We start from the raw sequence: 134,046 nt of genomic DNA on the forward strand, positions 1-134,046 counted from the left end.
CACCGAGCCCTGGGGAGCCCAGAACCGAGCCCTGGGGAGCCCAGCAGTGCCTGGCCCCAGGTGTGGCCCCATTCCCCCCCTCCCTGGGCCCGGCCCTCAGCCAGGCACTCCCAACAAGGAGCACCTGTCCCAGCCAGGCTGCAGGTGCTCCGTGGGATGCCAGGGAGATGGAGATGGTGCCAAGGGCTTTGCTGAGCTCCAGGCAGGCACACCCACACCTGTCCCACAGGTCACCCTGTCCCAGCAGGACCTGCCTTTCCCAGCCCCAGCTGGATCTGATCCCCTGGCTGCCCTGCCCATGCTGTGGGACCCGCAGGTGATCTCTTCTAGGACCTTCCCAGCATCGGGACCAGGCACAGGCCTGGACTTCCCTGGATCCTCCCTCCAGCCCTGCTCGGGAACAGGGTCACGGACACCTCTGGGGCCTGGGACCCCCAGGGCTGGTGGGGGACGATGAGCAGGGTCTGGTGAGCTCTGCTGCCATCCAGGATCCCCCAGGGATGGCCAGAGCTGGTGAGGACCAGGTGGAGCAGCCCTGTGACCCCTCCACAGCCCCTGTGGTATCACTGGGGTTCCACTGGCCCCAGGGACCTGCAGGGTCTGAGCGGCTCAGCAGGTACCTGACCACTTTCTCCTGGGTACACGGACCAGTACGGACCAGCTCCTACTCCTAGCACAGACCAGTCTGACCCAGTACGAGTACAGACCAGTCCAACCCAAGCCCTGCTGCCTGCACAGACCAGTCTGACCCTGTCCCCACTCCAGCCCAGTCCCCGCTCCCAGTGTGTCCCTGTCCCTGCAGATGGGTCAGTGCTGGCAGAACGCCCAGGCCGGGCACTGAGCCTGGTGCCACTGAGCTCCAGGCACGGCTCCTGTCCCTGCTGGCCAGTGCAGCTGGGGTCCCACAGAGGCTGCAGGGCAGGGTGTGTGAAGGACAGCCGGGGCTAGGGGCAGCACGGGCCGGGGTACTTCCAGAATACTTTATTTTGTACATACAGTTTTGTCAGCGTGCGGCAGCTGCCCCACAGCCCCTGGAGCCCCCCAGAGCTGTGGAGCAGCAGTGCAGTGGGGCAGCAGGCACACACAGTCACCCCACAGCTGGGGAGGGGAGCTGGGGGGCAGCCCTCAAGGGGCGTGGGGCTCTTCTCTGGCCACCCCCAGCCCCCCACAAGCCCTTCCAGCGGCTCCCCCTGCCCCTCACTCCCCCCACGCCTCGGGACGCTGTCAGCAGGGGCAGTGGGATGCTGGCCCTGCCGTGGGTGAGGGGCCAGACCGCGACCCCCAGGCAGCCCCCACCCCACGGGACCCATCCTCACCCCCCCAGGCCCGGCTGCCCCCTGGGATAAAGTGCACATGAAGCCAGGATGGCGCTTGGGGGGCAGGCGAGGCCGCGGGGCAGCCGTGCCCCCGGTGCAGCTGCAGGCTCCTGCTGCCGTGCCCGGTGCCCGGCGCCGTGCCCGTCACTGCAGGTAGCGATAGGCCTTGAAGCAGTGGTTGCCCGAGTCAGCCACGACCACGTGGCCGTCGGAGGTGAGGGCCAGCCCCTGCGGGCCGTACAGCGGGTCGGCCGCCGTGTTGATGTAGGACAGGAACGAGCCCGCGCTGTCAAACACCTGCGGGAGTGCACAGCGCTGTGCCCCAGGGCCCGGGGACAGCCAGCCCAGGGACCCCCAATGGCCCCACGGCCCGGGGACAGCCAGCCCTGAGAGCCCCCAGCCCTGCAGGACGCACTCCCTGTGGGGGCACGGGGTCAAGATCCCCCTGGGTCTATTCCAGTTAACCCAAGACCCTCCCAGTTGCTCCCAGGTGAGCCCAGACCCCTTCTCAGTCCATCCCAGTTGCTCTTGGTGCAAAACTCTTCCCAGTTCCTCCCAGTTGCCCCGAGGCCCCCGTGGAGCATTCCCAGCTGACCAGAGACCCTCCTCTGTTGCTCCCAGTTGCCTGACCCCTCCCAGCTGACCGCAGCCCCTGCACAGACTCTGCCCACTGACCCAAGATCCTCTCCAGCCACTCTCAAACCCAGCTGTGCCTGGCTCCCTGCAGGTGCCCCTGGCACACACGTGGGATGGGGAGGGGGCAGGGCTGAGCCCCTTGGGCTGCGCTGGGGGATGTGTGCAGGTACAGGTGTGCAGGTGTGCAGGTACAGGTGTCAGATGCAAGTGTCAGTGCAGGTGCAGGTATGCAGGTGCAGGCACAGGTGTCTGTGCAGGCACAGGTGTCTGTCTGTGTGGGCATGGGTGTCTGTGCAGGTACAGGTGTGCAAGCACAGGTGTCTGTGCAGGCACAGGTGTCGGTGTGTCTGTACAGGCACAGGTGTGTGCGTGTCTGTGCCAGCACAGGTGTCCGTGTGTCTGTGAAGGCACAGGTGTCCGTGTAGGCACAGGTGTCAATGTGTCTGTGCTGGCACAGGTGTCCGTGTGTCCGTGCGGGCACAGGTGTCGGTGTGTCTGTGTCCGTGCGGGCACAGGTGTCCGTGTGTCTGTGCCAGCACAGGTGTCGGTGTGTCCGTGCAGGCACAGCTGTCCGTGTGTCCGTGTAGGCACAGGTGTCCGTGTGTCCGTGCTGGCACAGGTGTCCGTGTGTCCGTGCCGGCACAGGTGTCGGTGTGTCCGTGTAGGCACAGGTGTCCGTGTGTCTGTGTCCGTGCGGGCACAGGTGTCCGTGTGTCTGTGTCCGTGTAGGCACAGGTGTCCGTGTGTCCGTGCCGGCACAGGTGTCCGTGTGTTCGTGCAGTCACAGGTGTCCGTGTGTCCGTGCGGGCACAGGTGTCCGTGTAGGCACAGGTGTCCGTGTGTCTGTGCAGGCACAGGTGTCCGTGTGTCTGTGCCGGCACAGGTGTCGGTGTGTCCGTGCGGGCACAGGTGTCCGTGTAGGCACAGGTGTCCGTGTGTCCGTGTAGGCACAGGTGTCCGTGTGTCCGTGCAGGCACAGGTGTCCATGTGTCTGTGCCGGCACAGGTGTCGGTGTGTCCATGTGTCCGTGCAGTCACAGGTGTCGGTGTGTCCGTGCGGGCACAGGTGTCCGTGTAGGCACAGGTGTCCGTGTGTCCGTGTAGGCACAGGTGTCCGTGTGTCCGTGCAGGCACAGGTGTCCGTGTGTCTGTGCCGGCACAGGTGTCGGTGTGTCCATGTGTCCGTGCAGTCACAGGTGTCGGTGTGTCCGTGCGGGCACAGGTGTCCGTGTGTCCGTGCGGGCACAGGGCGGTACCTGGATGCGGCTGTTGCCCCAGTCAGCCACGATGATGTTGCCGTTGCTGTCCACGGCCACCCCCGTGGGCGCGTTGAACTGCCCGTTGCCCTCGCCGTGCGAGCCGAACTTGAACAGGAACTCACCCTCGGCGTTGTACACCTGGGGGGCACGGGGGGTCACTGCAGCCCCCAGGCTGCCCTCGGAGCACAGGGGGGTCACTGCAGCCCCCAGCCCACCCTCAGAGCACCAGGGGCTCTCAGCACCTGCCTGTGCCTGTGCTCACCTTCACAGAGTGGTTGTGGAAGTCGGTCACCACGATCTCATTCTTGTTGTTGACAGCCACAAAATGGGGTCCTGAGGAGATAAAGGGGACTCAGCCTGAGAGGGGCACGGGAATCATCCCCAGGACTGGGGGACTCAGCCCTGAGGGGAATGGCGGGGTTCAGCCCTGGCCCCATGGCAGGACCAGGATGGAGCCAGAGCCCTGAGGTACGGACAGAGCCCAGAACTCAGAGCCCCCAGGATGGAGCCACTGCCAGAACCTGAGGCCAGGGCCCTGGCCCAGAATTGAACCCAGAACCCAGATCCACAATCTGTATCCAGAACCAAACCCAGTCCCCCAGTCTAGGACACACAGCTCAGAACCCAGACCCAAACCCAGAACCTGGAACCTCATCCCAGCCTGGGAACCAGAACCAAACCCTGAACTCAGAGCCTGGGATCTCAGTCCTGAACCAGAACCCAGAGATAGAACCTAGAACTGGATCAGAGCCCTGAACATGGTGCTGGACCTAGACCCAGATTCTGGCTCCCTGTCCAGCCCCAGAACTCAAACCAGAGCTCAGAACAAGTCCTGAGCCCAGAACCTGAACCCACAGCCCAGAGCTGGATCCAGAAAGCCCAGAGCTGGATCCAGAACTGCAGCCTGGACCTGTGCCCCAGCCTCAGGCCGTTCTTGGGCTCCCAGTGCCACCAGCTGTCCCAGCAAGGCGGGGCACACACGGTGCTGCCTGCCCTGGGCTCCCAGCTGGGGTGCCAGGGCAGGTACCTGCGAACTGGCGCTCGGCGGTGCCGCGGGAGCCGAACCGTGCCACCAGCTTGCCATTGGGCTGGAAGATGAAGACGCAGCAAGCCTTGTTGTCCACCACGATGATGTGCCCGTTTTTGTCCACGGCGACACCCTTGGGGCCCATCAGCCGGCCCGCGCCCAGCTTCGTCTGGGGGGGACAGGCAGTGAGGCTGGGACTGCCACGGACCCCCCGCCCACGGCTCCCCCCAGAGCCCTGCAGGCCTCACCTTGAACTTGCCCTCAGGTGAGAACACACTGACCCAGCGGTTGTCGTAGTCGGCCACGATGATGTCACCGTTGGTGTCCACTGAGACCCCCGTGGGGCGCTGGAGCTGCCCCGGGGAACGGCCCCGCACCCCGAAACGCAGCCGGAACTGCCCCTCGTTACTGAACACCTGCGAGGGCAGCACGGTCAGGGAGCCAGGGGAGCACCCCACACCCCAAAACGCAGCTGGAACTGCCCCTCACTGAACACACTGAACATCTGCAACGGCAGCAGGCTCAGGGAGCCAGGGGAACGGCCCCGCACCCCAAAACACAGCTGGAACTGCCCCCCATTGGAGAACCACTGTGGGGGCCAGGGGAGAGCAGGGGGAGTCAGTGGGGGTCCTGGGACACTTCGGGGATCCTGGAGGGGACTGTACCTGCACGCATTGGTTACTGCTGATGGGGTCAGTGGGGATCCAGGGTTACCCGGGGGGGTCAGTGGGGGTCCCAAGGGTCCATACCTGCACGCACTGGTTGCTGCTGTCAGGGTCAGTGGGGGTCAACAAGAGTCAGTGGGGGTCCTGGGGGGGTTTGGAGGTCCCAAGGGTGTCCGTACCTGCACGCACTGGTTGTTGCTGTCGGCCACGACGATGCGGCCAGCGCTGGACGTGGAGATCCCCTGCAGGTTGGTGAACTCGCCCTTCTCCCGGCCACGGCTGCCTGCAGGCACCAGTCAGGGGGCACACGGGGCCCCAGGACACCACTCACCACCCCAGGGAGCCACGAGGAGCCCAGGGAGACCCCACCATCCTGGGGAGCCCCCCATCATCCCCAGACACCCCCTGCCCCCGCTCACCGACGCGAAAGATGAGCTCGTCCTCGATGGGGTTCTCCTTGCGCTTGGCGCTGCCGTACATGCTGGCGGGGCGGCGCAGGGCCTTCTGCCGCACGTGCCCCCCGCCCGGGGACTTGACGCGGCGCTTGGCCTCCTCGGGGGACGGGGGCACGTCGCTGGGGCGCAGGGCGCGCGCGCGGAACGGGGAGCCGCGCACGGGCTGCCCGTACAGCAGGATGGACAGCACGAAGTCGCCCTCGCTGCGCGGCGTGTACACCAGCTCGTAGGTGCCGTTGCGGTTGTCCTGCACCTCGGCCTCGGCCGCGGCGCCGTCGGGGCCCGTCACGGCGAAGCGCAGGCGGGCGCCGCCGCTGCGCACCAGCGCCCCGTCCTTGTCCTTGGTGGTGACGCTGAGCGAGCAGGGCTGCCCCACCACGGCCTGGCGCAGCCCCTCGCCCGTGGCCACCGTGGTGTGCGCCGTGGCGCTGGTGGTCAGCAGCGCGCCCAGGTTCTGGATGGAGCGGCGCAGCCCCTCGGGCTCGGCGTGGAACTCGAGCTGCGCGTTCTCGTGCGGGTGCTCGGGGAAGGGCCGCGCCGCCAGCTCCCGCAGCCGCTCGCCCATCTGCTTCTGCACCAGCAGCACCTCCGTGGCCGAGCCGTGGTGCAGCGCCTGCTCCGTGAACGCGCAGCTGCTCAGGATGCTCTCCTGGCCCTGCCGCAGCACCTCCAGCTGCGCCTCCAGCACCTGCGCGATCAGGACACCACCTGTGGCACCAGTGGGACCCCAGGGCCAGCACCCACACCCAAACCACAGTACATCACCTGTGGCACCAGTGGGACCCCAGGGCCAGCACCCACACCTGAACCACAGGACATCATCACCTGTGGCACCGGCTGGGACCCCAGTGCCAGCACCCACATCCAAACCACAGTACATCACCTGTGGCACCAGTGGGACCCCAGTGCCAGCACCCACATCCAAACCACAGGACATCATCACCTGTGGCACCGGCTGGGACCCCAGTGCTAACACCCACACTTGAGCCACATCCTGGCCCTGCTGCAGCACCTCCAGTTGCTCCTCCGTGCATCCTGTGAGGATGGCACGTCTCTGTGGTGTCCGTGTGGGACCCCCACACCCAGCAGCCCTAACCAATGCTCTGCCTGCTCCCCCACCTGCACCCCAGCCATGGCCACAAGCCCAGTGCTGGCGCTGCACTGGGACCCCAGCTGTTGCACCGGCTGGGCCACAGGCAGAGGGGCACAGCTGGGGTACCCACACACCCCCAGGAAGGGCTGGTGAAGGGCACAGAGCCCCAGGTGTGTTACCTGCTGCTTGGCAGCACAGGTGGCCTCCAGGTCGCGCAGCAGCACCTCCCGCCGCTGCCGCAGCGCTGCCTCCAGCTCCTCGAAGCTGCTCCCGATCTCGGCCTCGGCCTCAGCCCGGCGCTGCCCCAGCTGCCGGCTGATCTCGGCCACCAGCCCCACAGCTGCCGCCAGCTGCGGGAGCCTGGGGAGACACGGGCACCCCCTCAAGTCCCAAACCCCCACCCGCCCCACCTGAACCCTGCAGCCCCCCACAGCACCCTCACCCAGCTGTGGCATTCTGCAGAGGGTGGACACGGGCACTCCCTGAACCCTCAAACCCCAGAGCACCCACGACGCCCTCAGGCACAGTGTGTGGGTGGCACGAAGCTGGCACTGATGGCAGTGGGAGCGGGGCCCTGGGGACCCCCAGCCCCCCTTGCCCCGTACCTGGCGCGCACAGCGTCGAGCTGGTGCTGCAGGGCTGCCTTGTGCTGCTCCAGCACGTCGCGCAGCGGCACGGTGCGGTGGTCCCGGTGCTCCCGCCGCTCGCCCTCCGTGCACTCCCGGCACATGGCCGTCTCGCAGGGCTCGCAGTAGAACTCCATCACCTGCCACACCTGCGCTCACCTGCTGCCCCGCGCTCAGCCCGAGGAGCCTGCAGCCCGCCCCAAACCCCCCTCTGAGCCCACACAGCCTCTCCCAGACTCGCGGGACCACCGCAGCCTCCCCAGACCCTCTGTGGACCCTTTCTCCAAGGCCTGCAGCGCCCCCAGCCCCCCTGACCCTCACGGCCCTCCTTAGCCTTCCCCAGATCCCAGCCCTCCTAAAGCCTCTCCAGCTCCTGCAGGTCCCCAGTGCCCCTGAGTCACATCAGCCCTCGGGACCCCCCAGCCCCCCAGGTCCCCGCAGCCCCCCCATGAACACCCTGAGCCCCCAGCACAGCCCCCGGGCAGCCCCCGGCCCCACCTTTCCCTCGTGGTTGGGGCAGCAGAGCGGCTGCCCGGTGGCGGCGCCCAGGGGCGGCAGGGGCGCGGGGGGGGCCCCGCGGGGGTCGGGGTCCCGCTGCAGCACCTCCATCAGGTTGGTGATGAAGAAGTTGTTGGGCAGCGCCGGGACCCCCCGCTCGGGCAGGATGGAGGTCTGGCGGCACACGGGGCACGACAGGGACAGGCTCTGGGCCGGAATGTAGTTCTGCAGACACCTGGGGTCACAGGGGTCAGGGGTCACGGGGGCACTGGGGTCAGGGGTCACACGGGGCATGGCAGGGACAGGCTGGGCAGGGACAGCAGTGGGGGCACAGGGGGCTCGTGGGTCCAGATACAGGAACAACAGGGGGACCGGTGAGGGGATGGATGGGGGGACAGGGCCCGCTGGGCTGGGGATGGGGGATGGCTCTGGGGGCAGAACAGGGGGATGAAGGGACAGACGGATGCACAGGGACACAGGGGAACAGACGGGCAGGTTGATGGGGGGACAGAAGGGTGAACGTGCCACCTAGGGCTGGGGGCAGGTACAGAGCGGGATGGACAGATGAACACAGGGGTCAGGGTGCAGGACAAGGGCACGTGGATAGGCCTGGGGACAGAGGGATGGACAGGGGGGCTGCACACACTGACAGTGGGACAGGAGCAGCAGGATGGACAGACAGGGCAATGAGGAACACAGGGAGAGGGGGCAGCAGACAGACCGAAGGGCTGGGGTGCAGGCAGAGAGCAGGGGGAGAGATGGACACACGGACATGGGGGCTGCGTGGTGGAACACCAGGGGGTGAGAACAGGGTGGGAGGGACAGACAAACCAGGGGACAGATGGACAAGATGGCAGGGCTGCAGTGTCACACTGGGGTGCAGGAGGAGGGCAGACGGACAGTCACATGGGGGGGCTGCACAGTGTCACACGAGGATGGGAGACACAGATGGACAGACAGACAGGAGGGCTGTGCGGTGTCACACCAGGTGGGGGAGAGGCAGGGGAGCGGGCAGTCGGACAGATGGACAAGGGTTGCAGTGCCAGTGCCCCTGGGGACATGGATGGATGGATGGATGGATGGATGGATGGATGGATGGATGGATGGATGGATGGAGCAGGACCAGAGGGCTCTGGGAGCACAGAGAGAGGGGGCCATCAGCAACAAGGCCCCCCCACTGGGGGAGCCAGCCATTGTTCCCCCAGCTCCCGCAATCGGGGGGCTCAGGGGCTCTGCAGCCCTCCCAGAGAAGTGGGGTGTGGAGGGCACAGAGCCCTGGGCAGGGGGTCCCAGCCCCACCGTGAGCCATGGGACGCAGGGGGGGCCCAGCCCAGCCCCCAGCTCTGGGGACACAGGAGGCCTGACCCCATCTGTCACTGGGAGGGCAGGGAGTGCAGCGGGGCCTGGCGCACTCCAGTGGGGCTGAGGGGCGCTCTGCTCACACTGAGGGTTTAGGGGCTGCAGTGGGGCACACCGGGGCTGCAGGGACACAGGGGGTGCAGCAAGGCAGAGGGGGCTGGGTGCACTGGGGGCAAAGGGATGGTTGCTGGAGGGGCAGAGCAGCTGGGGGCTGCAGGGGGGCAGTAAGGACATGGGGTGCATTTGGAGGGTGGCAGTGCCGGGCTGCAGTCAGGGCTCTGGGGGGTGCAGGGGGCCCAGGGCACAGTGGGGATGTGCTGGGGATGGATGCTGGCAGGGTGCAGAGAGCACGGGAGGGGTGCAGGGGGGCTCAGAGACACGGTGGGGATGGAGAGTGGGGGTGCAGTGGGGTGCAGGGAGGAAGTGTAATGAGGGGTCCCCCCTCTCACAGAAGGTTTGCAGGCAGGGATTGGGTTCAGGGGCTGCAGGGGGGGCTCAGGAGGGGTTCAGGGGGTGCAGGGGGGGCTCGGGTGGGTTCGGGAGGTCGCACCTCTCGCAGAAGGTGTGCAGGCAGGGCAGCACCTTGGGGTTGCAGTAGCGGTCGAGGCAGATGCTGCAGATCAGGAACTGCTGGTCAATCTGCCGCACCACCGGGCTGGCGGGCTCGTGGCGGGCCATGGTGGCTCCTCAGCCTGGCAGGCACAGCACAGTGAGGGGCACGCACCCTGCAGCGCCCACGGCCGCCGCCAGCCCCGGGCATCACGCAGCCCCCACCCGCCCCACAGGCTCGCGGTGGGTCACGGCAGACCCTCCGCCTGAGGACGGGGCAATTTAAATGCTGGGGAGGCCCTGCATGGCGCCCTGCAGCCCAGCACTGAACCACAGTGCCCCACAGCCCCCTGCGCACCCCACAGCCCCACAGAGGGCCATAAGGAGGGACACTCACCCCACGGCATGAGGGCTCGGCTCCCCGGGGCACCCACAGCCCCCGCCCCAAGGCATCCCGCAGTCCCCGGCCCCACGGACACCTTGTGGGGCACACACGGGACCCCTCTGGCTCCACCGTGCCCACGGCACCCACAGCCTCACACAGCACCGCGTCCCCGGCACTGCCCTGCCCCTCCCGCCCCTCGGAACGCACTGACCCACAGCCCCTCTCCTTGGCCCCGCGGCACCATCCATGGTGAGGAATGGCCGCAGGGCACCCACAGCACCCACAGCAGCCGTCCTCCCGCCCCACGGGCACACCCCGCCGCCGCCGCCGCCGCCTCCTCCTGCGCCCCCGGCACCGAGCCCAGCCCCGGTCCCGTGGGACACCCCTCAGCCCCCGTGTCCCGGTGCCGCACTGACCCCACAGCCCCGTGCCCCCCGCCCCGGCCCCGGCCCCGCTCACGGCGCTGCGGCGGCTCCGCGCTCCAGGCCGCGGCCCCGCCCCGGCCGCCATTGTGCGGCACCGCCCCCCCCGCGGCACCGGGGCACGGCGGGCCCGGGGGTCGCACGGCCCGGGGGGCCCGGGGGGCGCTGCCCGCGGCCATCAGCCCCCCCGCCCCTCGCAGCCCTGCCCGCGGTGTGCCCCCTCACCCCCCGCCCGGTGCCCGGTGCCCGGTGCCGGTGCCGCCCCGCTCACCCCGCACTCACCCCCCCCGCAGCCCCCTCCTCGCTCCCGCGCGCGCCGCGGGACCCCACGGCGCATCCTCGGCCCCGGCCCGGGATGCGACAGGGAGGCGGCCGGGCCGGGCCGCACCAACCGCGCTCCGCAGGGGGAGGCGGAACGCGCCACCGCCTCCCCGTGCCACGGAGCCCGCCCCCGAGGACGCCCCGCTCGCGGTGCCGGGGCGCCGCCGCAGGACGCGCTGCCGCCCTCGACTGGGGGGTTCGTGGGGAGGGGGCGGTGGAAAAGTGTGCGCAGTGACTCCTCGGCCCCCCCTCCGGCGGCAGTGGTCTCGCCTGGGCTGTGGCTCTGCAGCTGGGGGGGGGCTCCGCGCATCCAGGGGTACCCGGCTGTTGCCACGGCAACCACATCCCGACCCCGAATCTGGGGGGGCTGACCCCAAACTGGAGCGGGAGCGGGGCCGGGGAACAATGTGGGCACACACTGGTGGGGGGGGGGCACGGCGCGGCGGGGGTACCGAGCGTGGGGTGGCGGGCGGGATAAATTGGGCAGTAGGAAGAATATAAAAGGGGGAATAAAGGGAAGGTCAAGGCGAACAGGTGGGTACAAAGGGCGGCGAGGGAGATGCACAGGTAAAAACGGGGGTAACACAGGGATTATAGAGGGGTGGTATAAAGGAGGTACAGGCCGGGTACAAAGGGGTTTTTAAAGGGGGGGATAGGACTAAAATCAGAGCCCAGTAGGCCCGCCCCAGCCCCTCAGTTTTTATGGAGCCCACGCTTCTTCCCACCTGCCAGCTGCCACAGCTCCTCCTCCACGTGGGACCCCCTCATCACCGTCCCCCCCTCAGCTGGTGCCCCCCCCACCCGTTCAGAACGTGGCATCGAGCCCACGTGCTGCAGCTTCCCGGGAATTCCAGCAGAGCCCCACTGCCTCCTTTGGGTGAGGCAGATGGGGCCTCCTGGACAGGGCATCCTGGCAGAGCTGGAGCCCCAGGGGTGCAGAGGAGGTGCCCCCATCCCCAGGCAGGTCACTGCTGGAGTGGGCCATGGGGGGATGATGGCCACAGGGACAGGAAGGTGCTGACCCGGCCCAGCACATTTGAGGACCCATCAGGGAGACCCACCAGCTCCAGGATGGAGCCAGAGCTCTGCCATGAACCAGCCCCCCAATAAATCTGTCCCAATCCACATGGGGACCCCAACATGATCTCCTGACCCTCCACCTTGTCCTCAGTGTCTGGAAGGTTCCGCAGCCAGGCCAGACGTGGTTGTGCAGCCATCACAGTGCCCCAGGAGCAGGGACGATGATGATGGTGATGGGGGTGACCTGCCTTGGAACACGGGACCCACCCCCAGGACCCCCCATCCCCAGCAGGCACCCCCAGAAGCAGCAGGGTGGGCTAAGGCTCTGCGTGTCCCCTGAGCACCAGCAGGACAGTGGGCATCAGCTGCTGGGACACCTGCAGCACCCTGGGATCAGTGCTGGGACACCTGCAGCACCCTGGAGATCAGTGCTGGGACACCTGCAGCACAGTGGGGATCAGTGCTGGGACACCTGCAGCACCCTGGGGTCAGTGCTGGGACACCTGCAGCACAGTGGGGATCAGTGCTGGGACACCTGCAGCACCCTGGGGTCAGTGCTGGGACACCTGCAGCACAGTGGATCAGTGCTGGGACACCTGCAGCACCCTGGGGTCAGTGCTGGGACACCTGCAGCACCCTGGGGTCAGTGCTGGGACACCTGCAGCACCCTGGAGATCAGTGCTGGGACACCTGCAGCACAGTGGGGATCAGTGCTGGGACACCTGCAGCACAGTGGGGATCAGTGCTGGGACACCTGCAGCACCCTGGGGTCAGTGCTGGGACACCTGCAGCACCCTGGAGATCAGTGCTGGGACACCTGCAGCACAGTGGGGATCAGTGCTGGGACACCTGCAGCACCCTGGAGATCAGTGCTGGGACACCTGCAGCACCCTGGGGTCAGTGCTGGGACACCTGCAGCACCCTGGGGTCAGTGCTGGGACACCTGCAGCACCCTGGGATCAGTGCTGGGACACCTGCAGCACCGTGGGATCAGTGCTGGGACACCTGCAGCACCCTGGGGTCAGTGCTGGGACACCTGCAGCACCCTGGGATCAGTGCTGGGACACCTGCAGCACAGTGGGGATCAGCACGGGCTCCCCTCCACCAAGGACCTCCACCTGCACCTCCAGCGGCTCCTGCTCCCCACAGAGCCCCTCGCTCCTTCCCCTAGTGGATGGGCCTGGGGGCACAGAGCCCTCATCCCTTGGGGACAGACACCCACCCGAGCCCGGTGTGGCCAGGGATGCCCACATCCATGTCTGGGGAGCGGCAGCACCCCATGGGAGGGTTTCAGTGTTCCAGGGGGCTGAGGCAGAGGGTGTCCTGGAGGAAGGTTCAGGGGGGCTGGGAATCTTCTGAAGGCAGTGTCCCAGGGGCCAGTGAGTGTCCTGGGGGTGTCCAGGAGCCCCAGGGGAGCAGCAATTGGACAAATACAATGCCGCAGAGAGTAGGAATAGATTGAAGGGTGATGGAGGAGGGCACCGATGGCACAGGCCCCAGTGCCTGGCCTGGGGGAGTCCATCCTGTGGGACTCCCGAGCTCTCAGTGACACCAGTGGGACAGTGGCAATGGTGCCAGGAACCCCAGGCCGATCCCACCCAGCCTGCCCCTGTGGTGCCCCCCATCCATTGACTCCCACCTGGGCTGGTTCATGCTGGTGCCATGGGGCTGGAGCAAGGGGTGGCTCCCCTCACCAGACACAAGGGAGCAGGGTCCCCCCACGCCCCTTGCTCGCCCCCAGAGCCCTCTCTCCCGGGCTCCAGCTCAGTCCCCCTCCGAGCCTGGGCCCCCACAAGCAGCAGCCAGCCCCCTTGCCCTAGGGCTCCATCAGGGTCCTCACCCTCGGGGGGCTCGTGTCCCATCTCCCACCCTCCCTGGCAGCCCCAGCCCCTCCCTGCCCCGCTGTGGCTTGGCACACACTGATCTGTACCATTTATTGGGGTTTTACACAAGTCAGGGCCTTGGGGGTCAGACCGTCACCAGGGCGGGGCAGGGGGAAGTCGGATCCCGACATTAAATTATGAGTTAAATTAATGAGCAAGAAAAACCAACAGTTTTGTCTCAGGAGAAAGTGCCCAAGTGCGGGGGTAGGCGGGGGGCCCCTCGTGGGGTGGGGGCGGGCCCTGGCCGGGACCCCAGCCCCCCGTGTGCAGCACAGGCGCCCCAGTCCGGGACATGCGTGTGCCCGCACACGGACACGCAGGGACACGCGTGTGCCCGCACACGGACACGCGTGCACCCCGTGCCTCCACTGACCTTTGGTCCCTGCTTGGAGACCCCGTGCTCTCCCAGGGTGCCAGGGGACCCGTGCCTGGCCAGCGACTCCCCCTGCCATGAGCAGCAGGGCACAGGGACCCCTCACCGGCCCAGCCCAGGCACCACAGCCCCGGGTAGGGAAGCAGGGGGCTCTTTGGGGGTGCAGCCCCCTGTGAATCAGGAGTGCATGAGCAGCCAGGCTGGAAACGGCCTGGAGGGGGCCGGGGTGTCCCTGGCACTGGCGGGCAGAGCAGGAGCCCCCTGGGTGCCAGGGGCAGCCCCACAGCCCCTCCCCAACACAGGGGGGCCTGGCTGTGCCAGTGCTGCCCCCACCCAGCTCCACTGTGCACAGGGCAGGGGGCTGCCTGGGGGGAGCTGGGGGGCCTGGGAGGGGCGCACCCCCATCCTGCCCCGGGGAGGCAGCACAGGGGGACAGTGGAAGGTCCTGGCTCACCCCAGGGTGAGTGGGGCGCCTGGGGGCAGCAGCCCAGCCAGCCCCCTTGGGAGTGTCAGGGGCAGGGGGGCTCCAGCTGTCTGCTGTGTGGGGTCTGTGCCGAGGAGCTGCTGCACCCTGCCCTGAGGAGGGGCTGTGGGATGAGGGGGGACCCAGCCCTCTGGCAGCTCCCCACACCCGGGGTCCCCCCCATCCAAGAGCAGGCCTGGGCGGTGGCCCCCACGAGCCCCCTGCCACAACTGAGGTCCATGTGTGCTCCTCCATCCCATCCGGGGGGCACGGGGGCTCACTGCTCCTCCAGCCAGGAGGGCTTCTCGGCGCCGGGGGTCTTGAGCTTGATGTTGAACTGCTTGAGGGTCTGCTCAAGCTGCTGCTGGTTCCCAGCAAAGTACGCGGAGATGGCATTGTGGAACAGCAGCAGTTGCTTGTGCATCACCTTGATCTGGGGGGGGAGGGATCATGACTGGGGGGCCTGAGCCCACCCCAGCAGCACAGAGAAGGGGTTGGAAAGTCCTCTGAGACCCCCAGAGTGCCATCGCTCCCCCCCTGCAATGCCCGTTCCACCCAATTCGTGTCCTTGAGTGACAAATCCAGTGTGGCTGTCAAATCCCTGCAGGGACCCCATCCCCGCGCCTCCTATCCCTGCACTTCCCTCCCATCCTCCTGTGTCCCAAACCCCCCCTCCTCATGCGCCCCATTCCTGCCCCATCCCACCTCTGTCTTGCATCTCCCACTCCTGCGCCCCCATCCCCACCCTGCACCCACCTTGTTCTCCTCCAAGAACTTGAGCTTGATGGCCACGTCCGCCCGCAGCTTCTCGTACTTGTCCTTGTGGCTCTGGAACTGGCTCTGGGCGGCGTCCAGGCGGCTGACGGCGCCGGCGTCGCGCGGGCCCATGCTCAGCTCCTCCAGGTCCGTGCGGTACGCGTCATACTCCAGCCTGCACGGCAGCCCAGCATCACTGACCCGCCCCCAGGCCTGCCAGGAGCCCCCAGCCCCCCGAGCCCCGGCCCACCTGGCCGTCTCGTACTGCTTCACTGTCATGAGCGTGTCCTCCATGGTCTTGTTGACCAGCGTGTTGATGCTGGACACAAAGAAGTTGACGGCGCCCAGCAGCGTCTCCCCGTTCTTGCACAGCAGCTTCTGCGTCTCTGCGTTGTACCCAAACTCCTCCTGGGGACACAGGGATGGGGGCATGGTGAGGGGCCACGGATCCCATCCACACTCCCCTCCATCAAGGGTGCTGGGGGAAAAGCCCCCTGAGACCACCAGGGCCAACCACGATGCAGCGCCACCCTGCCCAGCACCAGCACAACGTCCACTCTTGTGCAGGTTGTGTTCCTGCCTTGGTGTCCAAGTGTGAGCCCCCAAGTCCTGACCCCCACAAGCCCAGGGTGAAGCCCCAGCCCAGGTACAGCCAGTCCCTGCCCTCACTGCAGTGTTCCCCCAGCCCTGGCACACCTGGAGCTCGGGGGATTTCTGGCTGAGGTCGGCAAAGGCGTCGCCCAGGGCGTGCTGGGTCTGCACGAGGCTGTAGAGGTGGGCCGTGAGCGCCCGTGCCAGGTGCAGCACGCTCTCGTACTTGCGCTTGGTCTCCCGCAGCAGCTCGATCTGGGTCTCCAGCTCCAGGTCCACCGTGCGGGACCCTCGGCCAAAGCGCTCCGACAGCAGCTGCTTGGTGCACTGCAGCAGGGGGAGACAGGGCCCCCAAAGCATGTGTGAGTCCCTAAACCCCTCTGAGAGCAGCTGCTGGTGCACTGCAGCAGGGGGAGATGGGCACCAAGGTATGTGTGAGTCCCCAGACCCCTCTGACCCCTCTGAGAGCAGCTGCTTGGTGCACTGCAAGCAGGGATGGGCACCAAGGCAAGTGTGAGACCCCCAAACCCCTCTGAGAGCAGCTGCTGGTGCACTGCAGCAGGGGGAGATGGAGCCCCAAGGTATGTGTGAGACCCCCAAACCCCTCTGAGAGCAGCTGCTTGTGGGAGAGGGCAGGAAGGCCCGTCAGTGTCCCCTCACCCCTCACCTTGTAGGTGTTGATGCCCCACTTCTTGACAATGTCAAACTTCTCCACGGCAATGCCACGCACGACCTCCTCTCCACCGGCTGGGGGTCCGGGGGGCGGTGGGTGCAGCCCGGGGCCTGGCACAGGGACAGGGATGGGAACCTGGCACCAGCTCCAGGAGGGCAGCAGCCATGGGCACTGGGCAGCCCCAGCCTCCAGAGCCCTTGTCCTGGAGCTGCTGTTTCCACAGCAGCATGCCCAGCTCTGGGCACACGCCCAGCACCGGCTCACAGACATCGTGGTGAGAAACCTGCTCCTGCCAGCCCCCCTGAGGGTCCCACATGGGGGCACAGAGCCCAGCCCAGCCATTTCGGCTTGCACCAGGCCCTGCCCCATCCTCACCAGGCTGGACACAGGGGGAACACTGCCCAGCAGCAGTGGCAGTGCCTCAGGTGGGCTCAGGGGCAGAGGAGCCACCTCTGAGCCCCGGGCCCGTCCCAGCACAGGGATCAGCACCGGGCTCTGGCCACAGCACAGCCGCCACGGGCTCTCACCAGCGTCCCAGGGGAGGCCCGGGGCAGGGCGGGGGCCGTACCTGCGGGAGCCGCGGCCGGGCGGGCCATCCTGCGGGCAGCGGGCGCGCTGGGGGGCACCGGCGCTCCTCGGGGGGGGTGAGGGTGGACAAGAGAGCCTGGAAACGGGGGGGCTGCGGGGCCGAGCGGGGGGGCACAGGGCACGGGACGGGGGGCAGCCAGGGCAGAGCGGACGGGGGCAGGGACAGGGACGAGAGCGCGGGCGGGCGGCAGCGGGAGAGCGACGGCAGCACGTGAGCCTTGGAACCCAGAGACGCGGGCACAGCCACGCAGACGGAGCCCCCAGCCCAGGAACCCCCCTCTGGCCCGGGGCAGGAATCCCTGACCCCAAGGGCTGGGCAGGCCTGGCGTCACAGGGACAGCAGTGGCGGTGCTCCAGGGAAGCACACGCACGTGCACTCGCTCTCTCTGCCCACACAGACCCTCCTCAAGCCCTGGGGGACCCTCAGGCAGAGGTCTGCGTGGAACAAGGACAGTGGTGCCAGGTCTCCTGGGGTGCAGAGCCCAGCTGGCCCCACTGACACAGCAAGAAGGGGTCAGTGAGGTGTGGGCTCGGGGCCCCCTGCCTGCCCCCTCATCCCCAGCACATGGATGGACATGGCTGGGCATGGCTGCACAGGGACCAGGACAGACCTGGGATCCTCCAGCACAGCAGGGACTCAGAATCCCACGGGGATGTCCTGGCCAAGGGGATGGAAATTCCCAGCAGTGACCCCACCCTGTGATAGGGGAGCACCCAGCCCAGGGAGAGCAGAGCTGGGGCAGCAGCCCCTGCTTTGCCTCAGTACAGAGCCCCCCACGCTGCCCCTGCACAGAACCCGAGCCCCCCAGGAGACACCCCAGCTAGGCCTTGTGTCATGAGTCAGGGGCACTGAGGGGAGCTGAGCCCCTCTGTCCCACGACGGCCCCGCTCCCTGCCAGGGCAGCCCCAGTACCTTTGATGGTGCCCGTGGGGATGATGCCCTCGGCTGTGCCCCCGTAGCCGCCGGACACGATGCTGGTCTCGTTCAGGTTGGGTCCCGACACCATCACCTGCTGCAAGTCCTGGGGGCAAAGGAGCACAGGGGGTGAGCCCTGGTACAGCCCCACACACCCCCGGGCTTCCCGAGCCCCGGACCTGCTCCAGGCCATCGTCCTCGGGCAGGCTGCTGGTGTCCCCGTTGCTGCTGATGGGGATCTCCATGGTGGCTGCCTTGCTCAGGATCCTGTCCGACATCCTCAGGGCCTGCAAGGACACGGACGAGGTGCTGGGGCCAGGACCCCCGCCCGGCCGGGGCGCCGGCAGCACCCGCGGGGCCGCGCAGGGCCAGCAGGAAGCCGCAGCGCAGGGAAGGGCCCGCACCGGCAGCCGAGCAGCCGCTGCCCCCGGGCAGGGCCTCCTGCAGCCGCTGCCCGGCCCGGCCGGCCCCCTCGGGACAGCCCTGCTCCCGGAACGGACCCGCAGGGCGGCACATCCCACAGGCACCGACCCCACCGCGGCTGCCGCCCCATCGCGCCCAGGACTGCCGGGCTCCCGCCCCTCGGGCTCCCGCTCACAAACCCCGCCGGGGATCCCCGCAGACCCTGCCCCGGACGGCGGCGCTGGCGGCGCCAGCACGGCCCCGGCCAGGAGGGCGCCCGGAGCCACGTCCGCAGGAGCGCGGGGGGGCCGCAGCGCCCGGACCGGTCCGGGCACATTCCAGAGCAGGCGGGGCCCGGGGCGGGCTCCGAGAGCCCGTTACCCGCGCCCCGTCCCCTCCCCGGCGGGCACGGCGCCCGGCCCGGCTCCAGAGTCCGGCCCCGCGGGCAGAGCCCGCCGCCGCCCAGGGCCATCCTCGCCGGTGAACGGCCCCGCAGTCCCGCAGCCTCCGGGGGCAGCCTCGGAACGGAGCCGCCCGCAGCCATGCACGGCAAGGCCCGGCACGGGACCGACCTCAGAGGGAACCCCCGGGGGCTGCTCCAGCCGGAACCGGCCCGAGCGGGCGGCGGCGGCCCGGCCTCGCCTCCGGGGCTGTCCCGCCCGGCCCCACCGGCCCCGCGGCCGCCGACCCCGCCCAGCCCCGGCCCGGCCCCACCTGCGCCCCGGCCCCGCCGGGCCCCCCCGCGCCGCTCCCGCTCCGCTTCGGCCCGGACGCGCCGAAAGTGGCGTCAAGGGCCCGGAAGTGGCGTCATCGCTGAGCCGGGCGGAAGTGACGCGCCGGAGTTCGGCGTGTGGTGCCGCGGGCGCGGAGGGACCGGGCCTGGCCGGGCCCGGGATGGACCCGGCGGCCGAGCACCGGCAGCAGCTCCGCAGCGTGAGCCTCGGGCCGGGGGCGGGGGCGGCGTGGCCCGCGAGGCCTTCATGGGAGGTCCCGGGTGCGGTGGCGTGTCCCGGCGTGTCCGGCCGTGGGATCTCGAGGTGTCGGGCTCGCCGGAGAACCGGCGGGGTCCTGGAAGGGACCCGGGCGTCTCGGGCTGGCCGGGGGCCACTGCGGGACTCGCGGTGGGTGTCGGGGGTCCCGGCCCGGTCCGCCCGGTGTGACCCGCGCCTGCTCCCCAGCTGCGGGACTTCCTGCTGGTCTACAACCGCATGACCGAGCTCTGCTTCCGCCACTGCGTCTGCAGCCTCAACTACCGGCTGCTCACGGGCCGCGAGGTGAGCGGGGCACGGCGCCCGGGTCCGCAGGCCGGGTGTCCGCCGCCCCTGACGCCCTGTCCCCCGCAGGAGTCGTGCCTGGACAGCTGCGCCGCCAGGCTGGTCCGCGCCAACCACCGCCTGATGGGCGCCTACGTGGGGCTGGTGCCCGCGCTGCTGCAGCGCCGCGCCGCCGAGCACGCGGCCGCCGCTGAGCCGGCGCCGGGCCCCGCGGAGCCCGCGGAAGGCGCTCCCGCTGCCGGCACGTAGCAGCAGCTGGCCGCAGCTCCCCGCGGCCGTCGGACGCCACTGGCGGCAGCCCGGCCCGCACGGCCTGAGCGGCCGCATCCCTGCTGCACGGAGCCCCAGGCCGGAGCAGCACCTGCGCTGGGCCCCGGGAGCCCCGAGCAGCGGCTGGGCTGTGCCGGGCACCAGGGAGGGGGGCACAGGAACAGGGGGAAGGCCCCCTAGCCCTCCTGGTTGTGGATTTCTGGGCAGTGGACTGTGAGTACCAATAAAACACCTTCACAGTAATGGCTTAGTGTGACACCTGGGGAGGGCACCAGAACCTGACCTCTGTTCCTTGTTCGGGGGAGCCCGTGGCACAACTGGGAATCCCAGGAATTGCACCTAAACGTGAGACAAACGTCTCTCTGCAGGAGCCCCAGGACACTGTGGGGCCCTGAACATTCTCACTGCAGAGCGGGCACTCAGGGCAGTGCGGGGTAGGTGGCAGGAGCTGCCAGGCCCGTGCCCACCAGCTCAGGGCACGTGTGTGCCTGGCCCCCGGGGGAGCCTGGCCTCTCCCCGCCGCAGCCCCTGGCAGAGGGTGGCAGCTGCAGGCCCAGGACAGGGCTTGGGGCAGGTAAGCAGTAGCCCCAGTACAGAAATAAAGTGATATATTCGTGTACAAAACATGCTCCTGCAGCCCGGCCGGGCACTCCCGCACATATAAATAAGGCCCGGGCCGGGCTCCCTCTGTCCTGCCCGCGGGGGCCAGCGCCTGCGCCGGGGCCACCCCTCCCGCGGGATCCCCGGGCTGGCCGGGGTCACTTGAGGTCCACGTCAAAGTCCAGCACCAGCAGCTTGGTCTCCTCGGTGCCGTTGCGGCTGCCCACGGCGCACACCAGCTTGGTGTTGGAGGCGCGGATGCGCCACACCACGCCCCCGGAGCCGCCGCTCTCCAGCGCCACCAGGTTCCGCACGAACTCCCCCGTCTTCAGGTCCCACAGCTTCACCGTGCCGTCGTCCGAGCTGGTCACCACGAACTTGGAGCTGAACTGCAGGCAGGTGACGGCACTCTGGTGCTTGCTGGGACCTAGGGGGAGGCACCCGTGAGCGCCACAGCTGCTGCTGGGTGACATGGCACCTCAGAGCCAGCCAGCCCTGGCTCCCCAGGGACACACAGCACTCTGCCCAGACGCAGCTGGCAGCTTAGAGCCAGCCCAGCCCAGCCCCGCGGCCCCCCGAGGGTGAGGAGTGCCCTCTCACCCTGCAGCGTCTGCAGGCACTGCCCCGTCTTGATGTCCCAGATCTTGACGGTGGAGTCGGCGTTGCCGGACACGAGGATGTTGTCGCGCAGCTCCATGCCGCTGGTGAGGGACTGGTGCCCCATGAGCGTGTGCAGGCAGTTCCCACTCTCCACATCCCACACGCGGATTGAAGTGTCCAGGGACCCGCTCACGATGTGCGTCCCATCAAACTGCCAGAAGGAAGGGGTCCAGCTCAGGACCAAGGACAGGAGTGTCCCTGCTTTGGGGTGCAGCCCACAGCTCTGGATCCCCTGGTTTGGGATAGAGCACCCCCCCAGTATCAGCAGAGACCCTAGTTCAGCAGATGAGACAGGCTCATACACCTCTCGGCTTTTTGGACTGTAGAAATGCTCCAGGGAAGGGGCACGGAGGAGTGTTTGTGTCCACAGCCTGTGTGTGTGGGGAGTGGGGTCAGGGGGGCAGAGACTGTCCCCACAGGACACAAACACGGTCCATGTGTCCTTGCAGTGCAGATACATCCCCTTCAGGGCACACATATCCCTGCAAATCTCACGGGGCCTTGCATGACACAGGCACAGCCTGTTGGTCTCTACAGCACACGTGGGACCTCTGGCACAGCTTGTGCCCATGACTGGAAGGCAGGGGAGTGATAGGGCAAGCCAGCAGGAAGGCAGGTTGTACCTGAGGGAGCAGGGAGGGCAGGATGTATCTGCAGGGTTGTACCTGAGGAAGCAGGGAGGGCAGGATGTACCTGTACGGCTGGAGGGATGTACCTGAGGGAGCAGGGAGGGCAGGGCAGCTGGAGGGGGAGCAGCAGGAGGGGATGCACACGGGGCTGTACCTGCAGCGAGTAGACACGGTTGGTGTGCCCCTGCAGCGTGTGGGTGCAGCTCTCGCTCTCGGGGTCCCACACCTTGACCGTGTAGTCGTAGGCACCGCTGACCACCTTGTTGCCGTCGTACTGGACGCAGCGCACGGCCGCCACGTGGCCCATCAGCACGTGCAGGCACTGCCCCGTCTCGATGTCCCAGAGCCGCAGCGTGGCGTCCCGGGAGCCGCTCACCACCCTGCAGGCGAGGGCACGCGTGGGGCCCAGCTGCCGGGGCAGCGTGGGTGAGCACCCCAGCCCCGTGGCTGTGCCCCTCGCAGCGCACCCACAGCCCCTGCCGCACCTGTTGCCGTGCAGGTGCATGCAGCGCACGGTGGAGGTGTGCCCGTACAGGGTGTGCACGCACTCGCCGCTGTCCGCGTTCCACACCTTCAGCGTGCGGTCCGTGGAGCCACTGATGACAATGCTGTCCCTCATCTGGGAGGACCAAACCCCCCCAGTGTGGCCCACCAGCGTCTGCACGCACTGTGGGGAACAGGACACGAGGGACAGGTGAGCCTCTCACAGCTCCCCGCCCCTGAAACAGCACAGAGGAGCAGCACAACCCCGTGTCCTTGTCACAAAGGGCCCAAACTGACCCCAGGAGCCAGGGTGTAATCCCACCTGTGCCCAGCACAGGGAGAGGGTCCCTGCCCCAAAGCCCCGTGGCACTGTGACAATGCCACACTCACTGCCCTGGTGACAGTGACACTCACCTCCCCTGTGACAGCTGACCATACTTTGAGCGTGTTGTCATCAGAGCCGCTCACTATGCGATTCCCACAGAACTGCAGGCAGGTGATCACATGGTCATCGTGGCCCTTCAGCACCTGTGGGAGTACACGAGTGTGTGGGGGGCAGCGTGGCCCCTCCAGCCAGCAGGACCCCCCAGCACAGTGAGCAGTGGCAAGGCAGCAGAGCTGGGGTGTGTGGTGTGTCTGGCAGCTGCTCAGGGACAGGGGTTACAGGAGAACAAGGAGTGGGGGCTCAAGAACCCAGCAGCAAGAGAAGGGGTGGCAGGGACTCTGCCCAGAGGCGGGAGGGACCTACTAGCATCCTGGGAGCCTGCACAGAACACAGTTAAACCCTGTGACACCGCACCTTCCCTGGGTGCTGGGGCTGGCTGCAGCCCTGCATGGGGCCTTGGAGAGGGGCAAAGGAAGGGACCCACTTCTCCAGGCCCAGGGGACCTCATTTCTGCTGCCCTCACTGCTCTGAGCAAGCCAGATCTGATCCCCATGGAAGATCCTGTACCAGCTTCCCCATACCAGTGACCTATGCTCTGTCCCCAAAGGGAACCCACCAGCCCCTCAATTCTCCATGGCTCACCTTGGGGACCACAGCTCCCCACAGCCTGTCCCCAGGGACACCCGGACCCAGCTGGGACACGCAGCTCTCCGGAGCTGTCCCCAGGGACAGCCAGACCCACCTTGGGGGGCCGCAGCTCCCCGCTGCGCCAGTTCATGTCGATGCGGTGCTGGCGCAGGAAGGCGAATTTCCAGGGGCTGTACATGAAGCCGGGGCTGAGCAGGCGCCGCTTCCGCAGGTGCAGGGGCTCCTCGATCCCTGCAGGGACAACACGGCGCTGCCTCACCTGGGTCAAGCCCGGGGTGGCCCCCAGCCCCCAGCCGGGAGGACCCTCACCCTCCTCACGGCACTTCTCCCTCCAGAGCAGGTTGTCCTCGGCCAGCACCCTCCAGTAGCGGCACGTCTGGGCGGCACGGAGCAGGTCCCGCGGCTCCAGGAAAGACAGGACGTACAGGGCCAGCTGTGGGGGGATAAGGGTCACAGAGGGGGCACCAGGGGGCATGTCAGGCCAGGCCCTGGTCCCCAGGCTTCGCTCACCTCCTTGGGCAGCAGGGAGATGAAGTCCCGCTGGAACTGGGGCTCGATGACCTGCATCATGTACTTGATCTGCGCTGGCTCGCAGCGGTCGATGAGCTCATCCAGGGCCAGCAGCTTCTCAGGGCCGCTCCAGCGCTGCAGGGGGACCCCCAGTGACCCCGGCTCTGTGTCCCCAGCTAGCCCAGCCACAGCCCTGGCAGCCAGGCCTCCTGTCCCAGGCCAGGAGCCTGAGGCAGCTGGGACTTTGGTGGGTCACAGGTGCTGTGTGACAGGTGACACCACGCCTGGCCAGGGCTGAAACCTTCTCTATGCTTCCTCACACCAACAAAACCACCCAAAATCCACTGTAGGCCCAACCCCTGCCCATCGTACCCAGGCTGCTGGAGCCAGCAGGTGACCATACCTGGAAGGTGCGGAGCCAGTCCTGTAGCTCAGGGGGAGGGGCCACCGGGGGGATGTGCCGGCGCCGGGCGTGCCCCACCTTAGCATTGCGCAGGTCCCCAAAGGTGGTCGTGGGGCTGGGTGTGCAGGGACCCAGCGTCCTGGGAGAAACACAGGCACAGCTGAGGCCAGAGCACCGCTCTGGGCCACAGTGCTCCAGAGGCTCTTGAACTGGCTCCTGCCAGTGGGAGCTCCACCCCACTGACCCCTTCTCCTTGCTCCCACCCTGCTGACCCCTTGCCCAGACATTCAGCCCAGCCTGTTCAGCAGACAGGCAACTGCTCAGGGTTGCATCTCCCTGGGCCAATCCCTGCTCAACCCAAGTGGCTCCACCATCCTCCTGGGGAAGGCAGCAGGAGCCATGTGCTGCCCCAGCACACAGGACCCCCTTCAGCAGCTGCACTCAAGAGCCCCCCTACCCCTCACCTGCCATAGTCAGAGCCCTTGCACAGCTTCTTCCCGGGGGACAGGGTCCGGCCATCTGGCCCATTCTCTGACTTCCGCTTCATCTGTGGAACACAGCAGGTTGGAGTGGCTGGAGAAACCCAGGCAGACCCCCACAGACCCCCTGCCCACAGCTGATCCTTGCAGACCCCTACAGGCCACCCACCAGAACCGACCCCTGCAGGCCCCTTGCCCAGAGCTATGGGGCAGACCCCCACCTGCTCCTGCTTTCTCCCTCCAGGGTCTCTACAGCAACTAAGGACCCCTGTGCAGGGCAGGGTCTGCATGGCGACAGGGGCAGCGTCTCCCTCCCCAGCCCCAGCAGCCAGGCCCCACGGAGCCCCCGCACCTTGGGGCGCAGGTGCCGCAGCAGCCCCCCGTCCCCCGTGCGCTGCAGGTAGTCGATCCAGCGCTCTCCCAGCGTGTAGTACAGGTAGACGTTGCTGCTGTCTTCCCCCTCCTCGCTGCAGCAGCTCCCTTCCTCCTCCTCCTCCTCCTCTTCTTCCTCCTCCTCCTCCCGGGTGGACCTGGGGGGCTCCTGTGGTCCCCGCCCCCCAGACCCATCAGGGTCTGCTCCAGACCTGGGGGTACCCTTCCAGGGGTGCTCCTGCTCCCAAGGCCCTGGCGCCTCCTCCTCCTCCTCCTCAGCCACCACCTGAGCAGGGAAAAGGCAGGGAGCAGGGCTGACTCTCCTGCTGGAGACCAGGAGCAGGACAAGGGCTGAGAGTGCTGCAGGATAGCTGCCAGAGGGAGCCACAGCCCTGCAGCACAGGGGCTCCACCCAACAGCACTGTGGGGGCTGCAGGGCAACCACACCCATGAGCTCCTCCACAATCCTACAGGTGCAGCTCTCTCTGTCTGCTCGCCACGAGCTTCTTCCCCTGAGCCCCCCCGGAGCCAGACCTCCTCCCTCATCCCCACACCTGGCAGCAGGAACCCCTCTGCACCCACCTGTGCCGCAGCTGCCCTGCGCTCCTCGCTGTCCCCCAGGGGAGCGGCGCTGGCCCGCGGGGGCCCCTCGGGGCCGGGGCAGCGCCGGCACGTCATGCGCTGGCTGTTGAGCTCTAGGATGCGTGTGGTGATGCCCTTGACGTGCAGCAGGTCATCCAAGCAAGTGAAGCCCTTCAGCTCCTGCGCAGAGGGAAGTCAGCCCTACCCAGAACAGAATCCCTCCTGCTCCCAGAGCCCCCTGCCCCAGCGGCCCCGCGGGGAAGAGTCACAGTGCTGCGGAAGGGGGGCAGCAGCCCAAAGCTGCCGGCTGGGGCAGGAGCACTGTGCCCCCAGATGAGCAGCACGGACAGCGAGGCTGCAGCTCCAGGCCAGGGGAACAGCTGCACACGTGAAGATGCACACACGTGAGGCACCCACGGTGCCGCGGGACCCCGGGCACTGCCCGGCCCCGACCGGCGATCAGCAGCCTCCGTCACCCGGCACAGCTCTCGGAGCGCCCGCCAGGGGCGGAACCGGCGGGCCGGGCCGTCCTGGGGCAGGGCTCGACAGACAACCAGTGCCACCCGGGAAGGGCCCGCCTGGCCCCTCTGACCAGGCACGGCTCGTGCGACGGTGCTGCTGCTGCTCCCCACAAAGGGCTGCGAGTAACAGCACCGCCCGGACAGGCCCTGCCGAGAGCACCCTCCCGTTGTGTCACGGTTCCTGCCCTCCCGCCTCCCGGTGTTTCCGAGCGTACGTGCCCACAGCGCTCGGACATCCACCCCTCCACCTCCTCTCCGAGCCCCAGACACGCCAAGCGGTGCCAGCTCTGCCTCGCCCGGCCGCGGCGCTGCCCATCCCAGTGGCACCGGGGCACGGCTGCCCTGCCGCCGCCGCGCCCGCCGGGCCGGGCCCGCGGTGCCGCTCCCTCTGCCCCGGCCGGGGCACCGCTGCCCGCAGGGTCGCGCCCCGCCATCGCGGCTGACGGCGCTCGGAAGCCGTCGGGGCGCGGAGCCGGTCCCGTTCCCCCGGTTCCCCGCTCGGCTCGGGGCGCCGTCGGGACCCGGCAGCACCGGGGGCGGCTGCGCTCGCCCAAACCCGCGGGCTCGGGGCGGGACTCGGCGATCCCGGCCCCCCACCCGGCCCGGCTACCAGCACGGAAACAGCCCTGTCGCCCCCGCACTCCTCCTGCGGCCCCCGCCCCGGGACCGACACCGCCACGGCCACCCCCGCCTCGGCGTCCCGGCCCGAGTAGCTCAGCGCGGGGCGCCGTCCCCGCCGCTCCCCCCGCGCACCTCTCTCTTGCGGACGATACCGCGGGCACGGCGGCGGCCGATGCCGCTGAGGGCACCCTCCAGCTCGGCCACGCCGGCGCGGTTGATGTCGAGCTTGGCCCCGGCGGGACCCGGCCCCGACATCCCGGTACCGGTCCCGGGCGCTGCCGCCGCGCAGGCCTGACCGCACCGCGCAGGCGCGGCCCCGCCCCCCACACGCGCAGGCGTAGCTGTGAGGAAGCAGCCGCTTTATTGGCGATTGCGCGCGTGGGCGGGGCCAGCCGCCGTGGCCCCGCCCCCTGGCGGCGCTCCGGTCACCGGCGCTTGTACAGACACGGCCGCAGGCGCAGCCCGGGAGCGGGGCCGGGCCGGGCCGGGCCCGTCTTGGTGAACTCCAACACGTAGAAATAGGAACTGGAGAGGTCCTGGGGGCGCGGGGACACCCGGCTGTTACCGGCAGCCCGGAGCCCCCATCATCACCACAGCCCCGGAATCCCCAGCCCTCCGGCACCACTCAACGACGCCTCACAGAACCCCGGGTCGCCCCTGCCTCCTTCCAGACCCCCACGGTGCCCAGAGCCTGGCTCCAAAGCCCTTGTCCGGCCTGAGTGCCCCAGCCCCTGGCATACTCCTCTAGACGCCCAACACACCCATCACCAACCCCACACCACAATTCCTCCAGGCCCCGGGACCCCCAAGCCCCTCCTGGGCTACACGCCCACCTCCAGGCCCTGCACTGCAGTCCCAGTGTGCTCCAGGCCCCCCTCATCCCCTCCCCAGCCCTGGGACCCCAGCCAATCTGCATCCCAAACTGCCACAGTGTGTCCCCACAGTTCCCAGGACCTCCAAGCCTTCCCCCAGGACTCCACCCCTGTGCGTACACATCCCCCCGTTCTCCCACCTGCAGTCCCCCATGCACCAATCCCTCCCACCTCCATCTCCTTTCACAACCCCTGGTATCCTCCACACCAGGCCGGCCTCAGTACGCCCCCCCCCCCCCCTCCAGGGACCCCTTCCCTGGGCCCCCTGGTTCCTGCTGCTCCCAGTGCCCAGCCCTAGGCACACACCTTGGAGACGGTCTTGAAGCCCAGCTGTGTCATGGCCCTCAGGAAGGCACGGGTGTCCTCGAAGCGGCTGGCCACCTCGGCCACCAGCAGGGTCCCCCTGCGGTCACCGGAGCTCTGAGCAGGTGTCCAGGCATCGCCAGGACGCTGCTCAGCAGCCCTGCCCCAATCCCCCACTGCCCCAGCAGCTCTGCCTACCCGAGCTTGAGCACACGGTTGGCCTCTGCCAGGATCTCCTGCAGGTTGGTGCCCATCAGCGCCAGGCAGAACACGGCCACGTCCACCGCCTCAGCCGCCAGCGGCACCTGCCCACGCCGGGACAGCCCCGGAGGAGGAGGAGGATGACTGGGCCTGGAAGCCGCCCTGCACACCCCCGGGAGCAGGAGGAGGAGGATGGCGGTGTTGATGGGGCAGGGACACGGCCCGGACTGCCCAGGCTCGCGGATTCAGCCGTGCCCCAGGCACAGGCCCAGCTTTCGAGCAGGCACACCGGTGCTTCCCCCGCCCCACGGGACCCTCGGGATCGCGGTCCCCGTGCCCGCCCTCCCCGCCGCGGGGCTGCCCCGTACCTTGGCCATGTCACAGACGGTGACCCGCGGGCTCAGTGGCACCAGGTCGAAGCAGTGCACCTGGTTCTTGACGCTGGCAGCCAGCGTGCAGTCCCCGCAGCCGAAATCCGCCACCACCAGCGATGCGGGGCTGGGACGGGGACGGCGGGCTCAGAGTGGCCGGGACGGCGCCTTGGCCCCACCGCTCCCGGTCCCCCGATCACTCCCGGTCCCCCGGATCGCTCCCGGGCCCCACCGCCCCCCCGGCTCTCCGTTCAGCCCCCGGCCCCGCTCCCGGTCCCCGGTCCACGTTGCCGCCAGGCCCCGCTCACCGGCGGCGCAGGTAGCGCACGATGCGCTGCACCGGGCGCTCGGGCCAGCGCCGCACCTGCCGCTCGAAGCCGCGGTGGTAGAGGCGGAAAGCGGCGGGGTCGTCGCGGAAGAGCCGCGCCGCGTCCCGGCTGCTGCCGGTGTAGAGCTGCTGGTTCAGGTAGCGGAACCGGGCGCCGAGCAGCCGCTCCTCCATCCGCGCACGGAGCGCGGCCGCGCGGCCCGAGCGCGGCTCCGGCGGAGCCTCGGCGGGACCCGGCGGCTCCGGGGGGCCCGGCCCGGAGCCCCGCTCCCCGTCCGGTGCCGCCGACGGCTCCTGCTGCCGCAGCCGCTTCTGCCGGTTCCGCCGCTGCCGGCGGCTCAGTCCCGCCGGCTCCCCGCGCTCCTCCGCCGGCTCAGCCGCGCCGTCTGCGGGCATCGAGAGGGGCCCAGGGCGCGGAGGCGGCTCCCCCCTGCCGCCGGGCCCCGGGGCCGTCCCGGTACCTGTGTCCGGCCGCTGCCCAACCTGCCGGGGCTCGTCGGGACCGGCCGGGAGCTCCCCCGCCGCGGCCCGCGGCTCGCCGGCCTTCTTCCGCTTCCGGGGCCGCTTCCGCGCCGCCTCGCCGTCCCGAGCGGCCCCGGGCAGCCGCCTCTTCCCGGGGGTCCTGCGCACAGCGGGGCCCGGTAACGTCCCCGCGCCCGGGACCGGCCCGGCCCGCCGCCCCAGCTCCGCCCCCTTACCGGCCGGCCCGGGCGCTCCGGGGCAGCGGCTCCGCTGCATCGTCCCAGCCCTGCTCCGCGAACATGGAGCGAGGACCCTCGCTCGGTACCGGGACGCACGTGCTCCCGCGGCGGACACAGCCCCTCCTCGCGGCCCGGAGGACCGGGCGGGGCCGGGGGCTGCACGGGCGGTGCCACGGGCGGCCCGCCCCGCCCGGCCGGGAGCCGCGCCCCCGGTCACTCGGCACGCCCCGCACCCGTACCGCAGCCCGCCCGCCCGCCCGCGCTCCCCGTCCCGCCCCGCCCCGGACCGTGCCGTGTGGCGGAGCAGCCGCCGGGGCGGGTTCCGGCCGGCAGAGGGCGCGCTCTCGGGCGGAGCCCCCGCCTTCCCCGCGCCCGCCGCAGCCGCCGCCCTGCGGAGCCGCCGGGACACGCACCCGGTAACGGCGGGACGGCACCCGCGCCCGGCGGGACAGGTTCGGGAGGCCGCGAGGGCGGCTGCGGGCCACCCAAGCGGGGGCAGGGCCGGACGGAGCCCGGACGGAGCCGGAGCCAGGGCCGGGCCGGGGCGGGAGCTGCTGGGGAGCGGTGGGGGGCGCAGGGAAGGGATCCGGGTACCGGGGAGGGGTGAGTGGCGCAGGGAAGCGTTGGGGTGCACGGGAGAGTTGAGGGTACAGGGAAGGGATCGGGGTACAGGACTGGGGGCACAGGGGAGGGTTGGGGGTACACCGGAGGGTTGGGGGTACACGGGAGAGTTGGGGGTGCCGGGAAGGATTGGGGTACAGGGGAGAGTTGGGGGTACAGGGGAGAGGTGGGGGTACACGGGAGAGTTGGGGGCTGAAGGGGAGGCATTGGGGTACAGGGGAGAGTAGGGGTGCAGGGGAGAGGTGGGGGTACACGGGAGGGTTGGGGTACACGGGAGGGTTGGGGGTGCACGGGAGAGTTGGGGTACACAGGAGGGACCGATGTGGCCGCAGGGCAGAGCGGGGCCCCAGCAGCTGGTTCGGGGTGACACCGGGCACTGTGTGTCCCCATGCCGTGCCCTGCCCCGGGCGCTGGGCAGGCCGAGGCAGGCACTGCCCATCCGGGCAGGGCTGCGGGACTGGGCAGGGGCCGGTGGGTGACAGTGGGCACAGTCCCGGCCGAGCTGGGGACAGGGTGGGGCCAGCACGGGGTGTCATCGCTGCGGGGTGAGGTCCCACAGGGCCGGGACTAGTGTGGCATGTCCTGGGGACCCCTTTTCATGGGGTGCCCCCAAATGGGCGGGGGATAAATCTCATCCGGGAGTGTGGGTGTTCTGGTGCCGGGACAGGGCCAGTTCTGCTGTGGCTGTGCTGGGGCCATGCTGGGGTGTACGAGACCCTGGCAAAAATCCGGGGTTCTGCGTCCCCCTCTCGGAGCTGCCTGGGGCAAGGGGTGCAGGCAGGGCCCTGGGGGACAGCTGGCGGTGCTGGCAGCTGGTGGGGGTCCTGTGTGTCTGGGTGGGCAGCAGGTCCAGGGGATCCTCCAGCAGCAGGTTTGAGCCCCAGTGGGTGCATGTCGGGATGCCATATTCAATCTGACTGTCCCCACGCTGTGAGACACTGTGCGTCCCTGCTCAGATCACAGATCACTGGACAGCGGGTGCCACGCTCGCAGCCGGGGGCTCGGGGACACGGGCAGCAGGAGGGAGCTCAGTGCCTGGCTCTGAGCTGGGGTGTCCATGGATGTTCCATGTCCATGGGCTCCTCCATGCACGAGGCTTTGGGGTCTCTTTTTCTGAGCATGGCCTGTGCCAGGCCCAGCCAAGTGGGTCAGGAGGGTCATGGGGCTGCAGGATCCCATGCCAGGGACGTTGAGTTACCCCAGTCCCGTTCCCCCACCAGATCTGCGGGGTCCCATCTTGAGGGTGCTGAGCTCCCCAGCCTCACTGCCCCAGAGCTGTGGGCACCGGGGCCAGCTGTGCCTGCTGATAAGCCCGGGGGTGCCAGCCTGGCTTCCTGTGGGCGGCCACGGCCCCGCTGGAGGCACCCGGGATGTTCCCCTTGGGCTGCGGGTCCGGCTCCAGCCCTGACCTCAGCCTGCTGCGGCTTCCTGGAGAGCTGCAGGGACAGGGACAGGGACAGGCGGGAGGCTCCTGTACCTGCTGTTCCAGGGCCCTTCCTGCTGAGGGCCATCGGGGTCTGTCCCCGTGTCCTCACCCACGTCCCCCCGCAGCTGCCATGGACGACATCTTCACGCAGTGCCGGGAGGGCAACGCGGTGGCCGTGCGGCTGTGGCTGGACAACACCGAGAACGACCTCAACCAGGGGTGAGTGGGGCTGGGGGCTCTGCGGGGCGCTGGTTTCCGCTGTCCCCGTGGAAAGGCAGGGGCAGATGGCAGGACGCAGCTCCTCCCCGCTGCAGGAAGTTACCGCATCGCTGAGGCACGAGGCCAAACATCCTCTGGCCGCTTCCTCAGGGCCCGGCCAGGATCAGCTGGGCTGGGGCTGCCTCCCCCGTCCCTGTGGTGGCGGCTGTGTCCCCTGACCTTGTCCTCATGTCCCCGTCCCCTTTCTGGGGAGCACTGTGGCACACGTGTGGGCACACAGCTGGGCCGGGAGTTGTGGGGGCCACTCTGCGTGCCCAGGGCTCTGCTCCCCACAGCGCGTTTGAGGGGTCTCACAGCACTGTGGGGTCCAGTGTGTGCTCACAGCCATTCAGGAGCACGTTTGGGCCGGGCTTGGGGCTCGGAGCATCTGCCTGCAGTGTGTGAGCTGGTGCAGGGTGACCCTGCACCCTGACCCCAGCCAGGCCACGGCCCTGGCATTCCAGACACACTCCAGACAAATGGCCTCCCTTGGTCAGGCCTCCCTGCCCCTCCTGGGGGTCCCAGGCACGTGGAGCTCTCCCAGACCCACAGAAGTGCCCAAGGAACTGTTCTGTGCTGGGCAGCCCCTGCCTGCAGGGCCATGGTGGGGACAAATGGGATCTGCTGTGCCAGGGGGCTGGAGCGGGGCTGGGACCGGGGGGGAGCTGGGCTGGAGGGGAGCCGGGGCTGCAGCAGCCCCTCTGCCAGTTCCTGATCTCCATTTAAGGCCTGGCTGCCACCTCCTCCCTTACTTGGTCATGGAGTGGGGGGATGGGGACAGGATCCAGCTGTGATTCAGCCTTGGAGGAGACAGGATTTGGCCTGGGCTGGTGGGGCCCTGGTGGGGGTGGGAGTGGGATGGATGTTCAGCTCGGTCCCTTGGCCCTGCCGCCGGTGTTGTGAGAATGATGCCAGGGATGCCCGGGGCTACAGGGGGCCTCAGCTGAGCAGAGCCCCCGCCGCCCTGCAGGGACGACCATGGGTTCAGCCCCCTGCACTGGGCGTGCCGCGAGGGCCGCTCCAACGTGGTGGACATGCTCATCATGCGCGGGGCCCGCATCAACGTCATGAACCGCGGCGACGACACGCCGCTGCACCTGGCCGCCAGCCACGGCCACCGCGACATCGTGCAGAAGGTACCTGGCCCCCGCGCCAGCACCTGCCCCGACCCAGCCCCTCACACCAGCCTCGTGGGCCTCGCTCCCCTGGTCACTGCCAGGAGCACCCCTGAGCTCCCCACTCCTCACAAATCCTGCAAATCCCTCTGAGCCCCGCATCAGTTCAGCCCCCTCCCTACAGTGCCCAGTGTGCTGCCCCTGCATCCCCCAGGGCAAGGCACAGGGACAGGGCTGTCCTGGGCTCACAGGGACAGTCCTGGGCTCACAGGGGCTGTCCCGTGTCCCCAGCTGATGCAGTTCAAGGCAGACATCAATGCAGTGAATGAGCACGGGAACACGCCGCTGCACTATGCCTGCTTCTGGGGACACGAGCAGGTGGCTGAGGTGAGTGGGAGCCCGGGCAGGAGGAAGGGGCACTGAGGGGCCATCACAAACCACAGTCCTTGCTGCCTGCTCCCACAGGACCTGGTGGGCAGCGGGGCCCTGGTCAGCATTGCTAACAAATATGGCGAGACCCCCACAGACAAGGCCAAGACACCACTGCGTGAGATCCTGAAAGGTACGAGGGTCTCAGGACCCCACAGCTGACACAGCCTCCAGCCAGCCACAGCAGGCTCGGGGTGCCACCCTCCTCCTCCCTCTGCCTCTGCAGAGCGTGCTGAGAAGCTGGGCCAGAGCCTCACCAAGATCCCCTACAAGGACACGTTCTGGAAGGGCACAACCCGCACCCGGCCCAGTAAGGACTGGGGGTCCCTTTGGGGGTGCCATGGGTCCCCTGTGTCCTGTTGGCACTGCCTCCTGGATCCAGCAGCCAGAGGCATCATCCCCCTTCCACCGCAGGGAACGGGACCCTGAACAAACTCGCTGGGATTGACTTCAAACAGCTGAGCCTGAGCCACAAACTGAACGAGAACCAGTCGGGAGAGGTGGGTCCCTCTCAGCCCCGGCGGGCGCTGTGCCCGTGCAGACGCCGTGTCCTGGCCCTGCTGGGCACAGCCGTTCTGCAGTGCCATGGCCAGCTGCAGGGAGGGAGCTCCCCCCCAGCTCAAGGGGCTCCTTTCTCATTGTGCACCCTTGGTCCCGTGGGCTCCACACAGGGGCCTGGGCATGCTGGGGCCTCTGCACCCCTTTCAGTGCCTGTGTCTGCTCCTCCCCCAGCTGTGGAAGGGGCGCTGGCAGGGCAATGACATCGTAATCAAGATGCTGAGGATCCGGGACTGGACGACGCGGAAGAGCCGGGACTTCAACGAGGAGTACCCAAAACTGCGGTGAGCGCTGCTCGTGCCTGGAGCCACCCCGGAATGTGCTGGGATCCCCACCAGCCCCTGGCCAGGGCACCTTCTCGGGGCCAGCAGCAGCTGCCAGAGTATGGGGCAGGCATACCCAGCTCTGTGGGGCCAGGAACGCTCCAGGGTGGTGGCCAAGGGCTGGGAGGCTCTGGGGGATGGCAGAGGGCAATGAGGGGATGCAGGGAGCCCCTTCCTGTTCTTAGGGCTGTCACTTCTCTTGCAGGATCTTTTCCCACCCCAACGTGCTGCCGGTGCTGGGTGCCTGCCAGGCCCCTCCAGCTCCCCACCCCATTGTCATCAGCCACTGGATGCCCTACGGCTCCCTGTACAACGTCCTGCACGAGGGAACCAGTGAGTTCTGGGGGGTCGCGTGTTTGGGGGCAGCCTCTCCAGCCACAGCCCTGGCTGGACTTGGGGTGGGTTGACCCCGTCCCCCCCCGTTCCCAGATTTTGTGGTGGACCAGATGCAGGCGGTGAAGTTCGCCTTCGACATCGCGCGGGGCATGGCCTTCCTGCACACGCTGGAGCCCCTCATCCCGCGGCACCACCTCAACAGCCGCAGCGTCATGGTGAGCGAGCGCAGCCCCTCGCCCAGCCGGGGGCTCTCGGGGCGGGGGGGCTCCTGCTGACCCCCTGCTGCTGTCCCCAGATCGACGAGGACATGACGGCACGCATTAGCATGGCCGACGTCAAGTTCTCCTTCCAGTGCCCGGGGCGGATGTACGCCCCGGCCTGGGTGGCTCCCGAAGGTGAGTGCCCCGTTCCCAGCCCCCCAGAGCCCCCCGAGCCCCCAGCCCCACTCAGCCCCCAGCCATCCCCAGCCCTGCAGAAGAAGCCAGAGGAGATCAACCGGCGCTCGGCTGACATGTGGAGCTTTGCTGTGCTGCTGTGGGAGCTGGTGACACGTGAGGTGCCCTTCGCTGACCTGTCCAACATGGAGATCGGCATGAAGGTGAGGGCGTGCGAGGATAGCAGCAGAGGAACTCATTTGGGTCAGTTAGGGGAGCAATTTTGGCCATTGAGGCTGGTGAGGCCCTGGCACAGAGAACTTGGGCTGCTCCATCCCCGTGAGTGTTTAGGCCAGGTTGGAGGGGGTGTGCAAGCACCTGGGCAGGTGGAAGGTGTCCCTGCCTGTGGGGGCAGGGTCCCAGCCCTGACTCTGGCTCCTCCTCTGGCCTGCAGGTAGCGCTGGAGGGGCTGCGTCCCACCATCCCCCCCGGCATCTCCCCCCACATCTGCAAACTGATGAAGATCTGCATGAACGAGGACCCGGCCAAGCGCCCCAAGTTCGACATGATCGTGCCCATCCTGGAGAAGATGCAGGAGAAGTAGGGAGGAGGCGCCTGCTCCCTCCAGTGCTGCCTTGCGCCCCCCGCCACCCCCAAGTGCCTTTAGCCCCAGATTCAGGGGGAGCAGAGGACACCCCTCACCCTGAGCCAGCCACGGACACACGGTACAGATGGCACTGCCTGCGCTGGAGCTCTGCAGGCCCCGGCCCCCCAGCCCGGGGCAGCCCCCCCAGCCCGGGGCACGGCGCGTGGCCTGGCCCTGCTGCGGGGGCACAGGGCTGTGGGGCCCCCTGTCCCCCTCGCTGGGCAAAGCCTGACTCAGGACTCAGCCCCCCAAGGCTGGGGGGCAAGGGGCAGCCCAGGAGAGGCCACCTGTGGTGCCCAGCACTGCCCCCGCTTCGCGCTTCACTGGCCACTTCCCTCTGGCCCCAGAATGGCCTCTGGCAACCCAATAAACCTTTGGTATGGAACAAGCTGCTGGGGTACAGGGCGGGGAATGGGGAGAGCTGGAGGTGAGGGGCTGGAGTGACTGGGGGGCTGGGACTCACAGGGGGTGTCCAGGACTCAGGGTGGGGTTGGATTGATGTGGCGCTGCCTTGCACCAATCACCACCCACAGCAACCTGTGGTGCCCAGCACAGGAAGGGTAGATGGGCACAGGGCCCTCGGGAGCTGCCTGCTGCAGGAAGGGTGGGCTCAGGTCCTGTCCCTGGCTCCATTTGCAGTGCAGCCCCCAGGGCATTCCCTTGGGAGGCAAGGGGCAGTTCAGGGAAGGAGGAGGAGTGCTGGCCAGTTCCTGTCCCCTCAGCCCACTCTGCTCCAGCACTGTCGGGAGCACGGAGCCCCCTGAGACGGGCAGAGGGGGGTGAGCATGTAGAGGAGCAGGGCCAGCGCTGGTGGGCGCAGGCACAGGAGCAAGGCTGCCTTCCCTCCAAACCCTGCGAGGTGTTTAATGGCACCGACACGACCCCTGCACCCTGCCCAAGCTCCCCAAGCTCTACGTGAAGTAGTGTGGCTTCTTCACGTTGATGCCGTACTCGGCCAGCGCCGGCGTCAGGTCCTCCATGGTCAGTGTGTACTTCTTGTCCTGGGGACACGGGGCAGGGGTCACAGCAGGGACAGCTGGGGCTGTGGGACCCCCAGGGCACATGGACAGGCGTGTCCCCCTCCCAGAGGAGCTGCTGGGCAGCACTGAGGCATTCCCAGCTCCCCGTGTCCTGTTATCCTGTGCCCTCAGGCGTCCCCAGACACCCAGCACCCAATCCCACTGGCCTTGCAGAGCCCCTGCACCCCAGACATGGCACTGGGAGGGTCCCGGGACCCCTCACTCCAGCTCCTCCCCAAACCCAGAGCTGCAGCCACTGCTGGGGTGGGGGGCACCAACGTGTGCCCACAAGCTCCGTGTGCCCCCCTCGTGTCCCCGCCAGCCCCTGCCCGCCTGCAGGGACGCACCGTGAGCCCGGCAGGGTCTGGGATTCCTGCAGCCCGTGTTCCTGCCCTGGGGGGCTGCAGGCTCAGCCCCGTGCCAGGAGGGCTCCCCGCCTGCCTCGGTGCCCTCACCTTGCTCTTGCTGCGGGAGCTGCCCGAGGCCGTGCCCTTCATCTTGCAGTGCTGCAGCGCGTCGTTGGCGATGTCCGAGATGAACTTCTGTGCGGCCAGTGAGATCAGGCGGATTCTGCGGGACAGGGCCGGTGTCGGTGGGGCGGCAGGGACCCGCGGGCCCCTCTGCCGGAGGGTGAACCCCCGCGGGGCTCCCGGACCCCCCCGCCCCGCGGCCACTCACATGCGGGGGTCCGAGGCCTCAAACCCCGCCCGGTTCAGGTAATATCCCGTGACGGCGTCCGGGATCTGCGGAGGGAAGAGTTGGAACAGCTCCAGGGCGCCGCGGGAGCGCTTCCACATCCTGTATCCCGCGGCACGGGAGCCGCCCCGTGTCCCGGCACCGCGGGACTGCCCCACGTCCCGGCACCGGCCCCGTGTCCCGGCACCGCGGGACCCGCCCCGTCCCGTCCCCCAGGAGCCGCCCTGTGTCGGTACCGTGGGCGTGTAGTCCTCCAGCTGCATGAGGAAGTCCACGAGCGGCGTGGTAGACACCACGGGCTTCACGTCGCCGTTGGCCGCGGGCGGCACGTACACGCCGTTGGACATGGCCCCGTCCGGGGGGGCGGCCACGGCCGCGGACACCGGCACTGCGGGACAGCACGGTCAGCGCCGGGAGCCCCGCTGGTACCGGCACCGGCACTGCGGGACAGCACTGTCAGCACCGGGAGCCCCGCTGGTACCGGCACCGGCACTGCGGGACAGCACTGTCAGCGCCGGGAGCACCACCGGCACAGCACGCTCAGCGCCACCCGGACACCCGCGCCACCGGACGCCGCTCCCCGGCCAGAGCGGCTCGGGGCGGCCCGCGGGGCTCCCGCACCCGGGGCCCATCCCCCGCCGGCCCCACCGCGACTCACCGGGCCCCCTCGCGCCGGCCGCACAGCCCTCGGAGGCCCGCGCCGCGCCGCCCCCCGCAGCCGGCGCCGCCCCGGACCCGGCGCTGCCCACGGCGGCCGGGCTGGGCTTGCTGCCCTCGGCGGGGCCTGGCGGGGCCGCCGGGGCGGCGGGCGCGGGATCGGGATCGGCGCTGCCGCTCATGGTCCCGGCACCAGCCTCCGCTCCGCGCCTGCGCGCGCGCACCCGCTCGATTGGCCCCGCGGCCCCTCCGCCCCTCCCGCCAGCCCATTGGCTCTGCCGGGCCCCGCCCCGCCCCCATTGGTCCCGCCCCCCGACGCTCACGCCCCCACACGCCCCCTGGCGGCACCGCGGACACAAACAGAGACGGTGGGCGGGGCTTGGCGTGTTTATTGCCCCGCCCCGTCCCCGGTTCCGCGGCCTTCGCCGTCCGGTGGGGTTCGGTTCCGCTGTCCGGTGCCGCTGTCCGGCCACGGCGCCCTGCTCAGCGCGGCCCCAGCGCCCGCAGTAGGCGCGGGAAGTTGGGGGTGCCCCAGCCGGTGACCGGGTCCCAGGCGGGGGTGGCGCAGAAGCCCTGGCCCTGCACGGTGCCGTCCAGGCAGGACAGGTGGCAGCCCTGGATCACCTGCGGGGACAGCCTCAGTGCAGGGGCTCCGAGTCTCGGGACAGAGACCTCCGGAGCACAGGAGCCCCACACAGCCCTGGGACAGCTGTACCATGGGCACAGGGACCCTGCCTGCAGTACTCGGGAACCAGGGACAGTCGTCCCTGCCATCCCTGAGACGGGAATCCCAGGGACAGGGGCCCCAGACATCTGACACGGGGACCCGCACAACGCCCCCCATGGCACAGGGTCCCCTCGGGACACGGGCAATGTGGAACAGCACGCTCAGCTGCACCCTGGCACCTCTGCAGCCCCTGGACGCTGCTGCCCCGGCCACACGAGGGGACCTGACCCACAAAGCTCACAGGAGCCCATGGACACCCCTCCCATGGGAAGGATAAGGGGAACACCAGGACACCCCTCCCATGGGAAGGCCATGGGGACTCTGTCCTGCCCCAGGCACAGCTCTGGGAGCAGGAGCCCCACGACAGCCCCTGGAGCAAACATGGCCTTCCCCAGGCCTCAGCCCCACACGTCAGGACACCCAAGTCAGCCCCCAGCAGAGCCCCTCACTGCCCCACTCACATCGTAGAAGGCATCACCGAGCCCTTGTTTCTGCAGCTGGTAGAGCGCCGGGTTGAGGAAGCCGAGGGGCGGCAGCCCCCGCTGCAGGCGCCGGTCGTTGATCAGTGCCACCATGCCTGCCACCACCGGCGTGGACGCCTGCGTGGGCACAACCCCCCTCAGCCCAGGCCTGCCACGCCGAGGGCAGCGGGGACGGGCTCCTTACCGAGGTGCCCCAGACCCAGGGCAGCGGGCATGAGCTTCTTACCGAGGTGCCCCAGACCCAGGGCAGCGGGCATGAGCTCCTTACCGAGGTGCCCCAGACCCAGGGCAGCGGGCATGAGCTTCTTACCGAGGTGCCCCAGACCCAGGGCAGCGGGCATGAGCTTCTTACCGAGGTGCCCCAGACCCAGGGCAGCGGGCATGAGCTCCTTACCGAGGTGCCAGAGACCCAGGGCAGCGGGATGCGGTTTGTCACCACCCAGTAGTTGTCGGAGAGCGCGGCCAGGTCGGGGTAGGCACGGCCGCTGCTGTTGTAGTAGGAGCTGGGGGGCAGCTTGGAGGCTGAGCGCAGGAAACGCCCGACAGCAGCGGCCTGGGGATGGCACGGCCTGTGGGCATCTCCACTGCCCCGTCCCCCCAGCCCTACCCCTGCAGCCCCGGGCTGGCAGCACAGGGGTCCCTACCTGGTACTCAGGCATGGGGAAGACGTTGCTGAAGCCGCCCCCGCTGATGTAATCCGTCACCTCCTCTGTCACCAGGAAGGGGTTCTTGAAGGACGTGCCACCCACCGTGGTGACGTAGGGGCTGGGGAGACGGGGACACTGCAGGTGGGCACACGGCTGCCTGGGCCTCGGCAGCCACCAAGAGCCCCCTCTGGTACCAAAACCTCGGCCCACAAACCCAAGCAGCCCCTGGAGCTGCACAGGCTGCACCTCTGGGGTCTGTAAGAAGTTGGTGAGGACCCCAGGCGATCTTGGAGGGCTCAGACCCCGTGGGGCTGGGGCTGGCCGTGCCCCGGGGGCTGCACTGACCCCTGGCACCCACCTGGAGGCCGGGAAGCTGGGCCGGAACGTGTGGTTCCCGCTGTGCTCCCGCCGGCAGCCAGCACCGTCGTCACCTGCCGGCACAGAACAGGTGACAGGGGACCCCCTGGCACCGGGCAGCCGCTCCCCAGCCCCTCCCCAGCCCCGCCCGGCCCCACCTGAGGCGAAGAGGATGGTGAGGCCGCGCGCCGCTGCCTTCATGAGCTCGGTGTTGACGCGCTCCATGTAGGCGTAGGACAGGCTGTCCTCGTCGTCCCCGTAGCTCACCGAGTGCACCCAGGGCACCGAGGACATGTTGCTGAGCAGCACCAGCCAGGCCAAGAAGGGCTCCTGGCTCTCGTGGCGCCCTGCAAGGACATGGGGCAAGGGACACGAGGATGGCTCCCCTGACATCAGGGATGGGGGACAGAGAGGAGCCCTGCCTCAGCAGCACCAGCACCTTCCTACAGGGCAGGGCAGCCCCAAGTGCTCCTTCCTGTGGGCCCCAGAGCCGCAGCACACCCTGGAGCTCCGTGAGCTCATCCTGGGGCTCCTGACATTGGCACTGAGCTCCAGCTCAGCCCATGGGCTTGGCAAGAGGCCCATCGTTAGCCCAGGACAGGGGGCTGCACTCACACCCCTCTCCAAGACTCTGCCCAGGGCTGCAGCCACGGGGGCACCTGTGGACCCAGCAGGGCCTCGGCTCCTCCTGTGGCAAAGGTCCCAGCAGAGTGGTGCATGTGCCACCTCCACACATTCCACCCGCCCGGTGCCTCCCTGCCCTCCAGCCTCGCCCCTGGGAGGGGGGCAGAGCCCCAGCCACCCCCGCTGACTCTCAGTCACCCACACCAGTGCACCTGCACCTTCCCACACCTGCAACTGTGTCAGGGTGGAGGGAAGGGCAGCACCCTGCTGCCACTGTCACCATCAGGGACAGGGCCACTGTCCTGTGGCACTCACCTGCCCAGCCAGCTCCCAATCTGGGACACTGCCCCTAGCACCGTACCGTGTTTGTGTTTGTGCAAGCTGTTTGGCAATTTGTTTTCCCCAATTCCCTCACTCTCCCTCATCTGCTGCCCTGGGAGACTCGTGGGTGGGAGCTGAGCTGCAGCAGAGCTGGAAACCCCTAGGGGAGGAGGGTTGTGCCCTCCTTCATGGGATCTGAGCAGGGCAGCTGCTCCGTGTGGTGCCAGCAATGAAATCCCTGCTCCAAGATACCCTGGGCGTTGAAGGTTCACACAGTTCACAGTCACTGCACACAGCAGGAGTGACATCCCCAGGAGCTGGGAGTGTGGGGCCAGCTCTGACTTGGGGAGCACGCAGGGAGCACTCAGAGCAGCTGGGAAAGCACCTGGGGCTGTCCTGCAGCCAGCTGCTGCACAGCCCTGCAGCTTGGGGAGCACACAGGGTGCACTCTCACAGCACCTGGGGCTGTCCTGCAGCCAGCTGCTGCACAGCCCTGCAGCTCTGCCCTCACCCTCTGAGCACTCCCCTCTCCCGTTCCAGCCCCCTCCCTTACACCTCCAAGTGTTCCCTCCTGTGCTCCGGGCACTCCCCTCCTCCCTCTGGGTGCCCCCCCTGCCCCTCGGGCTGTTCCCCAGTACCTGGATTGCTGAAGACCCAGGTGGAGACGTTGGCCCCCGTGCTCATGATGTACTCCACGTCCAGGCTGGCCTCCAGCCCGGCTTTGCCGCGGCCCTGGCGCCCCACCACCCGGTCCACCTGCGTGCGGTGGGCAAAGCCGCTGCCAAAGAGCTGCATGAACTCGGCCAGGTCAGCCTGGTGGAAGTACTGCTCGAGGAACTGCGGGACACAGAGGGACAGGCTGCCTCCTCTCGAAAAAACAAGGTAACACCGTGATCCTGGCACAGGAAATCGCCCAGCATGGCTCTGTACAGCAGCCACCAAGGGACGCCCAGCTGTGCCACGACCCCTGGACCAGCAGCCACCCCTGGGACACCCAGCTGTGCCACAACCCCCGGAGGACCAGCACCAATCCCTGGGACAGCCATGGCACACAGAGCGGGCAGGGGTTACCTGTGCACAGGCCTGGCTGTTGTTGGGCAGGAGCCCCACGTCCCCTCCTGTCATGTTGTATCTCTGGCGCAGGACGGCCGGTGTCACGCCCAGGTGGAATGACGCTCGTGCCAGCTGTGGTGCCAGCTGTGGCTCCTTCCTGGCCCTGCTGACCGCCTTGCGCTCCGTGGGGAACCGGTGCAGCCCACCCACTGCAGCAGAGCACAGCAGGACAGGAGAGGCTGTCAGGGCACAGAGCCCCGGGAAGGCAGGACACAGCCCTGGGCTCTCCATCACTGCCCCATTACTGCATGGGCAGGCCAGCAGCAGGGCTTGCATTGCCCAGCCCTACAGCCCTGGCCCAGGGAAGAGCCTCTGCAGCCTTCCACAGCTGAGCCAGCCCCAGCCTGGCACGCCCTGCACCTTTCACTGGATCCCACGGAGCAGGGCTCTGCAGGAGGCTCCGCAGCCTCACCTCCCCCAGGGGGGACCTACCGAAGTCCAGGTGCTCGGCGAGCTCTGCAGGGACCGTGTAGGGCAGCGGGGACCGCACCAGGCTCTGCTGGCCCTGCACGTAGCGGTGGAACTCGGCCCCGGGGAGCAGGCGCTCGGCCGTGCTGCAACATAGGGACAGAGCTGGGACACAGGGACAGCCACCACAGGATGGGACAGGGCTGGGAGAGAGGGACAGCCACCAGGGACTGGGGCTGCACTGGGACACAGGAACAGCCAGCACAGGATGGGACAGTAGTGAGACACAGGGACAGGCACCACAGGGCCAGCAGAGCAGGTTCCAGCCCTTGGAGCTCACCTTGCAGGCAGGTAACACTCCAGAAAGTCAAGGGTGGTGACACTCCAGCAATCCTCTACACCATGGCCCTGCAACCACTTCAGAACTGTCATCAGCGTGGCTGCGGAAGGCTGGACCAAGTCCCTGAGCTGCTCCAGGGACAGGTACTGCCCTGGGGGACACACAGGGGTCAGATCCCCTCACGGGCCCCGGGGTCCAGGGCCTCAGGGACGGGGCCGTTACCGTATCGCGGGGACCGGGGGTCGGACACGGCCTGGACCAGGCGGGCGAGGCGGGCGGTGCCGCGCTGCCGCAGGGCGAAGGTCAGCTGCACCGGCTGCCCGGGATCCACGCGGCCGGCGTGGGCCCAGCCGGGGGGCACGCTGCGGGGACACGGTCAGCGGGGCGGCACCGGCACCGGCACCCGGCCCGGCCCGGCCCCGCACCTACCGGAACGGCTGATCCCGCTCCAGCTCCAGCGCCAGCCCCGGCGCGCAGCTCCAGGCGGCCGCACACAGCGCCAGCACGGCGGGGACCCCCCAACACCTGCAACGGGCTCAGGGGAGCACGGGAGCGGCACAGCCCGGGGGAACCGGGACCCACCGCGGACCGGGCCCGGAGCCCCTCTGGCTGCGCCTTAGCCTGGGCCTGGGGAGCGCCGCCGGAGCTCCCGGGTCCCAGCACCGGGGAGGGAGCCTGTCTGACCCTGTGGCCGGGAACCCCGCCTGACCCCCGGGCCCTCACACCGGGGAACCCCGCCTGACCCCCGGGCCCTCACACCGGGGAACCCCGCCTGACCGCCGGGCCCTCACACCGGGGAACCCCGCCTGACCCCCGGCCCTCACACCGGGGAGCCCCGCCTGACCCCCGACCCTCACACCGGGGAACCCCGCCTGACCGCCGGGCCCTCACACCGGGGAACCCCGCCTGACCGCCGGGCCCATCCCCACCGCCACCCGGGAGCCCCATGGACACCCTGAGCCTCCGTCACCCGGGAGCCCCGCCGGACCCCTGCGGTGCCCATCGCCGGGGCCGGAAGGCGCCCTCGCCCCGGTAGCGCCCATGCCACCGAGGGGTGTCCCGGTGTTCCCGTGCCGGGGTGCCCCGCTCGGTGCCCGTTACCCCCGCGCCATGCCGCCCTGCCGCGGTGTCCCCCCGCTCCGTGCCGCCCCGCTCGGTGCCCCCCCCCGTTCCGTGCCCGTTACCCCCGCGCCATGCCGCCCTGCCGCCGGTCACGTGCGTGTGCGGGCGCGTGACTCCCGCCACGTGGGGACACCAAAACAGCGCCACGTGACCGCCCTCACGTGACGGGCGGAGCCGCGCGCCGGCACCGGCGGGGAGGGACTGGGCACGGCACCGGCACCGGCACCGGGACTGGGCACGGCACCGGCACCGGGCACGGCACCGGCACCGGCACCGGGACTGGGCACGGCACCGGCACCGGGCGGGGCGGGACTGGGCATGGCACCGGGACTGGGCACGGCACCGGCACCGGGACTGGGCACGGCACCGGCACCGGGCGGGGCGGGACTGTGCATGGCACCGGCACCGGGACTGGGCACGGCACCGGCACCGGCACCGGCGGGACTGGGCACGGCACCGGCACCGGCGGGACAGGGCACGGCACCGGCACCGGCACCGGGACTGGGCACGGCACCGGCACCGGGCGGGGCGGGACTGGGCATGGCACCGGCACCGGGACTGGGCACGGCACCGGCACCGGCACCGGGACAGGGCACGGCACCGGCACCGGCGGGACAGGGCACGGAACCGGCACCGGGACTGGGCACGGCACCGGCACCGGGCGGGGCGGGACTGGGCATGGCACCGGGACTGGGCACGGCACCGGCACCGGGACTGGGCACGGCACCGGCACCGGGCGGGGCGGGACTGGGCATGGCACCGGCACCGGGACTGGGCACGGCACCGGCACCGATACTGGGCACGGCACCGGCACCGGGACTGGGCATGGCACCGGCACCGGCGGGACAGGGCACGGCACCGGCACCGGGACTGGGCACGGCACCGGGCGGGGCGGGACTGGGCATGGCACCGGCACCGGGCGGGACCGGGCACGGCACCGGCGGGGGGGGACTGGGTACAGAACTGGCACCGGGGCGGGACCGGGCACGGCACCGGCGGGGGCTCGGGGCGGCGGGGCGGGCCCGGCTCCGGGGGGCACTCGCTGCTGGCCGGCCGCCCCGAGAGGCGGCTCACACACGGCCCCGGCCGCCCCCTGTTCCCGCCCGTCTCCCGGCGGGAAGCGGAGCGGACATTTCCTGGAGGGATGGCTCGGACCGGGGGCTCGGCGAGGGCCCGTGTCGGGCCACCGGGGCAGGGCTCCCTGCGGGGCTGATGGTCCCGGGCTCTGCGGCGGCAGGAGAGCCCCGTGTGAGGCCGGGGGTCCCGGGGCGGGGGTCGGGGCTCCCTGCGGGGCTGATGGTCCCGGGCTGTGCGGCGGGCGGAGAGCCCCGTGTGAGGCCGGGGGTCCCGCTCGGGTCGGGGGTCCCGTGCAGGAGCGGCTGCTCGCAGCAGCGCAGGAGATACACAAACGATAATAACCATTAACGAACATCAACTCTAGACACCACCCTCGAGCAGGAAACCAAACGCTAAGAACTTCGAAACTTGGGACCAATGAACCAATGGATTTCTGTGTGTTTTAACTGTATGAAATATGTGGAAAATTTAGTAAAATTCATGTGTCATGGAATGATTTTCTCTGCACAACCCAGGACATATGTGGATGAAACGGTTTCTGTTGCACATCCTGGCCAGAACAAAATCCTGGCCAGAATACAGTAATGCCTTGATTCTCTAACAGTAAAAACGTTGTTGGGAGTTTTTTGGTTTTCCTGCAGTTTCGGTGACAAGCTCAGTCACACGGCACATCCCACGGCTCCAGCCGTTCCCAGCTGTTTTCCTGCGTCTGCAGAGCGGGGTCCGGGCCAGGAAGAGACAGGCAATGGGAAAACCACCTGCCCGGCCGTGGCTGCCAATCCCCCGCACTGGAGCGGTGCCAGAGGCGTCTGCTCCTGCTCGCCTGTGCTGCCCTGCCCTGGCAGCCCCGGTGTCCCCCTGCCCACAGACAGAGGGGTCCCAGCTGCCCTGGCCGCAGCCGAGGCTGGGGGGCTGCGTGCCCCATGTGCAGTTTGGGGATGGGCTCTAAGTGGGATGGGATTTGCAGGGGATGCTGTCTGGCTCTGTCTGGACAGCCGGGATTAAGGTGGCCGGGCAGAGCTAATCGTGTTAGGGAGCATCTGCTGCTGCTGGCCCGGTGCTGGAGGTCAGGGGGCCTCAGAGTCCCCTGGCTGCAGCCTCACTCCCCAGACCTCTGTGCTGAAGGGGTCGGGTGGGGATGGAGGAGCAGAGGGAGCCCCAGGGACACCGTCAGGGACAGGGTGGCCCTTTGCCCCCTGCCCCGGCTGTGCTGGCCTGTGCTCACCCCTGTCAGAGAGGGGGACAGGAGGGCTCCCCTGGGCCCAGAGCTGCCAGCAGGGCTGGGGGGGGCTGCAGAACAGGCTGGGGCTGTGCAGGACAGGAACAGGCTGGGGATGTGCAGAACAGGAACAGGCTGGGGATGTGCAGAACAGGCTGGGGCTGTGCAGGACAGGCTGGGGATGTGCAGAACAGGCTGGGGATGTGCAGAACAGGCTGGGGCTGTGCAGAACAGGCTGGGGCTGTGCAGGACAGGCTGGAGCTCTGCAGGATTCACTGTGGGGTGCTGGAATCAGAGCTGAGGACAGGGAGCACACAGGTTGGTTTGGGGAACAACAACAACAAAAGGAAAGCAGGGAAGGCAGGATGAAAGGGGCTGATCACATGTAGGTGGTTGATGGTCACTGCTGGGTCTGGCCACATCCGACACCTGACGGCTGCACAGCCACTCCTGGGTGTCCAGCTCTGTTTCTCGGGGTTGGGGACACTGTTTGGTGAGAGGAGCCCATGTGGCGTCAGGAGATCAGCAAAGAGCCCTGTGCGTGCCTGTGTCACCCAACAGGGACAAGCAGAGCCAAAGCTGCTGGGCAGACTGCTGGGAGCACTGGGATCCCCAGGGCAGTCTGCGTGTGCTGGCTGTGATGAGGCTGTGCCTTGGGGAATTTGTGTGCCCAGGTGTCCTCAGTGGGGATCCAGGAACGTGAGGTACCTGCTGGGCAGATGACATGTCCAGGTGTGGCTGCTGCAGCCCTGGGGGCCTGCGCTGCCCTCCCACAGCCCCCACCAGAGCCAGGGTACGGGATGGGATAGGGATGCCCGTGGCACGAGGTACCAGCTGTGTGCATGTGTGTAGCCATGCCTTCCTCGTGTGCCTGCATGGAAACACACCCAGCCTGGCTGCTGGACAGCCCCGGGGCCATGGTCCTGCTGCAGCTCCACTGACCCCTCAGGAAATGGACTCGGCAGGACGCAGCCATGGACGTGGGACCAGAGCCTGGCCAGCCCCCGCCGTGAGCCCTGGGGCAGATCCAGTATCCCCCCACCATCAGCCCCATGGATCACGGTGCCAGCCTGGCAGGAGCCTGGCAGCAGGGACGGGGCGGTGTCTGTACAAACGTGTGGTTTATTAAGGCATTTTTGAGACGTTGGCACTTGGGTTCAGGCTGTGCTGAGCAGCCCCTGCACGGCCGCAGGCAGCGCTGGCACATGCAGCTCCACGAGACACAATACAAAAGGTACAAACGAGTAAAAACAGCAATCGTAGTACAATGTGTAAAAATAAATAACTGGGGCTCAGTGACCCCAGCCCAAAGCAGGGTGTGAGTGTCTGGCCCTTCCTGTGGCGTGCAGGGTGACCCATCTGTGTCCCCACCCCAGATGTGCAGTGCAGCTGGGCTGCGTGGGCAGCACAGGGCCAGGGGGCACCCAGCATGGGACTGGGGGGCACCGGGTAGCCCTAGAGTGCCCCCACAGTCCTGGGGGACACGGGACACCCCCAGAGTGTCCCTACAGGGCTGGGGAGAACAATGTGTCCCCACAGTGCTTGTGAGCAGGACACAGAGGGGATGGGGTGCCACCAGCCCAAGAGCCTCTGTGGGCTGTCCCTGTGCCAAGGCAGAACCGTCTCCCCCTCCCAGGGCACCCCGGGCCCCTGTGGGTCCCCAGCAGAGTGGGCATGGCCCTTGGTGGGGCTCCCTTGGTGCCCACTATTGCAGGTGCCTGTCCCCTGTCACTGCCCTGTGCCCAGGACAGCACCTGGGACCAGCAGCACATGCCAGGTCCCCATGGCACAGCAGGGATGGATGAGAGGCTGACTGTGACACACAGAGCTGCAGACACAGATGGTTCTTCCTGGGACAGGGGGGACGGGCAGAAGTGATGCATTTGTCTGCTGTGACACCTTTGGGGCTGGGTCTGGGGAATGTGTAATGGGAAGGAGCTTCCCCCAGCTCTGCTCAGGCACGGGGTATCCCCCCGACCCCCAGACACACCCCTGAGCAGACTGGGCATTCAGGGCTCTGTGGGGCACCCATGGCCGCGCAGGGATCACAGAGCCCAGGGCTGCTGTGGGGCACCCATGCCCATGTGGGGATCACAGAGCCCAGGGCAGCACTCCCAGGGAGGGCTGTGACGTGGGAGCAGCTCCGGGGAGCAACGGGCTCAGGGAGAGCGGGTGGGTGGGTGTGCTGCGGGTGTGACACTGCCTGTGTGTGTGAGTGGCCGTGCTGGCAGGAGATGGGCACCGGCCCCGTGCCGGGCTCACAGCATGCATGACGGGGGTGCAGGGCAGCCCCACACAGGGGCTGGGCCAGCAGCAGGGGCTTCTGGCACCCTGACCATGCTCTGCAGGTGACCAGACTGTCCTGGGAGGCAGTCATGTGACAGGGCCCAGGGAAGGCCACATGCCCAGCGTCCCACTGTGGCTGTCAGAGAACACGCTGGGTTATGTGGCTTTTTGGGGCACCATCTCCCACCTGTGCTGACAGAGAACACGCTGGGTGATGTAGCTTTTTGGGGTCACCTCCCACCTGTGCCCCTGCAGCTGCAGGCTGCCTGCCGGGCCGAGGGTCACAGCAGCCATCCTCACTGCTGCTGAGGCTGGGCTGGCCCTGTCAGCTGCACACAGCTCTGCCAGCCACACTGTGCTGCCTGTGCCCGGGCACTGCCCCTGCCTGGGACCCTTGCCCAGAGAGGCACCTGCTCCCAGGAATGGGATTCCCATGCTGAGCATGGCAGGTGCCTCCCTGCCAGACCACAGGAACCATCCTGAAGTTCTGGCAGGAGATTCCCGGATGTGTCACCTGCAGTGGGTAGCCAAAGGGCTGGAGAGACCTCAAAAGCTTTCCTGTCCCTGCCCAGCCACAGACAGGCAGCAAGGTGTGGGCACTGCTGCCTCCTGCTGCAGCCAGCCCGGTGAGTGTCCCCTCCCGGGCAGGGGCCAGGCTCATTCCCACAGGCAGCATCCGTGCCCCAGGGCATCGCCCCTGCCCGGAACATCACCCCCGGCCACGGGGCATCGCCCCTGCCCTGGGAGCTCCGAGGGTCGCAAGGGAAGGCTCAGGGTCCTCCTGCACCCAGGCTGCTGCCTGGCCCTGGGCAGGGCAGGGTCTGGGCCTCCATCCCCTCAGCTCCCCTCAGCTCCCGGAGCAGCAAGTACCGTGAAGTACCATCGTGCCCAGCACCCATCTGAGCCACATGGACCATCACCCCGGGCCAAGCAGCACACGGACCATCACCCCGGGGTGCCAGCACTGGGGTCAGCAGTCCATAGGGCACCAGCCAGCACAGGCTCTGCCAAGCTGTGGGGAGGGACGGGGCCACGGCCCCCAAGGGCATCGGCAGTCCCAGGGCCCAGGCCAGGCCCAGCGCTGGGAGCAGGATGAGCGCCCATTTTAGCAGCCCTGGGCTGGGCCCCACTCCGGCCCCATGGCTGCGGGCTGGGGCAGAGGAGTCCAGGGCCCAGCTCTAAATCCTGAGCTCGGCCTCCTCAGGGGGCTCCAGCGAGTGCTCAGCACTGATGGTGGAGGTGGACGGCCCCTGCGAGATGCCGAAGGGCGAGACCACCGGGGAGCGGGCGGCCAGCGGGGACAGCGACGGGGAGAAGCTCGGCGACATGGCGGAGGACGAGATGGAGCCCTCGTGGCTGATGGGCGAGCGGCGCAGCGAGGACGGGTGCGGGAAGGTCCTGCCTGGCGGCGGTTTGGGGGGCACGGACTTGGCACCCGGATGGGCCACTGAGGTGATGAGGGGCGGGGGGTCGATGCGGGGCTTGGGCTCTGCCTTGGGCTTGGCTGGGAAGGGCTTGCGCAGGGAGCTCTCATCCTTGAGGCGGGCGATCTCCGTGAAGACGCTGGCCAGCGGCTGGAACTGGGGACACCAGTTGAGCAGGTAATCCCAGTTGTAGCTGCCGCGGAGCTCCTCGTCGCTGGCCACGATGGCGGTGAGCGAGCCCTCCACGGAGGGCTTGCCGTCCTCGGGGAAGGCGTAGTCCTGGGGCTGCGAGGAGACGCTGAGGCCGCAGCGGACGCCCAGGAAGGCGCTGCCCCCCCCGTCCTCGCGGTACAGCTGCAGCGGCGGCCCCGGCAGCAGCAGCCCAGAGCCCTTCTTGCTCTTGAACCACTGGGCGCTCTCCAACGCAGCTGGCTCACACGAGATGTCGGAGAGCTGGTCAGCATCCTGCTGGATGCCAGAGTCAGGGCCGCGGGCAGCGATGTGCTCCTGCATGGAGGCTGTGATGCTGGCCACGCGTGGGTACTCATTGATCATCCGTATCTCGTCATCCTCAGCGGCTTCCGCAGAGCCACGGCCGCTGGAATGCGAGGGGTCCAGGGAGCCGCCCCGCGTGTAGGGCCCTGCCGGCTCAGTCCCGTACCCTGGCAGCGCCTGGTGGTAGATGTGCTCGGTCCCGGGCAGCGCCGGCTCCTCACGGCCCAGCTTCTGCAAGGACCCGCTCTGCGCACGGGCCAGCGCCCCCTCTGCCTCTGCCTTCTTGTGGCCCCGGCGCTGCCGGGAGCGCACCAGGGCCAGCACGATGGCCACGGCGGCCAGCACCACCACAACGCCCAGCGAGGCGGCCACGGCCACCAGCAGGAGGTTGAGGTCAGGTGCCAGGCCAAAGGAGGTGTGCGTGACGTCGATGGTGACCTGCGCAGAGGCCACACGGGAAGCAGGCAGCGGGCTGCGGGCCTGCACCTCCAGGCTCATCTCCCGTGGCTCCCTCTTGGTGCGCCCAGCCCCGGCTTGGGGCTGGCTGTCCACACGCAGGTAGATGGAGCCCGTGGTCTGGTTGATGGCAAAGTACGGTGAGGGCTTTGCCAGGGTGTACAGCACAACACCGTCAACCCCCTCGTCCTCATCTGTGGCCAGCACCCGCCCGATGCTCTGCCCTTTGCGCGCACCCTCAGGCACCTCAAAGTTGAAGGAGGGGCTCAGGAAGATGGGATCATACTCATCTTCCCCCGTCACCAGCACCCGCACAGTCACAGTGGCCGAGGCATTGCCGGCGTCGGTGGCCCGAACCAGGAGCTGGAAGGCTTTGGCTCGCTCGTAGTCAAAGGTGAGGCGGGAGCGCAGCTCCCCAGAGCTGCCATTGACAGCAAAGGCATCCCGGCCGTCCCCCGTGCTGGGGTCCCCCAGCGCCTGCTCCAGCACCACGTACCGCAGCTCCCCAAAGGCGCCGCTGTCGGCGTCCACGGCGCGCAGCGTGGTCACCAGCGTGCCAGGTGGCAGGTTCTCCCGGATGCTGGCGCTCAGCACCTCCACCGGGAAGTACGGCTTGTTGTCGTTGATGTCCTTCACCTCAATGGCCACGGGCACCAGCGCAAAGTGCCCGCCCGGCGTGTCCGTGGCCCGCACCACCAGCGTGTGCAGCGCCTGGGCCTCCCGATCCAGCGGGCACGCCAGGCTCAGGGCGCCCGTGCTCTCGTGCAGCTGGAACAGCCGGTGCTGGTCCCCCGAGCTGATGGTGTAGCGCACGCGGCCACGCGGCCCCGAGTCGGCGTCGTGGGCGGCCACGCGCAGCAGCTCGGTGCCGGGCAGCGCGGCCTCGCTCACCGCCGCGCGGTACTCGGCCCGGCCGAACACGGGCGGGTTGTCGTTGACGTCCTGCACCGTGATCAGCACGGGCACGGTGGCGCTGCGCTGCGGCACGCCCCGGTCCGAGGCTGCCACCGTCAAGTTGTACACCGGGATGGCCTCGAAGTCCAGGGGCTCCACCAGCACCAGGGCTCCCTGCGTGCGGAGCTGCCCCCCGGCCCGCGCCACCCGGCTCTCCACCTGGAAGGCGTTGCCGCCGTTGCCGCTGACGATAGTGTAATCAAAGCCGGCGTTCTCCCGGGACAGGTCGGCGTCGCCTGCCTCCAGCATCAGCACGGTGGTGCCTGGGCGCAGGTCCTCGGGAACGCTGGCGTTGTAGCACAGCTCCTGGAAGCGGGGGCTGTGGTCGTTCACATCCAGAACCTGGATCTGCACCGTGGCCCAGGATGAGAGGCTGGGAGAGCCGTGGTCGCGGGCCTCCACCACCAGGTCCAGGGTGGGCTGGCTGGCATTGAACTCCACCTGCCGCGTGGTGAAGAGGGTCCCTGTGGAGCACAAGGCCAGGGTCAGCATGGGAACCAGTGGGAGCTGGGAAGGGTATCAGCTGGAGGAGCATTTGATGGTCACCCTGCTGTGTCTGCTTCACCAGCCACACCAGAAAGTGACCTTGTGAGGGTTTGAACGGAGGCAGGATGGGGGCACTCTCCTCCACAGGCAACCTTAGATTGACCCATGAGAGAGGCACACAGAGCACCAAGCCCACGCACCGTTGCTGGGGTCGATGGCAACATCAGGGCTGGGCACAGTCAGGTGGAAGGTGATGTCCCCATTGCTCCCTGAGTCGGGGTCGGTTGCACTCACAGTGAGGATGACACTGCCAGCAGGTGTGTGCTCTGGCAACAGCACCTGGAAGATGAGGAAACCCCAGTCAGCATCTGGTTCCCCCCTGCTCAGAGCCCCCAGCATCCCTGGGATGGGGATCTGGGGCTGGCCAGGCAGCCAAAGCCAAGGGCACCCAGCCTCTCACTGGCCAGGGAAACCACACACAAGGAGTTTGTGCTCCTAGACCCTTCAAGCATTCCTGGGGCTCCCCAGCCCCTTGGCTGGGCTTCAGTGCTGCAGCACACACTGCCCAAGCCAACCTTCAACAGGGACCTGCCCAGGTCTCGCCACAAACACTTGTCTGGGCTGGGACCCATTTCCCACCCCCTCTGGCTTCCCCACTGTGCTCATCCCTTTCTGCTGGACCCTCTGCATCCAGCTGTGCCCCTTGCAGGGGCTGGTCCCAGGGTCACCTGCCTGGTTTCAGCTCCTTCTATGCCACAGTGAGAGCATGAGGGATGCCAGGATGCAGATGTGGGTCAGAAAGTGGGACCAGAAGGGGCTCAGACCCATGCTCTGCTTTGTAAGGGCAGAGAGGCCAGGCAGGAGCTGCAGAGGCTTGTGTGGGCTGGCTGGCACACCCGGCACCTGTACCTGATAGAAAGCCTGGGTGAAGGTGGGCACGTTGTCGTTCACATCCTCCACGAGGACGGTGAGGTTGGCCTCGGTCTCGTGGCGCGTGTCGGAGGCGCGCAGGGTCAGCGTGTAGCGGCTGCGCTGCTCGCGGTCCAGCGGCCCCGTCAGGGACACGTGGCCCCCGTAGCGCAGCACCCCGAAGGTGTCTGCCACGTCCCCCTCCAGCAGCAGCGTGTAGGACAGGGCCGGGCCCGAGTCCACGTCGTTCCCGGTCAGCTGGGCTATCTGGGTGCCCAGCAGCGTGTCTGTGGGAGCAGACACGTGAGTGAGCACACCCAGCCCTGCCCAGCATACCTGGCTCACCTGGTGGGAAACCAGCTCAGTCCAGAGCCTGAGCACCAGGAAGAGGGGAAGATGCCATGGGAGAGGGGGATGAGGGCGGAAGACGAAGGTCTCAGGAGCTTGGCAGGACAGGTGGAGGTATGGCATGGGCACAGGGCATACTGGCTGAGGACGGTGAGCAGGCAGGGCAGTGTCTGCAGCCAGAGTCCCAGACATGGGGCAGGGGTCAGGGCTGAGTTGGTAATTCAGGCTGCTCCCTCAGCACACAGCAGCAGCACAAGGGTTGTGCTTGAGAGCTCGGGGGGCTTCAGCAGGTCAGTGTGACCCAGCTCCTGACAGGGACTGGCCTGGCCTCCCTGGGGCTCCTCCCCACCCCATGGCACCCCAGCTCTGGCCCCCAGTGCTCCGGCACTCACTCTCGGGGACACGGATCTCCCAGGGCACCGGGATGGTGGGGCTGTTGTCGTTGATGTCCATCACCACCACGGTCAGCGTGGCCGAGCCCATCAGCGGGGGTGTTCCTCGGTCCATCGCTGTCACCACCAGGCTGTGGGCAGGCATGAGGTCAGATGTGTGTCCACACATGTGAGGGAGCACCTCACCCGTGTACTGGGATATGCACTGCACACCTGCATCACACCTGGGACGTGAACTGCAGGTGTGCACAGGGCTGGAGAGTGTGTGTGTGTGTGTGTGGAGGGAAATGCACAGCGGCTCAGACCCTGGGGTGATGGATCTGTGCAGGGCATCCTCTGGAGGTGTTTAGGGAAAGACTGCATGCAGCACTCAGTGCTCCAGTCTAGCTGAGAAGGTGCTGACCAGTCACAGGCTGGACTCGGCAATCTCAGATGTCTTTTCCAACCTCAGGGGTTCTGTGATTTGGAGAACACATGTGGGGCAGTGGGTTTGGTACATGGAGAGCACGGTGGGGCACAGCAGCAAGTTTTTGCACACCTAAGGCATGTGTTGAAGTCTGGAAGGTGTGTGGGTGCAGGCAGAGCACCTTGTGGGGTACAGGCAGGGCTCTGGGGCTCTCTGGCTGCTGGGGAACACCTGGAGCCTCTCTGGAATGGTGAGGGATGTGTGGATGGAGGAATACCCCAGACTCCCCCAACGGGGAAGAGGGCAGAGGAACCCCCAGCCATGGGGGCACCTGTGGAGGGGGAGAACACGAACTGGGGGTCCTCATCGGAGCAAGGTGTGTGGGGAAGGGCAGGAGAAGCCTCAGATTCATGGCAGGGTGTTTGCCAGCATGTCACATACATGTGGATGGACATGTCTAGAGCGTGCACATATGGCGAGGGGCCCAGAGGACCTGTCTGGATGCAAGGGGACATCTGGGGGGGATAGTGCAGGGGTCTGGAGCCATGTGGCAGGATAAAAGGGTCCCGTACTTGGAAGTGGAAGAAATTGAGCAGATGCAGTGCAGATTAAGGAGGCAGGAAGGGGAATGGATGAACCTAGGGCCCTCTCACAATCTCCTCAGCTCTGTAGAGACCTGACTGAGCTATGTGTGGGCTCATCTTGGCCATCTGGCTCCTGTGTCCTTCACTCCCACTGACCCTCAGCTGTGCTGCCTGACAGAGCCATTTCACAGCCAGGCTGGGACAGCTTTGGGGGCACCAAGAACAGTGTTCCCCATGCCCCGGGGCTGTGCTCCACAGCTCTGTCCCTGTCCTGGCCTCCCCCAGCTTGGCTGCACTCACCGTGTCTGGGACCAGATCTCTCTGTCCAGGATGGCAGCAGTGGTAATGGTGCCAGTCTGAGGGTCAATGTGGTACAAGCCCGGCATTGGCAGGGACTGGTTGATGGCATAAGTCACCTGCCCATTCGCTCCCTGGTCCAGGTCATCTGCCAGCACCTGCAAAGCCACATGAGATGCAGCTGTGGAGCCCCTGAGGCAGGACTTGTGTGCTGGTGCCAGCCCCAGGCCCATGCAGCCCCCATCCCATAACCCCAGCCAGGCCAGGGCTCAGGTGTCCCTGTTTGTGCCCTGCCATACCTGGATGACAGGTGAGTCGTAGCCCTGTGACTCCCAGATGAATGCCACGTAGTTCTGCAGCTGGAAGCGGGGCAGGTTGTCGTTCACATCCTGGAGGTTGAGGTTGATGGCCATAAAGCCAAAGGAAGCTGCAGTCTCTGCCTGAATCACCAGGCGCAGCCGGGGGCTGGCCTCGAAGTCCAGACTGCTGGAGTCCTGCACTGAGATGGCACCTGCAGGGGAACAGAGGGAAGGGGGAGTGAGGTACCAGCACCATCCATCATCCATCCATCCATCCATCCATCCATCCATCCATCCATCATCCATCCCTCCATCCATCCGTCCATCCATCCCTCCATCCATCCATCCATCCATCCATCCATCCATCCATCCATCCCTCCATCCATCCATCCATGCATCCATCATCCATCCATCATCCATCCATCCATCCATGCATCCATCATCCATCCATCCCTCCATCCATCCATCCATGCATCCATCATCCATCTATCCATCATCCATCCATCCATCCATCCATCCATCCATCCATCCATCCATCATCCATCCATCCCCAGGGATGAGGCAGCCACAGCTTCTCTGGGCAACCTGTGCCAGAGCCTCACCACCCTCACAGGGAAGAATGTCTTCCCGAAATCCCATCTAACCCTGCTCTCTGAGGTTTTGGGAAAAGGTCTCATTATGGGGGACCACAACTGCACTGGGAGCAGTGCTAACAGCCTCTGGTCAGTGACAGGGCAGTGTCCACACTCCAGTACTAACACCTCTCACCGAACTGGTACAGACTGTGGACAGTGCTCCTGTGCCCTGGGGGCCCCAAGCACCTGAGCAGGCATGAGCAGAGCTCCCCAGGTGTTCCTGGAGCCGTACCTGAGCTGGGCTGGATCTGGAAGGTGTTCCTCTCATTGCCACTGACGATGCTGTAGGTGATGTGCCCCGAGGAGCCCCCCATGTGCACGGCCTGGACACTCGCCACCTCAGTGCCTGGGAGAGCAAAAGGGCATGAAGAGACAGAGCCTGGGAGCACGTGGCAAAGGGTCAAGGTGACGCAGGGCAGCACGTGCTGTACCACTGCTCTGCCTGAGGACACTGGGACAGGGGATGAAGAGCTAAGGTTAATGCTGGGCTGGGAGCCTGGTGTCATGGTGCATATCCACGGCTCCTCAGTGGTCTCACTGTGACCCTGGGGACCTTCAGGGAGCACTTGGGTACCTGTGGCTGCTGACAGTGATTTGAACACACTCAGGCCAGCCCACAGGGACACCACCCTGACCAGCCTGGGCACCACTCAGACCCTGCAGCTCCTTGGGTCTGCCCAAAGCACAACAGGACTTCCCCAGACCCCACAGCGCTCTGTGGTGGCAGTTGCCCACAGCGCTGCTCCCACCTCCCCTTTACCCTATCCCATTCCATCCCAGCACTTTCTGGTCGCTGCCCGTGGGTACCTGGGGTGGCATTTTCAGCCAGGGCCACGTCTCTGGTGCTGCGAGGGAAGCGCAGCCCGCGGTAGGGCTCCTCCTGCACGTGGATCACCACCACTCCCGTGGAGGAGAGCGCTGGCTGCCCCAGGTCCATGGCCAGCACGAAGAGCGTGCGCTGGCGCTGGCTGAGGGCGCCCAGGGGCTGCAGCAGCTGGATGTCCCCCGTGTAGGAGTTGATGGCGAAGGCGGAACTGGGGCTGGCAAAGCGGTACAGGATGGAGGCGTTGGCGCCTGCGTCCCGGTCCTCAGCCCTCATGGTGGCCACCACCTGCTTGAGGGGTGTGTGGCGGGACAGGTTAACGGTGAGCGGGCTGTGCAGGAAGGCCGGCACGTGGTCGTTGACGTCCTGCACCACGACGGTGACGCGCACGGCGGCGCTGCGGGGCTCCCAGGGCGCCGCGTCCACCGCCATGGCCAGGAAGCTGTAGCTGGGCTGGCGCTCCCGGTCCAGGGCCTGCGCGCTGCGGAGCCGCCCGCTCTGCGGCTCCACCTGGAACATGCCCAGCGATTCGTTGCCCAGGTAGTAGGAGACCTGCCCATTCGTGCCCTCATCCGGGTCCTCGGCCGCCAGCTGCAGCACCAGGGCGCCGACCGGCAAGTCCTCTGGCACCTCCACCGTGTAGCTGGCCTGAGCAAAGCTGGGGGCATTGTCATTGAGGTCCAACACCTTCACGGTCACCGACATGGTGGCACTGCGTGGTGGGGAGCCGTGGTCCTGCACCACTACAGTGAGGCTGTAGGAAGCAATTTGCTCTCGGTCGAGGGCATGTGCGGTGGAGAGGACACCAGAGACGGGGTCTAGGCTGAAATCCTGCCCAGGGTCTCCACCTAAAAGAGAAAGGGGGGAGCAACAATGCAGCATGCCTATAAGTGGAATGAGAAAGGCCCCGGAGAGCATGGAGCCCAGCACCACGGGATCTGGCAGGGTGGGTAAAGTGAGCCCCAGTGGGAGCAGACTCCTTGGGCTAGCTCCATATGAAGAACTGACTCTAACCACTCACAGGCTACTGCTGCTGCCATGGGGAGTTGCCAGGCAGCCTGTGGCAGGATACAGCAAAAATCTGACTTGGTAACCTGTGAATTAACAGGTCAGAGCAGCCAGGAGAGGTGTGGAACTGTTCTAAGCCTGGGGAATTATACACAAGCCTGGGGAATGAGCAGTGCAGCCTGTCCAGATCTCAGGATGCTTTTCACTGGGGACAGAGAGCTGAGAGATGACAGCAATGCCGTGCAGTTTGCAGCAGGAGAGAGCTGCCATGGAATGGGACTGCTGCAGTTGATGTCCCCAGACACAGGGGAGCCCAGGGAGAAGTCCCTGCCCAGTCCCACGCTCCCAGTGCATCTCACCTGCCACCCGGTACTCCAGGCGTCCGTTCTCCCCACCATCAGGATCAGTGGCCCGCAGGGTGTAGAGTGCCACACGACTCTGGTTCTCAGGAACCTCCACGGAGCAGGACTCCCTCTCCAGGAGGGGTGCATGGTCATTCTCATCCCCCACGGTGACCCACACCGTGGCCTTGGTGAGGCTGGGCGGCAGGCCGGCGTCCCGCGCATAGACTGCAGGACAGCGAGAGCACCAGAGGCTGACTGGGAGCTGCAGCCACAGAGCCCGTGTGCCAACAGCCAGGCACCCACAGGGGCAGCCAGGCATGTGAGCATCAGCGTTCCTGCAGCCCCAAACCGCCCCACAGCCCTGCTGTGCCCCACAGCCCCTCCTCCCTCCCTCCCTCCCTCCCCATGCCGTGCCCTCTGCAACACTCCCCACGCCAGCAGCAGAGTCCCTGTGTGCCCCCCCGACCCCCTGCCCGCTGCCTCCCCTTGCTTACCTGTCAGCACGTGCTGCTCCTGCTCCTCCCGGTCCAGAGGACGCGTGGTGACAATGAGCCCCGTCTGTGGGTGGATGGAGAAGGGCCCCCCCGAGAGACCCCCATAGGACACCTGCCCGTTGGCACCTGCGGGCACAAGGGTGCTCTGAAGGCAGCCCAGCAGCAGCCCCAGCGCCTCGTTGGGCTCCTGCACCTCCCGGATCTCATCTGGGGAGGGTGGGCTTGCTCCCTGGTGGCACAGGTGTGCGTGGGGTCCCAGCCTAACCCAGCTGCTGGCAGGCCAAGGAGTGCCCACAGAACAAAGGCCACGGGCCAGGGGACCAGAGGGAACCACAGGTTCCACTCCCACCCTTTCCCAGGATTCAGCCCACCTCCCACCTCCAGGCCAGGTGCTGGTCCTTCCCTCTGGTCAGCCAGGCTCTCCAGACTGGCAGAAGGGAGCAGGGCATGCCCAGGCCTGGGGCTGCATTTCCAGACAGGCCCTGTCTGAACTGGGCAGCTGACCCTGGCCTGCGTCCTCACCCAGATCGCGGTCCGTGGCCAGCACCTGCAGCACCGGGCTGCCGGCCGGCAGGTTCTCCATGATGTGGGCCTGGTACTCGGGTTTCTCAAAGACAGGAGCCTCGTCGTTGACGTCCAGCACCAGCACGGACAGCAGCTGTGTGGCCGAGAGCCGTGGGAAGCCGTGGTCCGTGGCCACCACCGTCAGGTTGTGCTGGGCCACCTCCTCCCGGTTCAGGGCCCGCACGATGGAGAGGGCACCTGAGGGCACAGGAGAGGGCAAGCTGGCACCAGGGGCACCAGGCCCTATGCCTCGGGACTACTGTGGGCTGCAGGACAGATGGCTTTCAGGAGACAGCAGCACTGTGCCAACCAGATGCTGTGCTTGGCACTCCCTGCACCCCCAGTCTCCCTCCTGGGGCTCCCCAGCCCACACCCTCCATGTTCCCACACACTGTGCAATGTCCTCATGTATCCCTGCACCCTCCTCAACCACCGGCTCTCAGGATCCCTGCACCACCTCTGCACCCTCCATGTTCCCACACACTGTGCAATGTCCTCGTGTACCCCTGCACCCTCCTCAGCCTCCATGTTCCCAGGATCCCTGCCATCACTCTGCACGCTCCCAGCCCTCACCAGTGCTGGGGTTCAGGTGGAAGCAGCCATCAGCGTTGCCTGCTCGCAGGGAGTAGCTCACGCGGCCGTTCTCTCCCAGGTCGCTGTCCTGGGCCACCACGTGCAGCGCCACGAAGCCTGTGGGCTGGTCCTCCATGACGCTGACGGCGGCCGGCGAGAGGAAGACGGGCGCGTTGTCGTTCTCGTCGGTGACGAACACGCGGGCGGTGACGGCGGCCGAGCGGCGCTGGCTGACGTTGCGGGCCTGGTCCGTGGCCTCCACCACCAGCAGGAAGGCGGCGGCGGCCTCGCGGTCGAGGCCCTGGCGCAGGCTGAGCTGCCCCGAGCGGCCGTCCAGCTGGAAGGGGGCTCCGGGCGGCTCCAGGTGCAGCAGAGCATAGCGCACCTGGCTGTTGGGGCCCACCCCATCCCCGTCCAGCGCCTGGAAGGTGAAGATGGAGGAGCCAGCCTGGGCGTTCTCAGGCACCACAATGGTAATGGGGTCTTCGGGGAAGGTGGGGGCCTGGTCATTGCAGTCCTGCACGTGGATGTGGACCAGCACCAACCTGCTGGAGGGATAGCCGTGCTGCGTGTCCTCAGCACTCACCTGGAGCACGTGCCGTGCCCCGGCCTCATAGTCCAGCTCACGGGCAGCGTAAATCTCCCCTGTCACACTGTCAACCACAAAGGTGCCGTCCCCACCGCCTCCTACCACCGTGTAGGTCAGCTGTCCTCGGGCAGGGGCGTCCGGGGGGGCCACTGAACCAATCACAGACCCTGGCTTGACCCCCTCGAGGGGATGCAGGGTCAGCACGGTGGCATCAGGCCGGGGCAGCACGCGGGAGGATGGCAACACCTGTGAGGAGAGAAGGAGTGAGGGGCACGCAGAGGGGCTGTGTGCCAGGGCACACAGCTGGAGCACAGGAGGGTCCCTCTGCTCCTCTGAACACACTCTACTTGTGAGGGTGCCTGAGCCCTCCACTGGCTGCCCACAGGTGGTGGAGTCTCCAGCCTTGGAGACAGCCAGAAACCACCAGGCAGCCCCATGTGAGCAGGGGGCTGGAGAAGGTGACCCTCACAGGTGCCTTCCCTCAGCCCCTCTCGGGCTCTGTGCCTGGGTCCGATCCTGCAAAGTCAATGGACAGCAGCAGAAACAATTCTGCAAACGTAAGCAAGAGTGAATGAGAGGTCACGCTCATCCTGATGGGAGGCACAGAAAGAGAACCCAGTATGACCCCAAGATAAATAAACACCATCACTAGTTTTATTAAAGGTACTGGAGTTAATTTGGGCATGAGGTGCACATGCAGATGGGAGAGAGGATGCTGCAAAGGCCACCACAGCATGACCTGAAGGGAAAGAAGCACATTCCTGTCAAGGAGCTGAGGAAAACGGCAGTAACAACAAACCTGTCAGCCCAGAGGGGACCAAACCCAGTGACTGTCCGGCAAATATCTATTACAGGGATGCCAACCAGCATGGTGGGGATGGCCAGCCTAGCCTCAGTGCTCTGGAGGCTGCAGAACAGCTCTGATGGCAAGAACAGTTACAGATATAGTGTAACGAGGAAATGGTACAAAACATGCTGCTGGTGGCTGAAGGCAGCTGTGGCAGGCTAACACCAGGCTCCACTCAAGGGAACGTGGTGTATCAGACCCGCCTGGGCTAGAACTCAGCTCTGGAGCTCCCACACTAGCAAGGGACAGGCACAGATGCTGTGTGACAAAGGAGTGAGAGACCAGCTGGCTCAAGGGAGCAATGGGCAATGGCTGGAGGTGGCACAGCAAGGACAGTCAAATGGCCTTGGCAATTGCAAGGACATGGAGGAGAAGATGTGAAACAATGTTCAGTGGGAGTGCTTTGGTGGGGGAACCAGAGCCTCTGCTGTAAAAGGAAGCTCATTACTAACTGTAAAGAAAGGATGTAGCTGTGTGGGCAGCAGCAGGCAGGGAGTACCAAAGTGACACAGACATGAGGGGCACCCTGCAGGTCAGAATAAACACCCTGCAGGTAAGAACACTGGTTTCAGCAGACCGTGGGAAGAGTGGAAGTCTCTGTGCAGGGTATCTAGGACAGGGTCAGCTGTCTAAAGCCTGGAGAAGGCAGAACTGCAATTGTCAGTTCTTTGGACATGAGAACAGGTGCAGGGTCATCCCTTCCCATCCAGGTTCTCCCTGTGGATTTTAAGGCTGGATCAGCAGCTGAGCAGGAGCAGAGGGGGCTCAGGGATGAGGGCGGCAGGGGATGAGGGTGGGCAGAGGGGCTGCCAGGCATGGATGGTGTGCTCCAAGAGCCGAGTGCTGTGCAGGTGGCACGGGGACAAGCGGAGGGGGCGTGCGGGGACAGGAGGGGCTGTACCTGCACACGGACGATGGCTGTCGTGCTGCGGGGCGCCGTGCCACGGTCGCTGGCCGTCACTGTGAACAGGTACTCGGCGCGTTCCGCCCGCCGCAGCACCGCCGCCGTGCGCAGCTCGCCCGTGGCCACGTGCAGGCTGAACCGCTCTGCCCAGGCCCCTGCGGACACAGGGCAGCGTGGCACGGGGAGCACGGGCAGGGTGCCAGGGAGGGAGCGTGCTGGGGGATCCCGGCAGCGGGCACTATCGCCCGGGGCACGGCTGCCGGGCAGAGGTATGCTGCTGCCGGGCAGGGCAGTGTGGGTTTGCTGCTGCCGGGCAGGGCAGTGTGGGTTTGCTGCTCTGCAGCTCGTACCTATCAGCGAGTAGGTGATGGTCCCGTTCTCCCCCTCGTCAGGGTCCTTGGCCTGCAGGGAGGCGACCAGGAGTCCCGATGGCTTCTCCTCCAGCACCTGCAGCACAGCACAGGGAGCAGTTGAGTGGCACAGGGAACCGCTCAGACCACCCCACTGCCCCAAGGCATTGGCATGACTCAATGAGCTCTGCACCATCCTGCACCAGCCCTACACCTTCCCCACAACACAGACTCCCCACAGCACCCACAGTCTGTGCTGAGGCTGGGAACACAGAGGAGCCCACGGCAATTGGCCAGGGAGGTCCTGCCTGACCAGCCCTCCTCCCCTTGTGCCCTGTTTAACAACCCACTGGGCAGGCTGGGGGCACACGGAGGAGGGCACTGCTTCACCCTGCTACACCCAGAGCCTCTGCAGGCAGGGCTCCACAGCAGCCCTGCTCCTCCCTGCCCCAACAGACACCTTCAGCTGGAAATGCCCATGGTGAGCCCTGACAGCCCAGTGCCAGCCTCCCTGCCCACAGCCAGGGATCTCCTCAGCTCCCACAGTTAGCCAGGGAGGTTTCCCACCTCTGGAAGGGCAGCTGGCAGATCTTCTGGGGCTCAGGTACCCCAGCCTGGGCCTTTCCCCTTCTCTCCCTTGTTCCTGGGTAGCACTGCCTGTGTGTTGGTACTTCAGACCCTCAATTTATGCCAGTGCAGCACAAGACCATTGAGACATCAATCACACGTGCTCAGATAACCTTGTGTCCTCAGGGGAGCTACCTCCATTGCCACTGAGACCACACATTACAGCACTGCACCCCTTTTCTGGATAGCTGTGGAGCTGGATGCACCCCATCACTGTCCCCCAGCCCCTGTCAGGTTTGAGACCACAGCCTGTGCTGTGCCTGGGACACAGCCCTGTCCCCCCTCCAGCACACATGCTGGTGGAACAGGATTCCCACTCGGCACAGGCTCTGCTGCTCCTTCCACCCCAGCAGAGGCCAAATTCCCACCTCAAGGGGACAGACCTCACATTCCCAGCCCACCAGCACATCTTGTGGCAGAGACCACCCTCCCAGACCCAGCTGTGCAGGGCAATCTGTGCCACTTAATGCCTTTAGGAAAGGGACAAGTGGAATCCAAACACGACTCTGGAGAAGAGGGCGCAGGTTTCTGGGCAGAGGGTGAGGGCCAGAGCTATTGCCCAAGCTGCTGGCACTGAGCTGAAGCCCTGGGAGGGGAGACCAGAGGAGCTGGACTCGCTCAGCCAGGCCAGGCAGTGCTGGGACTGTGCTCTGTAAACACTGCGAGAGGGAGGGAAATTCCAGCGAGAGAGGACAGCTTTTTAAGCAAAAACACAATATTGGCACAAGAACAAATGAGTATAAAATGGTCAGAAATTAGTTTAGGCTGGAAATGAAGAGATGTTTTCTAGTACCAGATCAAGGAATCTGGAACAGCCTTTTGCAGCAGTGATGGAGACACAGACCTAAATATAGCCTGGCCCTTGATGAAAGGAAGGTCTGCATGGACACCTCGACGTGAGGCCACCCTTCAGAGGCCCCTTCCAACTCTCCCTGCCACAGTGGGGCAACATCCGCCCCACTGCCCCCAAGCCAGACTTGACAGGCCCCTGCTCCTCCTCTCCCTTCCAGGAGGAGCCAGAGCCCTTTGGGAGAAGCCCTTGAGCACAGCACCCTGCTCGGACACGCCAGAGGAGCTACAGAGCAGCACCCACATGTACCAGTGCCAGCCCAGTCACACAGACAGGAGCAAGCAGCAGTGGCCTTGCCCATGCACGCTGGCAAGACAGAGGCCCTGTGGGCATAGCTGGGTCTGCCCACCCTCCCCAAAGGCTGGTCCAGGCTTGCAGAGCCCTTCTGGGCACCAGCACAGCTCCAGCAGGGCTGGCAGTGGATGCAGAAATGCGAGGAACATGGCACGTATGGAACAGTCCTCCTGTGAGCTTCCCCGCTCCCAGCCCGCTGTGGCTCAGACACTTCCTGAGCCACAGATCATCCTATTTGTGCTCATCAGCCTTTGATGGATTTTTTCCTTTCCATGAATTCATCTAGTTTTGAACCCATGCAACTCTGGACAATGATTTCACAATTTAATTACATTCTGCATGAAGAAATGCTGCCTGTGTTTATTTTAAACCTGCTGCCTGGTCAGTTCTTATGGAGCTGCCCAGCCTTCTGTTATGGAAAAAGCAACTTCTCATTTCCCCATGACTCTGTGCACACCTTTGTGATATTCCTGCAGCTTTGTCCATGCCAAAGAATGTTTTATTCCTGCTTGGAGCCATTATCTGCCAAAGATCCCGTTAACAACCTTTTCTAAACAGTTTCTATCACTTCTGCTCACTTAGGAAATGGAACCAGACAGAGAGTGTGGGCAGAATCTGAGCTGTGGGTGATGATATTTTCTTTCATTCTCTGTTTCTTGTCTAATTAAACTCAACGTTTGATTTGCTTTTTTGCCTGCCCCGAGCCTGGAGTGGCACACTCACAAAGCTCCAGGCTGAAGCAGCCAGCTCAGAGCCCACCCTAAGTGCCATCTGTGCTGCTTTCCAGCAGTTTGCTTAGCAGCAGTGACCTCATGTCCCATCCTCCTCCCTGACCCAGCAGTGGAACCTGATCCTCCCACAGCTCTTCACAGGGAGCCCCCACCCTGAATGCTGTGAACAGACCAGTGACAGCAACACATCTTTGGGGGGATACAGCAAAACCCCAGCATCAGGGGCGTGCCCTCTGTGAAAACAGGCCCTGTGCTCTCTCCTCTCTCCTAGCAATCATTCCCTGGAGCATCCATCGCTGCAGACCCTTTGCAAGCTCCCCCTGTACTGCCAGCACATCACCAGAGCTTCACCTCAGCACGCCACAGCTGTGCTCCAAGGTGGACACAGAACCCTCCTCTGCTCTGCCTGAAGAACCCTGACAGGAACGTGCCCTGAGCACGTCTGCAAGGAATCATGGAGTTTGTGTTATCATCCAGTTTCACTTCTTCCTCCCAGCCTCTTCTACATCCAAAACATGGCCAACAGTGGGCTGTTATGGGACTCCACCCTTCTCTGCCTCTGCTTCCAGCACCTGCAAACCAAAGTGCCCAAAGAGGTGTTTTCCCACAGCTGCTGCAGCATTTACCCGCCCTCAGAACCCTGAGCCCATCTCAGCCTTGTCCTATCCCCTGAAGGAGGCATCTGCTTTCATGGTCTCTTTGCAGGAGCAGAGCCTTCCCAGGCTCTGGCAGGGCCCTTTCAGCATTGTGTGCCCCCAGACACTGCAGATCCTGCTGTGTGGGATGTCACACGTGTCCCCACGAGGGCTCCTGGCAGATGCCAGTGGGGCAATGATCGCAGAGCCCACCCAGTGCTCCCTCAGCCAGGCTGTGCTGGCTACTCCCTGGCCTGCTCTGTTCCCAGAGCCTTGCTCAGAGACAGGGCAAGACCCACTGAGCCCCCTTTGCCTCCTCCAGGTCTGGGAGAGGTGCTCACCCCGGCCAAGCCCTGCCAGCAGCTTTGCCTCAGAGCAGGGCACGCCAGGAGATGGCTGGGCAAGGAATGGCTGCACCCCAGGATGGAAAGGAAAGGAATGGTGCAACCCAGGATGGCAAGGGAAGGAATGATTGCACCCCAGGATGGGCTGGCAAGGAATGGTGCACCCTAGGATGGCAAGGGAAGGAATGATGCACCCCAGGATGGCAAGAGAAGGAATGGTGCACCCTAGAATGGCAAGGGAAGGAATGGTGCACCCCAGGATGGCAAGGGAAGGAATGGTGCACCCTAGGATGGGCTGGCAAGGAATGGCTGCACCCCAGGATGGCAAGGGAAGGAATGATTGCACCCCAGGATGGGCTGGCAAGGAATGGTGCACCCTAGGATGGCAAGGGAAGGAATGGTGCACCCTAGGAAGCCAAGGGAAGCAGCAATGAATGGGGAAGGCCTGGCTGGAGCAGCAGTGTCCCCAGATCTCATGTCACCCAGGTGCCTACCAACACAGTCCTCTCTGCTCTGACCTGTCTGGGGTGCCCAGCTCAGGCAGGACGTGTCCCAGAGCGTGGCTGTCACCATCGTGGTGTTTGTGGACCACCCAGAGCCAGGGGCTTTGAGCACACAGCCTGACGTACAGCAATGGATGTGCAGAGAGGGCCTGGCTGCCCAGCCGTGGGCTGCCCCTGCTCTGTGCCAGGCCCTGCTGCCCATCCTGCTGCTCTGCCGCTGCCAGTGTTCCTCAGGTGGTGCCACAAGCCCTCGCTGGGGCAGCTCCCCTGCCAGCTCTCCTGAGCAGCCCCCATGAAGCTGGGTCTGCAGCACATGCAGTGCCCAGGGACTGCTGCCACCAGGCTGGGCAGGGAAAGCTTGGCTGGCAGGCACAGCAGATCCACTGAAAACTCTTGTGTGTGCCAAGCCAGCTGGACAACACCCTGCTCACCACTGTTTACCCTGGCTCTTCTCTGAACCTGCCTCAGGTTCAGGCTCCTTTTGCTGTCCCTCCCTACAGGCACGTGTGAGCCAAGAGCTCCTGCCCGCTGGCCAGTCCCGATTGTGCCAGAGCCCCCCACAGCCCTGCCTGCTTTGCGCACCAGGATTTCTGCCCTGCCCAAGGACATGCCCCTCCTGCCACATCTCAGATTTATCCAACTGTCCTGGCTGCTGCATGGATCCAGCTGGTGCCTGCTCATCTGCTACCCTGAAGCTCTCCTGGGTCCCCCTGCCCACCCCCTTTACCCAGCAGTGCCCCCACAGCCAGAGGCCACCAGGCCCCATGGGTGCTCCAGCCTGCAGCCCTACCTGCACAGAGAGCTCCTGGCCGCTGCCCACGTGCAGGAAAGCAGGAGCGTTGTCATTCTCGTCCAGCACAGTGACATAGATGGTGCCGGTGGCACTGCGAGGCGGCGCTCCCCCGTCCTGCACAATCACCAGCAGCTGGAAGTTGGACTGCTGCTCCCGGTCCAAGCTGTGCTTGGTGCTGACCTCTCCTGTGAGGGAGAATCCCAGAAGGGTTTGGGTTGGAAGGAACCTTCAAGCCCACCTTGTTCCACCCTGCTGCCACGGGCAGGGACACCTTCCACTATCCCGGGTTGCTCCCAGCCCTATCCAACAGGGCCTTGAATGCTTCCAGGAACGGGGCAGGCACAACAAGTGAGAACACTGACGAGCAGGGACCCAGCTCAGCCCACAAGCTGCATTAGAGCCGAGCCTGTGCTCAGCTGTGCTATTCAGCTGTGTTGCTGGAGCCCAGCAGTGCGGGGCGGTAAGGTGAACATTCTGCTGCTGCATTGGCCCGGCTGCCATCACTGCTGCCCTGCCCTGGGCGCTCTCAGCAGACAGCCCCACCTGGGAGGCCGGGAGTGCCTCACCTGTCTGTGCGTGGATCAGAAAGTTGGGGTCGTGCTGGAGCAGGCGGTAGGTGAGCCGGCTGTTCTGCCCGGCGTCGCGGTCGCTGGCCATCACCCTTCCCACGGCGCTGCCGGGAGCCTGGTTCTCAGACACGGTGAAGAAGTAGCGCTCCTCGCTCAGCCGCGGGGGGTTGTCGTTCTCGTCGGTGACGCTGACGCGCACGGTGCTGGTGCCGGTTTTCCGCGCGTCCGCCGCGGCCCCGGCGCCGCCCACGGAGGCCAGCACGGTCAGCACGTACAGGTCCCGCGTCTCCCGGTCCAGGGCGCTCTTGACGTACAGCCAGCCGCTCTCGGGCACGATGCCGAAGCTGGCGGCGTCCCCGTCCGCACGCAGGTGGTAGGTGAGGGCCGCGGGCTCCACATCGTGGGCCAGGGCCCTGACCTGCAGGAAGCGGGTGAAGACGGGGACGCCCTCCTGCACCTCCACGCGGTAGGTGAGAGTGTCGAAGATGGGTCCGTTGTCGTCCTCGGCCTGCACGTGCACCAGCAGCGTGAAGGTAGAGCTGAGCTGGGGAACGCCGCTGTCCCGGGCCGCGATGGCCAGGCTGTAGGCTGAGACGGCCTCATACTGCAGGGCCCCAAGGAGCCGCACGGCCCCCGAGGCACGCTCCACGACAAAGGTGCCCTCGCCCCCCGAGAGCAGCTCAAAGGCCACCTGCCCATTGGCGCCGCTGTCGCGGTCCTCAGCCTGCAGGGTGTACACCGTAGCGCCGGGCTCCGTGGCCTCCGGCAGCAGGATGGAGTCAGAGGGAGCTGGGAACGCCGGCGCGTTGTCGTTCACGTCTGACACGGAGATCTTCACCCGCGTGTTGCTGTAGGCAGGGGGAGAACCGCTCCGGGCCTGCACGTCCAGCACCAGAACTGCCTGGGACTCGTGATCCAGAGGCAGGCTGGTGCGCAGCTGCCCCGAGGCCGAGTCGATGGAGAAATAGCCATGAGGGTCCCCCGAGGAGATGGAGTAGAAGATGTCATCAGCATGACCTGTGGACATGAGACAGAAGGAATGAGGTGCCACCCAGCTTACTGCCTCAGCCCTGGGGTCACAAAACTGTGCTCCAAGGGGCGCAGCAGCACAGTGCCCATGTGCACAGCCCCCAGGTGTGCTTACACACTTGTGTGAGCACAGGTGCTGAGCCAGGTGCACACTCAGGTGTGAGTGTGTGGAGCTCTCAGAGCAGGGCCGCTCCATGAGGAAGTGTGGTGGATGCTGGACCCCAAGGACGGTGTGGGGACAGGGAAAGTGGCAACATGCAAAAGGGACAAGGCCATACCTGGCGGGTTCTGGGCCTGGACAGCCCCCACAGTGGCGCCCTGTGGCATGTCCTCGGGCACGCTGAAGAAGTACTGAGCTTGCTCAAAGACAGGGGGTGAGACTGTGCCCTCCACGATGCTGATGTTTACCCGGGCATTGGGCTGTGCCTGCAGGCCCCCCCCGTCCTGAGCAGAGATCACCAGCTGCACCAGGGTGTTGGCTTTGCCACTCAGAGACCATGACAGAGAAATGACACCTGAGGAAGAAAGTCATTGATGCGGCATTGTGCTGCAACCTGGCTCCAGGGGACAGACCAAACCACAAGGTGGAAAAGACAGACCAGAAGGGGCAGAAAACAACGTGCATCACAGTGGGAGCCCACCACGGAGGAGCTGGAGTGAATGAGTGGAGCTCTCCCAGGAAAGCCTCCCCAAATCCTCCGCACTTTGTCTTACAGCCAGCTCTGAGTTTAGTGGTGGTACAGGCTGTGGGGCACGAGCCAGAAGGCAGGTCTAGGGAGAGGGAAAGGCAGGGAGAAGGCTTCCAATCTGGGGCACAGGGTGAGTGTCATAACACAGCAAGCAGGCCTGGGCTGGCAGACAGGGTCTGGGAGGGGATATACAAGTGAAGGACCATAGTTGATAGGCCTTACAAAGGAGGTGGCCCTGCATTAGGGGGTCTGGTAGGGCTTGTCACCCTCCCAGTCACCTGCTGGGAATTGAGAAGCAGTGTGCAGATTCCCCAGTGCACCCTTCTGTCCTGCTGAGAGTCCCTGGCATCACATACCCATGCACCCACTTCCCCAGCAGAAACTGCTTTGGCTTTCACCAGATGCAGCCAGTGAGAACAGTGGGATCAAGAGTGACAGAGTTATAGAGGAGAGTTAACTGAGCTGGAGATGAGGGGACTGGCAGGGACAAGAAAGGAAGCAGGATACAGCTTGATCATACAGCTGATCATACAGCTGTGTCATCAGCACACAAGAGGAAGGGCACAGTGAGTCGGAGATGGGGAATGGGGAGAAGAAGGTAGACAGGACAAATGAGGAACACAACAGGGAGCAGTAACAAAAGTCAGGGACTGAGTCTGGGAAGGGGTTACCAGAGGCTAAGGAAGTTTAGCAGGGAATGATGTGGCAGGGAGAGGAAGAGACGTACTCTGGAGACAGGCTGCACTGCTGAGGTGGCCAAGCAGGGACACTCAGGCTGGTTTTCAGGATATCTCCCACATCGCAGCGCACCAACGGCTGCCTGCCCTGGCTGCCCGAGGGCTCACCTGTGTCCTTGTTGAGGGAGAAGAGCGGGGGCGAGTTTCCCCGGACGATGCGGTACGTCACCCTGCCGTTGAGGCCCTCGTCCTTGTCGTGGGCAGCGACGCGCAGCACGGCCGTGCCCGGCATGCTCTGCGTGCTGATGCTGGCGGCGTACTCCAGCGGGTAGAACACCGGCCGGTTGTCGTTGGTGTCCTCCAGGAACACCTTCACGTACACCATGGAGTTCAGGCCGCCCTGCGGAGGCACGGGGTCAGGGACAGCTGAGGACAGCAGCACCCGGCACAGGGCTGGCTCAGCAGCACTGCGTGCGCGGCCTCGGCAGCACTCACCCCGTCCACTGCAGTGATGGTGAAGTCGTAGGCAGCCGTGCCCTCATCGCGGTCCAGGGGCTGCACCGTGCACAGCTGCCCCGAGTGCTTGTCAATGCTGAACTGCGTGGGGGTGACGCTGCCGATGCCAGAGCCGATGGAGTAGGAAAGGGAGCCGAACGCACCGCTGTCTGCGTCTGTGGCTGTCACCTGTGCGAGAGAACACACCACCTGAACAGAACAGAACCAGCCAGAGCCAGCCCAGCCCCACCACCACGCCCTAGTGCCACCTTGTGCTCCATGGCACAGCCACCATGCCACCCTCAGAGCTGGCCATCACAACGCAGCGCGACAGCAACTGTGGCTCTTGTCCCAGACCGGCCACTGCTTTTCTGCAGGACATGCAGCAGCCCCGGCACCTCTATTCCTTCTTTTCTGCAAAGACACTCAGGATGGGACAGGAAGAAAGTCACCCCCCTGTCACCACGGCCCTGGCTCTGTCCTGCTCTCCGGACTCTGTGTCTAGCAGCCCCAGACAGGGCATGAGGATGGAGGGTGGCACTGCCCTGTGACAGTCCAGTCTCACGCTGCCTGTAGCACAAGAAGTGCACCCACTATGACAGACGTGGCAGGAGGAGGAATGCTGCTCCCTGCCTGCCCTCCCCAGCTCCTCCTTCGGGCTCCCACAGAGCTCAGGCCAGCAGAAACCAACTCCTGACTCCACATCCCTGCCCACAGCTCCTCCACCAGCTGGGAACTCCAGGGAGAGCAAAGCTGGGGGACAGAGCTGGGGAAGGCAGCTGGGCCAGGCCCGGGTGAAGCGGAGTTCAGGCCTCGTCAGCCACAGCTCCTCCCCGCAGCAGCCATGGGGCCTCGCTCATGGAGGAGCCAAGCCGAGGGCCCAGCTGGGGGCTGCGAGCCGCGCACCGGGATGCAGCAACCCGGGCAGGACACAGGGCCTGCAGGGAGCAGTCACTGGGAATGGGCCACCCCGTCCTGAGCAGCAACGGGAGGCAGCACCTGCGACACCCCAGCAGCCCTGCTGCCGTGGGGCTGCCTGCAGGGAGAATCTGAGACCACATCTCCAGCGAGCACTAAGCTCCGGTGCAGAGGATCTGCTCCCCAGCCCTGCAGCAGCTGCCAGAAGAAGCACCATGGAACAGGATCCCCCCTCCCCACTCCAGCTGCAAAGCGCTTGGAAACACAGGTGCTGTGACAGAACTGGGTCAGGAGGCACTTTGGGAAACTGGACCCTCCTAGAGCTCACCATCCCCCTGCCTTACCGACTCAGCCCATCTTCCTGGGGAGCTGCTCAGCAGAAACCACAAATCTGACCCTGCTGATATCACTGGAGGTCATCTGCAGGTTACCAGTACAGTGGCTCCATGCTGCCTGTCATTACTGGGGTACAGCCCTGTACCCACACCCTGTGTGCCTGTATGGGATACAGCCCTGTACCCACGCCCTGTGTGCCTGTGCCATTCCTTGGGTCAGCTGCCAGATGGAAATGCATAACCAGCTGGAATAGGTACTATATGGTAAATGAAGTTTTTTCTTTCCTTCAGAATGAAGTATTTCTGACTCTGAAGGTTATCCAAAATGCACATCAGCTGCTTTAATCACTATACATCCACAGTCTTTGCTGCAGAGTGAGATAGCAGCGGCAGGCGGCTCAGCCCCGGGGCTCTGATGCTTCCAGAAGAGTCTCCTTTCCCCACCATAACCATCTTCTGATGGCTGCCCCCCTTAGGAATACCCAAAGGGGGAATACCCAGCTTCCTGCCACAAGACCTGGGCCAGGTTTCAGGAACAGGCAAGCAACAGATGAGCTCTCACTACTGTGCAGTGCAGCACCACCTCCCTGGTGGCTTCCCGGTACCCAGAGCCATGTTCCAGCAAGATAACTGGTGGAGCCAGCAGTCTGGTATCAGAACCAGCCCTGGCTGTGCAGCCAGGACAAGGTATCCCATGTATCTACTGCTTCACTGCCCCATCCTGTGGTGGGACCATCTGTGAACTGCTGGTCCAACACAAAACTCTGCCCAATATGAGCCTACACAGCATCTAAGAGAGGTGACATCACTGGTGCCACCACACCTGCAGCCCTGCACCTGGTTCTTGTCTCCCTTGGATGGGAGATGCTAAACTGGTGCCTAGAGAGAAGCCACAGGAACAGGAAACACCTGCTAGACCAGGTCATGGTGTTGGCTGAGTTTGGGGCCACTGGACACTTTGCTCCGTGCTCTGCCACTGCTCCCCAGTCCCAGCTCCCTGCCTGCAGACTGCTGATGTCCCATGTGTGAATCCCATGGGATGGGGCTGGCTGACTGCCCGCGGGCAGCCCACGCTCAGCAGGGCCTGGCACGAGAGCCAGGGGCAGCAGGATCCCCAGTGCAGCTGGGTGATGGCTCCTGGGGACTCCTGAGAGACACCACAGGGACCACCAGGTATGGCAACCACCTCATTCCAGCTGCACGCACTGCTGCAGACTCAGAGCACACACAGTTTGAGACAGGGACACATTTTTAGCTGCGAGGGCAATTAGCCACCAAAAGGGCTCATTAAGGCCTGTGGTGAGTTCACCACTTCTGGAAATTTTTAAACCAAGCATGGACATTTTTCCAGGAACTTTGCTAGAAGCTAATGCAGGGCAGCCCCAGGCTCTGTATTTAGCATCTGCCCCAAGTCTTGGATCCACAGCTGGTTTCACTGCAGCTCACTCATGAGACTCTTGATGTTTGCCTGAAAAATAGAGGGAAACGGGGTCGAGCTGCCTGTGGAACTGCCCAGGAAACTCTGCACTGGGGCTGTGCCAGTCCTGCTGCTCCCTAGAATGTGTGGGAGCAGGAGCCAGGGCTCTGAGCCTGAACGGCGGCCCCGCTGCCCTCTCTCCTCTGACTTCTGAACGGAGCCCGCCCCGCCTCAAGGGCTGTAAGCACAAGGACACCAGTGCCCTGCCAGGAGGTTCCTGACCTGAAGCTGCCAAGGAAGCAGCAGTACCTGAGGAAGCCAGGATCACAGACCCCCGGTCTCACAGAGATTCCAGAGCCCCTGCCAAGCTGGGGTGGCACGCAGCTGGATCTGCTGTTCCTAGAAGGGACTGCTGACTGGGGATGTGGCAGCTGGCAGCAGCTGTGACTGCAGTGGCCATGCAGCAGCAGATTCAGGATCCTAAAGGGAGTGAGGAAGAAGAGAAGCAGAGTACAGACCCTGGATTGCAAGGCAGAGTTCAGCTTTTACAGGGAACTGGTCGATGGAAGGGATCTCGTGGGAGGCAGCACTGAGGCCCAGGGCAGCTGAGGAAAGCTGGCAGGCCTTCAGGACAGCACACTCAGAGCAGCCCATCCCAGTGCTCAGGAAAACACAGAGACCTCAGCAGATGGCCTGGGCTAAGCAGGGGCCTCCGGGCTAAGCTGCCATGCAGAAGGTGGTGCATGCTGAGAGAACTGGACTGTGCAGCCTGGAGAGGGGGAGGCTCTGGAGTGACCTCACTGGGGCATTTCAGCACCTGAAGGGAGCCAACGAGATGGAGAGAGAGGCTATTCAAAAGGGCCTCAAAAGACAGGACAAGGGAGAGCTGCTCCACACTGACAGCAAGCAGGTTTAGGTTGGATATTGGGAAGAAATTCTTCCCTGTGAGAGTGATGAGGGCCTGGCACAGGGTGTCCAGAGAAACTGTGGCTGCCCCTGCATCCCTGGGAGTGTCCAAGGCCAGGTTGGACAGGGCTTGGAACAACCTGGTTGAGTGGAAGGTGTCCCTGCTCATGGCAGGGGTTGGAAGGAGATGATATTTAAGGTCTCTTCCAACCCAAACCATTCCACAATCCTTTGAGATGGGCATGGAGGCAAGACAAAGAGTAGGAATCTATAGACACTGCCAGGCATGTCAGGCTGTGCCAGCAAAGTCAAAGTTCAAGCCTGAGTGTGCCAAGAAGAGCCTCTGCACTGTGTTGGCAGTGAAGGCCTGAAGAGGAGCCCATTTCTGAGTGTGGATTCAGCAGCAGCAGGCACAGCTAAGACTGGGACACTCAGTGCCTCCTCCACCTCGGTCCCCACCAGCCTCCCAGGCCCCCATGCTGCTCAAAAGGCTTCAGAGAGCCTCCAGAGAGGGGTGAGGAGAGAGCCAGTATTTCTTTGGAAAGATTGATCCACGTGAATCCATGAGACTCAACAGGCTGCATCAATGGAGGCTGGCAGAAATGGATTTGTGGGGCTGCTCTTTACATGTGGGAGCAAAGCAGGGGAGATCCCCGACACCTGGAGGAATGCAAGTCTCACATCCCACCCTCAACAAAGGCCAAAAGGATCATCTGAGGGTCTACGCTCTCGTCAGCCACACTTTGGGCCCTGGGAGAATCATGGCATGAGTCTTCTAGCATGTTTTAGGCCACATGAAAGATCCTGGAAGGGAAGAGCCATCATTGATTGACCAACCTGTGTGCTCTCTGTGGTGTTTGGATCTGGGCTGAAAGGGCTGACAGTGTGGGTGACAATTGCCTTGACTTTGGGAAGGATTTTGACACCTTCTCCCACTGTCCTCATATCCAAGGCAGGATGTTGCAGTTTGGAGGGCTGGGCAATCGGTGGGTGAAAGACAGGTTGGGAGGCAGGCTCTGGGGACAGGTTCATGAGCAGTGAGGGAAAGGCTCTGCATGAAAGTGACAGAAGAAATACTCCATTTCTGTCAAAAATGCAGATGATGCAGATGAAAAGGCACATGCCCTTGAGACCAGAGGATGTGTTAAGGAACCCAGGCATGACCCCCATGTTTTGAAGACTTGGTGGATAGGTGTAGAAGAGGCTGCTACCGTGGCAGGGTTTGGGGATCACATCTGGGCTACTTTCAGCCGAAATCACTCACTGATCAGTGCAATTACATGGGAACGCTGCTGTTGGCATCCAGTTCCCAGCTGGGTTTGAATCTGGCAAGGGATGTCCAAGTCAACAAGAAGGGCTTCTGTAAGGACATTGGTGACAAAAGGAAGGCTGGGTAAAATGCAGGCCCACAGCTGAAGGAGATGAGGGACCTGGTGACACAGGACATGGAAAAGACTGGGGTACTTAATTCCCTCTTTCCCTTACTCTCCACTAGTGAGATGGGTCTTCAGGAGCCTCAGGTCTCAGAGAACAGGGGGAAGCACATCACCATCAGCGCCAGGCCCTTCACAATAATCATCACGTTTGCGAGGTGCCTGAAGACTGTGGGAAGGTAAATATCTCCCATCTTCAAGAGCAAGGCAGGAGGACCCAGGTAACTACAAAACAATCAGCATCACCTTGATCCCTGGGAAACCGATGGAGCAGCTACTCCTGGAAACCATTTTTATGCATGGGAAGGACAAGAAAATCATCAGGAGTGGTGAGCACAGTGTCCCTTAAGGACAAATCATGCTTGATCCACTTGATAAATGACTGACCTGGTGGATGACAGAAAAGGAGTGGATATTGTCAACCTGAAGTGCACTAAATTCTTTGACACTCTCCCCCATGAGATCCCCATTCAGGTGAAAACCAGCTGAAAACCAGCTGAATGCCTCCTGTGCAGAGAGTGGTGGTCAGGGGCACAATTCCTACCTGGAGGCCAGCAGCCAGCAGTGTACCCCAGGGCCGGTCCTGCCTGCAGCCCTGTTTGGCACCTCCATTAATGACCTGTTTGATGGTGCAGTGTGCACCCTGAGCAGTTTGCTGATGGCCCCAAATTGGGAGGAGTGGCTGATTTGCCAGAGGGTCATGCTGCATCTGGAGCAACCTTGAGAGGCTGCAGGGAGGCACGAGAGGCCTCCTGAAGTTCCTAAGGGACAGTTCTGGCAAAGCTCTGACCCGGGGAGGAAGCAATGCCCTGCAGCAGCAGAGGCTGGGGGCTGCACCCTGGAGAGCAGCTCAGCAGAGAGGGCCCGTGGGTGCCAAGGTGAGACAGCAATGTGCCCTTGCTGCAAGGAAGGAGAATGGTGTCCTGGCAGCATCAGGAGAGTGTGGCCAGCAGGTCAGGGAGAGGATCCTGCCCCTCTCTCAGCAGTGGTGAGGCCACAGCTGGAGCTGTGTACAGCACAGTTCTCCTCAGTGCTCCTGCAGTGCAGCACTGGCTCCCCAGTGCAGGAGAGAGATGGCCACACTGGAGAGAGTCCAGTGAGGGCCACAGAGATGATGAAGGCACTGGAGCACCCTTCCTGGGACGAAAGACTGAGGGAGCTGGGGTGGTTCAGCCTGGAGAAGGGGTATCACTCCTACAGGAATGAGGGCAACAAGAGGATCCAGGCTCTTCCCAGTTGTGCCCAGTGTCAGGATCAGAGGGCATGGGCACACACCAGAACACAGGAGAGTCCCTCTGAAGATCAGGAAGTGCTTTTCCTTCATGAGGCTTCCCAGGAAAGTGGGGATGCCCAGGGCAACCAACTCTGGATGGTGCTGCTTGTGCATGGGGGGGTCGTACTAGACTATCTCAAGAGGTCCTTTCCAAACTCAGCCATTTTGTGATCTCCAGCCAAAGACCCTCCTGAACACCCCAGTTTCCCTCTGAGCTCAGACTGTTCCAAGAGAGCTGATGTGCTCCCCGTCCCTGCAGAGCAGCCCTGACCACCCCGGGCAGCAGCATCTGCTGCCTGCCCCGCCCTGCCCACAGGTGTGGTGGGAAGGCTTTGCTGCAGTGCCTTGCAGCTGGGCAGAAGAGCATGCAGGGGGAGGGCTGTGGCCACCACGGAGCAAAGAGCACAACAAAGGAGAACAGCAAGATGACTCAGGGTCAGGCAGCACGAAACCAGAGCACCAGACTTGGAAGGGGAAGCGGGGTCCTGGCCAAGTGTGCCTCTCCCTGCTGCATGGAGAGCTGGGAGGGCAGTGATGGGTATGGAGGCCTTGCAATTTCACACCCTCGTCCCAGCACCCCAGCAAGACAGGAGGAACAGCCAGGGCACAACAGACTTCCTACATCTCCCAGAGATGGGGATGGATGAAGTACAGCCCCACACCGAGGTCCCTCACCCTGTGGGAGTCAAAGCTGCCCCTTCCCATAGAGCCATCACCAGAGCCCCTCGTACACAGCTCCTGCTGCCCCGTGCCCCAGCCCACAGGGCTGAGAAGCGATGGAGCACAGCTCAGGCTCCATTCCTCAGCCCTGCTCCCCACTGCAGCCAGCGCAGTCAGCAGGCAGGGAGCTCATCTGGAGCCTGGCCACGGCTGGGGCTCTGCTGCGCACATGTTGTGCTGTGGCTTTGGCAAACATCTGGCTCTGGGGCTCCCGCCCCTCTGAGTGACGGCTCTTGGTGGGAGAGGAGGGGAGGCTGGCGCCAGTGTGGTCAGCGATCCCACGCACGGCTCCCCGCGCCGGAGCGCGCGCCAGCCTCTGCCCTCCCAGCCCTGGCACGGCCACCGGCCAGCCCAGAGCGGCCAGGCAGCAGCCACACAGCTATTTCAGGAGCCGCTCCTGTCTCCAGGCTTTGTCCCAGCCCCCAGCACGGCCGGGTCCCAGGGGAGGCAGCAGGGTCAGGGTTTGGCCCAGCAGCAGCGCAGCCACGTGGCCAAGGCGAGGGTCAGCCCCCATGGCTCCCCATGGAGCCCCCTGTGCAGGGAGCCCCAGTGCAGCTGCCAGCACTGCTGGCTCACACCCCTGGGTCACACCGCTGGGTCACACCGCTGGGTCACACTGCAGGCTCACAGTGCAGGCTCACACTGCAGGGTCACAGTGCAGGCTCACACTGCTGGCTCACACCCCTGGGTCACACCACTGGGTCACACCGCTGGGTCACACCCCTGGGTCACACCGCTGGGTCACACCGCTGGGTCACACTGCAGGCTCACAGTGCAGGCTCACACTGCAGGGTCACAGTGCAGGCTCACACTGCTGGCTCACACCCCTGGGTCACACCACTGGGTCACACCGCTGGGTCACACCCCTGGGTCACACCGCTGGGTCACACTGCAGGGTCACAGTGCAGGCTCACACTGCTGGGTCACAGTGCAGGCTCACAGTGCAGGCTCACACTGCAGGGTCACAGTGCAGGCTCACACTGCTGGGTCACACTGCTGGGTCACACTGCAGGGTCACAGTGCAGGCTCACACTGCTGGGTCACAGTGCAGGCTCACACTGCTGGCTCACACCCCTGGGTCACACCGCTGGGTCACACTGCAGGCTCACACTGCATGGTCACACTGCAGGCTCACACCGCTGGGTCACACTGCTGGCTCACACTGCTGGCTCACACCCCTGGGTCACACTGAAGGCTCACACCCCTGGGTCACACCGCTGGGTCACACTGCAGGCTCACACTGCCGGCTCCCCAGGGCCCCAGGCACGGGCTGGGGGTCCCACAGCCATGGCCTCCACACTGCCCAGAGCAGCTGAGGCTGCCCCAGCCCTGGCACCCAAGGCCAGGCTGGATGGGGCTTGGAACAGCCGGGTCTAGTGGAAGGTGTCCCTGCCATGGCAGGGGGTGGAAGGAGATGGGCTTTAAGGTCCCTTCTCACCCTCCTGTGATGCTAGGACAGACACAGGGCTGCCAGAAACACATGTAGCTGGGCATGGGGAGCAGGGACTGCCCTGAGATTGGGCAGGAAGTTAACCACAGACACTGGCAGGGAGGCAGGGTGTGAATGGTGAGGCTGGGCAAGAGGGGAGGGAGCCTGAGAGTGCCCAGCACCCTTCTGGGAGCCCAGGGGCCTCCAAGCACAGGGCACAGACGGACAAGGAGCGAGGTTCTGCACCTGAGTGTCTGCTAGTGAAATGGCATCTGCAGCCAGGAGCTGCAGGGCATAGGGAGCCCCACAGAAGGTGCAGGAGATGAACAGGACCTGGAAGCTGGGGAGCAGAAAGGGGCAGGGAATCCTGGAGCAGAGCAGGGGTGGGAAGCTGGGAAGAGTGCTCAGGGTGGGGGGCTTGAATGGGGCAGGCACAGCCCAGGGCAGAAATGGCAGGACCCTGGGGGGCACTGAAGCCAGAATGACCCAACCCAGGGTGTGGGGCTGGGTTTCAGCCATGTGGAGCTCAGGCAGAGAGCGCTCAGAGAAGGTCTGTACAAAAAGATGGGACACACATCCATAAGATGTGCAGGAGAGACTGGGGTCAGCACAGGATTGAGCATGCCAGGCAGGGTGAGCCTAGGGAGCAAGGCCAGCATGGGGCCCCCAACATCGGCAGGACATGGAGCTGCTCTGGAGACAGGCTGGGCGAGATGGGGGTGCTCAACCTCAAAAAGGCTCCAGGGAAACCCTAGAGTCCCTTCCAGTGCCTAAAGGGGCTCCAAGAGAGCTGGAGAGGGACTTTGGACAAGGGCCTGGACTGACAGGGCAAGGGGCAATGGCTTCACACAGCCAGAGGACCAGGTTAGATGGCATCTTGTGAAGAAGCTCATCCTTGTGAGGGTGGGCTGTGGCTGCTCCATCCAGTGTCCAAGGCCAGGACTGGTCTAGTGGAGGGTGCCCTTGCCCATGGCAGGGGGCTGTAACTGGACGATCTTTAAGGTCCCTTCCTACCTAACATCATTCTGGGATCCAGAGGGAGAGGCTGGCATGCCCCAAGGGCTGTGCAGGTGGAGGAGAGCTGCCCCGGGTCACAGTGGCGAGGGGGGACACGACAACTGCAGCTGGCACTGACCAGGGGTGCGGGAGAACAAGGGGAGCAGAAAGGGGGGAGCAGAAAGGGGGAGCAGAAACAGGGGAGCAGAAAGGGGGAGCACACTGGGGCACGGGAGGGGCAGAAGGACTGGCCCTGCCGAGCTGCAGTGTGGTGGGTGTGGGTGGACACAGATGAGCAAGCTGCGCGAGCAGGGGCAGCGGGGGAAAGAGCAGTTCTGCGGGCCCTTGGGCTGAGGCAGAGGTACGGGAGAAGGGGCAGCTGTGAGGGGGCTGGGGATCGCACGGAGGAAGGAGGGAGCTGTTCCAGGGGGCTGGGAGGAGGAGCAGAGCATGGGGGAGAGGAGCGCGAGGGGCTGGGGCCTCTCAGCTGCAGTGGAAAAGCTGCTGCAGCTCCAGGGGAAATGCTACTTGAATTAATCATGGCGCTGGCTGCTGTGCCAAGCCCAGGAGGAGGCTGCTGGCAGCGCAAGGAAATAACTTTCACAGGAATTTGGAACAAATGCAGCTCTTCTGGCGGTAACAACAGCACTCACCTCCCCCCACAGCCTCCCATGTACCAGCATCTCCCCCTTGCCCACACTGCTGTGTACCCCCGATCCCCCCACACGGCAGCCTGCTCCTCAGCACCCTGACACTCTCTCCCCCTTGTTCCTGCCCCCAGCACGCCCCCAGGCATCTCCCCATCTCGCTCTGGAAAGCTGGCCTTCTTGTTTCCAAGGAGGGGAGGCCTGCTCTGTGCTGTGCAAAGGTCTGGAAATAGGTTGATACCGAATCCCTTGCCCTAGGAACACAAATGCAGGCAGGCAGCAGTGCCCCCTCCCTCCTGCACTCTCCTTGCCCGCAGTGGGTGAGCATTAGTCCTCGTGCTGCCCCAGGCCCATGCCTGGCCACGCTCCGTGTCCCTGCCAGGAACAGCCCTCCAGACCCTCCTGGTAACACAGTGAATGTGCCCTGGTGTAGCCTACAGCTCTTCATCCACATCCTCCTCCCTGGGGCATGGCCCACGGGGCTATGCTTGTAGCACTGACCATGAATGCCCCATGGAGTCACAAACCAGAACCAAACACTCATCAGACTTGTCCTCAAAACTGCAGAGACTCTACATTAGGTGCATTGCTGGTCAGCTTTTAATTTCTGACGTTCCCCAACGTTTGTGTACGGGTGCAAAGGCAGTGTGTAAACCCTGATTCCAAAATCATCAATTCTGAATATACGCAAGAATCAATAATCCACCGCTCCATGTCATTCAGGTTGCTGTCCAACCAGCCCATGCTCACCACATGGGGCTCACAGCTCTCTCTGCCAGAACACAGACAATACTTGATTTAGCATGAAAAGTCAGAAAGCCCCAGAAAAACACTATCTGACCATGCATGCAGTGTGCTGGTACACAGTCAAATGTTTAAAGCAAATTCAAACCAGCAGGGTGAATTTATACCAGAGCAGATTTACATGGAGCCCAGCACTGGAGCAGGATCCAGTGCCCTAAAGCCTCGGCAGCATCAGCCCATGGCGGCAGAGAGGAGCAGGGCAGCCAGCTGGGGACCAACTCCTGCTCCATTTTCTGCTGGTCTCACGTTCACTGCTACCCTGGGCTCTCTCTCCACCAGTGTTTCTTTCTCATCTCACATCTGAACAGTGAGTTTGCCATTTCCTTTGCTTCATGCTCAGTCTGCTACTGTGGGACCTGGCCCATAGTAAACACGAGTAATAAACAGAGAAGACGTTATGAGTTCCTTTTTCTCTCTCAGAAGCTCAGGCCAGCAACCTGCTCTGCTCATCCCTGTTCACACTCAGACACAAAGACTGTCGTGGCAGACAGAACGGAGTCTGCAAGGGGGCAGATCATCTGTAGTGATAGTTCAGGTCTCTCCTGCTCACTCTTGGGGACTCCTTCCTTCCCCACCCTTCTGTCCTGTCCACAGAGAGTAGACATCACTGTCTAAAAACAGGCCTGGTCCTCCCAGCCTTTTCTGCTTAAAAATGGGGCAGGCTGACAAAGAAGCAAACTCACTGAGCTCTGTGCTCAGTGACTGTCGTGGGTGACTGTCGTGTGTCCTGTGCCTCATCTGGCAGGGCCTGCCCATGACCTGAGCACTCATCACCACTGTGTGGGTCCGGACAGAACCCAGGCTTTGACAGAGATACTCACTGGGTGAGCCCCAGTGCCTGGAAGCCATAGAGAGATGGAGCCAAGCAGGGGCAACAGCACAAAAGGGCTGTGGGGGCAGCACACCTGACACGGGCAGCTTCGTGGGGAACAGTGCTGGGCACTGGGCACGACAGCCCTGGCAGCACCTCTGCAGCCTTCCTGTTTGAGGCACAGGGGTGGCCATGCCAGGCAGCCGCGCTCCAAGCCAGGGCTCCCTGTCCCGGCTCTGCCCAGCTCCCAGACTCGGCTGGCTGCTGCTGCATCCTCGATCAAGCCTGGCCAGCCTCCTTTCCCATCCTCTCACATTTCCTGGCTCAGAGGAAGCAGCAGCAGATGTGTGAGCTGTTTGCTTTGTGCCGGGGCCGCGCGGGAGTTACCTGTGCTCCGCGCTGTTCCAAACGAAACAGAAACACCCGCGCTCGGCCAAGGCATCAAACGTGCCAAGCCTGGGTCACTGCCAGCTGCCAGTCCAGCCGTGCCCCTGCACAGGGCAGAGCCGGGGGCCGTGTGCTGGGCACTGCTGGGTGTGCCCCCAGCCCCTGTGCTGGGCACTCTTTGGGGTGCCCCCAGCCCCTGTGCTGGGCACTGCTGGGTGTGCCCCCAGCCCCTGTGCCGGGCACTCTTTGGGGTGCCGCCAGCCCCTGTGCTGGGCACTGCTGGGTGTGCCCCCAGCCCCTGTGCTGGGCACTCTTTGGGGTGCCCCCAGCCCCTGTGCTGGGCACTCTTTGGGGTGCCCCCAGCCCCTGTGCCGGGCACTCTTTGGGGCGCCCCCAGCCCCTGTGCCGGGCACTCTTTGGGATGCCCCCAGCCCCAGCTCTGTTCAGGGCGCTCTTTGGGGTGCCCCCAGCCCCGGGCACTCTTTGGGGTGCCCCCAGCCCCTGTGCTGGGTGTGCCCCCTGCCCCAGCCCCGGGCACTCTTTGGGGTGCCCCAGCCCCTGTGCTGGGCACTCTTTGGGGCGCCCCCAGCCCCAGCTCTGTGCAGGGCCCTCTCCTCCAGCCCGGCCCCACGGCCGCCTCAGGAGCCCCGCCGCCATCTCCGATTGCATTTCCAGAACCCTTCCCACGCGGCGAGCGAGTGCGCTGAGCAGGAAGGCACGGACAGGGAAAGAGGGGGCCCTCCCTTCGGGGGCTCTGCACAGGCCCGGGGCTGCCCTGCACCTCCGCCCTGTCCCCGTCCCCGTCCCTGTCCCAGCCCTGTCCCGGCCCTGTCCCCGGCCCTGACCCCGGCCCTGTCCCAGCCCTGTCCCGGCCCTGTCCCCGGCTCTGTCCCGGCCCTGTGCTGGCCCTGTCCCGGCCCTGTCCTGGCCCTGTCCCCGGCCCTGACCGGGCCCTGTCCCGGCCCTGTCCCCGGCCCTGACCCGGCCCTGTCCATCCCCACACTCCCCACACCGGGACAGGCTGTAGTGCTGCCCTGCATACACCAACCCCAAATCTCCCCTGACCTACATCTTCCTCCTCATCTCCCACTCACTCCTTCTGCCCATCCTTCCCCCTAATCCTACCCTGACCTGTCCCCAAGCCCCCCGATCTCTGCCATCCTACACTTGCCCCAGCTCCACATGCCTTCTCTATTCCACACCTGGCCCTTGCTCCCACCCAATTCCTCCTTCCTGACACTCTCCTACCACATCTGCTGCACTCACTGCCCAACAAGCCCCTCTCCAGCACTCCCGCCCCACACCATCAGTCACCTGTGTGTGTGCATGCACACACACACCCCACAGCCCATCCACACACACCCCATGCCCCTGCAGTGTACCCACAGGGCACTCACAGACCATCCTTTCTTGCCACCTCCAGCGTGACCTAGGGACCCCTTCCTGGCCAAGTCACAGGACCTCCTCGAGCCTTGTCTTATGGACCCCAGAATTTCTGTTCTTCCCGTCCCCTTGGGCCCCTCTCACCAACCTGGCACCAGAGCTTCTCGTGGTCCCAGCCAGACATCCCCGTGCCCCACACCTCCAGCAGGGATGTGCCCCCGGTGCCACTGGTGCTTGTCCCCATGCACAGCCTGGCTGCTGCCACAGCTGGCAGTGCACCCCCACACCTGCCCTCACCCCAGCTCAGGCAGGTGGATCATCTGTCCCAGGAACCAGGGCTCCAGGGCCTGAGCTGCAGCAGAAACACCGAACACAGGGAGCACAGAACACACGGAATCCCAATGGCATCAGTAGCTCATCGCAGAGCTTTTGGAGGCCCAGCAGCTCTCCAGCCCCAGCCGTGACCTCTTGCCACACAAAGGCTGGTGCAGCAGCACGTGCCTCAGCTCATTAGCTCATTAGCATAATTAATGCTCACAAGCAGCCTTACCAACACTGATGATCTTGGGCTAACGACCTCACAGGGGGAGAGGGAAGTCCAAAGCCGGGCTAGAGGCAGTTTCCAGAGGCAGTATCACATTCCTTAGCTCCATTTTGAGTGTCCTGGCTGCTCCACACTGATGCAAGCAAGGCCTGGCACAGCAGGAGCCACCTCAAGAGAGGCCCACACCATGCTCTGGGCAATGGACAGTCTTGTGGTGTGCCCGGTGGCAGTGGCATTGCCCACTGCTTGCACACAGAAACGATGTACATGACTTGGCCCCATTCTGGACTCACACCAAGGGCGGGGATCTCGGCCCCGGCATTCCTGCTGCAAACACTGCCTGCCAAAGCCATGACACCTGCCCCAAACACCCTGCACGGGCAGCTCTCCCACCCCAGGCTGCCCACAGCCGTGGCTGTGCTGCCGAGCTCCGGCCTCAATACATGCACCTACCTGCAAGAAGCAGGTCCCAACAGGGGTGCTCTCCTTCAGGGACACATTGTAGAAGTTACTCCTGAACACGGGCTCATTGTCATTGACATCCTGCAAGGCCACGTGCACCACAGCTGAGGAAGAGAGCGCAGGGGTTCCCCGGTCCGTGGCCAGCACAGTGAGCTGAGGCTGAGGGTCCTTTTCATAATCCAGAGGGGCAGCAGTGGTGATGATGCCGGTGGCAGGGTCAATGGTGAACCAGCTGGAGTGGGTGTCGCGGCCATGCAGGATGCTGTACCGCACCTCCCCATTGGGACCCTGGTCCTTGTCACGAGCTGTCACCTGCAGGACAAAGCTGCCTGGGTACACCACCTCGGGGATGCTCTGCTTGTACTCCTGCTGGTCAAAGAGCGGGGGGTTGTCATTAACATCCATCACCTGCAGCACAAAGGCTGATTCTGCCCGCAGCGGGGGCGTTCCTGAGTCAGTAGCTGTCACCCGCAGATCATAGGAGTCTCTTTCCTCCCGATCCAGCAGTTGGTCCACGCAGATCAGATAGATTATGTTGTCCTTAGTAGTGAGGGCAAACTTGCCATCTCCTCCCTCCAGTGTGACATTGACATTGGAATACTCTCCATAGTCGGGATCGGAAACAGAAATGCGTGCCACGTACTGTCCGGGCTGGGCTCCCTCAGAGATCTGTGGGGAGCCATCCTCACTCAGAAAGATGATAGTCATGGTGGGCTGGTTGTCATTGTAGTCACGCACGTGGATAGTGACAAAGGCTGTGGTGACCTCAGGATGGACAGCCTTATCCCTTGCCTGCACCACCAGCTCGTGCACCTTCCTCACCTCATAGTCCAGACCCTTGTTGAGCTTGATGACTCCGGTCCGGGCATCGATGGTGAAGTACTGCTCAGGATCGCTCTGCCGTCGGTTGATCTCGTAAATCACATCCCCGTTGTCACCTTCATCTGCGTCAGAGGCAAAGACCTGCAGGATGCTGCTGCCAGGTTTCAGATTCTCCGAAATGAGCGTGTGATAGCGGCTCTGGTTGAAGCTGGGGGCGTTGTCGTTGATGTCCTGAATGGACACGTCCAGTGTCATCTGGGTGCTCCGGGGCGGAGAGCCCCCATCGTAGGCTTCCAGCAGCAGGGAGTACGAGGAACGGTTCTCCCGATCCAGAACGTTGCTGACCACCAGGTCCAAATACAGGACCCCGTTGGGTCCTCGGCGCGTTTCCAGGCGGAAGGCCTGCCCCACATTCCCTCCCTTAATCGTGTAGCCTTGTGTGTTCAGGAGGCCACTGTCGGCATCAAAGGCTGGGTCCAAGGGAAACCTGCTGCCAAGGGGGGTGTGCTCCGGGATCTGAAAGGTGCTGCGCTGCTTGGGAAATGCTGGGGCATGGTCATTGATGTCATTCACCTGGATGTTCACCTCTACCGTGATGCCCTCTGGGGTGACAGCTATGAAGCTGTAGCGGTCCCGAGTCTCTCGGTCCAGGACACGAGCTGTTTTGATGATCCCTGTATTCTCATCTATCCCCAAGTCAGTGGAGACACCACTGCCCTCCTGTGCTGAGATGAAATACATGTAGGCACTAGTTTCAGGGGGCAGGCCAGCACTGATGTCCCCAATGATGGTGCCAGCCGGCTGCTCCTCATCTATTTGTAGGTCCAGGGTGCCCAGGACAGCAGAGCCCATCGCTGCTCTCAGGCCCCCAAGAACAAGCAGCTCCAGCAGAAGCATTGTTGACCTCTTCATTTGCTCCATGGCTGGCAGCAAGCAGAGCAGAGGGTGGCTTGATCTCCTTTGCAGAGTTCGCTTTAATCCTGCCTGGAATGCAGACCAGAGGATACTGGTTAAGAGAGAGCAAAGGAGGGACAGAAGGACAGAAAACAGCCTGGAGAGGGAAGGCCTGCAGGTATCTGCTGCCCAACCACCATGTAACGCCCGTCCCTCCCAAGAAGCGAACGTGACAATATGTGTCAGAGCCTGCCCAAACAAAAGCCTGGCACAGCACCTGGAGGGAGCTCACACCTGGCAGTGCCCCGAGGCGAGCAGCTAGGACCCTGTCACAGAGGCGCTTCCTACATGCCCAGGTGCTCTTTCCAGCCCCTGCCCGCCTGGCAGCACTGGCATCAGCTGCCCCCGGGCAGCAGCCCCTGTGTCTTCAACAGCCGAACGCTTCCTGAGAGGCTCAGAGCCTGTCTGCAAGAGGACAGAGGGTTTTGGGCAAACAGCAGCCTTGCATCTCTCCTCCCTGTAAAAAGCTGGTCTCAAATTACGAGATAGCTCAGCGAGTCGCTGCTTGAGACCCTGGCCCCCACCCCCTCTCTCCGCAGCAGCGTGCCTTTCAGGACCTCGGGGACTTAGGTGCCAAAACCCGTGAAGTGCAAATCTGCTGTCCCTGGGAAGGGGCACAGAACTGGAGCGGGCTTCCATTCAGCGAACAATAACTCAAAAAGGATGCATTGCAAAGGATGTGCCCACAGCTGGGAATGCCCGGGATAAAATCGGGCCGTGCTCATTGTTTGGGCTGGCACGGAGATCGGCGGGTGCCCCACGCCGGTGCCATGGAGGGCGGCGGCAGTGCCGTAGGAACGCAGCGACTCCCTCGGAGCTGCCAGCTGCTCCGTCCCACACCCTCCGCCGCTCGCTCCCCTCCTTTGTCTCCTTCTCGCTGCTCCTTGCTGGCTCCGGCTCCTTCCCTCCCTTCCCCGTAACTGCGTTTCGTTGCAGCAGTGGGGGAGGGCGGCAGAGGCAGCCGCAGCTCCTGCAGCGCTGCAGCCGGACGGGCAGAGCTCGGAGAGCCGCCCGTGCCCGGGTGCCAGCGCTGCCCTGCCCTGCCCTGCCCGGCCCTGCCCCGCCGGGGGCACCGGGTAACGGCGCGGCCGCGGAGCTGCGCCCGAACGGCGGCCTCGGCCCCGCTCCGCGCCGCGAACGCGGCTCCGTGGTCTGCGGGGATGGCGGCAGCATGAGCTCACTCTTGGACTCTCTTGAAAGCGTTTGCTGCTGGGCCCATAACCACACTCAGGAGCCGCTCATGTCGCATGCAGGAGCAAGAACCTCCCTGTCTTGGGGAATGGAGGTGGCTGGCAATGCCTGCTTTGGGGACTAAGAATATCAGCCCTTGACCAAAGAACTCTGCGGCGGTGTTAACCCTTCCCAGGGCACATATGATGGTATTCTTGGGTCCCCTTTCCCACCTCGGATCAGCTGTCCAGATTTTTTTTTTTCCTGTGTAAATCCTGGGTTAGTGACAGAAACAAAATAATTTAAAAGTATTTTCTACTCATAAAGAAATGTTTACTTCAGTGGGCATCCATTCTGAGGCCTATCCACACAGTCTGAGGTAAATCCACATGCTCTTCTTGCACCCAGCAGGTGAGAGCCCTCACAATGTCCTAGGACCTGAAGTCAAAAGAAAATACTTTTGTGTGCTGCAATTTGGGAATCTGCATGAACTCAGAGGTCCTAGACAGGTCTGCCTCTCTGTTGGAGCTACTTTTAATTCCCCAGATGGAGGGGTAACTGCCTACCCCCAGAACATGCTGGAGGAATGGGGTCTGAGGTAGCTTCTGTGATGAGACTGCACCATTGCAATGGTGTTGCAGATGCTCAGGTCATGGGAAGGGCCAGGGCAGAGAGTTTAAAGCCTTGGTAGGAGCTTAGACTCTTGGGCAGCTTGGACTCTTGGACTCTGGAAGAAATCAGGGCACAGGCATGGGGAAAAGCCCACCTGGTTCCATTAGTTACCTTGAGAAGCCAGTGAGGCTTTATGGACTGCTGGAGGGGAGAAGAGAGACTTGAAAAGCAAATCTGGGGAGTGTGAAAGCAGCTGAGAGCACTAGCACAACCAGGGAACAAAAATTAGGGTCCCTGGGCTGGAAAACTGGTGATGAAAGCCTCTATAAGCTTCTTCAGTTCTATCCTCCCTGGATGCAAGTGAGTAGTTTCACAGCAAGCCTATCTTTCAGCTAAAGGTGGAACTGAACATTACTGGAGTGCGCCAGCGGGAGGTACCAGCCATCCTTGGTGCCAGCAGAGCCCTGTTACAACGAGGTGTGCAGGTTTGGGTCAGAGGGAAGCAGCAGTGACCTCAGTGGATGCAGAGTCACAAAATCGGAACAGCTGCTTTCAGTTAGCAGAGAGCTCAGTGCGGGGCTGCTTGGCCGCTCTGTAACGTGAGCCACGCTGCCCCGCTCCCTCTGTGTCCCTCCCACCACCGGGCACCCTTGTGAAGAACGGCACCAGCAGCCTCTGAAGGAAACTGCCAGAATCTCTTCACACAGCTCTTTGAGGTCCAGAGCCATGATGAGGAGGTTGACTGGAAGGGCAGCTAAAATGGAGCGAGCTGCAACATCCATCTAAGCCTAGAGCTGATAGGCTGGAGCACCAGGAGAGCCCAGCCTACACGGAGCAGATGTGTGATATTTTGAAATAAAAAAGACATGGAATTACATTGGGACCACTGTGTGCACCCTTGCCAGCAGTGCAGCAGCTTGTGCCTGCTGTCAGCCATGAGAAAGGGGAAGTGGGCTGCCAGCAGCCCCAGCAGAGGAGCTGGAGAGACGGCTCCCCCTGTGCACGCCACAAACAGATGTCAGAGGGCTTGCTGTGCGAAGGCTCCATGAAAGCTGCAGATGCTGCTGATGCCATAGCCCAGGTCTGACATGAGAGGCCATGACTGGTGTAATGATGTTTTTGAGACTGCAGTCCAGAAGAGGAAGCCTGTTTAATCTTTGCTGAGCACTGGTCACTGACCTGGAATATGCTTTCCTCCTGTACATTCACAGAGATTCTCTCTCTCTCGTTTCAGATGTCTGCCCTCCACACCATGCCCAGCCCCGACTTGCCTGCAGTGCAGCCTTGGGCTAACAACTCACGTCCAGCCTCTACTCTACCTACCACTACCCGCAGCCACCTCCGTGCCTCCCGGCTCTCCCACCATCTCCCAGCTGGGCCTGCAGGACCGGCACCCTTCTGCTGGCTGCAGCCCGGCCCCACAGGCTCATGACCCTCCGCTACGGCCCGAGCACTCAGAGCGGGGTGGCGCTCCTTTGCTGCGGATGCAGTCCAGTCCCTGCTGCATCCTTGTGAATCTCATTTTTGTGCCACACTGGGGCTCCCCGCGGGCTCTCCCGTCTCTCAGAACGCATCCCCCACAAAGGAAAGTCTAATGAAACATTTCCGCGCCGGAGCCAATTCCCACAGTCCCTGTCTCGGGACATCCCCGCTCTGCATCGGCCCCTGCCGGATTGTGCCCATCGCCAGGGCGCTGCGGGGCCTCGCCTGTTCCCCGTACACCGGAGCTGTTGGGGCTCGCTCTGCCCCGAGCTCCGGCCTCCCGGGGCTGTCCGGCCGCCGGGCCCAGCGTCCGCTGCCGCTCCCCGTCCCGGTCCCTGGCGCTCCGGACGTCCCGCACCGCGCGGCCCCGGTGCCGGCGCTCTGCCAGCCCCGCTCTCCGCTCCGCCCGGGCTCCCAGCCCCCGCCCGGCGCCTCCACGGTTCCGCTGAGCGCCCTCGCCTCGGCGGCTCTGCCCTGCAGCGGCACCGTGAGCGCCCGGTGCGGTGCCCGTGCCGTGCCGTGCTGCCCGGCAGCCGCCAGCGAGCCCCGTCCGGCGGCGGCTCCGCGGTGTTGCGCCGCCTCGGGCGCGTCCCTAGTTCTCCCCCGCCCCCCCCCGCCCCAAGCTCCATTGTCTCCGCGGCGGAGGCAGAACAAAGCGCCCGATCCCGGTCCCGGTCCGGTCCCACCGCGCGACGATGCCACCGTGCGAGGCTCCGGCAGGGGCCGAGCCCGGCGCCGGGACTTACACTGCGCGTCCCGTGCCGGCGCCGGTCACATCCCGCGGGGTCCGGCCCCGCCGCGACGTCCCGCAGCCTCCCCGCGGCTCCGGCGCCGAGGTCCCTCCGGCCCGCCGGCCGCTCCGGTGCCCCGCGCGCTCCGGCGCTGCCCCGGTGCCGCGGCCGCCCCGGTGCGGCGCTGGCCCCGCGGAGCGCTCGGCGGCGGGTCGGCGCTGGCTCGGCGCTGGCTCGGCGCGAAGGCTCCTGCTGAAACCCGAGCCAGCGCCGCCCTCAGCCCCCCGCTCCCTCCGCCGCCCCCTCCCCGCCCCGCACCGGAGCGCGCCGGCGGAGCGCGGCCTCGGGGCGGCCCCGGACGGGCGCGCGGGGCTGCGGGCGGTGCGGCGGTGCGGCCGGGCTCCAGGGCCGGGGAGCAGGACCGGCACGGACAGGGAGAAAGGGCTGGAGCCGGGCACAGAAGGATGGAAGGAAGCGGCGGGTGCCGGGAGCCCGAGAAACTGGGAAGGGGCTGGCAGGAGCCGGAGCAGGAGCGGGACGGGATCGGGCAGGGAGAGGGCTGGGCAGGGCATGAAATGAGGCTGTGGGCGACGCTGGGGCATGTGGGGACATGATCACAGGCCATTCTTTCCTCTCTACCGCAGTTGTTTCTTCGGCTCAGAACCCAAAGCTCAAGCGCCTGTGACTCCCAACACCTTGACTCACATCAGGCCTCCGAAGGTCCAGCCTGGTCCAGGCTCACTCAGTGCGTCTGTGCTACAAGGGTCTGGGGCTCCACCAGCCTATGCCAGGGTAAAAACAAGACTGATGACTGTCCAGCCATCTCCACCAGCAGCTGGCTCAGCCCGGCTTGGCCACTCAGGCAGCTTTTCCCTGCTCCAGACAGGTCTCAGCAGTCTGTGTGTCTGTTGGAGCCATGTAGCCTCTAGGACCAGTAACTGCTGCTGGACCTTCTTTGATTTCTTAGTGGAGAAACTGCTGTGGACTAGGCTCTGTTGCTAAGATCATCTGCTAAAGACCATGGCTCAGTGTGCTCTGAGATGGTCAGATGGTCCTTACAATCTTGTGCCTGTTCCAGTTCCAACAACTTCAGCCTTGACTTAGCTACCACGTGTCTTCTTTCTCAGACAGACCTTTAATGGCATTTTGTGTAGAGTACAACGGTTCTCAATCCCCATGTGTAAGAAATCAGGCGAGGAGGGTGAGAGACTGGCACGGCTGAGTCAGGACCTGCTGGTCAAACTAAAGAGCAAGATGGAAACACACAGCCAGTGGAAATGGGAACAGGTATCCCAAGAGGAGTACAGGGACCTTACCCAGCTGTGTGGGGAAATGATGAGGAATGCTAAGGCACAACTGGAGCTGACCTTGGTGAGAAATACAAAGAATTATAACAAGACTTTCTACAGGAATGTCAGCCAGCAAAGAAACATCAAAGACAGTGTACCCTGCTGATAAACATGACTGGCAAACTGGTGACAAGGGACAAGGAGAAGGCTGATGGGTTCAGCCATGCTGCACAGGATTGTTGATCTGGTGGAGCGCAGGAAGGCTCTGCAGAGGGGTCTGGGCAGCCTGGGTTGATGGGCTGATAGCTGATGTTCAACAAGGCCAAGTGCTGGATTTGAATCACCACAACCTCAGGCAGCACTCCAGGCTGGGAACAGAGTGCCTGGGAATCTGGAAAAGGACCTGGGTGTGCTGGCTGGCAGTGGCCAAACCTGAGACAGGATGTGCCCAGGTGGGCAAGAAAGCTAAACATGAGACAGGATGTGCCCAGGTGGGCAAGAAGGATAAACGTGGGACAGTATGAGCCCAGGTGGGCAAGAAGGATGAGACAGGACGAGCCCAGGTGGGCACCTGGCTTCTGTCAGCAATAGTGTAGGCAGCAGGACCAGGGCAATAATTCCTCCCCTCTGCTCCACTCGGGAAAGACTCCACCTGGAGCACTGCTCCCAGTGCTGGAGTCCTCAGTACAGGAAAGACACAGACCTGGTGGATTGATCCAGAGAAGAGCCCCAAAATTGATCAGAGATCAGGACCACCTCTCCTGTGAGAATATGTTGAAAGAGTTTGGGTTCTTCAGCCTGGAGAGAGTGGGCTCTGAGGAGATCTTAGAGCCCCTTGCAGAATTTAAAGGGACGTTATGACAAAAATGGGGACAGACATTTTAGCAGGGCCTCTAATGACAGGACGTGATGTTTTATAAAAAAACCCAGCAGATTCAGACTAGGTATAAGGAAGAAATGTTCATGGTGAGGGTGAGGAAACACTCAAGCTCAGGTTGAAGGGGGCTCTGAGTCACCTGATGAAATAGAAGATGTCCCTGCTCATTGCAGGGGGGTTGGAGTAGGTGACCCTTAAAGGTTCCTCCAACCCATCCCATACTATGATTCTATTATTCAAACTTTTCACTCACCTTTAAGAAAGAGAATAAGGAACTCAGAGAAGCACCAGTTTGTGAAGGTCATCAGCACACCTGGAAAACTCAGGGACTGCACCGTCTCAGAATCCACTTCTGACCATATGGAGAACAAAGAGGCAATCAGGAATAGTCAGTGCAGATTTAGCAAGCACAGATCATGCTGAGCTGCCCAATTAGCTTCTCTGAAAAAACGATTGGCTGTATGGATAAAGGGAAAGCAGTGGCTTGGCGGCATTGACAGCTGCTCCCGCTGAGTTTTAGTTCACAACCTGAGGACATGATCTGAGTGAATGGAGCATTGGGCTGGAGGCTGGTGGCACCTCTGGGCTGTGAGGGTAGCGATCAGTGACTCAATGCAGCCAACAAAATACACCAAGCACTCATTTAGGAGCCAGTATTGTTCAGTCTTTGTTGATACTCTGTGATGACAATGGAGTACAAACTCCAGGAGATGACACTATGAGGGGTCACTGATATGTGGCTTTTTAGCCCAAAGAGGTGTCTAGAACCTTACAGAAAGAAATTAGCAGAAGTTAGATCTGAGTCAGAATAACCCCACAATTGCTACAGGTTGGGAACCATCAGGCTGTCGTAGTCCTGCTGAAAGGAAGATGAGAGTAGGGATGAGCATGGAATGAAGAGTCAGCAGGATGCCCTCACTGCAAATCAGGCAGACAACTTCTCCACTGCTTTAGGAGAATGGTCAGCGGCAGATCGAGGGAAGCAATCATCCCCCTTGAGCTGGGACATTGTGAAGCCACAACTGGAATCCTCTGTACAGTTTTGTCTCTCCCTGTTCATGAGGGATACTGAAAAGCTGTAGGAGGTAGGTAGTGCTCTGGGGCATCTGATCAATTTATAACAAGACACTGAAGAAGGTGGGCTCTCTGGTGATGCTGAGGCAGTGGGGCTGTTTAACAGCATCCTGCTGCTGCTGCCTCAAGGACAGGTTACAAAATGATGGAACCAAATGCAGACAGTAGCACAATAACAATGACCGCACTTACGCGTTGAGAGATTCAGAATGAAGATTAGACACTGTTTTTTTTCACTGGGAGAGTAGTGTGGCACTGGAAAAAGCTGCTCTTAGAGTAGTGAATCTCATCCACTTGCAAGTTTCCAAGGCTAATCTGATCCATTATTGCTGATTGTCTCCACATAAGAGGTTGGATTATGCAATTCTGGACACCCCTGTTAACCACAGGACTGTCTACCATGAACTGGTGAATTTCATTCCATTTCTGTTATGCTACTCCTTAATAACAGCTTTTTGCTTTTATGATGTCCCAGTCACCCTCTATACTCACAATGCCTCTCGATGCTGTGTCACTAAGCTAACTTATCCATGTACTTTTTTTTTTTCCTGAGATCTTTACTGAAAAAAATTGAAATAGAGGAGCTCTAAAACTGACCTTGAAAAGACACTGCATTTCCTCAAGCATAAAACTCCTAATTTACTATTACTTTTTTGCCAGTCTTCCACATTTTAGTGGAAGTTTTCGTATTAATATCTGTCTTCTTCAATTGAGTAAATAATTTCTCATGTGTTACTATAGCACTGCAGTTCACATAGTCTGCTCAACTGAAAGGTTGGTCCTGGCCCCAAAAAAGCCACTTATCAAGGTGTCTAATGTGCTATTCTGGCATAATTTGGCAAAATTACAGAATCATAGAGCATGCTGAGTTGGAAAGCATCCACAAGGACCATCAAGACCAACTGCTGGGTTTGCAGAGCACCATGCCCAGGAGTCTGTGTGTACACCCAGGATGCCCCGTCCCAGGGGCAGACCCTGGCCCTTTGCCTTGTTGAACTTCATCTGGTTGATGATTATCCTGTCCTCTGATTTGTCCAGGTCTCTTTGCTAGGCCTCCCTGCCTTCCAGGGAGACAACAGCTCCTCCCAGTTTTATATCAACAGCCAGCTTGCTCAGTGTCCCTTCCATTCCTGCATCCAAGGAATTCATGAAGATGCTCAAGAGCACAGGGTCTACCACATTACCAACGTGTTTTCAAATTATCATTTTCAAATCTGCTTTGAATCCTTTATACTACTGCAAGCACTCTGCATGTTCCTAGGTCATTCCCTTCAGTTCTTCCTTATTAGTCCTCAGCCCCATGGCATTACCCCAGACCATCAAACAACCCTCCTCTCAGACTTGCAATGGGTTCTCAAGTGCTCTCTCTACTCAAAGATATAAATTAGTGGATTCCTTTTGGTCTTCTAGTAAATTCTAGTTTACTAGATATTCTGGGAGCCCCTTTGCAGGAGAGGGGAGAGCACAGCCATATTATTGTCTCTCCCACAGTCATTCTGAGGTGCATATGGGGGCTGGTAGGAAGAGGTTAAGCCAAACTGTGCTTTGTGAAGGCAACCATGTCACAGAAGCAAGAGCAAAAATACATTATTCACCTCCTCAGGGCAGACCATTACTGCCTGTCATATACATTCAGTGCTTTGGTGAACTCCCGAAACTGAAATAATGTAGGAGGTGATAAAATATGGCAAACCGAGGCCAAGCTCAGGTGAGACGAGCACAGGGAGCACTCTCTGCGTGCTGCAGGAGTGCAGGCTCCACGGTGGGATGCCGTGGTACCAGCCCTCAGAATGCTGCTCTGCCACACCGACCCTGAGCCCTGAGCCCTGAGTCAGGACCCCCCTCCCCAGCCTGGACCTGCACGTTCCTGCCCTCATCCCCAGCAGCAGGGAGGTGCCTGGGCACTTTGGCACCTCCCTGCTGGATGGCAGCTTGTCCCAAAGCTGGCAGTGTCCCCCAGCCCCTGGCAGGGCAGCCTGTTTGGGGCCCAGAGGCTCTGCCCGTGCAGGCTGGAGCCTGGCTCCGAGCCCCAAACAGGAAATCCTTCTAGGACGTGCTCAGGCTCCGAGTCCCGGATGTTTGCAGCAAGCAAAGGCTTCCTCCATGCAGAATGGAGGTTAAAAATAAAACAAGGCACCTGCTGGGAACATGCGTGGCTGGGGCTGCAGGGAAAGTGAGGGCACAGCTCTCCCTGAGACAGGGAAAGTCTTTTTCATGTGGGATCCCAAGTTTGCCTCTGCCATTTTGAATTCCCTTAAAAACCGTGAAAGAGAATCCATTAAATCTATGGACAGAGAAGGCACTGCAGGGTCATTTCACCCTCAAATGGAGCTGGTACCTGAGCTGTTCAGCTCTGTATTCACAAGAGGAAATGCTCCTGTGAGCTGCCTCTGGATCCAACCCAACCGGAGAGCTTTGAACTCGCAGTGGAAGGGTTCTCCTGCATTCCCTGCTTGTGCAGATGGACACAGAGCTCTGTCACACGCAGCTCTCCCAACAGGCACACATTCCTGGGCCACAGGGGCTGTTCTTGAAGCCCTGGGTGCAAGGTCCACTCCCTGGGCTGCATGAGATGGATGCTTTTAAGGTACAGCAGGTAGAATTCAATTTGTGGATGGGAATGTTTACACTCTTGGAAATTTGGTGAAGCTCTGGCAGGTATTTTTTAAATAGCATAGTAGAGGCAGGTTTCAAACAGAAGAAGAAAGATCTACGGCTGTCAGTTGATTCATTCCCTCACCTCAAGGAGGTTCAGTTGAATCCAGGGTACCTGCCATACCTCACAGATGTGCACCTGGCTAGTTCTAAAAGTCCACCCATAATGAAGATTTCAGAAACCTGCCAGTCAATGTATCCAGTGCTAAATTTTCTTTACTATTATGTAACATTATTTCTTGTACTACCTGTCCTGAACACTGGAAGTAGATTGTTCTCTTTGCAATGTCCTTTACAAATCAAGGTGGTGATCGCGTCTTTTCATTCTTCTCTAACCTAAATTGCCCAGAGCATTTGATCTTTTCATATTGCATTTTCTGAACCTCTCATTGTTCCCTCTGGACATTCACAAATGTTTCTACATTCTCTGGGGTGCACTGGCGCACAGTACTGGCTGTGGGTCTGATCACAGCAAAGCAGAGCCAGAAATGTCAGTTCCTGCATCCTGCAAGTCACATTCCTGTTTGTACCATCTCGTACCATGTTATTCTGTTTTTACAATATGCCCTCAGCTGATTAATATTCAACCTACAGGTGCCTATAAACCAGACCATACAGACAGTCCTTCTCAGTCTATCTTTACAGTTTATTGTTCCTATTAAGCACATAAACTTCCTAACTAACATTAATTTTTAAATTTCTGTCAATGTTTTTAGTATCTCCAGTAATGATCTTCAAGGAAATATAAACTGACTAAACAGAAGGTCACAGAACAACAGGAAAATTCTGTTACTGCAGCTTTAGTCATGCAAACTTAATGTTTGATATTTATAAAGACTGCAGAAAACTCAAAATGGCCAGAGAAGACTCATTAGAATGAGTCAGGATCCAAGGAACAAGGTTCCATGTGAAGACCTTCAGTAAGATTTTAAAAAGTAATGATTTCTAAGGATCTCTAAGAATGAAAATTTTTAATTGCTTCAATAATAATCATGTTTCAATCCAGCAAGTAAAGGTGTAACAGGAGACATGCTGTGGAGCTGAAGTTATACAAACGGAAAGGAAAGAGGAGTAGTTCAGTGGAAGGAGGAATGAATCACTGTAACCATGAAATCACCATAACCATGAAAAAGACATAACAGATTCCTAGCAGTCAGACTTGCACATCTTGGCTGATGAGGGTGCTGGGCCAGCTCACACGGACCGTGCTTTTGCCCAGAAAACCTGCACACATGGCCCCTGAGATGGCTTCCAGCCCGGTGTTCCGCAGCCCTGCGGGTCTGTGCCTTTCCCAGGAGGCAGAGCCCGTCCCAGGCTCTGCGATGGCTGCGATGCCCAAGGGAGCGGGCAGTGCCCCCCAGCCCCGGTGTCTGAGCTGCCCCAAGGAGCCCTTCCCAGAGCCGGGGCCGGGCTGTGCCACCCAGGACCCGGCGCATGGGAGAGGCAATGAGATAATGATGAGGAGGAAACCGTCTCATACACGTTCATGTGCGCGCCAAGGCAGAACTGCAATCACCATTTCCAGAGGGTGCGCGGGCTGGGCCGAGCCCTGCGCTGCTGCCGGCGGCGCTTCCTGCCCTGGCTCTGGCTCTCGGCTGCTCCGAGCTCTCCCCATCCACGTTTGCAGCGGGGTGACCTCACTTGGCAGCGGCCGGAGCGCTCCGCTCTCACCGGAGCCCCGGAGCGCCGCTCGCCGAGGCTGCGCTTCCTCCCTGCCGCAAACAAGTCTCCTTCTGTTCCCCTGAAATCAGCTGGGAGGAAGCGGGGTGGGGGGGTGGCTTCCGAAACGCGGGATTGCGATCGCAGACACAGCCTCAGGCTGGGGCAGGGGCTGCGGGGGGATCCAGGGGCTCCTCAGGAGGGGACGGTGCCTTCGGTGGGCACACACAGGTACAGGTACAGGGCAGTGGGACAGTGCCTTTGGTGGGCACACACAGGTACAAGCCCCATGGCAAAGGACCCGCTTATTCCAGGGAAAGGAACAAAACAATTTGTGAATTACCCCTTCCTAAGGAACATGGCTTTTGCTTTGGAGGAGTTTTCTATATATAGTGAGGTGATTATTTCAGAATGGAAAATGTTTGTTCAGGAAGGAAAGGCTCTGAGATCAGTAGAGTCAAATCTCACCCACATGCTGCCAAGTCCATTGGAGTCCTCTGCCCAGCAGCAGGACAAGGAGAATTCTGCAGGGATGAGGGTGCCATCCAGGAATTGCCCACTCGCACCAAATTTATCTGTGCTTAAGCTTTGGTTCAAGCTGGGGTCTGCCATGAGTGGCAGGTCTGAAGTAAGATCTGATGATTTCTCCAGGGGAAAAAATGCAGATGGCTTGACCTTCTTTTTCCCCGAGACAAACCATGTTTATCATCCACAACTGTTGCACTGGGATGCAATGACATCCCACAAATACTCTGGACTGCAGATGCCAGCAGCAAAAGGAGCAGTGCCACAGCGAGCAGAGTCTGTGCAGAATGTGCTCCATGCACACAGCAGATACCACAAATAGGGTGGGCAGCTGTCTGCGGAGAGGATCACCAACACACACACACAGACACAGAGACACACACGGACAGACAGACACACAGACACACAGAGACAGACAGACACACACACACAGACACAGACACACGCAGACAGATACACACACACACAAATACAGACACACACAGACACACAGACACACACAGACACACAGACACACACGGACAGACAGACACACAGAGACACACACAGACACAGACACACGCAGACAGATACACACACACACACAGATACAGACACACATAGACACACAGACACACACACAGATACAGACACACATAGACACACAGAGACACACACAGACACACAGAGACACACAGACACACACACAGACACAGAGACACAGACACAGAGACACACACAGAGACACACACACACACATATACAGATAGAGAGACACAGACACACACACAGGCACACACAGAGGCATACACACAGATAGACACACACACACACAGACACAGACACGCACACAACACACACAGACTCACAGACACACACAGACACGCACAACACATACAAACACGCACACAGACACATACAGACACACACGCAGCCACACAAGGACTGCCCAGGGGAACGCAGAATGGACTGGTATGGTGCAGCTCCATCTTGTGGGAGTTTCTCAATGCTGATCTCAGGAATTTTATTTATTTGTGGTGTGGCGTTGCTTGTGAGTCCCGCACTGACCAGTGCCTGCTAAACATACCATGTTTGAGCTATTTAAAAGAAACACAATAACAGATTGTTACCTTGCAGTTTACCATGGTGCACATAATCTGACAAACATGTGACCATTGGGTAACATCACCTCATCTAATCCAAGTCACAATCCCAAAACATCCCTAGATTAAAAGTGCACATATGAGCCTCCCATTCACTTTAAAAGGTACTCAGTCCTCCAGGTTAAATCCCAGCCCTGTTGCTCCTCCCCAGACAGAATCAGGCTACAAACCATTACTTTGCTGATGCTGTTTTACACAACCTTAGGGGCCATAACTGATGCAGAAGAAGGAAGAAAATTTGGCTTATGAGTCAATGATCTAATTATCCAGAAATAACTTGGGCCACTGAGAGGTGCTGTGAGAGAAGGGACAGGTGATCCAGGGGGAATACAGATGTGTTATCCAAGCAAGAAAAGGAGTAGGGAAAACCCAAGCCCACGTGGAGTCAAATATGGCAAGAGATGTGAAGTGCAGTGAGAGAGGCTTCTGCAGAGATGTCTGCAGCAACAGGAAAACTGAGGAAAACATGGTGCCACGACCAAACAGGGCAAGCAGCCCAGGGCTGAAGGATGTGGAACAGCAGCCTGCAGGGATTGCAGGGCTGAAGGATGAGGAACAGCAGCCTGCAGGGATTGCAGGGCTGAAGGATGTGGAACAGCAGCCTGCAGGGATTGCAGGGCTGAAGGACGTGGAGCAGCAGCCTGCAGGGATTGCAGGGCTGAAGGACGTGGAACAGCAGCATACAGGGATTGCAGGGCTGAAGGACGTGGAGCAGCAGCCTGCAGGGATTGCAGGGCTGAAGGATGTGGAACAGCAGGGATTGCAGGGATGAAGGACGTGGAACAGCAGCCTGCAGGGATTGCAGGCCTGAAGGATGTGGAACAGCAGCATACAGGGATTGCAGGGCTGAAGGATGAGGAACAGCAGCCTGCAGGGATTGCAGGGCTGAAGGATGTGGAACAGCAGGGATTGCAGGCCTGAAGGATGTGGAACAGCAGGGATTGCAGGCCTGAAGGATGTGGAACAGCAGCCTGCAGGGATTGTAGGGCTGAAGGATGTGGAACAGCAGGGACTGCAGGGCTGAAGGATGTGGAACAGCAGCCTGCAGGGACTGCAGGGCTCTGAGACCAAAGGGGAGCTCCAGAGCAAGGAACAAACCTGCAGTGCAGCAGAGTGACACGGGGAGCACTGCCAACAGAGACCCAAAGGGTGCCCCCACGGGTCGTGAGGGAGCTGGGCAGCACCACTGTGATTCCCTTTGAGAGGGCCTGGTGGTGAAGGGAGGCTCCTGACAACTGGAAGAAAGTGAATATCACTCCCATCTTCCAGAAGAGCAAAAGGGAAGATCCAGGGAACCACAGGCCAGCCAGCCTCACCTCTGCCCCTAGAGAGGTGACAGAGCAAACCTTCCTGACAAGCATCTCCGAACACAAGAAGGCACACAGGTGATTGGGAGTAATTAGCAAAGATTTCAGCTCAGCTGGTGAGAGCATGGTGCTAATAATGCCAAGGTTGTGGGTTCAACCCCTGTACGGACTTGGTGATCCTTGTGGGTCCTTCCCAGCTAAGAATGTTCTGTGATTTATAAAGATAAAATCATGCTCAATAACCCAATAGCCTCCTACAAGGAGATGATTTAGGCTAGGAAAGATCAGCAGATGTTGGTGGCTCAGCTTCAGCAAGGCTCTAGTCAGGAAGGATAACCACAATTCCACAGTGATTTGGATTGACAGGAACTGAAAAATCACCTATCTCCAGCCCCCTGCCGTGGACAGGGACACTCCTCACTGGACCAGGTTGCTCCAAGCCCCATCCAAACTGGCCTTGAGCTCTTCCAGTAACCAGATGGGTTAAACCCTCCTCGCCTCCCCTTTATGAACACCTGCATGGGATGATTTTTCCTCCTTTCATTAAATTGAATGACACCTTAGGTAACTGCAGAGAATGTCAGTCCCACAGCTGGTGCACAGTCACTGATTTTAAAGCCAGGGTGTTAGTTATCCTTTAAAATATTCATTTTCACAAGCTGCAGTGTAATTTTATATTTAACATTTCAAAGTTTGTGATACTCTTCTCCTCTCTGATGTTCTCTTTGATGGCCAAGAACAGGCTCCTGTCTATTACTGAGGATGGAAGTCTTTGGCTGCCACTAATTTGCCATGGGGTCACAGGTTCACAAAGCAGACAAGGTACAATTTCCAGTTTATAGCATTTATATTTGCCTGCCTTACAAAATCTAAACACTTTCCAGAAGCTCATCAGGCAATGCTACAAACCCTCTCTGATGGGCTCTACTGGAGGTGTCTGTGAGGTGAGGGACACAGTAAGAAAGCTGTGAAAGCTGGGGCATGTCTGTAAATCAAATTACGTAATGCCAAGTATCTTCAAATAAGCAGATCTGCTCCCAAACAATAATTTCTCCTCACCTGGTCTCTCTAAAAGAATCAGGCTGGAGAGCATTGAACCCTGATAACTGACCAAACAAACCAGAAATTTATTTTGTCAACTGACGGCCCAGTATAGAGCAGGGAGACAGAAAATCTGGCTGGATAACAGAACAGCCTAAGTAATTAACAATATGAGCAACTTAACTAAAAATGTTGTGAATTTCTGGTGGCTGGTAACTTCTCAGTGAAAACATGTTTGTGAGGGGCTTTGTTTTGGGTTTATTTTTGTTTTGTTTTGTTTTAATTTTTTGTTTGTGTTTTGGTTGTGGGTTAGGGGTTTTTTTTTCTAACGTATGTTATTAAATCAAGGAAAAGATAATTCAGTGAAGTTCTATGGTGTGTTTTACAAGATGACAGTCCAACTCACAGTACTCTTTCTGTTGGTTTGGGGTTTATGACTGCTAGCAATTGCATTGCTGGATCATTTAAACCCTACAGTTCTGAAGATTATACCCACAGTTATATGTGTGTTTAGACTGTAGATCTTATAATTACTAGATATAATTAAACAAAAGGGTCAAGAAGATTCAAGGATTGGAGTTTTTCAAGGATAAGAATATTCAGCGTTACATTATCATGGATTGAAAACTAAAAAACCCCAGCCTTAATTATGTGAGCACGTCTCTGTTATGTCAAAATCTCCCCTCTTTCAGTTTAAAACCATTATTCCGTGTCCTGTACTGAAAGCAAAATATGATCTCAGGCAAGTGAACATTCTCCATTCACCCTGGATCTGACAAACCTAAAAAAGCGTTCAAAGTGAAATCCTGTGAGCAGGGAGCACCACAGTAGAGGAATCAGGAAAATCTGCGTTGTGTTTTAACCTGAGCAGGCAGGTTCAGATGGCATTGGGAAGCATTTCTTTAGCAGGAAGGCTGGTCAAGCACTGCAACAGACTTTCCAGAGAGATGGTCAGTGCCCCAGGCCTGTCAGTGTTTAAGAGGTATTTGGACACTGCCCAAATACCATCCTTTGAAATGCTGCACTTGAAATCCTCAGAGTGTGTTACTTGAGATTGCAATAACACAATAGGTAAGAAATTTCTGTGTTAGTGATGGGGAGTAGAAAGAGAAGAATGAAACAAGGCAAAAAGAAAGAAAAGGTTATTTGCTGTTCCTTTCCTGGGGGAGGAAGCAGAGAGCTCTCACAAAGAAACAACCGAGCCCAGGAGGAGGAAAGAGTCTGAGGAATGAGCTAAAACAGGTTAAATCCACCTGAAATGAAGGAGGAGGAAATAAGCCAAACTTCGAACCTTCCCCTTTTAAATTAGGAAGATGGCAGAGTGAAAGTGGGAGGGAGCAGTGCAGGAGGTGAAGGAGATCCTAGAAGTCTTTAAAGGCCGAGGATTTTCAGGGGTTTCATTGTAATGGAAGAGAAGGAGAAAGCTGATCAAGGGCAGAGAGCATCAGAGCACGAAGAGAATTAGCCAGAGGAGAAGTGTGAGCCGTGGCTGAGCAGAAACAGAAAGAGCAGGAGCCGAAGGAAGGAAGGAAGGCAGGGCGGCTCTGGCGAGAGCAGCGCCCAAAGCTGAGCACAGCTCTGCTCTCAGGAGAAGGTGGAAGGAAGCAGGCTAGAGGGAAAGGCAGCAATGGAAAAGCAGCAGGGCAGCACTCCCCCAGCTCCCAACTCAGTTCAAACAACATGAGTTGTCAATTCAGACCTGAGAAATGTCAAATAAAGGCACTGAAGCTGCTAAAGACTCGGGACATGCACAGGGAGACCATGAAGGTGCCAGAGACAGATCCATTTCTTACAAAGTGCATTTCAGAAACTGCAGGAAAAAGCAAGGTGATATTAAAATCAGCAACATGACCAGTTGAATAAGCAGAAAAGAGAAAGGAAACATTAATCAAATTAAGGGGGACAGAAGGAAGCAGCAGCTCTTGCAAATGGATGCAGAATTTAAATTTATACTTACCATGGGAAAACAAAAACAAGGCAGAGAAAGGAACTAGCAAGGGCAATGGGAACCACTAATAGATAAGGGTAACAAGATGGAAAAACAGCATCAGCAAGATGGGAGGAATAAAAAAGTAAGAATGGCATATAAACAAGAACCCTCCCTCAAAAAAAAAGCATTTGAAAGATACTAAGCAGACAATTTTCATAGTAGGACCTCAGTGTGCACGACTGTACCAGAGGAAAAGTGCCTGATTGCAGGGGAAGGCATAAAAATTACAACTAAACAGAATTTCAATAATGTATTCGTGAGGGTTTGTTAAACTATGGGAGAGGGCAGAAAAAGTACTAGAAATTATAACTATGTATTAACAGTCCACAAAGCTGCAAATTTAAGAAAAATGTATAAAAAGCAAAGCTCTTTAGGCATCACTCCAGGAAGGAGCCTTTCCCAGAGGATAAGAACGTGCTCCGCTGCTGCAGTCCCTCCCTGTGACAGACTGGGTCAGGACTGCACTGTTTATCAACGCTGCAGCTGCCAGCAAACTGTCTGCTCTGCACTGGTGGCAGAAAATTAAAACCTTCCTTGGTGCTGCTTTCTCCTCTCAGAACAGAAAGTGCCTTCCTCCCCGTTATGAAACCCATCCCCAGCCCAGAACAAAGGCTGGGAGTTTCTGGCAGCTGCAGATCTCACCACAAGAAAGCAGGGGCCAGCACAATTCATCCCGTTTCCTCCCTTGCCATCCACGTGTGGGGCCCCAAGGTGATGACACTGTGGCTCAGATGCTGCAAGGCCAAACTCATGGAGCTCCCTGGGGACCGAGGAGGTGCCTGTGTCAGGCTGGGGGATCCTGGAAGCAGAAATGGCAGCAGGATGAAACGGCGACAAGGAGATGCTGCAGAACCGGGAGCCAGAACATGAAGGACGTCCCCTGTGCTAGTCCGGTCCATCTAAACCTTCTGGGAATAAAGGGGGGTGTGTGATTCTGGTTTAGACATCATGGGGATGGGGAATTCTAACCTGGGGAAAGCAGCCAGAACATGAAGGATGTTCCCTGTGCTAGTCCTGTCCATCTAAACCTCCTGGGAATAAAGGGGGGTGTGTGATTCTGGTTTAGACATCATGGGGATGGGGAATTCTAACCTGGGGAAAGCAGCACTACATTGCTGACCAACATTGCAATACTGGTGATCCTGGAAACATCAGGAAATTGGTAAGAAATAATGTCAGCTGCCAGCAGACAGAGTAGATGCACCATGGAGCTGGGAGCTTGACAAAAGCTGCTCACAGTCCAAATACAGATTGGATTTCATTTTCTAAAAGTCTTGTTGTAGATCCATACTAGTCAGTTTTACAACCATTTTACAACTGAAGAGACTCTGTGCCCTCAGCCTCTGAATACAGAGGAGAATTTAAGGAATTAGTGATTGCATTAGGTGACCATTGTGAGTCACAACTCCTTTCAACTCCTAGCCAAGAGGGGTTTGAAATGCTGATCCCAGAACACTGACATTATGCCACTAATCATTTTTACTGAAATAAATGTAAATAATGCAAATCCTTCTTGCATCTGAACTAGATGATTATTGGTCTCTTTCAACTGTTCTATTTTTCATATATGCTTCAAAACACCTTTTGGCCTAGCTGTCTCATTAAAGTGGAACCTCTGCTTTGTTGGTCACCCAATGCAATCACTAATGCCTTTAATTCCTGCTTTCCAGGACACAGGCACCAATCTGCACCCATGAAGTGCTGTGTGGCACTCTCCTGGAAACAGCCCTACTGCTGGCAATCACGTTTGGGAAAGCACAACAGAGTTTAAGTCAGAAGTTGATTAATCACTGATCAGTGTTCAATCAGCTCTTCATGTGCTACTGACAAAGGTCTCACAGACATCACCTACTTCTCTCTGATGTGTCAAAAAATCCTTTTTTTTCCCTTCATGCTTTTCACCTTGGAGGTATGAAATTTGGTCTTATCCTCATTTTTACAGACAGGGAATTGAGACAGAGGTGAGGAGGAAACAACGGAAGAGCCAGATTTTTGAAAGCTTTCAAGTCACCAAAGAAACTGTGAAACAGTCAGTGTGTAACTTGTGCATTTAGAGAGAGAACAAGGCAGGGTCTTTATCTCTTAAATACAAAAGGAGCTCTGAGAGGCTGAGTCTGCTGAGCACAGCAGCTGCAGGAACAGCAGCCCAAACACCAGGTCCCTAAATACAGGCATAAAGGTGACTTTTGGAACTTCAGCTTCCCTCTGTGGAAGTTAAAGGCTTCTGTCTTGCCCAGTAACTCTTTGAAAAAAGTCCACACCGTGCAATAACTCAAACTGCAGTTTGGCCTGTACAGACGATGCCTAGAGAGGCAGACCTGGGACAGAGGCTGGACAGAGTTACAGGAATAAAGCAGGGATTTATTAAAAGGCCTTTAAAGGATGCGCCTTGGGCAGCACAAGGGTCTGGCTGCGGCTCCACCCAGTGATGGATGATGGGTCACAAGCTTTCACACTTTTGTAAGTTTTGGTCCATTTCTATATTGGGGTTAATTACAATTACAGCTCCAGGTGATGCAGTCCCACCCTCCCAGACTGCTCTCCTCCATTCACTGCTGTTTGCACTTTTTGGGCTGAAGCTGCAGCGGTGTCCTTGGTTCTGGGCTGGAAAAGGATTGTTCTGTGGGACTGAGCCGTGAGGAGAACTGCTGACACTTTATGTGGAGTTCAGAGTCACACACTAAGGCAGTACAGAATCTGGAAAATATGAAATCTAAAACTTAAGGCACCACAGAGAGCAAAAGTAAATCCATCCAGTGTTTCGAGGTCCCTGAACAGCACAGACATACCTGCAACACAGCAGCACGTGCAGTGCCAGTTTATCAGGAGTACCATGCCATGAGTGCCATCCATGTTCATTCACAAAATGCAGAGAATCACTGAATGTAAATGCAACAGAAGCATTTGGTAATGTGCCCTTAAAACAGGGAAAGCAGCAGGTGGCACAGGAGCTCTGTGGTGGGTGAGCAGATGAAGAGAGCTCCCACTGAGCAGAGGAAGGCAGGTGGAGCTCAGCACACCTTGATGTGGAGCTTGAGACTGTCCTCCTGCAAGAAGACATAATTTTCAGAACTCTAGTAATTTTTCCAAAATTGCTGATTCCAGCAGTGCCTAAAGTCTCTTGTCTTTCAACATGAACTGGATAACACAACTTTAAGAAGTTCTGAATTACTAGCAAGTAGATTTTAAAAGACCACAATATTGAGTAAAAATAAAACACAGGGAAGCAAAATATCCTGGGACAGCAACGTACCTCCGCTGGTGGTATTCCAAATCAATTGGAATCAATTTCATTTCTTGGAAATATACATTGGCTGTGCAGTTAGTGGCAGTCACCATTCCCTCTGACAATGTGTGGCCAACCCTTCCACTACTCTGTCCAGGGCTGATACTGTAGTATAAAACAATTTCACAGGACATGTCATTTTCATCCTATAAATGTCAGCACTCTGGTACTTCCTTCAGATCCTCTGTCCAAGTTCTCTGCAAAACAAGAACAACAGAAAAACAAAACCCCCATCTTCAGCATTCTCGTTTGCCCCATCTCCTCAAGTCTTGATTCACAAACCCATCTCACTGTAATACCAGTGCAAAACCTATCCAGACTAGCATTTCAGCACATCCATATCTCACTTCCTCTCCTCTACTGCAGTCTCCACAAGCAATAAAACAAAGCACTCTTGAAAGCCCTCACAACTGTTTCCTGCACTTTCCTTGTCACTTCTGTGACAAGACGGGATGATTGTTTCTTCTCTTCACCGATGACATCACTGCCATTATGTCTAAGGATATCTTCTAAAATTCCTTTCTATCACTCTTTTTGATGGAGGCAAGATTCCAGTGAACATCAAAGACTGAGAAAATCACGGTATTTTCCTGGAGAGTGATGGGGTTTTCTGGAGATGTTTACACTATAAACAATGACCAGGAAGCATGTCTCGTGTGACCAGGTTCCTGTGGTTGCTGTCAGCGATCAGGGCCGGTGGATGGGTCCGGTGCCGGCTGTCCCTGCCCGTGTCACCGGGACGGACGGGCCCGATGGTTCCCGCTCCGCGGGCGGCACCGCAGTGCCGGGCCGGGCCCGCAGGGGGCGCGCTCCGCGGGCGGCACCGGCACTGCCAGGCCGGGCCCGCAGGGGGCGCGCTCTGCGCTCTCTGCCTCCCGCGCTGCGCGCGCTTCCGGTCGGTGTCGGTGCGGCGTGCGCAGGATGGGCCGCGGGCGTCCCGGCGCTGTGAGTGACCCCCGGGCGGTGAGTGACACCCGGTGCTGTGAGTGACCCCCGCTCCGAGTGCCACCCCCGCTCCGAGAGCCACCCCCGGGCCCTAAGCCACCCCCGGGGGCCGGCTGCTGCGGGGAACAGCCCGGGGAGCCTCGGCCCGGCTGCTTCGGAGGGCGAGGGGAAGCGGAGGCTGGGTCGGAGGGGGATCCGACGGCGGTGGGCACTGCTGTCCGCTCCCCTCGGGGTCCTCCCGGGGCTGCCCGGCCCCGCCATCCCGTGCGTTTCTGGGGTCGCGGTGCCGGCCGGGAGCGGCAGCAGCGCCGTGTCATTGCCCCGGCAGGTGCAGGGCACCGGCGGCAGCAGTGCCGTCAGCAAGTGCTCGGCGGCAGCGCGGGGCTACATCCGGGACCGGTTCCTGCGGCTCCTGGCGGAGCGGCGGCGGCGGCGGGCGCCCCTGATCCACCGGTGAGGAGCGAGGGCTCGGCAGCACCTGCGGCTGCTCCGGTGCCCGCGGGGCGCGGGAGGGATCTCGGCGCCTCGGACTGCGGAGAGCCGGAGCGACAGCACGGAATGGGGGGAGCGGCTTTGAGCTGAAAGAGAGTCGGTCTGGGCTACATATCGGTAGGGACATCTTCCCTGTGAGGGTGGCGGGGCCCTGGCTCTCCGGTGCCCAGAGCGGCTGTGGCTGCTGAAGGTGCCCATGGCCAGGTTGGGCACCTGGAGCAGCCTGGGACAGTGGCAGGTGTCCCTGCCGTGGCAGGGGTGGAACGAGAGCAGCTTCAGATCCCTTCCACCGCAACCCTCATGCTTGGAGCTGTCAGCTGGGCAAGGCACAGCCTCTCACACACAGTTCAGGCAAAGTACAGAGCGGCAGAGTGGCAACGTGCAGTGCCCTGTCTCGCAGTAGTGTAACCTTGTTAGACTGTTAATATAATGTTAATGGCCTCTGGACCAAAACTGAATGGTTTGTCCTGAGAATGATATGCCACCAGACTGGTTCCTAACTCCAGTGTTCAATGCTGCTGAAAACTTTGTAATATTTGAAAATGTACCAATAGTGTTATAACATCAATAGCTTTCTCATTAACTCCCCAGAATGTTACAATTTCTGTAAGGTATCTGGTGGCACTGGGAAGCAAGATCTTTTGAGTCGGTGGTGTCTGACCAGGAGAACTTCTCCAGAGCTTTGTAACATACAAGAATGTTTTAATGTGTCTTTGCAGAGGGTGACGTTGTGGAATTTACGTAATTTGAGGAGAATAGTTTAATGCAATCCAGAAGTCTGTGAATTGCCAAAGGAGTTTCATTCAGGGGAAAATCAAACAGAAGCTTGCATGCCTATGAAGATGTGTGTGGCTCATCAGGAAACCTGCATTGACTTGTCACACAACATTGGCATGCCAAGCTGAATTCACAGGAAGAGTTCTGTATTGCATTTATCAACAATTTTGGGGACGTCTTGGACTGTGAGGTCCCTGTGAGGTGTGAAGACGATAACATGCTTCTTAAAGGGGTGAAAGAAGCTGGAATATAGCCAGGTGGATCTGGGATGAAACTAACTAAAAGAGAATGCCAAGAGGCATCAGTCCATGCCAGGCTAGGGAAATGGTAAATGCTTTCCAGGAGTTACTCTGACTTAGGTGCATTTATTCAAAAGCCAGAGAACAGGATTCCTCTCCTGACTGCTTTTCCTCCCTTTTTTGTTCCCTTCTCACTACATGAGCACACGCATTCATTTTGTTGTGGCATGTGGTTTGGGGCAGGAACTCAGGTATCAGCTATCTGCATTGCCAGGGAGCATCATCACTGCCAGGATTCAGCAGATATTTACTGGTGCAAAACAGAACAGGTCCACCTGGGGTATCTGCACATTTTCTCTGCATTATCTGTTGTCCTGATGGCTAATATGCACACTGATTGCAGGAGATCTGTATTTATTAGCAAGCTCTAGAGATGACAAAATCATCTCCCAGTGCAGGTATGTAAACAGGGAATTATTGGGTAGAAGCTTAGAGAAAAAAAAAAATCTTTATTTTTTTTTTAAATTGAAGTTGCCAGTGCTGGAGAAATCAGGTCCTGGAGAGTGATTATAACTGAATTTGCTCCTGCAGGGGTTATTACATCCGTGCCCGTGCTGTGGATCACTGTGTTCAGGACTTCCTGCTGAAGACACAGAGCCTGCCCAGGACACAGGTGCATTTTCTCTGGGACCTCTGGCATGTCACAGTAAATGTGTATAAAGCCTTTCTGGCATGTGGGCAGTGACTCGTCAGTGCCTCTGTTGGGATCCTTTCCCAGCAGGGCACAGAATCTGGCTGGCAGTACTCTGGCTGTCCGTGCGTCACTTCGGCAGAAGTATTGGGAGAGGGGGCAATATCCACACAGGATTCCTCTGCCTCTTGCAGGAGGTTGACTGATTTTGTCACTCTACAGATGATATTTAATATTTTTCACGCCTAGATGCTCAAGATGCTGCTAGAGTTGAGTATAACTTTTTTCTGCTGCTTTCTCTGCAGATCCTGTCTTTAGGTGCTGGCTTTGATTCCTTATACTTCCGTTTGAAGGATATGGGTCTTCTGCAGCACACTGTGGTGTATGAGGTAGATTTCCCAGATGTGGCATGCCAAAAAGCTGCTCTGATCAAAGGAGTGAAGGAGTTGTCAGCACTGGTGGGAGACGCTGGAGGGGAAGGATTAGGTATGGCATTCATGGAAGATTTTTTTGTACAAAGTGTTTAGAAAGAATAAACACAGCTTCAGCCTTCAAAAAGCAGGAGATTATAGCAGGGAAATTATGAAATTGTAGATGAAAAGGATATTCATTTTATGAAAAACATTGAAACAAATAATTTGTAAGCATTGGGAGATAACAAGAAGCCAGGATGGATTTGTCAGGAGCTGATTATATCAAACCAATCAAACCAAGGTCAGGTTTTTCTGTTGCAATTTCTGAAAGGCTGTGTCCAGCTTGGAGCATACTGGTCCCAAACCAGTGGCAAACTGTAGCGTGTCCAGTGGGAGGTTATGAGGATGATGAAGTGATGTAGGAGGGGAGGCTGAGAGCTGGTTTTGTTCAGCCGTCTGGGGAGGAGTTTGGGAGGGAGGTGAGTCTTACAGCACTCTTCAGCTTGCCTGTTGGGAGAGGTTAGAAAGGACAGAGACACACTTTTCTTGAGGACATAAAGCAAGTAGTCAAGGGACAGTTGAAAGTGGCAAAAAAGAGGAAATTCCAGTGATGTATAAAGAAAATGTTGGGGGAAGATTGTGCCACGAGTAGTTAAAAATGGGAACAGATTGCCTGGAAAGGTAATGGAATCTCCAGCCTTGGAGACCAAAACCACTACAGAGCTAGAGCCTGACTGGACAAACTTTGAGTTACATGACACAGATAATTGCCATGAGGAAGTATTTGGACAGGATGACTTTTAACTCTCCCTTGCACCCTAAATTATACAATGATTTATGGGCTTGATGGGTAAGAGAGAAGGTTTGACTCTCAAGTGTCTTGACTGTAATAAAACATTAGTTGTTATGTCTCCTGACTTTTCTTTTGCCCTCCAAGGCAGGAGAAAATGAGCCTTGTGAAACTACTGCAGAATTTTGTTCCAGCTGAGTGCTGAGGGGCAAAAGGAGGAATGCAAAGCGTGTGGATCGCTAGAGGTTTCTCCTGCATCTGTTTTCCTCCAGCATTTCCAGTAATGCTCTAGATGATGTGCTGTAGAATATGAAATGTCATAAACCTGCAGGAAACATGGGGATTTGCAATAAGATGAGTGAGTGTAGGAGTTTGGGAAAGTACATGAATGGTCTGGCAGACATGGAATGAAATGCAGTAGGGACGTATGTTAGCCTCTGCATTTAGATGGCATTGATTAATTTAAACACAGATGGAAGACTACAGAGTGTGAGTTCCCGACTCACAGGTCTCAGTGAGTAGCTCTTCCATGCGCTTGTTCCTTTCCTGCCTGAATCCATGCACATTTTTAATATTTGCGGAGTCCTGTGGCAGGGAACTCTGTCCGTACCAAGTGTCTTCAGGTGCTTAAAGGAAGGTCTCAGACAGCTGGAAATACCCTATTGTCTTTGTCCAGAGGTCAGCAAAGGATGGATGGACAAGTTAGACGAAATTAGAACACTGTGATGGATTTCTGAAAAAGACCATTTTACCTCCAGAAGTGTCTGCATTTGACAACAGTGTAGGTTAAGTGTCCTCAGGACAGGTACAGTTGTTGGGCTGCAGGGACAGAGTAGGTGATTTCTAAAGGTACTTTACAGTTTGCTTTGTTAATGATATGGTTTTGACTGAAAAGGTCAAAACCAGGCCATAACTTACCCTATTCTGATGGGTTACAGAGGTATGGTAATGCTTGCAGATCATAAACTGGAACTTATTTCTGAGGAGGGTGGTCTGTGAGTCAGGTCCTGGTGCTTGCTGAGAGCTAGCATGTGCAGTTTCAGGACGCTGTGCCATTATACAGAAATGAAATCTGTTTAGCAAACAAACCAACCAAGCCTAGGAAACCTGACAATGGTGTTCTAATTGTGGGGGGAGCCATTGAAATTCTATCAAAGCAATGATGCTTTCTTAAAGTGAAAGGTGTATAAATGAGAGCCCTTTAGGTTTGATTTTGAATTACAGTGGTTCAAAAAAAATTCTCTTAAAGTAAATATAATAAAGTTTTGTTGTTATAGTAAGTGTAATAATTCAATGAGAAGTCTGTAGGTGAAATTTGCATTAGGAATACAGGAGTTTTAGACCTGCATTAATGGCTCACATGGCACTATCCCTTCATGGGTCATGTATTGATGGGGATTTTCTTGTACATGTTACAGAGAAATATAGTTTTTGGACATAGCCTTGTGAGTGATTGCCTGTGGGTTTGATTTTCATGTTTGTCTCTTTTGGTCTCAGTATTGCAGCAGCACCATAGTGAGGTTGCATCATTTTTATCTCCCAGGAGCCATTACCATTTCTGGAGATGATTATAAATTACTGGGAGTGGATTTATCAGAGCTCCCTGAGCTGGAGAGAACCCTGGAGGAAGCAGGACTGAACAATGAAATCCTCACGCTCTTCATCGCAGAGGTGGTGCTCACCTACATGGAGACCGCCAGGTGAGCTTGGTTCTCCTCTCTTGCCCTGCAAACAGCAGGCTTCTTTCTGAGTGTATCACCTTGGGCTCGGAGACCTGGTCTCTTGGAACTGAAACCTTGGGAATTCTGTGGTGTCCCAAATAGCTCCCTACATCGTAATTAGGATGATGTGATTGATGTCCACATGATATCCTAAAAGGAAGGAAAGAAAGAAGAAAAATCTCAAATGAAGAATTTTGAGGGTTTTGTTCTTCTCATCCCCTGAGTTGTCTGTGCAGGTGGGGAGGAGATGTTCAGCCCAGCACTCTCGTTAGTGTGTTGCCACTTGTCAGGATGCCTCAATAGCAGCTTTGTGGTGTTGCAGAAGGATGCATTGCATCTGTTGTAGGGCCCTCAGTTTAATTTCTTACCACACTCTCCCAACAGGTCAGATGCCCTGATTCAGTGGGCAGCAGAGCGTTTCCCTCGGGCGTGCTTCCTGCTGTACGAGCAGGTGCAGCCTCAGGACCCCTTTGGGCACATCATGCAGCAGCACTTCAGGCAGCTGAGCACGGCGCTGCACTCGCTGGAGCTGTATCCCGACTGCCCGGCCCAGCACGGGCGCTTCCTGGCCCAGGTGAGCACTGCAGCTCCATGGTGGGCTCACTGGGGCTGTATCCTGACTGCCTGGCCCAGCACGGGTGCCTCCTGGCCCAGGTGAGCACTGCAGCTCCATCCAGGGCTCACTGGGGCTGTATCCTGACTGCCTGGCCCAGCACGGGCGCTTCCTGGCCCAGGTGAGCACTGCAGCTCCATGGTGGGCTCACTGGGGCTGTATCCTGACTGCCTGGCCCAGCACGGGCGCTTCCTGGCCCAGGTGAGCACTGCAGTTCCAGGGCAGGCACCAGGCAGGATTTACCTGAGGATGGGGGGAACACCGAGTGCTTGCTCAGGTATGGGCTGAAGCAGACAGGGCTGAGGCTGAGCTGCTGCCTTCTCTGCTAACATGAATTGTCATCAGGAGGTGCTTCCAACTGGCTCACAGCCTTCTGCCTCCTATGGGATTAATGGGTTCCTCTGAGACTTTTGATGTAATAAGTTAAATTTTTTAGAACTTTACAGATGAGAGATCTATTTTCGCCAGTTTTTAGGAAGCTTTTGCTTTAGCTAAACAGTCTTAGTGGCTCATGCAGGTGTTTAATTTAGGGTCTTTGTTTTCCTGTGGGAAGTGAGTTTCTGTCCTTCCAGGGGTGATAACTTCGAGGGATTTGTCTTTTAGGGCTGGACTGAGTGCAGTGTCATGGATATGAATGAGTTTTTCACCTGTTGTATTCCAGAAGATGAGCAGCAAAGAGTGCAGACTCTGGAGCCTTTTGATGAGTATGAGGTAACCCTCCATTATTCTGAAGATCAGGGACCTGGCTTTGATATCAGAAGGTATTTGCAATTTCTTATGGTTGCAGTTCTGTACAGAGCTGCTGGGCACAGGTGTTCCTGGAGGCAGAAAGGACCTTGGAACAGCTTAGTTAAGCCATGGGGAGCTCCTGGTGAAGCAGCATGGGAAGAAGGCTCTCCTTGATCTTAGAGAAGCTGCATGTTCCTTCCTCCCTTCCTTGAGCAGTCTCTCAAGGACACAGGCTTGTCATAGCAAACCACCTGGTAGTATAAAAAAAGTTATACATGCTAAAAGTTGGCATGGATTCAAGGGACAATTACTTTAATGAAAGAGAAATCTGTTAAGGATTAATGAATACATAAATATGCACCTAATGTGATGGTCCTGACTACAGTTGGTTGAAAGCATTCCTGGGGAAAGCAGATGCACTTTTCCTGCTCCCTTCCATTTCCATAGACGACTTTATTGTTTGTCATTGTTGGATACAGGTTACTAATTTCAGATTTTTTTGGTCTGACTTTGTACAGCCATGCATTAATGATTGAAATTCAACTATGACTCTGTTCTTTGCCATTTTTATATTAACTGCTGGCAAAGTTTCTGAGTATTTGAAGTATAGAAGTGAAGATAAGTGCAAGATAGTGAGTTACTTGAGCTAAATATCCTGTGGAATACTTACTAGAAGTTTCCCTTTTGATTTTATGGTTTTCTATTTATACTTCTAGAAATTGAATAACTGTAGTATGAAAACAATTGAATGTGCTTGAATTTATTTTGCCAACATGCTAGGATCTGCTCTGCCATATTAATGCAAAAGTGGTGACTGAAAGTGGTGGCAGATTTGCTAAGTGGTTCAGAAATGTCTACTGGAACTGTAGGTCAAGGTCATTGCTCATACAGTGGGAAGGTAAAGCCTTGGTATTGTTTTCCTTACAAAGGAGGTTAATGTGCATGAATCCGAGCTGGAAACATGCACAGGAGTAAACGATGTGACAACAGAGAGCTCTACAGTTAGCCTTTGAGAGAAAGATTAAGATCCAAGGAATTACTGTAAACAAGCTTGGTCAAATTAGGTAAAAAATGTAAAATAGACACCCAGTGTGGAGGGAGACGATTTTTAGAACAATTTTCTTAGGGACTAATAGTGTTCCATTTTCAATATTTACATTAATTTCTGGATTAATGTACTTTTCAAAAGATGCTTTTTACTCCTAATATGGGTTGGGGCAGTGAAGCTGATACAAAGAGTTCTTGTGCCTTTTAAATTCATGTTTATGCTTGCTAGTCACAACTTGCTAGTTGGCTGAATGTATCCCACCCCAGGGGAATGAACACACTCAATTCCCTAATGTCCATAAACGCCACAGTGAACTCTCATTGCTGCTGGCTTCCTGTGCCTGCCTTTTGCTTGTGCTTCTGCCTCAGAATGTTTCTAAGGCCAGACTGAAAATGATGTATTATTGTCCGGCACAGAGCCTGTTGCACCTTTTAACATTTGTGATTTCCTTGGAATCACTTCAATCGCTCTGGTATAAAGACCTCACTCTTTTTTATTATCAGAACTCAGAGGCATAACGGGAAGCTGATTCCAAAAAGAACTTTCCCATGCAACACATAGTTAAGCTATGGGATGTATGTTGGGCATGTTAAAGTTTATGTGAGTTCAAAGAGCAGATGGGTACGTTCATGCATGAAAAATCCATCGAGGATTGTTCAATACAGCTTCTTGTTTAGAAGATCCCTGGGCTTTGTTAACTGTTGGAAGTAAATTTTTGCAAGTTGGAGTGAGAGAGGTATTTACCCACCAGTTCTTTCTCCAATTCAGCTTTACCCCTCTGATTTTGACCATTGATGAGAACAGTGCTAGGCTGTTGGTATTTGTTTTGGTCACCTTGGCTATTCTGAGGTCCTTACTACTATTTGCCTGAAGATTTTGAAGGGGATTGTTTTTTGTTTGGTTCTTCCTTTATTGGTTTGTTTGTTTGTTACTTTGGGCTTGCTACAGGAATGGCATCTGAAGTGTTCTCATTACTTTGTGTTGGCTGCATCGAAGGGGATGGAACCTTCCTGGACTCCGTTGTCACCCAGTGGGACAGGTACACACCAAGCACTTTTCACATTACTCTTTTATCTCATGTAGGTGTCTCTGAGAGGTTTTAGGAGGCACTGAAAGCCTGGAAGGGGCTGATGGGATGCTGCTGTCTGGTAGCTTTCTCCTCTCCTCCACAATAGTTCTGCTGTCCAAACCAAGGCCAGGGCTGTGGCCTAGTGCTGCTGGTTCTGGTCGCTGCTGTTCTTTCAGTTCATTGACCCTCTCAGTCTGATCAGCTTGTCATTTGTTCACACATGAGCCCCTCCAGTGCATGGCTGCAATCAATGCCAGCCTGCCCTGCTCCTAGTCCTGTTTTCGAGATCCCTTTTGAATTTATTCCTGGCTGCCTCCACGTGCCATTCTCTCCTTCCAGCTCCCAGAAGGTTGTTCTGTTTTCTTTACTGCCCTGCCCAGACCACTCAGGAGCTTGACATGAAGCTGTGCTTTGCTTCCTTATCCCAAGTGGATGCAGTTGTACCTACCATATTTCTGTTTCTGAAATGCTTTTTAAATCTGCATGTCACCTTTTTTAGATGGGAGAAAAGTGGTACAGCTGGGGAAAAGCCCAGACCAAGATTGTCTTTCCAAGATAAAAAGGATTTGGTGGCCATAGCAGTCCAAGAAATTCCTGGTTTTGACTGATTGCTTCCTTTTTCAGGATAGAAAGTTGAAGGTTATTTTTAGCCTGTTTTATATCACTAGTGTTCACAGTATAGCACCACAGGTAGTTGTAGCTTCAAGAGAGAGTTGAAATCTGTGTTCTAGGGAGCAAGAAAAGCAGCTGAAAAAGGATAGGCAGGATGACATTCCTGAGGCCAGCAAGGCCACTGAATCCATGTGTTGTGTCTCAATTAGATTTGGAGATGTTGGGAAATTGAAGCCAAAGAGATTTACTGTGTGGTTGTCACTGGTCCTTAAGTTAAATCCTGGAGGCTCCTAAACACATAGTATCTATCCTTAAATTAAGAAAAAAAATCTGACATTTTCTTAACGAACTTTACTATAGTGAAGACATTTGATTAATTAGAGACAGGATTAGAGTATTCCTGCTGCTATCTCTGTTGTATTCAAAACTGATAGCAAAAGCCTTAAAATCCAGTACATTGTCCATGCTTAGATATATTTTACTGGGAATGCAAAAGATATGTCTGTAATATCAATAAATGCCCCCAGTTATCCTCTCAGATAGACTTGGGTCCCAATTCAAGAGAGTGCAAGTACTACATCTTCCAAAGAGATCATGGTAAGTATATGTTGTGACATGAAAAACTCATTCATCTTTAAAAAATGAGTCTGTAAAAAGATATTTAAGCCCAAGGAGATGAAATTTATTACTTCATCAAATTATTAAGTAGGGTCATGTGCAAAGCAATGATCAGTACAGGCAATTTTTCTGACTATGGCATACAAAAACTGGACTGTGAGCTGCTCCTCCTCTTCATCATCTCTTACAACACAAGAATAAAGACCTTGATTAAAACAAAGAGGACACAGATTCCAAACTGATTAAAGAAAACAATGTGTAGGTGAGCCAGAGTCCTGTGCTGAGAGTTTGCTTCATGCTAAGGGATATAATATTTAGAACAGAAGATACTTAGGTAACTGGAAATACTCCCCTGTAGTAGGACCACTGGAGTTAATGGATTACTTGTCATGCTGCAGAATGTTATTTCAGTGCTTCTGTGGAGGTAGGATCAAAATCTGACAGGAAACTTTGAAATCAGCTTCCAGGTGTTTGTCCTTTTTCTGCTGTTCTTTGCTGTTCATGTGGCCAAATATTGCCTTAATCAGACACCTCCTCCTTTTGAAGGTACTCTAGTGGTTCATATCCTGCTGCAGCAGTTAGGACACTGCACTTGCCTGGCCAGTCCTGTGTCCATCCCATGAAAGCAGTCTCAGAACTGCAGGAGCTGAGTGAGCAGAGTAGAAGTTACAGTTAGTACAGTGGTAGTTTTAACCATTATTACATCCTGTTTTCTAGGGCATGTCAGATTATCTGTGTGCACTGTCAACTTGCTTCTCAGTTATTTTTCTTGAAAAGATGAATGTTCATTTTGAAAAGGTGACGTGCTTAATCTCTTGGTTAAGATGTAGTCGTTGGTTGTGTTTGTGCCCAAGTTCTTTGTTTCTCTTTGTCTCCAGTGCCCCGTCACGCTGGTCCTGTCGGGGTGGCAGGCAGTGTCCCTGCAGCAGTGTGTGCAGGGCTCTCAGGGGTTCCTGGCCTGAGGCGTTACGGTCACCGCTCTCTTCTTGTAAAGCCCAACGTGATTGTCACCACGGGAGGCTTTGGGGAGGAGCATGGGCAGCACTGCCGTGTGAGGAATGTCCACCTGCTGAGCAGGCATGCAGGCCACTGGGAGGCTGTCTGTGTGACACAGAATGCTCCTGATCAAAGATGGGGTGAGTTCCCATACCCATGGCTTTGTGCTAAAAGCCAGAGAAAGTCTAGTGAAAAAGAAAAAGAGTGCTGTCACGGCACAGTGATGCTGGCAGTCACAGACACCTGACAGGTCTGCTTGCTGACTGTCCCTTCCTGCCCTTTGGTCACCACAGCCCCATGCAGTGCCCCTGGCTGAGGGCAGGGTGACTGGAAAGCTGGAAAAGGACCTGGGGGTTCTGTTTGACTGTGGTTGAACATGGGCCCAGGTGGGCAAGAAAGCAAATGGCACCTGGCTGGTACCAGCCTGGCGTGGGCACAGCCCCAGGGCAGTGATTGTCTCTCTCTGCTGGGCACTGCAGAGACCCTTGGGAGTGCCAAGTCCTGTCTGGGTCTCTAACAGAAAGAGAGACACTGAGGGGCTGGAGTCATAGAATAACAGAAGGGTTGGGGTGGAAGGGACTTCAGAGATCATCTAGCTCCAACCCTCTGCCAGGGGAAGGGACACATTCCAGTAGGCCAGGTTAGCCAGAGCCCCATCCAGCATGGTGTGGAACACTTCTAGACAAATGGCAGCCACTTCTCTGGGCAACCTGTGCCAGAGCCTCCACACTTTCACAAAGAAGAATTTGTTCCCAATACCCCATCTAACCCTATGCTCTGGCAGTCAGAAGCTGTTCCCACTTGTCCTGTCACTGCAGGCCCTTTTCCAAAGTCCCTCTCCAGCTCTCTTGGAGTCCCTTTAAGCACTGGAAGGGGTGCTAAGGTCTGCCTGGAGCCTTCACTTCTCTGGGCTGAACAGCCCACACTCTCAGCCTGGCTTTAGAACAGAGGGGCTTCAACCCTTTGATCAAGCTAGTGGACTCTGAATTTTTCCAACAGCTCCATGTCTTAATTGTGCTGGGGGTGCCAAACCTGGATGCAGAACTCCAGGTGGAGTCTCAGAAAAGCAGCATAGAGGGTGAGAATCATCTCCCACTGAGTGCTCCCTCTGTCAAACCCATGTCTGCAGTTCAGACACTGGGTGCTGGGCAGGACAGTGCCAAATGCTTTGTGTGAGTCCAGGTGGATGGCGTCTGCTGCTCTTCCCTCCTGCACCACTGCTGTAAGCTCACTGTAGTAGTGCCCAAGGGAGCTGGGCAGGGCGGGCAGCTCAGCCTGAAGAGAAGGAGGCTCAGGGGAAGCTTCTCACTCTTCACCACTACCTGAAAGGAGGGTGTAACCAGGTGGAGGTCAGCCTCTTCTCACAGGAGACAAGGGACAGGACAAGAGGAAATGGCTTCAAGCTGTGCTGGGGAGGTTTAGGTTGCATACTGAGAAAAATGTCTCTAAGAAAAGGGTTGTCCATGCCTGGCACAGGCTACCGGGGGTAGTGGTGAAGTCCACATCCCTGGAAGGATTTAAAAGCCGTGTAAAAGTGGCTCTTGGGGACATGATTTAGTTTTGCCCTTGAGAGTGCTGGAGGAATGGTTGGACTTGGTGATCTTTAAGGGTCCTTTCCAACTTAAATGATTATAAATTTCACAGAAAAACCACTTGTGTGAAGCATGATGTTTTGTATCTGCACAGGTGAGAGGTTGTACCATACTGTGTCTCGTCTCTCGGACACTCTGGCTCTGGTGGTAGGAGGACGGACATCCCCATCGAGCACAGGCTTGGGAATGTTGTGGCTGAAGTTCCCCAAAACCTGTGGTGCTTCAGGCCCAGGTGACGTTGCAGTGGAGCTTGCAAGTCTGCAGCCTGATGCTGAAGCAGCAGCTTTGCGTTGGAGACACAGCACAACTGAAATTACATTCAAAGGTAAAAAGCCTGGAAGGAGTGGAGATGGCTACAGGGATGCAGGATCTTGCACTTGACCTTGTTGAATTTCATGAAGTTCATATTGATCATTCCTCAAGCGTGACAGTAGTAAGAAATTAGGAGGCTTTGAGATCTCTTCTTGACACTTCAAATATGGTAACTTTTTATTTTGTTATCTGCATAATCCCCAGTGGCAAGTAGGATTGAAACCTACTGTAATCCATTCTGGAAGACCGATTCTTTGAGATCATCCATGGCTGAAGTTACTCTTGCTTGATCATGGCAGAAATAAGTTTTGCTCTCTCTGAAGGATATTTTTTGGGGAACAGGATCCCAAGCTCTTTATCCCAAGGTCCTTCAGAAGAAATGTTACTTTTCTAGTAGCAATTGACAAACACTCAGTAGTTGTGAACAGCTCTAGAATCAGGTCCTGCAACAGCAAGCTAAAGGTTGGTCTATTAAAAGATCCAGATTGTAAGGGGCAAAAACTTGAGCAGTGGCATTCGGGAGCTGAAAGCTGTCCTTTCCTTAGGTGTCCCATTCCTGCAGCTGCCAGGGAACTCTCCAAGGGGAGCAGGAAGGAATTGTTAAGCAGTTGTTAGTCTAGGCTGGAGCACACTTTCCATTTGTGGAACAATGCTTAATTAACACTGTAGCATTAAGCCTTCCAGTCAGAATTTTATATCCAAAAAGCAAATGCTAAAAAATTTTATTAATTTTACACTGGGTTTTGTCTTTGTCAGACTGTACTGTTTCATCTTACTTTTGCCTTGATATTGCTTTGTAGCTGCAGAAAGTGACCAACACTGGTGTTACCTGCACAGTCCATTCTGAATCAATGAAAGGACAGGGCACAGTGCAGTAAATGCACGTCCTTGACATCTGCCCAAAGCGTTACTGCACCCTTTTGGCAGCTTCCCCTCTATGCAAACAGCAGTTTTTGCTGCTGTGGCACAGCAGGCTGTGAGTTGTGTTGCCTCCTGGCTGTGTTTCCCCAGGTGAGCAGTACCTGTTTGTGTACGGTGGCCGTTCTGCTCTGCAGCCTGTGCTCGGGGATTGGCATTTCCTGCACGCTCCAGAGCTCTCCTGCACTGCGGTAAGAATGCACTCTGTGGGCACTGGAGTTAGAGCTGACTGCTGAACACCCAGCTTTTCAGTGAAATGCAGTCTCTACAGAACTCTGGGGCTGGGAAGGGACATCCAGAGGTCGTCCAGTCCAGCACTCTTGCTTAAAACTGGTCTGTCTAGAGCAGGTTGCTCAGTATATTGTCCTGGTAGGATTATCTCCATAGATGGAGACCCCACAATCTCTGTGGGCAACCTACTCCAGTGCTTGACCACCCTGATAGAACAATATGAGGGGGTTTTATGTGTAAGTGTATTTTTTTCTATGTCAATTTGTGCCCATTTCCTCTTGCCCTTTTGCTGGATGCTACTGAGAACATACTGTCTGTCTTCTTTCACCTCTCCCATCATTATCTAGCTGTGAGCTGGACATTTTTGTGGAAGGATACTCTTAGAGACAGTGTTAAAAGCTTTGCTACAATCAAAACCACCTCCCCATCTGCCGATTTGCCTCAGTCAATTAGACTGCTGAATGTGTCATAAAAGGAAATTGAGTGGAAGAGGACTTACTCCCTCGTTTATGTACTGGCCGCCAGCCTGTGTAACTCTGTTTACTATAACTCTTTGAGCCCAACCTTGTAGGTAGCACACTTGTAGGGTGGGAGATGCTTAATTGCAAGAGGTCACAAGCTAAGCATGAGTAAGCAAATTCCCACTGTTGTGGGAGGCCTACGCTGTGTCTTCAGTTATGTAACCAGGAATGTTACCTGCTAGACACATGAATTGCTACTTTTATTTTCTACATGTTCTTAATCTCAGCCGAACTCCTGTAAAATACGCAAAACTGACAGCTGAAAAGGAGGTGGACAGGGTGTAAAACAGTTTTATAGAGGTATGCAGCAAAAATGACCAGGCCACATACCTCACGGGGAGGTTTTGAAGTCTTCTAGCTATTGAATCTGAGGAAGATTCAAGATAGAAATAATATCTAATATCTAAAATACTGCTGCAGAGAAGAAAAAAATTGTTCTCCATTTTAACTTTAAGTAGTACAGAGGATCAGATGGACACTAAGGAAAGCTATTGATGGTGAAGCTAGCTGAGTCTGCAATGGACTGCCTAAAGAGGTGGGAAATTCTTGTCACTGCAGACTTTTGGAAACTGTTACATAAACATCCATCCATCCAGATGATAACATATAGTTTCATTTGTTGTAGGGGAAAGGTATGGACCAAGTGGCCTCCAAATTTTTCTACATCACTTATTTGCTGTGATATTCCTTTAATGCTTGACCTTGCATTTTTTCCTTTAGTGCTTGCACTAAAGGTTTATTTCTCTGGATTTTAGTCCTGCAGTTGAGCAGAAAGCAGCCTGCAAGAATGCAGATAAAGTTACCTCTAATAAATGCATGAAAATAAAGCCTCTAAAGGCTGATTATATTAAATGTACTGAGGGCCAGAGACAGTGTAAATGGAAGCATGGAGCAGTCCCTAGAGGAACATGTGGGGAAGGTTGGGTGTCACAAAACTCAGCCACACAGGAAAAGGCATTTAAAAGCCTGGACGTTAAGCAGACAGCTTGGCAAACTTCAGCCTTGGCCTTGTGTTTTTCCAGATTGCTGTTGATGGTCCAGTCCCAGAAAGCCGCCACTCTCACAGTGCCTGCAGCTGGGAAGGAGGTGTGCTGATTGCAGGAGGTCTGGGAGCAGCTGAGCAGCCCTTGGGGTCAGTTTTCCTTCTGAGGGAGCTTGAACATGGCTTTCAGTGGCAGACAATAGAGACACACCCTCCTCTTGTCCCACGGTAAGCAGAAGGCATTCAGAGCATCATAAAATAGTGTGGTTTGAGAGGGACCTCTTAAAGGCCAAGTAGGACAACCTCCCTGCAGTGGGCATCTTCAACTAGACAGGTTGCTCAGAGCATGCAGCAGAGAATCTTCAGCCTGTCTCTGCCCACATCCCCTGCTAATGGAGTCCAACCTCATTTTGAACTGCCAGGTATTCACATACTGCACATGTGCATGAAGGAAAGCTTCTGCTCGTTGGTGGAGTGTGGTTCCATGCATCCTCTGTGCCCGGTGTCACTGTCATCGACCTCATGACCGGGCTCTGCTTGAACTATGTGATTAATGTGGTGAGTACTGACATTTTCCTGTCAGGGTGAGCAGTGTCCTGTGAAGGAACATGGTCACTTTATGGAGAGGTAGGATCTAATTCCAAAGTGCTGTTACCCAGCACAGAGAGCGTACAGGGTTAAGAGAGGGACAGATGGAATGTGCAGAAGACTGGAACATGGAGCTGCTCTGTTTCAGACAGGGGGCAGCAAAACTGATATTGTCACTTTGGGATGTCTGTGGAGGAAGGGAACAGATAAACCAGAGGCTAAGTTAGTGCTTTTGAAGGTCTGTAGTATAATTTCATTGAGAACTTCTGGGTGGAAACTGGTGTTCTCTAGCTGCTGCCTGAAACATGAGAAAAAAACCAGCACAGAAATGCTGGAAACTCCACTGGAACATAAAAGCTTCCTGTAAGGATGATTGGACCCTGAACAGGTTGCTCAGAGAGGATGTCATATTTCCATTATTGGAGATATTTGAAACCTGACTGGGCAAGCTACTGAAAGGCCTGCTTGAGTTGAGCCTGCTTTGAGCAGGGTGGTTGGAGTGGATTATGCTTGGAGGACCCTTCCAACTTTGACTACTTGGTGACTTTCTTGTATGAATCACTGAAGAGCAGTCACACGGGTGGTGTCACACAACAGGATTTTGGGATACCCTGGCCAAAACTTGGTCTATGCCTCTGAGTAGCCCTCACCTCAGATAATACTGCCCTGAGTAAAAGAAAGACATATATCTGTTGGATGAAATCCATAGAAGGGCCACAAAGATCAGCAGAGAGCTGGAGCTGATCTCCTGTGAGAATGTGCTGAGAGAGTTTGGGTTGTTGAGCATTAAGAGAGAGGGAGGGCTCTGGGGAGACCTTAGAGCCCCTTCCAGTACTTAAAGGGGGCTTGCAGGAAGGATGGGGACAGACATTTCACCTGTAGTGGTAGGACAGGGGGTGGTGAGGCACCCACAAAGGCTGCCCAGAAAAGCTTTGGCTTCCCCATCCCTGGAAGAGTCAGAGGCCAGGTTAGATTGGGCTTGGAGCAGCCTGCTCTAGTGGAAGCTGTCTCTGGCCAGTGCACAGGTTGCAGCAAGGTGGCATTGTTTAAAGTCCCATCCAAAACCATTCTGTGATTCTATAAGAATATTTCTTTGGCCTGACAAGTTTTTATTTATCTTTTATATAAAGAAACAACTTTCTTTTGGTAACTGCACATATGGAACCTGTTGTTGGTGAAACTGGAATTTGTGATGAGTCAGTTTTTTATAGTGAACAGTGTGTGTGCATCCAGTTGATCTTGCAGCATTTTGCTGAGGGTATAAAAGCATGAAACATGCTTAATTGTAGCTTAGTTTTCAATTATTATCTGTAGCAGAAGGTGTAAGTGCCTCATATCCTTTAGATAAAATAGACTGCCCTTGTTGGACCGCAATGAGGATAGGTACAGTGATAGTAAAGTTGTATCTAAAAGAATGTAACTTTTTTGTTTAGACTGAATAAGCGAATGCAAATGGATTGGTGTCTTCCTTTGCTTAGGGGCTGTTTGCTTTGACTAAGGTGAAACTCTCTAGGCTTTTGAACCTGCCAATTCCATAGATAAGCTCTAGAACTCCTTCCCACAGGCCATGAATGCCAAAGATTTACATTGAATCCAAAACTGACTGGCTACCTTCTTGGGAGGAAAAGCATTAGGATTCAGGATGTACAAAGGCATTTTTTCTCATTAAAAAATCACTGAACTGCAAGTTGGTGGGTGGTAGTTGCAGAGGAGTACACCTCAGAGGTTGCTTGTTCCTGTATTCTCTAGCTATCTGCTCTTGCCCACATTCAGGGGTGGTACTGCATGATGTCCTGTACGTTCAAAATCTCCTTTCCTTTCTCAGGAGCACCTGGAGTGGCCATTAATGCTACATAATCACAGCAGTGTCTTTCTGCCAGATGAGAAGGAGCTGTTGGTCATTGGCGGTGGTGGAAACTGCTTCTCCTTTGGGACACACCTGAACCCAGAGCCTGTCTTGCTGAGCCTCAGCAGCATCCTGGCCAGCCACTGAGTGGGACCAAGCAGGGCTGAGCCCTGCTGCTGCACAGTGGGGAGACACCTGTTCACTCTAGGTCCAGAAACAGCACAGCATTTCCACAAAGGCTTTGTGTCCGGAGTGCATTTGTGAAGGCGGGATCAGGAGGGACAGTTACAGTGAGGGATTCACACCCCACTGGCTGTTGCGTTTTTACGGCTCGTTGTGTTGCTGTAAATACAGTACCTCAAAAGCAGCTGGCAGCAGTAGTGCTTAGAGGTGAAGAACAGTGTGGTTTGGCTTGGAAGGCACTGTAAAGACCATCCTGTTTTACCCCCTGCCATGGGTAGGGAAACCTTCCCCTAGACCACATTACTCCAAGCCCCATCCAGCCTGGCCTTGGACACTTTGATGGATGGGGCAACAACAGCTTCTTGGGGCAGTATGTGCCAGGGCCTCACCAGCCTCGCAGGGAAGAATTTCTTCCCAACATCCAATCTAAACCTACTCAGTTAGAAGCCGTTCTCCCTTGTCCAGTCTCTCCAGGCCCCTGTAAATAGTCTCTCTCCATCCTTCTTCTTGGCCCCCTTCAAGTGCTGCAAGGCCACAATTGGGTCACTTCAAAGCTTCTCTTCTCCAGGCTGAACAATGCCAATTCTCTCAGCCTTTCCTTACAGCACAGAGGTGCTCCATCCTTCTGATCATTTTGGGGTCTCCTCTGGATTCTCTCCAGCAGCTCCACGTCCTTGCTGTGCTGGGACCCCTGAGGTGCAGGCAGCACTGAGGTGAGATCTTACCAGAGCAGGGCAGAAGTGAGGAATCCCCCCTTCCCTGCTGCTCACACTGTGGGATCAGCCCAGCACACAGGGACACAGGGCCAGGGCATGTCCAGCCTTTCATTCACCAGCACCCCCAAGTTCTTGGCCAGGGCTGTTCTTGATCTCTTCATCCCCCAGCCTGGTTTGGTACTGGGGGTTGTCCTGATCCACATGCAGCACCACCACTTGGTCTTGTTAAACCTCATGGGCTCCCACGGCCCTTCTTGAGCTTATCCAGCTCCCTCTGGATGGCGTTTGGTCCTTCAGGATGTGGAGCTGCTAGAATGAGTCCAGAGGAGGCCACAGAGATGCTCGAAGGCTGGAGCCTGTGTTCTGGAGACAGTCTGAGAGAGCTGGAGGTGTTCAGCCTGGGGAGGAGAAGGTTCCAGGGAGACCTTGGAGCCCCTGACTTCAAGAGAGCAGGAAACAGACTTTGGACAAGGGCCTGGAGTGCCAGGACAAGGGGGAATTGCTTCCCTTTGCCAGAGGGCAGGAATAGATGGGATATTGGGAAGGAATTGTTCCCTGTGAGGGTAGTGAGGCTCTGCACAGGTTTCCTGGAGAAGCTGTGGCTGCCCTTTGTTTGGAAGTGTCCAAGGCCAGGTTGGATGGGGCTTGGAGCAGCCTGGTCCAATGGAAGGTGTCCCTGCCCATGGCAAGATGGTGGCACTTGATCTTTAAGGTCCCTTCCAACCCAAACCAATCTGTGATTCCTTGATGAGTGTCTGACTGACTGCACAGCAGTTGCTGGGTGCAGAGAAATTGTTAATATTAACTGAATTAGGTTTTCTTTTCTCTCATCCAATATTTTTGCAATTTGTTTCTATTTATTAAATGATCTCACTTTATGAGTTTCTTTCTCACTCTTTTTCTTTACTGAATTTCCAGCTGGGGTTAAAGAACAAGACCCTTCCCCAGCTTCATTGCCCATCTCTGGATACACTCCAGCAACCTCAATGTCTTTATTGTTGTGCAGGGCCCAAAACTGAACACAGGATTTGAAGTTCAACCTCACCAGTGCCCAGCACAGGGGCATGGTCACTGCCCTTGTGTCATGGAGGCTCATGAAACTGAGACAAATCATCTATTCAGAAGAGATCTATTTTATGAAGCAGTTAGCCTCCTCCTGCTCCCAGCAATTACAGATCCAACAACAACTGAAAACAGATTCATGATGTCAAATGAAATTGTTACCACCTGACTGACTTAAGGAATCCTGGAGATTTCAACAGGGCCGTGTGGAATGCATGGCAGCAAGGGCTCTCCATTGGCCACCTGTGGGCTCCTGGGCATCCAGAAGGGGGTTCTGACTGCTCGGGATGGCACACAGGGGACTCTGGCTGCCCCACACTGTCACAAAGAGGGCTCTGACTGCCCCACACTGTCACAAAGAGGGCTCTGGCTGCCCCATGATGTCACACAGGGACTCTGCCAGGCTATAAAAGGGCCCCAGAGGAGCAGACCGTGCTGGGCACCACAGTCCTGGCACACAGCAGCCTCAGCCTCTGCCACCCCAGCAGGGTTGGATTGCCCTCACTGGGATCCTGCAGGTCTCTGGGGAGCCTCTCCACCAGCCTGTGCTGGTGACCTGGATTGCCAAAGAAGGTGCCATGGGGCTCCTCAGCATCTTCACCACGGGGGAGCTGGTGGCAATCTCCATGGTGCTGCTGCAGCTCATCCTGGCCATTGTCATGCTACGGGACAAGTGTCTATGGGTGCGTGGCCTCTGATCTGTGTGGGCTGGGCTGGGCTGGGCCGGGCTTGGCTGGGCTGGGCTGGGCTGGAAGGGCTGGGCTGGGCCAAGCTGGGCCAGGTTGGGCGGGCCGAGCTGGGCCAGGCTGGGCTGGGCTGGGCTGGGCCGGGCTGGGCTGGGCCGGGCTGGGCTGGGCCGGGCGGGGCTGGGCCGAGCTGGGCTGGGCCGAGCTGGGCTGGGCCGAGCTGGGCTGGGCTGGGCTGGGCCGGGCCGAGCTGGGCTGGGCTGGGCTGGGCTGGGCTGGGCCGGGCTGGGCTGGGCCGTGTGGGTTTGGGGAGCCATGGCGGTGTGCCATGCGTGGCAGGACAGTGTGGAGCGTTCTGGGGAGCCGCTCCTGTCTCACCCAGGCGTGGCTCTTGCAGAGGATCCGTCGGAGCTCAGAGCATCCGAGCGCAGCCAGAGGCCGGCTGGAGGGGCAGAGCAGCGCGGGCAGGGCGCGGAGCTCAGCGCAGATGGGGCTGCCCCACGGCAGCTCCCCGCGCGGCTCCGTGAGCTGCAGGAGGCGCTTCCCGAGGTTCATCCGGAGCTGCCAGGACTCGCTGGCGCTCTTCGAGGAGCACCGCAAGGAGCTGGAGGCGCAGCTGTCCCAGTGGCAATGGGGCCGGGGCAGCCGAGGCAGCGGCATGGTGGTCCACGCTGATGCGCATGTTGCACCAAAGCTGCTGGGGGCCAGAGAGCGTCCCCAGAGCCTTGCAGTGGAGTTGGCAAGGCCAGACATGCACAAGGTGACAGAAGAGGGCAAACCTAAGGCCATAAGCCGATGCAGTAGCAGCAGCTCCCTGCTGCTGCAGCGCAGAAGTAGCAGCAACTCCCTGCCGGTGCAACGCAGAAGTAGCAGCAGCTCCCTGATGCTGCAGCGCAGAAGATCTGTGGCAATCAACAGGTTGCTCCCCAGACTCGTGGTGATCATGAATCCCATTGTGCTGGAGAGCAGTTGGAGCAGCAGCAGCTCGGTGGAGCCGGCATCCAGCACGGGCACTGCTGCTGGCAGGCTCCTGGAGCAGCTCCAGGCGCACCTGCAGCGATACCGGGAGGCCTGGCAGACACGGCACGGCCAGCGCCGCCGCTCGAGGCCCCGCTGGTGGCGGCGGTGCTGGACCCAGCTGAGAAAAAGGGTGTAGTGAGAATGAGCGGCCAGGGAGGGGCAGGGGAGAAGGGGGTTTCAGCAACCGGCAGGGGCAGTACAATCCCTGGGCCTCTACAGATTCCTCTGCAGACTCTTCCTGTCCTCTGGCAGATTTACAAATTGGCTGAGGGTCCCCTCCTCCAGGTCGTGGGTAGAAACAGGACTGGTCTCAGTGCTGCCCAGGGGAGCCCCGCTGGGGACTGCATAGCAGCTGAATTCAACTGTCCCCTACCACTCTCTGGGTCTGGCCATCCCGACCCCTTCTTACAGTGAATGGTGGACGTGTCCAAGCCATGGGCAGCCAGTTTCTCCACAAAAATGCTTCGGGGAATGGTGTCAGAGGCTTAATGAAAGCCCAGGTAAACACCATCCCCAGCATTTTTCTCTCCCACCAAGCAAGTCACTTTGTCATAGAAGGAAAGCTGCGGACAGTGCAGGAAACTTCATTGCACCCTGCTTTAAGGGTAGAATGAAGGACCCTGGGAACTACCAATCTGCCTGCCAGCCTTCCCCGTGTCTGAGAAGATTCCCACTCTGGTGTCTGCTCTTCCCCTGATTCTTACCCATCAACCCTCGACCCTTTCATCACCACTGTCAATTTCTAGAGTCAAACATGCCCTCATATACAGGGCTACCCCACTGCTTCTCCTTCCTTGCTGAGCCCTTCTGAAGAGTTTATCTCCTCCCAGCTCCTTGTGCAACAGCAGCCCATTTGCTGGCAGGATGCTGTGAGGAGCCCCAAAGGCCTTGATGCTCAGCACTGATTGAAACGTCCACAGTCTCTTCAGCACAAATCCAAACCACAGACCCACTGGAAGAAACTGATTTCCTCCTGCCCAACTCAGCATGTTCTCCAGCCTTTGTTAATCCATGCTATGTATGTCCTGCTCAGGTCCCACACCATCACAACACATCCTCACCACTCCTTTGCCCATGAAATGTCTGGGAAATGTCCATCAATCTCCAGAGCTGGGCAGCAGTTGTCCTGTGGAAGCACTGAGGAGGAGGGTGATGGATGTGGAGGATCTTGTAGAGCCAGATAGGAGGAGCAGCTCCATGGGGCTGTGCAGCACTGTCACCATTGCTCTGGGCAGAAGTGGTTCCCCAGGTCTTCTGCTTTCCCCTTTCTAAAAATAGGGGTTGTATTTATCTTTTTCCAGTCATCAGGGACTTTACCTAACTGCCACAATTTTTCAAAAGATTATGGATATTGGCTTAGCGACTTCTGCTAGTTCCCTCTGGGCCTGGGGATGTATCTCCTCAGGTCCCATGGTCACTTGAGCACTTGGATGGTCTCAAATCTGGTTCCTTGGATGGTCTCAAATCTGATCCTCTCAGTGGGCTCAGGGTCTTCATTCTCCCAGTCCCTGCATTTTCCTTTCTCAGTTTGGCACTTGCCATTGCAGACGGAGGCACAGAGGTCCTTGTGAACATCATTCTTCTCTTTGTGCGGGGTCTGTTTCCTTCTGGAGGGGGCCCACATGACCCCAACTCCCTTGCTTGCAACGTATCTGCAGAAGCCCTTCCTGCTGTCTTTAATGTCCCTGCCCTCCCCTTAACCTTCACCCCAAGCTCTCAGCTGGCTGCTCGTGCTGCCCCAGGCAGAGTTCCATGTCTCTGGAGGGCTGCATCCCCTCCTCATCCTCCTAGCTCGTCTTTCCTCAAAAGCCTAAGCCCTTCCATGCCAGTGCTCTATTCATAGGAGCCATCCCACCATGTCTCCAAGACATTCTGCTTTCCTTTTCACTTGTTGGCCATTGCCAGTGCTTGCTTTTATTCAAATGAGAAAATTGCCAAGCAGTTTGGTTAAAAATGGCTTTCCCAAGTATGGGAGGAGATGAAAGAACCTGAAACTGCTTCTTCTGATAAGTCCATAAGGGTGGGATGCTGTATGAAGCTCACTACTGTAACTAACCAACAACTTTCACTGATATTTTAACTATTAAAAAATGTGACTTTCATCATGAGTGTGTGTGTAAAATACAAAAACTGTTGGGCCTTCTCCATTCTATTAAGCTTTGTTTGTGCATCTACATCCTGGGGAGCCCTTGGGCCCCAGTCCTGGGTTTGTGGTGCCACCCCTCACACAGCTCCCCCACCCAGGTGTCTCCACCTGCTGGTGTGCAGCAGCCTCAGGTGTGGCGGTGAGGATGAGGAGGGGCAGATGCTGCTGTGGGGGGGGGGGGGGGTGTGACACCTGGCAAGAGCTGCACGGGGGAGTCCAGGGAGCCTCGCACGGGGGGGTGGTGAGAGCATCTCACAGGGCTGGGGAGGAGCTGCGGCACTGCCCAGGTGTGCAGGGACGGGCCCTGAGCAGGAGAGGCAGGGGAGGAGGGGAACACACCCACCCCAACCCACCTGGGCAGGAGAGGAGGGGAACACACCCACCCTAACCCACCTGAGCAGGGGAGGAGAGGAGGGATCCCACTGTAATATGCGGATCACTTCCAGAATGACACCCGAAGTGCCCCCCTCTTCCAGCCACCCCCCCATTCTTTTTAGCAAAAAGCCCTCCCAGGACCCTGAGCTGCATCAGCATTCCTTTAGAAAACAAACTCAGCAATCAGAAGGTTCATGCACTAATAAAAATACTGTATGGTGAGTGGGCCAAGGGGTTTGGAGATGGATTTCCTCAGCCCTTTCCCTTTTTTTCTGGGGGTAGCAGTGCTCCCTGTCCCCTCCATCCTGGCCCTTTAAGTAACTTGAGCCTCCAGGCTGCAAATCCCAGTCTCCAGCTAAAAGGATGGAAAAGCTCCTTCCCCCTTCCCCCTTCCCCCTTCTGGGGCTTTTCTTTTGAAAGCAACTGTTTTCTATCCTGTGGTGGGAAGAGAGAGACATCTCCAAAAGACAGAGCAGCTTTCTGAGTGTTTTGCGGAGAAAAGAAGAAACTTCACAACTTTATAAAAGTTGTAAAGCTTGGTATGTTTATTTACGGTGTGCGCCGGACGCAAGTCTTTCAACAAGGCATGCGTGCTTCTGAAGACTTCGGGTCTTTTTTTATTTTCTTTCTAAATGCATATGCATACAGTTTTACAATAAGTTCATACATATTCATTCTGCGTGACATTTAGCACTAGTTCTTCTTTATCAAAGGAATTTCTAAGTCGAGGGCAAATCGACTTTGTGGTCTTTTCTGTTTTTCTTTCTCTGTCTCTGCTGTCTCGGCATGCGAGTTTTTCTTTTAGCTTTGGCTTTACAGATTTTTCACTTTTCTTAGACACTTTACTTAATTCAGAATGGATCTTTACTTTGTCTCATTCCCCCCTTTCCTAGGAAATAAGTAAATTTTTTTACTTAATGAAAACTTTCATGACAGTAAGTGTCTTTT

General features: G+C 59.9%; 10 protein-coding genes across 16 annotated transcripts; 3 read left to right on the forward strand and 7 right to left on the reverse strand.

Annotated features, from left to right (window-relative positions):
* Nucleotides 1–1,342: 1,342 nt before the first annotated feature.
* On the reverse strand, nt 1,343–9,618 carry TRIM3 (tripartite motif containing 3). Its single transcript, XM_058825001.1, has 11 exons — nt 9,484–9,618; nt 7,575–7,809; nt 7,056–7,216; nt 6,630–6,810; nt 5,322–6,045; nt 5,082–5,185; nt 4,486–4,653; nt 4,238–4,406; nt 3,473–3,543; nt 3,208–3,348; nt 1,343–1,613 (listed from the first exon to the last, which is right to left on the reverse strand). The coding sequence occupies exons 1-11, from the start codon at nt 9,609–9,611 to the stop codon at nt 1,461–1,463; spliced, it is 2,235 nt and encodes a 744-aa protein (XP_058680984.1). The 5' UTR covers nt 9,612–9,618; the 3' UTR covers nt 1,343–1,460.
* Nucleotides 9,619–13,577: 3,959 nt separating this feature from the next.
* Nucleotides 13,578–19,056, reverse strand: ARFIP2 (ADP ribosylation factor interacting protein 2). 3 transcript variants are annotated; one of them, XM_058825208.1, is made up of 9 exons: nt 18,990–19,056; nt 18,053–18,160; nt 17,871–17,979; nt 16,938–17,048; nt 16,364–16,479; nt 15,802–16,023; nt 15,356–15,513; nt 15,106–15,280; nt 13,578–14,782 (listed from the first exon to the last, which is right to left on the reverse strand). In XM_058825208.1, the coding sequence occupies exons 2-9, from the start codon at nt 18,149–18,151 to the stop codon at nt 14,627–14,629; spliced, it is 1,146 nt and encodes a 381-aa protein (XP_058681191.1). In that variant the 5' UTR covers nt 18,152–18,160; nt 18,990–19,056; the 3' UTR covers nt 13,578–14,626. The 3 variants fall into 3 exon arrangements, with proteins under 3 accessions (XP_058681191.1, XP_058681193.1, XP_058681192.1); XM_058825210.1 differs by lacking the exons at nt 15,802–16,023; nt 18,990–19,056 and having other exon boundaries at nt 18,053–18,713; XM_058825209.1 differs by lacking the exons at nt 16,938–17,048; nt 18,990–19,056 and having other exon boundaries at nt 18,053–18,698.
* Nucleotides 19,057–19,102: 46 nt separating this feature from the next.
* On the forward strand, nt 19,103–20,043 carry TIMM10B (translocase of inner mitochondrial membrane 10B). Of its 2 annotated transcripts, XM_058800346.1 has the most exons (3): nt 19,103–19,208; nt 19,454–19,549; nt 19,619–20,043. In XM_058800346.1, the coding sequence occupies exons 1-3, from the start codon at nt 19,170–19,172 to the stop codon at nt 19,796–19,798; spliced, it is 315 nt and encodes a 104-aa protein (XP_058656329.1). In that variant the 5' UTR covers nt 19,103–19,169; the 3' UTR covers nt 19,799–20,043. The 2 variants fall into 2 exon arrangements, with proteins under 2 accessions (XP_058656329.1, XP_058656327.1); XM_058800344.1 differs by having other exon boundaries at nt 19,121–19,208; nt 19,454–20,043.
* A 375-nt stretch (nt 20,044–20,418) lies between these two features.
* On the reverse strand, nt 20,419–27,165 carry LOC131572481 (F-box/WD repeat-containing protein 7-like). Its single transcript, XM_058825683.1, has 13 exons — nt 26,845–27,165; nt 25,571–25,750; nt 24,969–25,274; nt 24,602–24,684; nt 24,138–24,276; nt 23,735–23,869; nt 23,534–23,657; nt 23,319–23,455; nt 22,606–22,719; nt 22,194–22,375; nt 21,863–22,088; nt 21,020–21,230; nt 20,419–20,846 (listed from the first exon to the last, which is right to left on the reverse strand). Exons 1-13 carry the CDS (start codon nt 26,965–26,967, stop codon nt 20,578–20,580), a joined length of 2,229 nt encoding a protein of 742 aa, XP_058681666.1. The 5' UTR covers nt 26,968–27,165; the 3' UTR covers nt 20,419–20,577.
* Nucleotides 26,929–29,610, reverse strand: RRP8 (ribosomal RNA processing 8). The gene is made up of 6 exons (XM_058825684.1): nt 29,486–29,610; nt 28,768–29,409; nt 28,457–28,586; nt 28,086–28,192; nt 27,891–27,987; nt 26,929–27,248 (listed from the first exon to the last, which is right to left on the reverse strand). The coding sequence occupies exons 1-6, from the start codon at nt 29,548–29,550 to the stop codon at nt 27,138–27,140; spliced, it is 1,152 nt and encodes a 383-aa protein (XP_058681667.1). The 5' UTR covers nt 29,551–29,610; the 3' UTR covers nt 26,929–27,137.
* Nucleotides 29,611–29,816: 206 nt separating this feature from the next.
* Nucleotides 29,817–35,953, forward strand: ILK (integrin linked kinase). Of its 3 annotated transcripts, none has more exons than XM_058825402.1 (13): nt 29,817–29,940; nt 31,661–31,754; nt 32,764–32,929; nt 33,200–33,295; nt 33,374–33,470; nt 33,564–33,647; nt 33,752–33,837; nt 34,070–34,179; nt 34,424–34,551; nt 34,648–34,769; nt 34,850–34,949; nt 35,022–35,152; nt 35,383–35,953. In XM_058825402.1, the coding sequence occupies exons 2-13, from the start codon at nt 31,666–31,668 to the stop codon at nt 35,530–35,532; spliced, it is 1,359 nt and encodes a 452-aa protein (XP_058681385.1). In that variant the 5' UTR covers nt 29,817–29,940; nt 31,661–31,665; the 3' UTR covers nt 35,533–35,953. The 3 variants fall into 3 exon arrangements, with proteins under 3 accessions (XP_058681385.1, XP_058681386.1, XP_058681387.1); XM_058825403.1 differs by having other exon boundaries at nt 29,850–29,904; XM_058825404.1 differs by lacking the exon at nt 29,817–29,940 and adding an exon at nt 30,072–30,091.
* Nucleotides 35,954–36,366: 413 nt separating this feature from the next.
* On the reverse strand, nt 36,367–38,128 carry TAF10 (TATA-box binding protein associated factor 10). Its single transcript, XM_058800322.1, has 5 exons — nt 37,948–38,128; nt 37,526–37,677; nt 37,272–37,336; nt 37,049–37,163; nt 36,367–36,575 (listed from the first exon to the last, which is right to left on the reverse strand). The coding sequence occupies exons 1-5, from the start codon at nt 38,126–38,128 to the stop codon at nt 36,486–36,488; spliced, it is 603 nt and encodes a 200-aa protein (XP_058656305.1). The 3' UTR covers nt 36,367–36,485.
* Nucleotides 38,129–38,329: 201 nt separating this feature from the next.
* Nucleotides 38,330–44,201, reverse strand: TPP1 (tripeptidyl peptidase 1). 2 transcript variants are annotated; one of them, XM_058799884.1, is made up of 13 exons: nt 44,150–44,201; nt 43,395–43,490; nt 43,188–43,327; nt 42,966–43,116; nt 42,650–42,771; nt 42,176–42,366; nt 41,743–41,941; nt 40,318–40,506; nt 40,161–40,233; nt 39,800–39,920; nt 39,550–39,708; nt 39,135–39,272; nt 38,330–38,570 (listed from the first exon to the last, which is right to left on the reverse strand). In XM_058799884.1, the coding sequence occupies exons 1-13, from the start codon at nt 44,158–44,160 to the stop codon at nt 38,430–38,432; spliced, it is 1,731 nt and encodes a 576-aa protein (XP_058655867.1). In that variant the 5' UTR covers nt 44,161–44,201; the 3' UTR covers nt 38,330–38,429. The 2 variants fall into 2 exon arrangements, with proteins under 2 accessions (XP_058655867.1, XP_058655866.1); XM_058799883.1 differs by lacking the exon at nt 44,150–44,201 and adding an exon at nt 44,067–44,084.
* Nucleotides 44,202–49,847: 5,646 nt separating this feature from the next.
* Nucleotides 49,848–91,510, reverse strand: DCHS1 (dachsous cadherin-related 1). Its single transcript, XM_058824882.1, has 21 exons — nt 91,338–91,510; nt 85,543–87,357; nt 71,087–71,275; nt 70,760–70,991; nt 69,504–69,740; nt 68,194–69,213; nt 67,625–67,812; nt 62,851–62,947; nt 62,498–62,655; nt 60,161–60,995; nt 59,546–59,785; nt 59,024–59,149; nt 58,545–58,754; nt 57,162–58,025; nt 56,587–56,700; nt 55,720–55,931; nt 55,424–55,578; nt 54,134–54,264; nt 53,394–53,680; nt 52,685–52,823; nt 49,848–52,462 (listed from the first exon to the last, which is right to left on the reverse strand). Exons 2-21 carry the CDS (start codon nt 87,292–87,294, stop codon nt 49,848–49,850), a joined length of 9,801 nt encoding a protein of 3,266 aa, XP_058680865.1. The 5' UTR covers nt 87,295–87,357; nt 91,338–91,510.
* Nucleotides 91,511–111,113: 19,603 nt separating this feature from the next.
* Nucleotides 111,114–128,673, forward strand: LCMT2 (leucine carboxyl methyltransferase 2). Its single transcript, XM_058824883.1, has 12 exons — nt 111,114–111,293; nt 111,617–111,797; nt 114,058–114,214; nt 114,620–114,809; nt 115,452–115,559; nt 117,574–117,664; nt 119,803–120,060; nt 121,607–121,837; nt 122,836–122,933; nt 124,517–124,704; nt 124,899–125,034; nt 126,890–128,673. Exons 2-12 carry the CDS (start codon nt 111,668–111,670, stop codon nt 127,055–127,057), a joined length of 1,755 nt encoding a protein of 584 aa, XP_058680866.1. The 5' UTR covers nt 111,114–111,293; nt 111,617–111,667; the 3' UTR covers nt 127,058–128,673.
* Nucleotides 128,674–134,046: the final 5,373 nt, after the last annotated feature.

Source organism: Ammospiza caudacuta, chromosome 2 (genome assembly GCF_027887145.1).
Source record: "Ammospiza caudacuta isolate bAmmCau1 chromosome 2, bAmmCau1.pri, whole genome shotgun sequence".
In the NCBI taxonomy this organism is placed as follows: domain Eukaryota; kingdom Metazoa; phylum Chordata; class Aves; order Passeriformes; family Passerellidae; genus Ammospiza; species Ammospiza caudacuta.

What these genes read in the sequence shown, in the direction of transcription:
- TIMM10B (XM_058800344.1), top strand. Translation starts at nt 19,170, where the DNA reads ATGGACCCGGCGGCCGAGCACCGGCAGCAGCTCCGCAGC. An exon ending in ACCGGCAGCAGCTCCGCAGC is followed by an intron (nt 19,209 to 19,453) that starts GTGAGCCTCGGG and finishes CCTGCTCCCCAG; the next exon opens with CTGCGGGACTTCCTGCTGGT.
- TRIM3 (XM_058825001.1), bottom strand. Translation starts at nt 9,611, where the DNA reads ATGGCCCGCCACGAGCCCGCCAGCCCGGTGGTGCGGCAGATTGACCAG. An exon ending in CCTGTGCTGCCAAGCAGCAG is followed by an intron (nt 6,046 to 6,629) that starts GTAACACACCTG and finishes CTGATCGCGCAG; the next exon opens with GTGCTGGAGGCGCAGCTGGA. An exon ending in TCCACAACCACTCTGTGAAG is followed by an intron (nt 3,349 to 3,472) that starts GTGAGCACAGGC and finishes CGTGCCCCCCAG; the next exon opens with GTGTACAACGCCGAGGGTGA.
- ILK (XM_058825402.1), top strand. Translation starts at nt 31,666, where the DNA reads ATGGACGACATCTTCACGCAGTGCCGGGAGGGCAACGCGGTGGCCGTG. An exon ending in GAGAACGACCTCAACCAGGG is followed by an intron (nt 31,755 to 32,763) that starts GTGAGTGGGGCT and finishes GCCGCCCTGCAG; the next exon opens with GGACGACCATGGGTTCAGCC. An exon ending in CACAACCCGCACCCGGCCCA is followed by an intron (nt 33,648 to 33,751) that starts GTAAGGACTGGG and finishes CTTCCACCGCAG; the next exon opens with GGAACGGGACCCTGAACAAA.
- LCMT2 (XM_058824883.1), top strand. Translation starts at nt 111,668, where the DNA reads ATGGGTCTTCTGCAGCACACTGTGGTGTATGAGGTAGATTTCCCAGAT. An exon ending in ACCTACATGGAGACCGCCAG is followed by an intron (nt 114,215 to 114,619) that starts GTGAGCTTGGTT and finishes CTCTCCCAACAG; the next exon opens with GTCAGATGCCCTGATTCAGT. An exon ending in CAGAGCTCTCCTGCACTGCG is followed by an intron (nt 122,934 to 124,516) that starts GTAAGAATGCAC and finishes GTGTTTTTCCAG; the next exon opens with ATTGCTGTTGATGGTCCAGT.
- RRP8 (XM_058825684.1), bottom strand. Translation starts at nt 29,550, where the DNA reads ATGTTCGCGGAGCAGGGCTGGGACGATGCAGCGGAGCCGCTGCCCCGG. An exon ending in CCGTCTGTGACATGGCCAAG is followed by an intron (nt 28,193 to 28,456) that starts GTACGGGGCAGC and finishes CGGCGTGGGCAG; the next exon opens with GTGCCGCTGGCGGCTGAGGC. An exon ending in GCTTCAAGACCGTCTCCAAG is followed by an intron (nt 27,249 to 27,890) that starts GTGTGTGCCTAG and finishes CCGCGCCCCCAG; the next exon opens with GACCTCTCCAGTTCCTATTT.
- LOC131572481 (XM_058825683.1), bottom strand. Translation starts at nt 26,967, where the DNA reads ATGTCGGGGCCGGGTCCCGCCGGGGCCAAGCTCGACATCAACCGCGCC. An exon ending in TGCGGCACCTGCGCCCCAAG is followed by an intron (nt 24,685 to 24,968) that starts GTGCGGGGGCTC and finishes TGTGTTCCACAG; the next exon opens with ATGAAGCGGAAGTCAGAGAA. An exon ending in GGGAGCTGCGGCCCCCCAAG is followed by an intron (nt 22,720 to 23,318) that starts GTGGGTCTGGCT and finishes GTACTCCCACAG; the next exon opens with GTGCTGAAGGGCCACGATGA.
- TAF10 (XM_058800322.1), bottom strand. Translation starts at nt 38,128, where the DNA reads ATGAGCGGCAGCGCCGATCCCGATCCCGCGCCCGCCGCCCCGGCGGCC. An exon ending in GGCCGGCGCGAGGGGGCCCG is followed by an intron (nt 37,678 to 37,947) that starts GTGAGTCGCGGT and finishes GCTGTCCCGCAG; the next exon opens with TGCCGGTGTCCGCGGCCGTG. An exon ending in GAGGCCTCGGACCCCCGCAT is followed by an intron (nt 37,164 to 37,271) that starts GTGAGTGGCCGC and finishes CCTGTCCCGCAG; the next exon opens with AATCCGCCTGATCTCACTGG.
- TPP1 (XM_058799884.1), bottom strand. An exon ending in ACAGCCAGGCCTGTGCACAG is followed by an intron (nt 41,942 to 42,175) that starts GTAACCCCTGCC and finishes TGTGTCCCGCAG; the next exon opens with TTCCTCGAGCAGTACTTCCA. An exon ending in TCGGTGATGCCTTCTACGAT is followed by an intron (nt 38,571 to 39,134) that starts GTGAGTGGGGCA and finishes CTGTCCCCGCAG; the next exon opens with GTGATCCAGGGCTGCCACCT.
- ARFIP2 (XM_058825208.1), bottom strand. Translation starts at nt 18,151, where the DNA reads ATGTCGGACAGGATCCTGAGCAAGGCAGCCACCATGGAGATCCCCATC. An exon ending in AGGACGATGGCCTGGAGCAG is followed by an intron (nt 17,980 to 18,052) that starts GTCCGGGGCTCG and finishes CTTTGCCCCCAG; the next exon opens with GACTTGCAGCAGGTGATGGT. An exon ending in GGGGCATCAACACCTACAAG is followed by an intron (nt 16,024 to 16,363) that starts GTGAGGGGTGAG and finishes CCCCTGCTGCAG; the next exon opens with TGCACCAAGCAGCTGCTGTC.
- DCHS1 (XM_058824882.1), bottom strand. Translation starts at nt 87,294, where the DNA reads ATGGAGCAAATGAAGAGGTCAACAATGCTTCTGCTGGAGCTGCTTGTT. An exon ending in CATCACCTACTCGCTGATAG is followed by an intron (nt 62,656 to 62,850) that starts GTACGAGCTGCA and finishes CTGTGTCCGCAG; the next exon opens with GGGCCTGGGCAGAGCGGTTC. An exon ending in GAGATCTGGTCCCAGACACG is followed by an intron (nt 54,265 to 55,423) that starts GTGAGTGCAGCC and finishes GCCTGCCCACAG; the next exon opens with CCTGGTGGTGACAGCGATGG.